Here is a 144,179-nt window from a genome sequence, read left to right on the forward strand (position 1 = left end):
GAGACACCGCCCACATTTGCTCCTCGCCTGCTTTTCCTGTTTGGTCTATTCTTTTTAGTTTGTTCCTTATCTTTCCATCATTCATTCCTCATGGTTGATCCTAAACTTGGCTCTGACTCATGTTCTCTGGCACACTTTCATTCCAACTTTTCCATCCATGAAAGACATTTTTGCTCTTTTGCTGGGGAATCGTACAGAGGGACAGAAAGAAATGTCTTGGCACATGTCTTCAGGTATCCTCACGTTAAACCTGGATGTTTCTGTGACACTGTGTTGAGGGACAGCTCACATTCCTGTAGTGTACAAATCATTTTTCATTATATTTTCAGTATGTTTCCTAAGAAAATGGATATGGAAAGGACAGAATGAGTGTGTAAATAATCTTAAAGCCAAAGAAATTGAGGTTTGAAATTTCTGCATTTGGATGAATGTTTAATGAGTGAAATGTTTTCGGTTTTTCTTGATCAAACCTGCTTTTCCTTGCATTTTATATTGTACAGCCTGAAACTCTGTTACACTTGCTCAGCTGTTAATCAGAGACGGAATGTTAAATCCCTGTAGAGGTCACTGTTGTATGATGCAGTAGCACAATCTTCTTCTGAAAACTTCCAGCACTGACTTTATTAAATTTAAACATATTTAATCGTACTGAACATCGTAATGAATATTCTACTAATGAGTGCATCATCAGCAGCATAATCTTAGTATGGCTAATAATATCAAGCCAGCTTCATTTCATAAAAATTCCTCCAAAACTCTCTAAATCTTAACAAATAGTTGTTTAGATATTTCTGTTTAAGAGCTCGGCCTGGATGATAACTTTAAATCTCCAGGCTTGTGTTTGTAGAAATAATTACCGTGTGCAATTCGAGGAAGGCGAGTTATAAAGGAGCTCAGACATGAGAGATCTTCATTTGCTCTCCACTCCACATTTGTTTATGCCATTTAACTCTGAAATCCATACGCTCTCTTCCGGGAACATATATGAATCAACACTAAATCATATTCATCGCCAGAAACACACGTCCAGATGGCAGCCTCTTAACAAAGCCTGGATTAATGTGAAGCTGCGAAATCACAGCGCCGACTTCTCTTAAGGACTGAGAAGATAACACAGCTAATCACTCATAAAGATGTAGTTGAGTATATTTGCAGAGTGAAAATAAACAGTAAATTAGGGTGTGGTGTTGGCGCACACTCTGGCCCTTGTTTTAAGACACTCTGATAGATAGTCCCATATGTATGCGTATGGGATGGTGAGATACAGATGGCCTGGCCTGCATAAGCCCTTACTTAGGATTCTGTTTAAGCGTTAAAATCAATTCCAAGTAAATAACATGGAAAGGTTTGGGTAAGCACTTTTGCACTGTTAATTTGCCCTTGTTAAATTAGCCTCAGTGTTGCAGTGATGGGACATTAAGGGAAGGAAGAAGACGCTGTACATTGAACAGTACATCTTTCATGCCAGAGGCTAGTTATGACTTTTTCTTTTTTCTTTTCTTTTTTTCTTTTTTTTTGGAGAACTTTTTTGAGGTAACAGGTTTGGAGTGTTACCTGATGATAAAACCAAAATACATTTCAATTATTAATTAGTAGGATATTTTGGTAAAAACCTCAGAGAAAACCTTTTTTATTAAACATTTTATTTTTTCAAAATCTATTTGTAACAATATGTGTTTATATTATATTTAATATTTTTTTTAAGTTTCAGGGATATACTGCTCAATATAACCATATAAATTTTTTTTAGCATGTCATGTCTGCAGTTTTTATTATTATTATTATTATTAGTAGTAGTAGTAGTAGTAGTAGTAGTAGTAGTAGTAGTGGTAGTAGTAGTAGTAATAGTATTGCTATTTTTATTTTCCATTACATTCATATCCATATTTATTTGTTTCTTTGTCTACAAAAGCATTCAAAAGTGTTGCAACATCTTTCAACAGATGTGCTGTGTTTGACAGTAATAACTTCTCTGTAACTATATAGCTTTATTGTTCCCGGTAATAACTTATTATGTAGTATATTGACAGTGCAATTAATTCAGTATTTTTTTTTAATCATAGGCTAAACAGTCACACTATCACTCTGATTAACTGCCTCAGATGTACTTTGACTCTACCATACTGGACTTTCTCTTTCACACTTCCTTGGAAATGACTGAATTAGTTAGTTCTATACAGTATTGTATTTCACTACCTGATCTAACAGCAGCTGTATTTGTTTTTATTACCAAGGACCTTGAATAAATGAAGCACAAGGATTTCAATACAGTATCATGCACCTGATATATATAAAAGTATATAAAAAGCATGGCTAGTATCCTTTAGAAAACATGCTCTGAAGGTAGAGATGATGAAGGTTAGGACAGAAAGTGAGCCCAGCGGAGCACGAGCAGGTCGTTTCTGTCTAAGAGAGATGCTCCATTATGCTCGCAGAATTCCTCATGGAGTTAGAGGCAGGCTGTTTGCTTTGCTCCTGCTAGGGTTTATGTATGCTACCCCAGTTGATTTCCACATCTAAAAGGACAGAGCATCTCATTTCTTGTCACTGTCTCCTAAATTCCTAAAGGTACAATTAGCATTTTGTCTGACAAAATGTTGAAAGGTTCATAGATTGATATTTGGAAAAAATGCAGCAAGATGCCGCTTTCTCAAATGCAAATTTTGACATTTATTAACTTTTATTCCAGATCTGTTTATAGATTGTAAAGTGTCTGCATATATTTAATAAAAAATAAAGCAAAGTTACGGTGTTTAAACAGAATCATTGGCCGGTGTTCAAACGTGTGTATTTTAGTGTTGTAGCAATAAATTTTTCAATGTCCCTGATTTATGTCTTTGTGGCATTTCTATTGTGACTAACATTTTATAGCAGTATAGAGCAGGAAACCATTTATTTATTGCAGATCTGTTTTTCCCCTTAGGAGCGTTTTTCCCCTGTGAAATAATGTCAGCACTTTCCCACCTTCACGGCCCTTTTGTTTCTAAATCTATTAACAATTCTAATTGTACAGCACTGGTTAAGTAAGCATGGCAAATAAGGCAGGAAATGCATTATTTCCCTTTAGTGCAGATTAAAGGTAGGACTGTTTTGTGCTGAAACACACCGCCGTGCTCATGAGTATAGACGTTTGTATGAAATGTTCCCTTCCGCCTGGTGTAACCAGAGTTTTCAGACCAGCTTCCTGAAGTTTAAGACGTGGAGCTTTCAGTGAAGGAAAAAATACATCATTCCATCTTCACATCTGTTAATTAACATGTCCGTGCTCTGGAATCTTCAAAAGGCATACAATCTCTTTAAATTTGATTAAAGTGATACCTATTAGGCAGAGTGTTTTTCTTTGGGTCTTTCAGCTAATTAAATAGCTTTGTATAGCATCGACTGCTTTTTCCTAGACACAACACCCGAGTTCAACTGTGCCGTTCGACATGCACATATCTTAATTGCAGATCATTTTGCAAATGTGGTTCAATTTCCTTTACAAGACAGTTACTGTTAACTGCTATTTTTAAAGCCAATAACAACGTCAAAAGCTTTGTATGATTAAAGCAATTAAAGTTTCTCTTTGTTTTCTGAATACAGTGAGATAGGCAGCAGTGTTTGTATAACATTTATTAAACATTTACTAAATGGAATTGAATCTGTCATCGCTGAGGTTTTCCATGACAATTACCATTTAGGCAAACACTTTCATTCAGGGAACATTTCACAGCATATAGCCCCGATTAGCCCAGCAATTTTAATCAAACCTTAACCTCAAATCTACCAGCAGGGAGAGGAAAGTAACTTAAGCAGTCTTTTACTAATTAGCATACTGCATTTTTTCCTATTAGATAAACTGCCTTTTGAGATCTAAATGTTTTAATCTGTCTAACCGTTGTGTAATCTCACAGTTCCCTAAAATCCTTTAAACACAGAATTCAAATACTCTTTCTACGGTGATGCAATCACGTTCTGCTTTCAGAATCAGAATTTAATGCTAATTACGAATCCAGAATTGTTTACAGGAAGTGGATACATTGCGAAGATAAGGAATAAAATGTTTTGAACTCATTTATGTATATGACTTTTCTTATAGATAGATAGATAGATAGATAGATAGATAGATAGATAGATAGATAGATAGATAGATAGACAGATAGATAGATAGATAGATAGATAGATAGATAGATAGATAGATAGATAGATAGATAGATAGATAGATAGATAACAAACCCATTTTTACATCTTCTTTTTAGAAGCCATCAAACACATATTGCTAAACACATTATATTGCCAAAAGTATGTATACATCTAAGTGTTACACCCATATGTACCCATACCCATGTGGGGAAGGGGTAGCTTAGTGGCTAAGTCTGATCAGAAGGTTGTGAGTTTGAGTCCCATGTCCACCAAGCTGCCACTGCTGGCCCCCTAAGCAAGGCCCTTAACTCTCAGTTGTATAAAATGAGATAAATTGTAAGTTAAGGGTGTCTGCCAAATGCCAGAAACAGGGCACTGATATGGAGTTGGTCACCTCTTTGCTGCAATAATGGATTTTTCTGTTCAAGCCCCACTATATGTTGGAGCCTGGCCGTGGGGATTTGTGCTCATTCAGCTACAAGTGCATTAGCGAGGTCAGGGACTGATGTTGGGTGAGAAGACACAAGAAGAGTTCCAGTTCATCCTAAAGGTGAGGTCAGGGCTCTGTGCTGAACACTTGAGTTCTACCACATGAACCTTGACTTTGTGCATAGAGGCATTATCATGATGGAACAGGTTTGAGCCTCTTAATTCCAGTGAAGGGAAATCCTAATGCTAAACAATACAAAGCCATTCTAGACAACATTTTGTGCACATTCTGTGGCAACACATTGGGGACAGCTCACATATGAGTGTGATGGTCAAGTGTCCACATACAGTACCTTTGGCTATACAGTGTATGTGGAATACTTTAAGTACTTTAAGAATAGTACTGTACAGTGTAGATGTTAAATTCTGATTAAGTTATTGGTGGATGTTTCTGCAAAGAATCACAGGGTGCAGGGATATCGAGTATCGAGCATGGCACCAGGAATCACAATGTTTAAGTACACATTATAGGGTTCGATATATTGTAGACTCCATGAATCAGACAGGGATGGAGCTTTGTGCTGCCTCCGTCTGAAGTCCCCTCATTGATTACCTTGAGCCAAGTGGAAATGGCTCATGCATCTCATGTACATTATAACAAATGTTCTCTTTGCATTACAATTGAACTGTGATTGTTATGTTCAATCAATGCAAAAGGTCAAAGGATCACCACTGCCAGCGATTTAATGGAGAAGTCAATAGGGATTCATTTTAATCACTGCTGTAGTTGCCCAACAAGCACAACAGAAACCATCAAAGCCACAGCAATTATACAGGTTTACCTTGCAATTTAGATATCCCCAAATCTTTTGCCAGTGTTTTAAACAGTGTAAGAAGCTCTGGGAGTAATTGTGTACTGACTCTATTAAAAAAAAATGTCTTCATGTCTTAATGTCTTCATAGCTTAGTAATTAGCAAGTTTGCTTTGGGTTGGGGGATTACCTTTCATCTCCACCTTGCATGTGAGGTTGTCATGTCTTCATGTGTTGCAGAGGTTTCTGCCCCAGTACAAAGGCATTCACTTTCAGCTGATTGGCATCTCTAAATTGTCTGTAGAGTGTGAATGAGTGAATGTGTATGTCTGGTTGTGTGTGTGTTGTGTTTGTGCCCTCAAGTCTCTGGGGATAGACTCCAGGGTCTCTGGAGAATAAGCAGAACAGAAAACTGATGGATAAAGTATGTCACTTCATTTTGAAAGTCACATGAAAACTGCACCATACCTGATTTTGAATACATTTGTGTATATGTTTTCTGTAAATCTTGTACTTACATGTCTGAATTGTATAATCTTTAACATTATTAACTATAGCAATTGTTTGTTTGCTTTTTTTTTATAGTCATATAACTTATAATCCTGTCATGTGTATAGTGCATTAAATAAAGAAAGGAGGCATTAGATGTAATTGTAAATAAATGATTTCTTTGTCATTCTAATACAATCATACTATTTCCCTCAGTACATTTCAGCATAGTTTGTTTTTCATCCTATGTGTAGTTAAGCAAATGAACTATGAACCTGACGCTGTAAATATACCAGCAACAGAACTTTAGTATTGGCTCCATACAAATATTTAGATACATTTAGAAAAAAATTGTCTTTATCAACTCACTGGATTTCATTTCATGATAAGACTTTAAAAAAAGGAACACTTTGCTGGTTTATCAGTTTACCTTGAGTCCTGGGTATGTTATATTTATGATGATATGTTCTGTCGCTGTGTCAGTAAGAGCACACTAGTTTCCAGGCCTTCAGTATGGTTTGACATCTGCCCTTCTTCGTTCTCTGTTCAGCTTGCAGTGTGCTTCTCTGCTAGGATGGGGTCAATGCCATGCAACCTCCAAGAGACAAATATTGAAGATCAATATATGTTTTTTTTTCTCCTGCACATCACACATGGGAGGAGTGTGTTTAGAAAACAATACTGTCCATATACTGTATACTATACAGTTTTGTCTAATATAATATTGAATTATAGTATATTTCCTTACAGAATTGAGAAGCAAGATTAATGAATAAGTGCTAGTGTAGTTTCAAACATTCAAATATATACATTATATTCTAATTGCTCACTGCTAAATGTTAATTGCCAACGTAGAGTCTACAGTACATGTGCATGATGAATCAATCCAGAAATGTGATCTAAACTTGGTTGTGTTTAAACCGAGTACCAACTTTATGCAATTAAAGTTATTTATCTCTCTTTTCGGAGTTCATCAATTATTTTGAAATACAGTTAATGCCCATAAGAGGGATGATGTATGATTGGACTAATTATTTCTTATTCATTATGCTTTCTAAAGCATATCAATTTTGTTAATACCATGTAATTAAAACATGTCAGTGCACTACAAGTTGCAGGCTTTATTAATGACTATGAAAATTATTTTTAATTAAATAGCCAATTACAGAAAAATCCTAACCATGAGAATTGACATTTAAATGAATTTAATTTAAATTGCTTTTCAACATTGTTTTACCAAAGCCTTATAGGATGAATAAATTATTACATCAACCAATATGCAGTGTCATTGATCATACAGGAGTCATATCACAGCTCTACTTTTAAATACTACTCCGCCATAACGCATTAGTTTTATGGTTATTCATCAAGGCTGAGAGCAGTATGAGTTTGCTCTGTGCCTTTTCTTACTTCCTGCTGCATTTGTCTTCACATTGTTAAATACCGTTGCTGGTATGTGGATTGTGCAGGAAGAGCAATCTGCTACAGGCATTTCTTCTTCAATTGCATAGGCTTTCATCTGCATCTGTCAACTATTTGAGAATGTCTACGTATATAACATTTAAAATGATGCTACTTAAGGAATTTTTATGGAACATTATTAAAAAAAGTATGACTGTTTTAAATAGATTTCAGATTTATATTCATATTCTCATAAATAGATCAGATTCCACTGCATTCCATCAAATTTTAAGATAAAAGGAATACATGCATCAGGACTTTTCTCTGTACTGGCACTTAGGGAATGAACTTCCCCTGGCTGTCTTCAAACAAAGACTGAAGAGCTATCTCTTCATCAAGCACTTTAAAAAATACATTATCGCATTAACACATTGTATTCCTGGAATCTGACATGCGTATTTTTACTAGCATAGATATGTCTTATGATAGATAAATTGCTTAGATTAAAGCATCTGCCAAGTCCTGTACATGTAGGCTATATAGTGAAAGCATGGCATTATGTGTCTGTTAAAAGACAAGAAAATGTAGCACTATTTAATGTTTTATCGTTAGTTGAAATAAAATGATTTTGAGCTTGAAACACTTACACGTTTACACTCAATCAACTAACGACAACCAAGATTTCACAGAGAATCTGTAAAATTTATTGGATGGAATAATTCTTGTCAATCTCGTATGCGCGGTTAAAATAATGCCACTATTTGTAATTCACAGTATAGATCTCACTGCAGGAGTCTTTAAGGTTGGAATGCATTAGTGTAATTGTAATGTGTGGCTCTACCACGGCAGGTCCTGCTGTGTGCCTACAGCTCTAATGGAGCCTGGATTCATCAAGTCACCCCAGCGTATTAACCCCTTAAATCTTGTTCACTTAGTCATCTTAAAGCATTTTTTCAGTGAATAGAACAGAAAAGGGGTGAGTAAAAAGTGAATAGTTTAATAGGTTAATAGTTAAAAGTGTTCAAACCAAAAGATCATTGACATCTCTGTGTTTCAGATGCCTTTCCATGTCTTTTGTCACCTGCACTTCTCCGGAGGGGTTTTTATGACTAATTTGTAGTTAACCCATGCTAACATGAAAAACGGTAGGCAAACTATTGTGACATTCATTGTTTATAATGAAATCTTAATATGGTGAATATTTAAGCAAAGGTTAGCAACATAAAGGGCAAATGGATTGCCTGGCTATGAATTTTAAGCAGTTATTGATTTTCACACTACCTCTTTGCCTGAATGGTAATTGTGAAATGGTTCTCTTACTTATCTTAAGGCCCATCTACCTAACATGCCTTTCTAAAAGCTGTGGTGCTGCAGCTATAATGGTAACAGTATAGCACTAGGTGTGGATTCCTAGCTCTTGCTCTAATAAATCACCTTGTCCCTGAACTTGGTCTTGCATTACACTTGAATACAGCATTTCACAAAAGTAGCTTTCTAAAGTATTTCGACGAAGAGGGAAGATCCAAAAACCTGAGCTGTTTGTTTGTTAATGACACCAGCACCAGCTTGCACCCCAGACGTTACATCATCAGTCCTGATGCTGCTTTGGTGTGCTCACAGATGAAATGCAATCCATGCGCATCACCTAGACTTGCGTTTCACCACCTTATCGACAGAAAACAGCAACCCTATCCTGCGCACAGCTTTGCTGAACACTTCCTCCCCTGCTGTGTAGACATAGTTAGGTTACTATAAACTCACAGAGCTGTCTATATTTTATTTGTCAGATTTTTATGTTTAAGGTTTTTGAACAGTTTGAAAAAAGTCATGCAATCATTATTGGTCTTAGTAACGTTCAGTAATAACAAGAGCTGCACTTGATGTACACTTTAATAAATTACATTAACCGTAGATATCTTATCTGATTTTTTACAGCAATATAACTGTGATTTTTTTTATTTCATAACTATATACACTCACTATCCACTTTAATTGAAACTCCTGTACACCTGCTCATCCATACAGTTATCTCTAACCATCCTACAGACTGTCAGCTCAAAGATGTATTCTCCGATCATTCTCAACAACACAGTGATTAAGCCTGCAGACCCTCAACTCACAGGGTGTTTTTGGTTGTTTTTTTTTGCACCATTCTGTGTAAACTCTAGAGAATGTTGTGTGTGAAAATCCCAGGAGATCAGCAGTTTTTGAAATACTCAAACCAGCCCATCTGGTACCAAAATCCATGCCACAGTTAAAGTCACAAAGATCACACTTTTTCTTCATTCTGATGTTTGACGTCAACATCAACCAAAGCTCTGGACCTGTATCTGCATGATTTTTTGCATTGAACTGCTGCCACATGACTGGCTGATTAGATAACGGCATTAATGGGCAGCTGTTCCTAATAAAGTGGAGAGTGAGTATAGCTCCAAATGGCTGACAAACTAAAAGATAAGGAAAAAATCTGAATGTGATACATGTGCATTAATACAATATGTAAAAAAGTGATTGAGAATATCAAAACAGGATGAGAAACCTACATAGAATGGGATATTATAAAAGACTACAAAAAACATATTAAAAAAAAAAAACACAGGCATTGGTCCACTAAATATGGAAAAAATGATTTGGTCAAATGAATCACCCTTCACAGTGCATGTATGGAGACACTAAAAAAACAGTAAAGACCTGAATGCTTGACCCTTACAATATGGGATCTAGTGGCTTTGTTTTTTGGCACAGTTTGGGTTTATGTGTCTCTTCACGAAGGAAGGGTCACATCAAATCAATACCCACTGATCACCTTTACTCTGGGATGAAACTTTTCTATCCTGATTGGAGTGGTCTTTTTAAGTATACCTCCAACTCTACCTCCATCCATACTGCAGGAAAGCTCACTGACTGGGTATGAAAATGATAGAGATCCTATGCTTTGGCCTTCTCAGTGACCAGATACCCACCTGAACACTTAGGAGAAAGATTAAAGTGATGTTTCTCCATCAACCATCATCAAAACACCAATTGAGGTTAATAGTAGTTATAATGAAATACATACTGTAAGCATCTGAGTAAAAAAGGTTTGGAAATGCTTGGGATGAATTGAATAATACAAAAATCCGATTTGTTCTTTATTAGATTTGCAGATGTCCCTTTATCATCACGAGTCACAACGTTGCCAAATAATGTACTGTAACTGCAGAGATATTAGATAATAGCAGATGTTAATACTAAATAAATAAATAAATAAATAAATAAATAAAAAGGAAAAAAGTTTGAATCTCCTTTACTAAACTTATAAATAAACTCTTAAAACTTATCACCACCTTTTGCCTTTATATCTGCTTTCAGCTTCTTTGTGCTTCCCCCGAACATCTTTTGAATCGTCTCAGTTGTAATAGTTGGCCTCCCTTTAGTCTAGCCCCCTCAAACACACGGTCTTTCTGACATGTCTTTTCTAACTCTGCCAGATTGCTTGGCAAATCTTTGCAGATTCTTCCTGACATATCTTTTATAACTCTGCCAGATGTCATACACTGGAGACTGAGAGGATCTTATCAAAATATTTTATGTTAATTCTGCCTTATGTTCAGATTGTTGCAGGACACATGTGTTTATTTTTAGCTTCATTTAATGCTTTTTTTGTAGATAAGATTGTAAAGAAGCAGTACATTTTCCTTTTATTTAAAAACGTTTTTTTATTAGTTGTGGCTATGCAGTTGGGGTGTAATCATGATTCTTAGGATTCTCTTGCTGGCACAGGAGTCAGACTTGTCTCTTAAATTCACTCTCTTAATCAGGACTAAATTATACATTGTCTTTTTGTTTGGACACATACTCCATCTCCAAATCACTTCCTGTCTCCAGCAATATGTTCATACATTCATCATATTGCTAAATGTGTAGCCAAATATTGAAGGCAAACTCTGATGCAGATGTATTTATCTATTTTATATATAAAGGGTCATTTGGATAATTAAGAGTCCTCTGCTTGAAATAAAAGGCTTGGAACCCTGAACGATCTTTTAATATAATGAATGTTATAAGGGACAATACAATACTCAGGGTTTCTATATGGCCTAAAAGTGTACAGCTATAAGGGCAAGTGAGTGGATTGCTCTCTCAGAAAATATTGTCATTTCTTATGCTGGAGACCGAGAGCTATACTTTACTACACAGCTCTGTTTGGCCTCTCCCTCACTTGTGTGTGGTACAATGTGAGAAAATGTTTTGGGATTACATAGTGGAGTCTCCCAGACTAGAGTAAAAGATAGGTGTTATAGTGTATTGTTTTAGCGAAATAGAGAAAGGTCAGGGGTTTCTCTGAGTTCATTTTGGTATGGTGTGTGTGTGTGTGTATGTGTGTGTCTTTGTACATGGCTTTTGTGCTGCTCAAACCAGATTCAGTTCACAAAAGTCTTCTCGAAATGACCAACCTCACACAGAGAAATGACACACGAAACCCCTTCCTACGCTCGGGGGATTGTCCGGATGGCAGGTGTGTGTGCACAGGTGGGAGTACAAATAAGAAGAAAGGGTATGTGACAGGGACTAGAAGCAGATATTTTGTTTCATATTGACAAAACAACTCAGTGATATTTTATATATTATATAAATCTAAGCAGGAACAAAGAGTGTTGCATATACACAAAGGGTGAATGTATTGTTATTGCTTATTCATTTGTGGAAAAACAGCAAAACATTAAGTTTAAGGTTAAAAACAGAGGGTTTTTTATTTTCACATCTAAAAATAGCTCGGTTTGTCCCCATCTGATGCCATATGCTTATTTTATTGATTATTAGCCTATATAGTCGTCAATAGCATATAGAGCACCACTGATTCAGAGAGCGCAGTGAATGTGGATGGCATTTCACTGTATGACACCAAGGATACAGACAAACTCCGAAATAAGAAATAAAGACTAAATCAGGAACTGCGTATGAATAAGTGAAGTCAGATCATTTATTTATGAGCGAGAGAAAAGTTTTTGTCTGTAGTGAGATCTGCTCTTAGCATCGGCTTTCACTTCCACTCAGTACCAAACAATGTGAAAACACCGGTACCTCCAGTAAATAGCGTTAATTGCGGGAAATTATATGTAACGCTTTATCGCGCGCTTTCGGACGCAGACAGTGTGCGCGTGCTTCAAAGGCCGACAGTGTCCACTAGCTCCTCCCTCTTTGGACCTTGTGACAACAACAACTCATCCCAGAGAGCGAGCTGCACTTTTCCGCTCATTTTCTTCCTGTCACTCTCTCTGTCTCGGTCTCTCTCTCTCTTTCTTCCAATCTCCAAATGGTTGTCCCGCCGTGCACAGCCTAATTCATTACAACAGACGCCTTTTTTTTTTCTCTCATCCTTTTTTTTTTTTTTTTTTTTTTTACTTTTCTCGACGGAGCGTAGTGCCGTGGATTTCTCCTTCTGACCAACTCGCGCGTTACTTTTTTTCTTTCTTTGGGGTGTTTTTTTGCCCACTTTTTGAACTTTATCGCGTGCTCGAGCTGACCATGGCCGTGCCGGCTGCTTTGATCCCCCCTTCCTCGCTGGTCCAGCCGTCTCCCATCTCATCCTCCTCTTCCTCCTCGGTGAACACTTCTTCTCCGTCGGCCACTTCGTCTCCGTGTCCATCGGTGGCTCCGGCCGTTGCGAACCCGTTCCGCTCGGAGCTGAGAGCGGCGGCAGGAAGCCCGGCCATGCCGATCGCTGTGACTCCGACACAGCTCTCCTCCAAGCCCGTGTACTCGACCCCGTCGCCCGTGGAGAACACCCCGCAGAATAACGAGTGCAAGATGGTGGAGCTGAGGGGCGCGCAGGTGGCCTCGTTCACAGTGGACGGACGGGAACTCATCTGTCTGCCGCAGGCCTTCGATCTGTTCCTGAAACACCTGGTCGGCGGACTGCACACCGTCTATACCAAGCTGAAGCGGCTCGAGATCACGCCCGTGGTGTGCAACGTGGAGCAGGTGCGCGTGCTGCGCGGCCTCGGCGCCATCCAGCCCGGCGTGAACCGCTGCAAGCTCATCTCCCGCAAGGACTTCGAGACGCTCTACAACGACTGCACCAATGCCAGGTAAGCGCCGAGTGCCGGTCCTCACGAGCACAGTTGCACCGTGAGCTCGGATAAGAGCCGATTCCTCATGCAGCTTCGCGCGCAAAACAGCTCCAACTTCTCCGTTACTCGTTAACTGCTAAAGAAGCGCGGAGCTGCAGAGAACCGACTCCGTGCTCGCGAGCTGATGACGTAGCGAAGCCGTTACCGCCGTGCTCAACTTTTACACCACTGACACCAAGCACTCTCACTGCAAAACATCAGTGTGTTACATTAACTTCTTCATCACTGATGCAACACACACACAACAAATCATCAAAGTCTTAGATGAACTACACACCTGATGCAAAATACTCAGTAAATCATCAGTGTGTTACATTAACATCAAAACTGATGCAAACCAAACACAACAAAACAGCAGTCTGTTAAATTAAATTCCACACAACTGATACAAAATAGACAACAGAACATGGGTGTATTACATTAATTTCTAAATCACTGATGCAAAAACACATCATCAGTGTGTTAGATTTACTTTTGCACCACTTCCACAAACTACACAGCTGAACGGATTAATTTATAAACCACTGGCACAAGAAACACAGCTAAACATCATTGCCCTGGATTAACTTTTATACCACTGACACAAAGTACACAGCTAAACATCAGTGTGTTAGATTAATTTATACAACACTGACACAAAGTACACAGCTAAACAACAGGGTGTTTAAGATTAACTTTTACAGTCATCATCCGAGTGCAGCTGGAGCATTATAAATAAGCACTGTATAAATAACACTTTTTTTGCTGTACACACAGCCCCTAATATTTTATTATAATAAAGTGTAGTTTAAGATATGATAACGTGTTCCCATGATATTGGAATGAAATGTCAGGCTTGTATTCACAATAAACTAACAAAGCAATGATGAAATGACTGTATGAGTGAACAGTAACAGTTATCATGATATCTTAAACCTGAGTAAAGCCTGGATGTGTTTACACACTGCTATATAAACATTTCGCAAGTAATTCTATCTATCTATCTATCTATCTATGTTTTTTTTCCTTGCACATATTAAATAAGCTAAATGATTTTAATTTAATGTATAAATGTACATTAAATTAAATAAATATGTATAAATGTGTAATTAACCATTAATATGTTTCATCATGTAAAAAATCTTTTAATTTTTCCTCTTATTTTCACTAAAACTTTGCTATTTTTTTTTTTTTTTACTAAATATTGTGCACTGTAAGTGATGTCCGAGTATATTTAGTTATTTCCAGTGTTGGCCTTTCTTTCTTTCTTTCTTTCTTTCTTTCTTTCTTTCTTTCTTTCTTTCTTTCTTTCTTTCTTTCTTTCTTTTACTTCAGTCAGAAAAGAAGTGCTTGTGGTCAGTAAGTGCATGCTGTCAATAATGAGGAAGGATTCACTGCCTCCAGCTAATTTTAAGTAGTGGAAACATAGATTGCTGTTAAGTGGGTGCGAGACATGTGACCTTTCTCCTTAAATAACTTTTTGTCTAATTGTAAGTAAAAAATAAATAAATAAAATGATAATAATAATAATAATAATAATAATAATAATAATAATAATAATAAAACAATAAGACAAATTTTATTTAAGGAGAATGGTAACATGTTAGTATAATTAATTCATTAATTTAGTATATTAATATTATGAAATTTTTGATGTATATACACAACAAAATCACAAACTACAAAATTTTTGCTCTTAGTTACAGAATACTGGTCACTTACACACACATCCAGACATACATATGTATTTATTTAATTACACTAAAATGACTTTCCTAAACATGAAGGAAAAAAAGAAACTATGAATTTGAATGTTTTTCATGATACCTTTATTTACTGCCATTGCCTTCATTTTGGGGTGGTTTGCACAGTGAGGTTGATTTTGTGTGTGAGAGCTGGGACTTAGAGCTGTGAGGCCTCACACCTCAGTCCGCTCAGACGCTTCTCTGGTCACACAGTGATATAGTGTGTGATTTGAACTCTTGAGGCTGGCACTGAGAATGGCCAGCGATGGGGTTAAAGGATAATGCAGTGCTACATATTGCTTTAATGACGCTAAAGTGCTCGCCTATTACTGCTGCACGGGAGAGGCCTGTAATGGTCTCTGAAAGCACCTGGTACTGCCGGTGTTATGCTGAAATCAATCATATCCGCCATGGCTGCTTCCCATTTGGAGAATTACATCATTTGTATGGACAAAGATATCCTGTGTAGATGGAACACAAACAGATGGCGCAGGAGGAGCAGCTCTTCGTTACACCGCTGATTGAATCTGTGTGTGTGTGTGTGTGAATGTTTGGCACTTTAAGCGAAAGGTTTGCACTTTAGCTCCTAATTTCAAGTATTTGTGGGTCACTTGAGTTGTGATGATGCAGCAAAGTATTGCAGATGTTTGTGGAGCCATATACATGACACTGGATAAAGAAACCTCATTTGTGACCTAGTGGAATTATTGTATATTATACTCAGAGCTCCAGAAGGTGAAGATATCCATGTATTAATTCCTGCACTATTATGATGATAAAATGCTCTTGTTCACTTTTTTTTTTTTGCTAAATGATAGCTGTTTATCTTCGGCTGCTCTTGTTTAATGCATGTGCTGTACGGCGGCGGCAGATGATCTCCGTTCTCGCTCTGCAGGACGACACACTCCACTCTCTTTCTCTCCTTCTCCCCGCTCTCTCTCTCTCTCTCTCTCTCTCTCTTTCTGCTGCACCTTCACACAGAGCCTCGACCCAGATTAATGCACTCCTTCCGGTGCTGAGCAGATAGAGGGCCCATAATCTCTTGCTTTCATGGGAGCTACGACAGTGCCTCATGAGAAGCGATACTTCAGCCACTTGTTTTCCTTTTCATTTTGTGTGTGGGACAGCGCAGGCTCTGCTCGTTCCCACCGGCATCTGAACTTACAGGCTTATTGAAACATCACAACAGTGCTGCTCTCTCACTGGAGGCAAGCTGTACATGCACAGCAATGCAGCAGTTAATTGACAATCATTGTCTACCTCTGAAGGTTAAACACGCACCTCCAGACGACAGGAGGCCTTTGGGATGTCGGCTATTTTCCTCAGCTCTAGACTTTCACGGATTTTATTTAAACTGTATTTTGTACATTCATTCTTGTAATAGCTTTGTAATTTGAATCAATATAAATGTCAAAAAAATTTTTATTTACATGTTCAGCCATAAGAGCAGGGCATTAAAAAAGAGGCTTGTGTTTTGTTTGTGTTATGATACAAACTGTCCCATTTACAGGAAAGTGGGATTATTTTGTCTAGCGCTCGGGGGTTACGTCTTCACCAGCGGTGGCAGATTTTATCGCTCTTCTCTCTCTCTCTCTCTCTCTCTCTCTCTCTCTCTCTCTCTCGCTCTCTTTCACTCTCTCTCTCGCTCGCTCTCTTTGCAGTGCTCTTCTGATATATTTGTTTTCGGCAGGGCACAGATGTGTTTACAGGTACTCATGGGAAATCTTTGGATCGGATTCAAATCATTCCCAGTCAGAGTGGGTGCTAAGATACCCGTCACCCAGCAACCACATCCAAGAGGGAGCCAGGGTGATAATAACTTTAAAAAAAAAAAACAGAGAGACAGATGTCTGATTAGGATGAAAGAGTTTGAAGGCAGAGGGAGGGGGGTGTGCATGTTAAAAGGCTTGTTAAAATCACAAATTCATTCAAGCACTTTCTTACAAATCAAATATGCATTTCTCTGCTCTGGCCCCGAATTCATGTTATGAAGATGGGTCAGAGAGGAAGAGGATAAACAGCCGGCTTTTTATCTTTTGTTGCTGTGAGTTGGTAGAGCTCTGTTGTTGGATAGGATTAGTGTCTAAATTAATTGTGCATTTGCTGCATATCGCAAGATGTCATTAGAAAACTGGAAAAGATGTTGCATCCTTTTTTTAAACAATGTCAATGTGAATATTAAATGTAATTACTAATTATGACAGGCATGCTGTTTTTTTTTTTAATTATTATTTTTATTCTGAATATTTGTCCCAAAGTCAGTCAAAGTTATCCTTTTAGTTATTGCTCTTGAATAAATATAGGACATGGCTAGCTATTTATAGTTCTTTTCCTGTCTCGAAGAGGCTCTAAAGGCCATAAATTTGTGTTATGAAGTGAAACAGTTTAAGCTGATTATTTGCACATCTCGGCTGGAGCCTCAGAGAGAATTAGTAAGAGAATTGTGTTTCTGAAGGTGCACTTATTTATTAATACATTTATTATTTGTAACGTGTGGCATGTTCTGTTTCATGTCATTAGGTGATGCTGACAGGACTGAGGTGCAGATATTTTTGGTATTTTTTTTAATGGCGCAGAGAATAGTAGTCAGGGAAGGCATAGTTAGGAAATTGGAATAGTGGAGCAGCACCTGTGACAGATTGGCTGTGGAGAAAGCCATGAATTTGGGCCTGTGTGAGTGTGTGTGTGAGTGTGAGAATGAGAGACACTGTAGGGTCTGGCATGTCTTTAGCCCGGCAGCTCGTCCACATTACACCGTATTTAGGGAGCAAGGCGCAGATCAGTGGTGCTTGTACAGCGATGTTAAACACTACTGACAGAAGTTAGAGGGAGCAGATGAGATTTCTTGATTGGACGGAGATTCCAGGCTGTAGCCCCGCTCTGTCTAATGTGGTCACGTAGAGAAATTGATTTTCCCCCTCCGAAATTAATTAATTTTTCATATAGCCCAAAGCTGGAGTTTAAAAAGAGGGTGCACTTGCCGCTTTCCTATTTTCCTGCTCTTTTTTAAGAATTATTGCCTAATCATATTAATACTTTTGCCCCAAGGATGAAAAGATAATTGTACAAATGCATTTGGAAATATGTATCACTGAGTATTTATGATTAAATTATGCAAATAACTCTGCTCCTATCCTTCGTGGACCCAGATTGTCTAATTAGGATTGATATGCCGAGTAGATGTTCTTGAATCTGAATACACGCATGTCCAAAGAGCAGAAAATTGAAAATGACAAGGCTGGAATCCTTAAAAAGTGCTTTTTTTTTCACTGGCTAATTCAGCGTAGCTGTATCAGGAGTTAATTTTCCCTAGCTCATTTTCACATTGGAGATGACAGGAAAAAAAAAAGAATACTTATGGGAATCAATCTCAAAAGGGGTTCTAGAAATTTCTTCCAAGTTGTTTTTTATTTTTAAGTCGCTCGGATAAATTTTGCAGTATGTAAACATTTCAGTTCTAAGACATCTTTCCATTTCTACTACAGTAGCCATGACTGAGCTTGCTATTGTTTTGTATCAAAAGAAATTTCTTGATGCATTTTTGTGAGCTGTGTGTGTGTGTGTTTGAGCTTGAAGGATATGGTAGTGGCTCGTTGCGGTAAACGGCGTCAGCAGCTTTGGTAGTGCCAGCCTGGAGGACAGGTGATTATGTAGCTCTGCAGGCTGTTTTCATTTAGGTCAGAACAAGCTCCACTTTACAGGGCAATGAGAGCACCATGACTCCATTAAAGAAAAACAACAGGCTCTGGAGTGCTCGTGCCATTTTTTTCTGAGGACAAAAGAAATAAGTGCTCAATGAATTCACTTTCAAGCCCTCCTCAAAGCATGAAATATGTGGCTCTAAAGCACCCTTTTGAAACCTTTTGAAAAGAAAAAAAACCTCTTCGATTATGGGATGCACATGCTTTTTAGCTTGTGTTTCGATAAAAATTAAGCAGACAGCATACTTCTTAGACATTTATTCATTGCAGTTGATAAATTTAGTTTTTCTCTTTCTCGAGTACATCTAAAACAACTGAATCATTACCTTTTAATCCAAATGCCAAATAAAAGGGTAACGACACAGAAATCCTGTAAGATTCGTGTCAGCGAGGCTCGGCCCAGTACAAAAGCCTGCTCCAACACCTCCAGGAGCATCTCATAAAGTTGTGATTGTTATCTAATCTTTACCTGGCAAAGCGAATGGCTTGCAGCTAATGACACTTGAGACCAGAATGGAATTCTATCGCCGTTCAAAGCATCTGCTCTCAGACAGGCCTCTGACAAACATGAGACTCCAGGCCCCTCGCTCAGGAGCTGAACTCCTCACAGACCACACAGCAGCGTGGAAAGGCAATTTGCCTAAATTGAATCATAATAATCATAACAAAACACAAATATTGTTTTGTTTATTGCCACTAAGGATCCCATATGTTGCGTGCAGGAGTTGTTAGCTATGCGTTTTGCTTCTTGAATAAGACACTTTCAAGGTGAAACACAAATGGCTGCTTATTAGATAAAAATGCTAAGCATTTGGCTGGAGCATCAATCCTGCTACTGTCTTCTGCTCCACTCTCTCTGTCCCTGTTGAAATGCTACAAACTGCATTAACTCACTTTTCCACACTCCTCCATTACCTGAGAATTAACTACGACTCCTTTTAATTAAGTTTGCCAAACAATTTGTCTTTTTTTTCTGAAATCTTGTACTGAGAAACCTCGCCCTGTCATGTTTTTGCGATGCAGTGCCCACAGAAGGCCGGCATAAATCAGTGTCACCTATAGCTTGACTAACTGTGAAAGGGAGACATGGCTGCAAAATATTTTTGGACTATATACAAAGGCACACAGAAAATCTTTGGCGTGCAATGGTAATAAACTGAAAATCCCATTTCCACGCTATCCACTCCAATCCTCCACCCTGCTCAAGTTTGCCTGCGCAGAGTGCATTAGAAGTAGACGCTGTATTTCCGTATCAAACAAAAGCCATGTTTTTTTTCCTTTAGACCCGATCCAGAGCCTCTCACGTTGCTTGCTCGCTGAGCCCCGCGAGAGAAAGAGCGAGCCATTATAATAACTCCGGTGTTTTTTTCAATGATGCTTGGCTTGAGTTTCTCTCCTCCAGACTCAAATGTCACTGTCTCACTGAGGCTTCCTTTAAAAAAAAAAAAATATCGCCTCTGCCACGGTGAGCCATAGTGCCCGGCTATTATTACTCTCCCCGTAAAGACTGACAGTTTGCTCCGGAGAGACATGACACCGAATTCGTCTGCTGGAAGTGGACCACCGCGCCCCCTTTCTGTCCCATCAGATATGTGTAAACCGATGACACCTGGCTGGGGGATGCGGAAGGCGAGGCAGCGGCGACCACAGCACACACACGTCGCCTGCTTTTATAGCCTTTGTTTGTCAGGAAGACGGTGTAGACTATTACACAGGTCTAGCGGCTCACTGTCTCGTGTTTCACAGCTGTGGTTTGGCTTGAAGATAAGCCAAGGTTTAATCAAACCATCACTTTTCGATCAGTTTTATTTCATAGAGTTGCACCTTCAAGAGATTAGACTCCGTTTGTTCATTTTAAAAGACCCACATACAGTATGTACAGCGAGTCATATTAAAAAAAGAAAACTGTTTAAATGCTTACATCAGGTTTATGACAGTCACCTTTGCTAACCGTCAGCGTCCCAGTTAATGTATTCTACTTATAAATTTGTCCTGTTATGTAAAATCCAGCACAGGCTTTGTGCTCTATACAGACTCCAGAGCATTATGCTGATAAAAGTTTTCCAGCATAATACATCTGTCTATATGTATTATCCCTCTGTTGCTCCAGAGCAGACACTGTGACATCCATAAACTTCACATGTGAATAGGCTTTTCTGAAAAGGAGAATGAATTAAGTCAAGCTGACATCGCATGCCAATAAGCTTTGTTTCATTCCCAGTGCAGTATTCATTTGTGGCACAGAGAGATTTATTGCATGATTGACAATTATGAGAGGATGACCTAGTTTTTTTTTTTTTTCTTTTCTTTTTTTTTTTTTTTTGCAATGGAACAAAAATGGTTTTCATGGAATGGCATCGCCTTCCTTTGTATTCTGCAGACCAGAAGCGAGGAACAAGGAGGCTTTTGCCAAGAGACACGCAGCTTTTTAAAAGCTCAGAAAGAGTCAGTTTGCTGTTTACTTATGTGTTTTTACCTCAGATGATTTAGTATTAGCCTAATTGTGAGACATCCCCATGGATAACAAGTCCCTTTAAAAACCCTCGCATTTAATTTTCTCTCGAAAGTTATTTTCTATGCTATTTGACAAAGTGTCTCCCTAAAGGCAAACACTGAAGTCTGCACTTGTCTTGGAGGTGAGATGGCATATTAACTATTCAGCTAGACTTTCACACCATGAGGATCTATTCATAGCACGGCTAGCTTTGTCTGCTTAACTGACTAGCTTTTCAGCAACACTTTTAATGGCTAATATTTCCTGATTCATGCATGTGTGTGTTTTTTTTTTTAATCTTACCTTTCTATTAACTGGCTTTATTCTGTGTCGTGAAGCTCATTACAGCTGTAAGGAGGGTGCGTTCCCCATGGGACCACTGGTTGAGTGGAACCACAAATGACACAAGCAGGGTTTAGTTGGAAGTTAATATCCTGCAAAATTGTTTCTGCACAGCTCAGTAGAATACGGATGATTAAATGACACGAGCAGATCAGAAACGTTTCCTTCGACTACAAGGTGTTAAGTGTTGGCGCTTTAGACTGCTGCAGCTCTCCCAAGGTTGCTGTTAAAAGAAATAAGATGTATTTAAAAGAGAACACTGTCACAGAGAGAGGCAGGAACTGAATGCCAGGCTTTGTGTATTGTGTCAGACATTGTGTTTTACACAGATAACAGTGCTGTCGACTGACTTCTTTGAAGCACTACCCTGACAAGGAAAAAAAAAAGTGTTATAACTGCTGGGAAATAAATACGATGTTCCGTTTCAGTAGACATGGAGTTTAACCCTTTACATGTAGATCTCAGGTGTCAAGTGATCCATGATACATTGTATGCTGTTCACAAATAAACCTACAGTATGAATTTGATTCACATGTGTAGCAGGAAACATTTTAAAGGAAGTAAATCATCACATCAGTAAAAAGCTGTTAAAAAATAATGTAATACGATCCGTAATATTGTCTTTTTAGCACTTTCTTTCCACCTTCGCAGTTTTTCCTTAGTTATGAATAATTTATCAAAGACCAAAATTAATTAATTAATTAATTTATTATTATTATTATTATTATTATTATTATTATTATTATTATTATTATTATTATTATTATTATTATTATTGTTATGAATAATAATAATAATAATAATAAATGTTTAGGGACTGATGTATATAAAATAAATAAATAAATAAATAAATAAATAAATAAATAAATAAATAAATAAATAAATAAATATATGATACCTAACAATTATAAAAAATAATTAAAATAAAAAAATGCTTTAATTAAATAAAATATTATAATAAAATTATTTTAATGTATAAACTAATAATGTATTATAATATGTATATTTATTATTTTATGTAATAAATATTTATTATTTTATGTAATATTTATTTATATATTTATTTATTTAAGTTGTAACTCGTTAAGTACTGTTGTTGGTCATGTGGTGAGGATCTACTTCCTGTGAACTGTTTTTCTGTTGATTGACACGCCATTCTTTTTTAGTAATTTTTTTTTTGTAATTGTCAGTTTACACACTGCCAAGCATTTCATACCGCCATGGTATTCAGTATCTCCATTTTTGTTGGATATATAAAACAGAGTAACATGTAAAACTGGAGTGGAATAGTTCAGTCTGAAATAAAGACTTTTGAAACAAGAACATTTTCCGTATTTGACATAGTGATTCTAACTAAAGTGTGGACATGAAAGCTTTTTACTTGAAATAAACTGCCACTTGTCTGTAGCCAACACACACACACACACACACAATATCTTTTCTCATTTTCTCTTCACTCAAGTTCTCAGAGATTTACCTTTATAGCGGAGTAAAGAAATCGAGCCGTTTCCTCAAACGGCAATATAACTTCCGCTCTCGCTGTTCAGCCAGAGATTAACTGTTCTGCGTTACCAATTCTGCGATGGAAGATTAAGGGTTGTAAAAAATGGAGCAAAGGGGGTTTGCAGTTATCAAATGTCCTCTCACACTTGACCTTTCAAATGTCAGAAAAGGAATGTGAGACAATAGCCGTTGTACAGATCTGATTACGTGGATCAAACAGGCCTCTATGGTGCTATTAGTCACAGGGATGTTTAATTGTAGGAAATCAGGAATCCGGGCCGAACAATACACTATATTTATATCTTGGGCTCCGTTGTTATCATTCGAGCACTGGGGCATTGTGTTCCTCCTCCGTCCGATGAAAAGAGCTCTTGAACATGGAGGCATTATATCATTTGTTCTTGATTGAGAAACATCTGTGTCACTTGCTATTCCAAAGCACCCGATAGTGCGGTTCTGTTAGCACACATTACTACAAGCCAAGAATTTCACAATTATAATTCCATCCTTCTTTGATGCATATTGTCTTTTTTTGTCCATGGGAGGAGATTTAAGGCAGGATAATTAAAGGTATAGGGTCAGGGTCAAGCCAATAGGAATGTCAGGGTATGACAGGCTCTTTCAGCACGCCCCAGACAGAGATAGTGGCTGAGCCACAGAAAGGCCAGTGTGCTGACAGTGCTGGCGCAGCAGGAAGACATCAGCGGGAGAAACAGATAGCGAGAGCAGCCGGTGGAGCGGCCAGAATCAGGAAAGATTAGGCGCGAGACCCCGGGTCAACCCGTTCCCACCGCTCACTCGGAGTGTTATTAATAAAAGACACGGCTAAGAGCTTATTAAGCTGTTCAAACATACACGCAGGTCACCGCTGCTGTCAGTCAGGTCCAAACTCTTTATTCGCAACTTCATATGCAACTTTATCATGCACATATAAAGCAGCTATACAAAAAGTAGTACTCAAGGCACAGAGGATGAGTGTAATGCAGTAACTCAGGATGTGAGAAATATTACTACTGTGAGAAAACAGGACTTGAATAAATACTCTTATGGATGGAGAAAACCCAGTGTAAACCGCTCTATGTGAACTGAATCAGCTCTGTATAGGTCTCTTGTCAATGTAAATAATGGGAGTTATTTAGCATGCTGTGAGCAGATAACATGGAGGCATGAGGAAGATAAAATGAACGTACATAACTCTCTTCTTGCCGTAAGTGATGAGCGGTGTCCGACCTGTCTGCTATGTGAAAGGAAACATGGCACGATAGCGCCAGATCTTTGATCAAGATGTGCAGGCGCTCACGCCTGTGATTTATACCGCCACATCCCAGTAAAAAGGATGTCAACTTTAGGTCTTAATGAAAGCTCTTGAATATAACAGTATCTGTGCAGAAGTGATGTGGTGACAGCAACCATGCAAATGAGGTTAAATGGCCATCGAGACGAAAGGACTATGCCGTTTCTGCCAGTGGAAAATTCCCTTCTAACTTGTAAGTGTAGTCCATTTCACATCTTATCGTCTGTGGCTTTGTCTGTCCACTGGCTCTTCCAAGTCAGAGCAGACCCCATGAGATAAACTCTGTCAGACTCGGGGGTGATTTATTAAATTTTGAGTTCTGTGAAGGACTTTCATGTCGAGGGGAGAAAGAAAATACATTGCAGGTGGCTGCCAGCTTCAGGCACTATTTGCTGAAGGTAAGAGAGAGAGAGAGAGAGAGAGTGAGGGAGAGAGAGAGAGAGAGAGACCCAAGAGAGCAAGAGACCGACAGAGAGTGAAAGAGTTAGAAAGAGACCGATCGAGCAAGAGAGAGAGACAGAGAGAGAGAGAGACAGAGAGAGAGAGAGAGAGAGAGAATGAACAAATATATGTGGGATTTCCTGCTTTTGTTTTGACTACGGGAGCACAACCTCTAAACCCACCCTTTTCTGCTGTTGCAGTTATATTGAAGAATGGCTGTTTAGATTAGAGGGAGCTTGAAGAACTTCTTGCAGAACAGATTTATATTCATGCAAAACGACTGGCAGGCACCTGAGAGTGTCTCTTATGCTCTATTTGGGAAATGCACTGACCCGAGCAGCGGTTTTGCATCTCTGTCTCTGTACACCGTGTGTCCACAATTAACTGAGTGCACTGCGCATCCATTTCATTTCAATTGTTAAAAGGCAATTTATTAGGGAATATGATTAAACATGGCAGGCATTTCATCTCAAGGTTGTGCTCATATGGCCCCATTAATGGCTGGCGAGTGCAGGCCATAAAAATGATATGTTACTTATTCACCTGCGACTGCTTATATATGTGACCATGGCTTCGACACTTCCTGTGGCTACATTTAGCTGTTTCGCACCTGCTCTCAGAGTCTCTGTGCATGCTCACGTATAGCGAATGGTGCGTATTTCACCTATTAAATTCGGCAGGCTCAAGAGCGTCCGGTGCAGCGGGTCCGGCCTGTGAAATTCACATCTGTTGCGAGCGCAGCAGCTCCACATGCGACTCCAGTGCTCAGTTAACTTGTCAAGGCCCACCTGCACGGCCTATCAGAGCCGCCTCCTGTGATCGGCGCGTCTCACGTCTCGCATCCTCCATTGTTCGGCTCTCGTCAGCGTCTTTTGTCTTCGCCACTGATTTCGCTTTTGATTGGGGGCCGAATCATTTATCTACACAGAGTCATTTTTCACACAATTCCCCCTCAGGAAATTTGGAATGAGCCTCCAATAACCTTGGCAGAGTCGAACAAAACACTAAAGCTGATCTCATGTATTCTGATGCATGAAAAAAAAGCCCTTTCCATATTCCTTATTAAATTGAGTCTTGAATATGACACAGTTCTGCTGTTTACTGTTTAACAAATACTGCAGTCTGATTTTTGCTAAACTGTTGTGTACGGATGTTGTCTTCCTTCTGCATTCCTCTACCAGAAGACTGGGAGTTTGGTGACGGCAACAGTGTTTCCTCTGTTTGCCTGGTTAAAAGCATTGTGGGTTGGGGGGATTGGTGTTGACAACCCTGGGGGTATTGGAGCTGTTTGTATTCTCTTTTCTCTCACTCTTTCCCTCACTTCTTCTTTTTTTTTTCCACCAATGCTCAGCTGCAGCTGTTTGTGTCTCCTCCCGCCAGCTGTCAGTTAGAAAGGCTCTCAGTAGACATCCTCACTCAGCACCTGCTACCCAGCGGAGAAATAGGTATGTGTCAGAAAAGTTGGTGGCAAGCCATGTTGCATCTTACCAGCATCCTAGTGTGATAATTATTACGATTGGAGTACTGCTTTTATCTTATGATGAAAGCTGCTCTGGCAAACGAAGGAGATATGAAGAGATCCAAATCAAAAGAGAGAGATGAGTTAAAGTATGCGTCGTCATGTAGTATTTCAAAAAAAAAAAAAAGTTAGTAAATAGCAGTTGCTTTCTCTGATAACGGGTCCGATTTGACAGGTGTGTGGGTGTGTTGGTTTTGTGTGCTTTCTGCTTCAGCACACAGTCAGAAGAATCTTTTCATCTGTCGGCGAAGATGTTTATTTTCAGACGATCGCTGACTCCGAAAAGGACTTTATTTAACTTTCCACTGTCCTTTCAAGACTCCATTCATCAATCCTGTGACATTATCACGACTCAAATTATGAAAGCTAATTAAAGAAATGGCCTACAGAAATTCTGATAACCCGAATGTTTTTTTTTTTTTTTTTTGACTGGCCTGCCTGTTGAGAGACTTGCCACAGGGTTCCTTTTGTGCAGGAAGTTATGAAAGTATTACACCCAGATCATTTGCACAACGGAGTCTCGGGCCTCACTCTGTGTTTGTATTTGGATCAGTGTATCAAGTTGAAAAATGACCTGCCTGGGGCAAGTTTAGCTCCAGTCTGTCAACTGCACAGATTTAAGCTAATTGTTGCTACGCTTTGCAAATGACGGAAAAAAAAACAAGCCGTGCAGCACATTTTTATTCGAACAAAGTGTCCTGCTTTGAGTTTTGATTGTAAAATTGTAATAATGTTGCCAAACAGGCAAACGTTGCGTCAGGTCTTGTGTCCTCGGCTACCAGAGCGGCAAGTCATCTGGCCTCAAGTTTCTCAAAACCTGTAACCACAGAGCGATCTGACAGCCATCGCAGAGATCGCGTGTCGCTGCTCAGAGCTCAAAGAGTTTCTTCACATGAATCGTTGCACAATGGCCGTTAGAGAGAGGCCTGAAAGTCGATCGGTGAGGCAATGGAACAGGTTTCGCCAACAGAGGTCAAGGAGGGGCTTCATCTCGATAACAGATCGCCATGTAGAAAGAGAAACAATGTGAACGTGTTTGTATAGACTGAAAGGGGAAGGGGGGAAGTGTAGGCGAGTCGACTACTGTTTAGTGCTCGAGAGCCCCACACAACTGTAAGACCTCAAGGCCACCTGGGTGCGACTTTATTAAAGAATAAAATGAGAGGGCACACTTTCTCATCACCCACATGACGTCCCACTGCTGGCTTCCTTCACCGCTCAGCTCTCGTCCAACTCTGGATTGCTTAGCGATGAAAGGATTTTTCATTAATACTCTTATGGGACATGAGAATTGCACTTCTGACAAACAGATCTAAATTTTATTGCTGACAGTTTGCTAGATGCCTCAGTGATTGTTGCAGCGCATTAATTAATGCAGCCTTAAACGTCTTTATTTCAGTGATATTAGGAAGCAGGGATTGTGAGTTTAGTAGGGTTGAGTGTGAACAGGGTTGAGCATGAGATCTCACTAAAGAGTGATGTGTGGTGAACTATTACACACACATCCATATCCATATCTATATCCAAATCCATTTCGGTCTATTATCTGCATGCCATTTTTACTTCGAACACAAGACACAGGAGGATTAAACAGAAAATGTGTAACTCTTTTGCTCAAACCTAAAAGACCACATTATAGTTCTGTTGTTTATCATTTCGGGTAATCTGTTAGATGTTTCAGTCCGTGTAATTATCAGACACAGTGATCACTGATGTCTCTGAATAAATGAACAGTCTGAGCTAGAAAGAAATCAGCCTTAACCCCCATTTCTTCATACCACTGGGTATTTTCCTTAGAATATAACTATTTTATAATAATCTGAAATAATAAGACATTCATCAGCCACAACCTGTGATCACTACAGCCAGCTTCTGTTTTTTTACTCAGAGATCTGTGAGCTCCCTTTCCAGAACTTTCCAATAGTCCTTGAGGGCAGCAAGGAACTTTCAGCCTTAGTCCAGACAGCAGAGTCTCTCTGTATTCAAAAAACGTCTTAAGACCCGCCTCTAACATGAACATTTAACTAACCTTTAACTTCTCCCCACTCCAAAAAATAAAAATAAATCAAATGTGCACTTACAGTACATGAGCTCTTACACATCTATTCTATGCACTCTTGTCTTCTAGCACTTAAATGAAATCTTATATGATAGTATGTCCTCCGCTTGATATATCATTTTACTTGAATAAATGTAAATATAAATGTAAATAATCTAATATGGATGCCAAGAAGAATGAAAGAAGATGCCAAAAAAGAATGAAACCTCATACCGATGTCTTTTAATCTTCCAAAAACTATTAGCCCATGAAAGTACTAGCACACGTATACCATCTGTCTCTGCTCAGATTGCTTCAGTATTCATTTTTTATTGGTTGTTTTAGTATTTTTTTTTTTTTAATATTTACTTTGAACCTTTCTTTGAACATCTTCAATAAAACTAGTCCCAGAATGGATTGGCTTTTTTTTTTTCTTTCTTGCTGCTACTGTTTGTGCTCGGCAGGAAAAATCAGAAGCTTTTATATCTGATATTAGATTCATTTGGCTGTATCCGTGAACGCTTGGTGAGAAAAGTCGAATGGCTTTTTGCTCCCCGTCCAGCTTTCAGACTAGTTGCAGTTGTTTTTGGTATCCAGTGGGCTTCTTGTAAAGCTCTCGTGTATTGATGTTTGGCTGCTGAGGCTCTCTGTAGTGTGAGCTAATCTAATTGCAGCAACAGAGTACCACCTCACTAGTCTTTTATCTCATCCGTCGACTCTAAATTGACTACCTGTTTGCGTTGGCAGGATGTTTCCAGTTTTGGAGCTGTGTAGCTACAAAACGTTCACTGTTTTTTTTTTTTTTTTTTATTAATGGCAGGCACACTAGGTTGATGTCTCCTTCTACTTCACAGTTTCCCTTTCTCTGTTTAAAGAATCTCCTTCAGTCAGGGGAGGACAGGAGCTCATGAAAGTGCAATCTGTTGGCTGATTTTTCCATAATACTATCACTACACACAGTGATGAATCTGAAGCATTATCATTTTTGCAGGGAGCTTTTAAAGCCACCGTTTAATTCCCTCCGCTCGCGCATGCAGCGCTTCCTCGCATCTAATTTGTATGCTTGTCCTTTGGTGTCTGTTTGAGCTAGCTTTAAGTAGCACAAAGCCTTTAATTGTGAGGTTTAACATTTTGCAATTAAAATCTACCCTTATTGCTCAGAGGAACAAATGACGAGGCTTTGATGTATTTTAATCAGCCGAGATGTATTGTAGTTTAAGGAGCGTAGAGATCCCAGATACATTTCTGATTTTAAATTGATGTCCTCTTCCACCTTTTGAAGTTGATAGCATTTTTTAGGCTGAAAGCACTGAGATGCGCTCCCTTGAACCTCCTCCTCGCACATAATAAAGATCTTTATCTGACAGATTCTGAAGTGGACAAATAGGATTATGTGAGACATTTGGATCTTAATAGAACCAAGAGTACCACAATGATTCGCCCGAGCATGTGTGGATACAGGAATAATGTCTGCAAAGATCTCATAATTAATTAGTGCTTTGAATCGTCGTAAAGGATGATGACCAGAATTGGGAAAAATGCGTCTTGTGTGTGAGGGATAAAGTGGATTCAGGTTCCATAAATATAAAAGCAAGTAAAGTCGATATCTTAAAGTTGGAATAAAGATTCATATATAAATCTGTTCTGAAATGCTCTTGTTTTCTTGCTTTCAGCTTAACAAGAAGGGGTTTTAACCCTGTACACTTTCACTGACTGGATAGCTTTTTACTCAACCGTTGCCATTTCCACAGCACTACAGTATAAAACTCCTGATACCTGTTTTGCTCTTCATTACTTACTTTCTCCACTGACTGAGTTCATTCATTCATTCATTGTCTATACCCGCTTATTCCTAGGATTCCTAGGGTCACGGGGGTCTGCTGGAGCCTATCCCAGCGCACATAGGGTGAAAGGCACTGACTGAGTTATTCACATTAAAATACATATTTGACTACGTGAGACATGCTTGGCTATATTCTGCAAAAAATTCAAGCTTTCAGGCTGAAATCTCTTCCTCAGCTCACACTCGGTGGTACTGTGTGACTCAGAAATGTTGGAATACAAGGACAGCTCTGACACACACCTCTCTCTGTGCTTGTGAAGTTGTCAAAACAAGGAAAACATAACAGACTAAACACTGTATGAAGTCACTGTGAGTCTATTCCCTTCCCTTCCATTTTTTTTTTTTTTTTTTTTTACGAACGCTAAAAGCACCAGTATAGAAGTCTTTGCAGCTGAAAAATTGCACATGCCGCTGGAAGGTGTCTCTACAAAGCACATGAATGCTAGCAGGGTAGGGAAGGTAGGATAGGGTAGGGTAGGGTAGGGTAGGGAGTCGCTAATAATGCATCTCCTCAGCTTTTGTTTCCCTTTGACAGATGGACGGTGTGCACTCAAATTGAATTGGGTTTTAATTGCACTGTGGCGTTGCAAATTTATCTGCTTCACCGATTCTCTTCACAGGTTTATGAGATCCTGAAACGGTGCTGCTAGCATTTCCTCTTCTTCTCTCCACAGAAATATAAAGGAGACTCGGGCTGGTTGGAAAAGCCGTGCACATTACCATTTCAGTTTGGCCTAAGGGGACAAAGCCGTTCAATAGGGCAGATTGTCTTTTTTTTCCCCCCGATATACACTTAAATGGTGTAAGATTGGCTGTGTGGGCTCTGGAGCTGCTTGTGTGCTTGGATGCACAATGTTCACATGATGGGGTTGGTTTAGATAGGTGAACGCAATGTAATCAAATTCCTTTCTGCCTCTGAGCTCGCCCACTGCTCTCACACACTTGTGAACACTCTTCACACATGTGCACTTTAATATCTTACCTTATTAAGCGTGTACCTTTCTCTGCAGCTCAACATCAAAGAGCTGAGCTTCCTGGCACAAAGCAGTAAATGTCAGAGAGGATGCAGTTGGTTAATTAGTTTATCTGCACAATGTCTGCATTCTTATTACAGGTAAATAATGGAGAAACATCTAGAACTCATGCAGTTGAAGACACAGAGTTGTGACTGCCCGTGCTTCTACGAATCTTTGGTCCGATTATTATTTTATTTTTATCAATGTGGCTGCTTCATGTGAGAGAGCAATCATACATCTATGTGGAACAGAGCAACCTTACTGAAAGCATCTGTGTGAGGTGTCCTCGGCTCGATTCCACGTCAGGTCCAGCACAGATCCAGTCAGTGAATTGACCAGGAAGTGAATCCTGCATGCATTTTAAGATGAGAATTCTCTAGTGCTGTTAAATCTAACTGAATTAAAGCACCGAGCTGTAGAACTGCTCTGTGTTCGGGATATTTGAACTGACAAACAAAGAAAAAAACTAAATGTGTTTAACTGGTTATTTATATAATTATTTAACCATTTAGATTTCTTGTATCAGCTCTATGTTCTCTATATGCTCAGGTGATTGTTGGGAGGTAAATTCACCTTCTCCACCCCACTACAGCACTCTGACCTCCTGTCAAGTGGACAACCGTATCCATAATCTCTCTGGAGGTACATTTCCATTCAGTGACCTGTGTAGTGACTCTGCTCCACCCTTCATCTCCAATATAAAAGATACACTTGTTCTTTCAGGCAGATCACACTTCTTGTATCTGACTGAGGTAAGCTAGGAGGGTCTGGATGGCCTCTAGGGAAACTCCTCTTCCTTTGCATTTGATGACTGAACGATTTAAGTCTCAAATTTCTAAATGGTTTGCACACATGCATAGAGGAACACTTGATAAATATTAGTCTCCACTAGCAACAACATCTGAGTGGGAAAGTGACTAGGAATTAACTCTGGGGGTGATGGTGTATGCACTAAACTGAATATTACTTTATATTTTTTAAGATTAAATGCACAAATATAGCACAAACTAGAGACTGTATTTAATTCGTAATTAGTCATAGGCAACTGATGTACCTTTTGTATTAGAACTTTTTTTTTTTGAGTTGGGGAACTTGAAAGATGAATAAATGAGTGAGTGAGTGAATGGAAAGAAAAATCAATCAAATATGAGATGAAAGCAGAAACGAAGGACACTTCTTTTAATGAAATAAAGAAGGTTGCTCTTAATACAGAATACTGTATATATGCTTCATAAGTGTATGTTTATTGGCAAGCCTCAGACATGGAGAGGCAAGCAGACAATTCCAAAATGCTGAAATCAAATAAACAAACAAACAAACAAACAAATAAATAAATGTTACAGCCACTTCATGAATAAATGCACAAACTCTGAACTTTTAGTGTAGAGGTAAGCAGGCAATTCCAAAATGCTTAAATAAATAAATAAATAAATAAATAAATAAATAAATAAATAAATACCTAAATAACGGTACAGCCATCTCATGAATAAATATTCAAAATATAAACTTATAGATTGCTATTAATTATATATGACTTGATATTAAATCTCTATAAGTATCCAGAGTTTAGAGAAGTACATTACAGGGCCCTTGGGAAATCTATTTATTTTAAGTAACATACAATAACAGAAAATTAATCTACTTTTTTTTTAACGGAAACCTGTACAGTATGCCGCTGGTGATAAAGTCTTAAGTACTTTGGGATGAGTCTGCTGTAAGTGGAGGCATCTCCCTCCTTGCCCTCTGCCACACTCTCATTTGCCACGTCTTTGTGAGACCATCATATTTTTTATACGCCTCTAATGAAGATTACACCTCTCTATCATCCATTCGCCTTATCGTTAGCTTGAGCTTTGGCTGCGCTCTAATTGATGCACCCCTGCCAATTCACACTCCGGCCCTGGCACTGACCCCCATTAAGAAGCCGTCCTCCTCTTCTTATGGAAATCACCTGGAGCTTTGTGAATCTTCCACCTCCAATCAGCTCCATTTAAGTGGAGAAAACAGCCTCTCATAGGCAGCCAAGATTAGAGCAACTCTTTCCTGGTTTCTTTGTCTCAGTCTGCCTCAGTGACCAGGCTTTCAAAAAGGTCCACATTTTGCTTTACTGAATGCTCCATAAACTCACTCAGTGGAGGACTGATAGAGAACGATTAAAACATGGTTCTACTTTTACACACAGTTTCAACTTGTGTGCAAAGTAGAGCAGGTGAGGAAAGCTTGTGACAGTGATGTATTTGTTCTACTGTTTTTATGAATGTATGAAGTTGCAATCTCAAGAGCGTAGTCCAATATGTTCATGCAATATATAGATATATATATAGATATAAACCCAGGGTGGTGTGACAGTGTGGCAGCTTACCTTACTGCTTTAATTCACTGACCTGAAGACACATTCCCATGGCAGCTTCCATCCAGCTGTCCGCTAATGTCATCCTACCTGCCATGGAGTCCCCTGGAAGCTGGTCACCATTTAATAACAGAGCCTCAACCCAGGGCTGAAGCCAAAGTGCTTCAGAGTTAAGATGCTTGGAATAGTGATGGCCAGTTTGTCTTCTTTTATCTGCCCAATAATGCATTCAGTCCAGTGGGCCTGTTGAGCTCCCTGAACTGCTTTGTTCATATTACAGAGAATTCACTATAGACCTCGAGCAGGTCCGCTATCTTGTCTTCTGAAATGCGTCTTAGTTGACAAAAAAGCTCAAAACTTGCTTATGAAAAATGTTCACTCGAAGTGCTTGAATTTTTCATCCCTCACTTCCAGTATGGACCCCATTTACTCGTTTATGCAGGCTTTTTTCTCGCAGCAAATTGTTTTTGCGGCCAACTGAATGCAGCAGGAAACGCTTATTTCTCATTTCCAATCCCCTGTGTGGAGGAGGCCGCGGCCTCTGTCGTCACTTATCCGCATCCCAGACTGCATGGAGAAAGCAATCTGCCACTCGAGAGGGCCTGTGCCACGCTTTTTATAGTGTCACTACTCTCCTCCATTTCAGACATGACATCACAGCAATCAGGGATCACTTTCAGAGGTACACTAGGCTTCACACACACACACACAGATCATCCATGAATATTAGATGTAACTCCTGCAGTTTGTTCTGAAACATTATTATAATTGCATATTTGCTAGGTCATAGCATTTCGTAATTCTTAGGATTGGACTGAGTAAGAGTTGAGTTGTGCAGTATGCAGTGTGAAGTACACTTTCAGACAGGATTGAAAGGAAAATAACTTGGAGATGGCATTAGACTGCAGTTAAGTCTCTGTCAGTGAACAGTTGACAACTTCAACAAAACAGACTTCATGTTATAACTAGATGAATTTCCTGGTTACACAATTGCACTTACACAGTACACAGTTATAGAAGGAAATTATTCATAATTGCATTATGGTGTCACCCAGATGAGGATGAGTTCCCTTTTGAGTCTGGTTCCTCTCAAGGTTTCTTCCTCATGTCATCTCATTCAATCAAATTAAACATTATTAATTTGATCATTTCAGTTAGGACTATTCAGTAGAGTTACAGTTTACTAGACTTATGCATTATTAGACTTTTAATTTATACTTTATATTTAACTCTAAAGAAAAAATTCTGCTCAATCAGTTTAAGCTTTTACATTTACAGCATTTGACAGACACTCTTATCAAGGTTTACCTGACTTTTTATACAACTGAGCAATTAAGGGTTAAGGGGCCCAGCAGTGGCAGACCTGGGTTTCAAGCTCATGACCTTCTGAGCGATTTGCCAAAACTTCAACCACTAAGCTACGACATCCCCCAAAGCTTCTATCTACTGACTGTTTTGGGGCCCTTAGACAAGCGTTTGTGGCAGTCTAGACACTATTAAAAATCATACCAGACACCCCTGATCAAGAAAAGTCCAAGGCAATCTTTAAAAGCACACCTACACACTGGTAATTTTAATATACTATATGGGGTACCCAGAGATTCAACTTTAGTACAGACATAAAACAGTCTAAATACACCTAACATGTCCCTGCTCTATATTGAGAGTATTGGTATTAATCTTTTAACCCATGTAATATAACATTAAACACGTCATGACTAATAAGGGTAGTTTACACAAATATTTTTTTTGTGCCATATGGTTTAGCATTATTTTGTCATATTTCCACCTTGTGCAGAAACAGCTTGAAAAATATGGTTCGTGGATCAATTAATTGTGTACAGTGCAGAGGAGCAGAAGTGGTCGAGTGCAGGCCTGGTCTCCCATGGGCCCTGGATGCATGCGCTGTGATGTTTCATTAAAAGTGAGTGCAGTCCACCAGCTACCCGTAAACACAGCATAATTAAGGGATTTTTTAGATGTCGTCTTTGAGCTTGCACTATGGTAATGATGCTTTGACCCAAAAAATGGGAGGTGTATCAAAGGTCATGAAATGGCTTCTTCAGCACTAAATTCTCTTCTCCTGACCAATTTAAATGAGGAGAGGCTGCTTAATAGTCATGTTGTGCGGTAAATTGTAAATATATTTACAAATATGGATGTATGGGTCATATTTAATGTTTTCCTAAAGATAAGCATTGGGCTGAAATTGACAGACAGTTTTTCCTGCGTCAGCAACGAGGAAAGTTATTTGCGTTAATAAATGTAGATGCGCACAAATACAGTAGTCAAAATGACTTAATTATCCACCCCACATAACAACATTCACCAAACTTCATTATTTAGCCTGCGTTTGTCTTTTAATATTAACATTGTATTAAGTCTCTTAATGGGTGATGGCTGCAGTCAGGTCACACAATAGTAATTGCTTTTGCTTCTCTAAATAAAAGGTGCCATGTACAATTGTGTCTTATTATGGCTGTTGGATAAACAGTGGCAACAGGCGGCCAGGCTGAAATGAGAATGGCTATTCTGGCGAGGGATAGAGAGAGAGAGAGAGAGAGAGAGAGAGAGAGGGATGTCGAGAGATACCCAGCTCTGGAGGGAGGGATGGAGAGAGTGGAAGAGAGTGTGAGACAGACAGACAGAGAGAAAGTGGGGGATGAGACAGAGAGACGTGGGGGCCGTCGAGGCAGCGGAGGCAGCATGTCAATGAGAAGCCTCAGTGTCACTGGGCTCACCAGTCAGGACAGCCATCTGGAAAATCAAAGGCCAGCACCATCTGCTTTACTTTCCCACTGTTTTCTCATCTCGGCCAGCCCGCTCTCTCCTCCAGCTCTCTCGCCTTCGCCCATGAAACCAAACCGTTGTTTATAGGAGCTGCTAAATTTATGAGCCATCTCAGTTTGTCAGCATGGTCGGTGTGCTGAGTCTGGCGCTGAATCTTTTGACAGTTCCTTTTTCAGCATTGTAAAAAGTCTGCCCTGTGCTGAATTTATTGAGATTATTGACATTTGAGAGCAGGTGGGTTTATGGTTTGATTTGTTTGTAGAGCTTAGGGGAAGATGGCTATGGAGATGTGTTAAACAACATTTCAAGACAAGGTTTGGTTGGTAAAGAATGGATTTAAAGGTGCCCTGATATATATATTTTTTCTCTTGGCTTCTTTTCGCCCCTCTTCGCCTTTCTCTCTGGTTTGAACAGAAATCTCCTGACTCTGTAAAATGGGCAATGATGACATATGTGGATGCAGGCTTGTTCATATCTTTGTGGCGCCTTTAGGGAAATAAATATCTGAGAACATTCAGTGAAATGAAGCTCACTCAATAAATCAACCTGACACAATAAACACTTCTGGCACATACCCCCCCTTACCCCCCTCCACCGCTTCTTCCTCCTCCTCCAGCCTTCTCCCAGACACCACCTACCTCTTGCTGCTTTCGTTCTACCAAATGGTGCCTCCCAGAAGGCTGTTAAATCAAATCGGCACACAAATACAGTGGGAATTTATTTGGAATGGGTTTTTGTTCTGTTTAACGCCTGATTGTTAGATGGACTGGGCCCGTGATAAATCTCGTGTCCGCCGCTGGAGCCGCACTCAGAGCCTGTTGCTCCGTGGCTCCGCGTATAAATCATAAATCCAATTGCATGAGAGAGCTTCGGCAGGCCTGCCGACAGGATAGAGAGTGGCAAATGAACAAAATATATATCTGCAATCACTAGATTTGGCCTATCTTCCTAGGCCACATCTCACATCATGGCCTCTCTGACTAGGCTACACGTTCTGGATTTGTCAAGCGTTCCCATTTCCTGAACTCTACATTCTAGACATAGCTTGTGGTTGTCTGTCCTGTATTTTGAATCGAGGTTGGTAGAGATACCCCACCTGGGTGTGTCCTGCTGCTTTGTTAGCTAACATAAAAAAGGTTTGCAGTGCTATTGACACTTTTCTACTCCGGTGTTATTTCACTCTAGCCTGTCACTTTTGTGTCCTTGCTCCTCTGGGTTTGATTGTGACTTTGAATCAGTCACATGCTAAAATCCTCCCAATCCCGAAGGCTTTATGTATACAGCAATGATATAATCCTTATAGCAGCCAATGATTAGTTTATCAGTGTTTGCTATAGTAACACACATGGAAACAGGGCCTTTAAATGGTTGTATTTTTAAACGGCACGGCCACAGCGCATTTCCCTTTATCTGCTTGAGCAGTGGCTATGATTGCTCAGTGTTATAAATGGTGCGTACTTTGTGAGCAGAGAGAAAGGCATTGTTTACACTTGGCCCCACACAGCGAATCTGTCCAGTGTAAGGTAATCTGCAGTAATAAGCTCCATTTGTTTTGTTTAGCTCTTTAACGGAGGCCGAGAGGAAGGGAGCGGGAGAGAGGGAGAAATCTCATTTCAAATCCTACTAACCTTCTTATCTCTATTTGTTCAGTTGTTTTTAATGCCACATACTGAAAGAATTTCAATGGCTGTTTTGCCATGAAGTCATTTGTTATCCTTCAGCAGGCTTTCGTCTCCCTATTGTGTGACAGCCCCCGAGTGCTTGAATCTTCCAGATGGAGCCAGACACACACACACACACACTTCTACATCTCACATGAATATCTTTAGCATTTGGTAAGGGGAAAATAGCATTATCATATTGGACTCAACTCCAGTTTCCAAATATATACAGAATGTTAAAAGGGTGTGTGAACCACTCATGGCTAATGCTCTCGATAAGTAAAGTGTGACTCTTGGTGTTTTAACTGTTGGGACATTAGCTTGTCACTGAGCTCCAGGGCTTGGCGTCATGGCACTGTGCCAGAGTTGCATCTTTGTTTAATAAGAAGCTACAATCATAAATCTTGAACTGTACAGTGAAACAGAAAAGCATGTAAAAAGTACATGTTTTATAATGTATCGCTTTTAGGTTTTTTTAAGCTTTATAAGTCTGGTAAAAATATATCAGTTGGGGAGGAGTGTTGAATGAAAACATTAACTCGGACACCCAAAACAAGCAGATTTCATTTTAAACTAATTTAAAATTGTACTCCTGATTGACATTTGCTAAGCCATTTTGTTTCTATATAATGCTTTTGTCTTTTTAAACTTACTGTACTTTATGATGCACCTTCGAGCTCTCATGCTACACTATACATATTATCTGATGCTCATGTGGGATCTTTTTTACTTGATGGTTTAATTACTACTTTCTCAGAAAGAGTAATCATATATGTATTTGGAAACACTGACAAAGCAGAGGAAAACAAAGCAATAAAAACTCTCCAGCTAGCTAAACTCTAGCAAAATAGCCAGCCTCTAATGAACCAAAGTTTATAACCAAAATACTGACCAACATCTTGCTGAGTTTTTGTCAAGGCTACAAACACTGTAATGAAGATAAGGCCTATGGTGATAAAGAACTCATTTACCTGGTTGTTTTTTAATACTCTTTATCTATATTAATACGCTTAACTAGCTAGCTAGCTCTCTGTATGTTATGACATTACACTTTCTACCTTTTTATAGCCTCGTCAGTTAGATTTCTAGGTATCTAAAAGCAAGCACACTGAAGCTTTTACCTGCCTATGACTCTAGCTAATGAATTTATGATTTTGGATCTGCACCAAAAACAAGTACATTCACATGCACTGTAGCTTATCAGTAGATAAAAAGGCATGGACTCGTATGAGTTACGACGCAGGGCCTCAGGTGAGAAGAGCTCTTCAATACACAACATTTTCCAGCTTTGCACAAGGGAGCCTCTTGCTTGTATATCTGCTGTATAACTTCTTCCAACAAGGAATGAAATGAAAGGGATTTGGAGATTATTTTGTCTGTCAGCAGGATGATTTTGTTAAAGTGCTCTACATGTTTCCACTTATGGTGTGTCTTCTTTTTTTTTCTCTCTCTCTCTGTCTCCTCTCTGCCTCGGCTGTATTTCTACGTCCGAAAATGATGCAATTCAGGTAAGTTTGTTCAATTTCTGTACACACACACACTCACACACACACACATATTTAGACGTGATGAATAGGTTTTTATGTTAAAAAATTTTCTACTACCGACTTCATTCATACACACAAACAAACGGCAGTTAATATAATTAAAGATCTGACATATACAATGGCTGTCACTCAAAATCCTACTTTGTTTTCCTTTGGCTTTTAAACTACCCACAAAAAAAAAGATTTGACACTTTTATTAATATTTATATTTAACACCACATTTAATATTCCCATTAACTTATAAAGAGTCAAGCTCAACTAAAAATATATGCATAAAATATTAAACTGTCTCAGAGCACTATAGGATACTTGATAAAAACTAATGTAGGGCTTTTGTGGTATGTGAATATAATAACCATAACCAGTTTCACTTCTATGATTGATTCACAGCAGACCTCCGTGCTTCCATTTGAAACTTAATGGAGCTGTACTTTAATTTGACCAGCGCTTGATTGACAGGCGCTTTCGATATCTCAGCGCTAACCCTTGACAATGAACATTAGAGTCGGATTAAAGCCAGGTGCTAACGTGTATTAAAAAATTAAGTCCAGTCAGTGGGCAGGGAAATCTCTCTCTCTCCTTTCTTTCTCTCTATTTTTTCCCCTCTGCCCAGCCATTCTGTAGCCTAGCATTAAAATTCCACTGCTGCTCGTTTCTATGTGATGATAGTGACTTTAACACTTCAGTATGTTCTTCTGAAAAGAAAAAAAAAAACCCCGTCTGGTTCAGGCTGGTGCTTTAATGTGGCTGCTATTCAGTGAAGCATACAAACAGCAGATATATTGTATCTAGCTTTCAGAGTGTAGTGTGGATCTATCAAATTGAATATGTTCAGATTTCAGCGGTTTCAGCTCAGGCTTCCTGATTTGCGCTGAATCGTTTGCTCAGCTTTTAGCCGTGTTTATTGTATTAGTTTGTAAGACTGTAAATAGACATCTCGTAAGGAATATTGTTATGTTAGCCACCAAAAGCTCGGCACGTCCAGTGACGATGTTACTTCTGCGACTCTGTTTCCTCACGTTTATGGATTTTTTCTGTAGAGTTTGGTTTGAAGACAATGAGCTAACAAAAGGTTGTTTTAACAGCTGCACGTCTTTGATTGCACGTCTCTTTGAAGTATCACTTTAAGTTCGCCTTTGAACTTGGAGAGAGATCAGAAATGCGTTGCTTTTTTGCTCCTTTTTTTTCCCCAGAAAGGATTTGATTTGTTGAAATGCTCATAAACTGTTTCCAACCGTTTCAGAGGACCGGTTCGGTGTTGATTTTCAAAGGAGTGCATGAGAGAAAGACGCAAAAGAGGGACGAGGGAGGGGAAGACAAATCTCCTATTTCAGTGTGTGTGATCAAAAAAAAAAAAAAGACACATTTTTATCTTTCCTTTTGAACGACCCCATGTTTTGCTTTAAGACTGACTCCGGTGTCATGTAGCACCAGAGGTCACCATACGCATTATATCATCTTCAATACCATTCTCACTAATCATAACATTGCATCTCGGGGTTAGAGGCTAAAAACGGGGCTATTATAGTTAGAAGATACAAGTTATCTGTAAGATTCATTTAACAGCAAGACAATGAATGATGTAAGTGTACTCTTAATATATTCCGTGCCAGAAAATTAAAGAAAAAAAAAAAGAGATAGGGTTATTTTACACGAAACCGCAGGACAGTTTTAGATTTCTAGGAGTTTTGAAAATGAAGCAGTTTTAAACAGACGGTTATGTGCATAATCACTGGAACACCCTCTTTGCTGTGGGTTTTTATTTTTAGTTATTTATTTATTTTTTTAATAAAAACATCACATTTTTTTGCATGTTATATTTGTTTCAGTTTGAGAATTAGTAGTAAAATAAAATAAAGTTTTGAACCCCAATAAACCCAAAGCGCATACACTTCCCATTTTATTTTATTTTATTTTATTTTATTTTATTTTATTTTATTTTATTTTATTTTATTTTATTTTATCACAGTACATAGTTTCTCAAGAACCAAAAATAAGTATTATTTGTCCACATTTGGTGAAAAAACACATCACTAATAACATATTGATCAGGTGAGTAGTTATGTTTATATGTCAGTCTGTAAAATAAAAAAGTTTTATAAACCCAAAGAGGATACACTCCACTCAACTAGAGGATACACAACTTTGATTTTTTATTTTATTTTACTTTTAACCATCATCTTAATGTGAAACATATTGATGGCATTAATAACATATTTATTACCTTAATAACATATTGATGACATTAATAGCACATTTATTACATTACCTCCTTTTTACCCATCAATATCAAACCCTCCAGTTCCAATGTAGATTTGACTAAACCCATCGTTCAGCGACCTGGGATCAGTGGCTTAATGTGTAAGCATTGTATTCCTATTTGTCTTTTACTCTCACGCACTTACAAACCATGGAACAATGTAGAAACAAAGTTTAGAACATGGCCTATATCTGTCAGAGACACTGAAAGCCTGTGTATAACGCTTGATTTATATTCGGCTTGGGAAAAGATGCAATTTTCTCGTAAATTTTCATTGAGTCAAGGACAAAGAAATGGATGGCCCCAGCTCACCAAATGACCCACATAAGAAAATACACAGAATCCATGATCTACTTAAACAACATGATAAATGCAAATACTATCACACATTGCGCAGCATGATGTTAAATCTCCCATGCTTTAGTTTCCTGTTGTTTTTTATACAATCGCTTTTTCTCTTCTCTTATTTTCACATGCACTCCTTAATCGGAGTGTTAAGGAGGGAAACAGAGAAAATTTAGATATTTTTACATGATGTCCTACATTTTGTCAGCTAAAATGGGGATATTGCCTGAGCAAGAGGAAGGCATGTTCTTCAGTTGTCAAAAGGCAGTAAGTAATGATTAAAATAGCAGTGCGAAACGCTGGGAGATTAAAGTGATGCTAATGATAAGTGAGAGAAGAAAAGGGCAAGCTATATTTTAATACCTGGGAGAATGGTTAATGACTTCTATTGCCTGAGATTAAACTAAACCTGTCTCATCAGCTCTTTCTGCTTGGAGAGGAAAAAAAGGCCCTCTGCACTTTAATTTATGAAACTCTTTTAAGGAAGCACATTGATCTACATAGGTTAAACTTTTAAAATTTGACCAGAGCATTTCACAAAGCTGTCTTTAAGAGCACAGGGTGTGAAGAAAAAAAAATCATTATTTAAAAAGAGAAAGCCTGTTCCTGTTTAGCTACAGGCAGCCTAGATTAAACTGACAAGCATAAAGATTATATACTGTGAATATCTGCAGTAAGAAGCTGTTTTAGCCATGCAGTATGTGAAATATGCGAGTACTGTATGTGCGTGATTACAATTACAAATAAAGCAGGAGTGTACAGCAAGTAAAATATTTATCTCACTTTTTCAGCCCCTCTCGATTGACTAAGACAGATGTTGTAAAATTTTAAGCGTGACATTAAAACACAGGGCCCCGTGACCTACGTAATGAAATGTATGGGTTTTGTTGACACGGCATTACGACGATTCAACAGTGTTCATTAATCTCGGCTTTCGCAGGAACCTTTTGGCATGTCCTTCGCCAAGGTACGGAGCAGTGCCAGAAAGCATAAGGCTCGACACATATTTTTGACGGTAATTAGCATGCATTCCAATCCACTGAGCCTAGCAAAAACAGCCGAATCCTCGCAGCCGCTCGTCTCTCGCAGCACCAGGGTGATAGAAGTCATTGAACATTCTGCTGACAGCAGATTATTTTTGTTTTTATACAGATGTCAGGCTTGAGTTGGCACCGTTTCCCATTCTAGCTACAGGCCTGTATACCCCGTACTCACTAACCACGCAATGGTGGGAACAAGAAAAAAGATTATCATTCTTTTTCCCCCACATGCCCTCTCTTTTGTTCGTATGCCATATGAGAAGTGGGGGAACAGGGCTGATATTTCGAGCCGTGTGCCCAGCTGCCATCTCCCGCAGTGACTACATTACATGAAGCGTCTGTAAACTATAGAACCTCCATACAGTCTTGTGTGAGACAAAAAACAACAAACTTTGTCCCAGAAAACCAGGACATTCCAAAAAGATCTACTTAAAATAATATTCTACTTAATAATAATGATTCATGCAGCCGATGAATACGAGCGTGGAACGTCTCAAACAGCGAAGCGGGTCAATCGGTAACTCTAATGCCTTCCATGACACAGATCAATAGCATCAATGGGGCAAAGCTGCTGTGCAGAATTTGATATACAGGATTCATGGGAATGCTCGCTTCTGTGTCAATGCCTATGCAATCTTTTTTTTATTTTTTTATTTTCTGAGCACATAATACCTGGCCATGCCGGGAGAGAAGCTGACACTGTGCAATCTCATCGATTGTCTCTATGCATGCGACAATGACCTGATAAATCACCAATGCCAATACTTCTTGATGTTTGTTCTTCATCTGATCTGGTGTGACACACGACCCTCGTGTCATTCCGATGATCGGGTGCTGCATTGCTTTGTTTTTTTTGTAACGATATTGAAATCATATATTTAAGCATGTTTTTTTCTTACTATATGACAATTTCTCTCCTTATCTGTGTGCTCACTAATAATGCAGTAAGAAATCACATTAATAATGCACATATTTTTTCATGCACAGTATTTATAGCTATCCCCAGACATCAACATGTCACATTTGTTGTTGGATGTCTACTGATTTCAATTAAAACCTCACTGAGGCAATAAAAATAGCCAATTAAATTGGAGCAGGGACTTCATGGACTGATTGAATTAACCTCAGACTGCAATTAGGGTTAAATGTAAGATGAGATGTGTATTTGTAACAAGTACAAAATGATCATATTTCCTTAAAAATTTCTTTTTTTAACAAATAACAAAGGTTTCAAAAGGTCAAGGGGGCTTCTGAGGGCTCAGGGGTTCAGCAGTGGAAAACTGGCCTTGGGTGGAGATTTAGGCTCACACCCTTTTTAATCAGTTCAACTCCTAAACTTCCCCAACTAACCTCATCTAGTTGTCTAGACATCTAGTTGTCTTTCTGAACAAAAAATTGAATTTGCAATAGGTGTCACAAGATTACACCAGGGTTTAAGGTAAAACAAAGGCAGGGTACGGAATTTTCCCCTTTTGCTTGTGTCCACATTATTTTCTCTATGTTATACCATATACATTACATCACATATATCAATAGATGCACTGCATTAAGAATTTTCTAGAACTTAAGCCCAAAATATCACTTGTACACATATCAAGTGCTTTACGTTTTTACAGTTTAGTAACATGTTCTTGCTAAGAGAACTGAAGCCTTCATGTAAATGAGCTTTCTAGGTATAGCTTGGCTTTTCGCCGTATAGCTAATGGAAGATTTGTCCTCACAAGCTCTCACACAGTTCAGTTAAAAAAGGGGGCTTTGCTACATGCGTTAGCTAAAGTGAGTGCACTCCATGTCATCCTGCTTGCAGTTTGCTCATGAGCCATGTTACCTAGCTGTATAAATCGACACCTCACACCCCTGTAGTGACTGAGAAGGGGCCCTCAGCAAGCTTTCTTTTTATTCGTCCTGCTTCTTCACCTGGAATGAAGCTCATTTGTAGAGTGTAAAAATAATTGTGACGCCAGTGTAGCACCCTCGTGCCATTTTGCACACCTCACTACTAAACGTGGCGTCCCCCGAAGAAGGCGCATGCACCTCTGTAATTCTTTTAATAAAGTGTAAATGGGCAAGGGCCCTTTCTGTCTTTATCAAGCGTTTGAGCAGCTGAGATCACCTAGAGGCTCGGGAAGTTCCTGATTTATCTAACAACCCGTGAAGCTGATTAATTTCACTCTTCATTAAGAATGTGTTGTGGCATCTCTTTTGGACTTCGCGTACCTATCGCCGCTTGTTTCCCATCCGCTTTTTTTGCCTCTCGCTTTTCTTGTTTCTTTTTCTCATCAGCCCTGAACACCCTCCTCCTCGCCTTTTTTTGCGCCCTTGGCAAATGAAAGGTCAAAGACACTGCAGTGATTAATGAGCCCGAAGCACTGGGATGCCCCTGTCATTTCCCCATTGTGTTTTTTTTTAAGTCCAGTTGCTAATTCCTCCAAGACAGCTTACACTTTATTCGACAGTGGAAATAACATGCTGTGTGTGTGTGTGTGTGTGTGTTTGCACCCAATTTGATTGCACCCACTTGCTGTTTGTTTTAGTTGGTAAAAAAAAAGTTTTTCAGAAAGGTTATATTGAACAAGCCAGTACTGCAGTACTTCATGTTAAACTGTTTCCTGTGCATCCTGAATTCTGTTAGCTCTTGTCTGATTCTAGATTTACTCAGTGCCACTGTGTTTTTTTGTGTTTTTATTTCTTAAATTAAACGGATTGTCACTTGCCATCTCTCTCTCTCTCTCTCTCTCTCTCTCTCTGGATGACACTTCACTGGTCCACACTGAGTATTTATTTGAAAATGTAATGAAATATTTACTCCCTATTGCGGGCAGGATTAGTAGTGGTAATTGACTACAGCAGAACCGAGTCGGTGTGTGCGAAAGCAACCAAGCGAGTGTGTGTGTGTGTGTGTGTGTGTGTGAGAGAGAGAGAGAGAGAGAGGGCCCCTCTTGTTTGAATGCAGATCCTTAGTGCACAATGGACCTGTTAGCAAGGCTGCCTTTCGGCCTGTCACTCTCTCTCCACATGTTGCTTTTTCTTTGAGAGATAAGTGGGCCTAATGCTGAACAAATAGTGGAAATCAGAAGCCACTGAGAATCATTCACCACTAGTTTTCCCATGGCACCCAAATAGACGTGCAGCGTCTCTGAGAGAGAGAGAGAGAGAGAAAGAGAGAGGGAGAGAGAGAGAGATTGAGAGAGAGAGAGAGAGAGAGAGGGGGGTGCAAAAAAAAATTCTTCCATGAGCAAAACAATTTTGTCACCAGAAGCAAATCCAATTGAAAACTCCCCTGGACTGCAAAGAGCCCGAGTTGTCAGATCGGGCCATGACAATGAAAAGATCTAAGCAGGCTAAATTGGCATCAGGTGTGGGCTCCTCTGGCCGGTGATAGGCTCCCACATTGTGACGGCTAGACATTTGGCCATTTCCAAATATAATGGGAGAAATGAATGCAAATGAGGGAGTGGAATGAAATGTATTTAAATGCAGATTGAAAAGGCCTCTGTGTTCTGCCTGATAACAAGTTGCTCTAAGAAAAGGGCCACATTGTGCCGGCTCATCTCACCCCCCACCGCTTCTGTCCCCACACCGTTTCTTCTCACTTGTTTCTCATAAGGGGCTATTGTTCACTGGGTAAACTCGCTCTCTAAACTATTTACATTGCTCATTTATTTGAATTTTAGATGTCGCTCTGCTCGCCAGTGCTGCCTTTGGCTCGCCAGTGAAAAAATGCTAATTGCAGGAGGACAGGGGCCAAAGCGAAAAAAGGCCACTGTCACTAATGATAATGTTGCTGTTGTCCATGACCTCATTAGAATCTACGTAGCAAGTCAAAGCGTATGTTTCACAAACAAGTTTCTGGCATTGTACAGGTCAGTCCTTTGCCCATGGCTATCCGTCTTTTCAGACGTTTTTTTTACTTTGCTTTTAAAGATGTCTTGTTTACAGTCTGTGTCTGTGACCTGGATTGGAAAAGCCTGGACTGTATATCTTGTTCCACAAACATGTTGAAATCAGTACAGGAGGTAACATTTTCTACTGTTTGATTCTGTTCAAGACATGAGTGCTGTACTTAAGCATTTCTACTAAGATACTTTAGTGTTTGTTTTACAGTTCTAGATACATATAGGATTCCTAGATAAAGTCCTAACTTTGTGGTTTACTCACAAGAACTTGCCACACTGTAGGACTCCAGCTTTCCACATTGCACCTCATTCTCAGATCTTAATCCTCCACTAATTCTGTAAAATTGTAAAATAAGTCTCATGACATGTTGTCAAACAATAGATTCAGAAAAAAAGAGAGAAGGGAATTCAAAAACAGCTAGTTAGCATAAAAAATACTGCTGATACAATTTACATGCAATTATTTTCTGTTAATTAGATCCACTGACTTCTACATCGTCGGTGTCACATATTCATACATATTTATGTTAAAGGGACATTGTTGTTGTTTTTTTTCATCCACTTTTGAATTTTGACTCAGTCAGTGGCAAAGCAATAAAAAGACAGTTAGTGTGTATGATGCAGTAGTAGTACGGCTGAAGAGGCTTTGGAGAATTTTGCTCAGATGGAAAGGGAGCGTGAGGTCCAGAGCAGATCAGGAGACTGTGCCGTGTCCAGAAGGTCCAAGCCTGTGATTAATGTGAAAGATAATGTGCTGGGGAAATGAGTAAACACTCCCTCGCTGCCTAGCTTTGTGCTTCAGCGGGCCGATGACAAGGGCAGTGCAAGGTGAGAATTTAACAGGGCCGCTGGAAAGAGTGAGAGAGAGAGAGAGAAAGCAGAAGGAGGGAGAGATTCAAAGGAGTGAAGCATGAGAGAGAGAGAGAGAGAGAGAGAGAGAGAGAGAGAGAGAGTGGGCTGCTTTGCTAATAAAGCAAGCTGACAAAAGAGGAAGTTTTTCAGGAGAGGAATAATTAAAAGCGCTCAGGGGACTGCAGTTTTAATTTCACATGTAAAGGGCTAAAGATTTCATTTAAAGGCACACTGAGAAGCAAGAAGGTTAATAAGACGAACAAAGCATGCAATGTGAGAACATACACTATGAGTAAAACCACCGGACTTTCACCTGACATGTTTTTAATTATCTATCTCGCTATGCTCCTTACTGGCTAGCAAAAAGGGGACATTAACTGATTAACAGTGTTGGTGACCAATTACTGATGGTGTAACAGGCATAATTGTCTTGTTCAGCATTTAAAGATTAGTGTATGGTACAAAAGTCCTAAATTTCACACACACACACTGGACTTATATTGTCCTGCTAGTGCAGGATATGAAATAACTCCTTAATTATTTAGCCAATAATAATAATAATAATAATAATAATAATAATAATAATAATAATAATAATAATAATAATAATGACAATACACACATGTATAAATAGTGTTTTATTTTTAGGCATCATCTGTTTACCTAAAGAGGGATAAGCATTTAGTGATACACTTTGCACATATAGGAAATGTACCACAGCGTATTTGGATTATTTTTATGCAAATGAGTGTGTCATTCTAGGCATACTTATCTAGTGTCTAATAAAATATTTATAGGAAACAATGTACACATTAAGGCACAAATAATGATTCTATGATGTTTATGAAGTGCTAAATAGTCATTTAGTATAATCGTACAAATCACAATGACTAAATGTCATCATAAGAAGTGATGTATGTTTTTAAGGAAATAACGAAATAACGTATATGTTTCAATATACATACAGTAATAGCAAATGTCTTTTGTTTTAATCATCCTTATGGATATTTTGACCTATCTGTAATATATCTATGCAAATTATTTCATGTGAATATGGATGTTTAGTATAAAGTTTATTTTTGACAGTAATATTGAATGATGCTCCATTCACACATACAGCGACTCGCAGCGACAAAGTGAGAGTAGGCAACTTCTGGCAACATGACAGACCTTAACCGTTAGTGACTTATTGTGGGTGTGTCTAGCAAAGTGACAAAGGTGAAAAGAAGTTTAACATTATGCAAATATGGAGCAACTTCCTACTTTACAACAACTTGAAATGGAGTGAAGACAGTAGAATGACGTGATCTGTGGTAAGGGGCACATATTGATGTACATGTTGTGGAGCACATATGTTGGATGTAGTTTGATGAATTTTAGACACAAACACCAAATTTCCCTTTAGAATGTTTCAGGCAAGATAATGCCTGAATGCTAGATACAGCACCCACTGATAAATGTTATTACTATGGCGACCAGTAGTACTGTAGGAACGCATACTGGTGACTTCATAGTATAGAGACAAGTGACTTGCAGCTGTACCTGTGTGTATGTCTATGGACATACCAGCTCCAAAAAAGAAATCTTACATTACAGCATTTGGATGATTATACTATAATCTGCAGTCCAACACATTAACCACTAAACTACCACTCAATCTCCAAATTTCTTGACCATTGGTATGTGGACTTCATGCAAACCCCTTTTCCAACAAGGGCAGCTATTTATACTTCTTACACACTGACAATACTTTTGAAAAGCTTCCAAAAGTTTACAACTTCCTGTTAGCAGCAGCACAGTACACAGATGTTTGACCTCTCAAGCTGCTAAGTATACTCACTGACTCTATAATGGATGTAGTCACAACAACTTCTGGTGATTCATCTGTTCTGGGTCTTTGATGTCCTGAAGCAGACCTGATTTTGTTTTGCAGACTGTCCACCCAAAACCCACCTGTCACACTCCTCACAATGCTCCTGACCACGTTCTACTACATGGTTATCTAGCTCTAAATGAAATGCTCTAATGAATTTGTGATATCAGGGATCCTGCGCTCCATTAATCGCATTTAAAGGACCTCACAATGGTTAGCCGGATGGCTCAGGGGCCTCTCGGCTGCTCGGTGGCGAAGGATGATATTGTGTATTATGCACATTTACAGTTCCCTTTTCTCGCCTTGTCGCTGTCAAACTTACCAAATCAATGCAAGTAGATCTGAATCAGTACATTTTAGTTTGTTTGTTAGACTTTGATTTTTTACCTCTTTCACAGGATGTGTGAATGAGATTAAGGGAAATGATATCAGCGTTTTAAGGCCAGCACATGAGCACTGTGCACATGGCCTAAGTACACTTCTTTGCCTATACATATGTTCCTGAGAAAGGATCACACAAACAGAGAGGGAAAAAAAGGCTGGGTAAATGGAAAGTGTGGCTGATTACATATTCTGTTCGATGTACTAAACTGCCACTTTTCATTTCTCCACCCATTTTTTTTACACCGACTTCCCACTTTCAGCAGCCAGTGTCACAGTATCATTGCCTCTGCCTCCCAAAACCAGGAGTAAATTATCACCAATGCTGTTACTTGGAGCTTTATAGCCATTGCTGACAGGTGTCCAGTTTTTTTGCAGAACTAGGCTACTTTTGAATTTTTATTCATTCTCAACAGTATATTTTAATTTATCTAATAATATGCAGCCTTTATGATTCAGAATCTGTTTGAGAACTCTAGGTATTTTAATAACGAGATGTTGTAGCTTAGTGGTTCAGGTGTTGGGATACTGATTGGAAGGTTGTGAGTTTGAATCCTAGTTCTACAGAGGTGCCACTGCTGGGCCCTTGAGCAAGGCCTTTAACCCTCAGTTGCTCAGTTGTTTAAAAAGTGGGATAAAGTTGCTCTGGATAAGAGCGTCTGCCAGATGCCGTACATGTAGTATCAGACTGATTTTACGGCACATATCTGGCAACTCTGCTTATATCACGTATGTCATTTTGGTTTAATATTTCACAGAATACAAATTGTCATTGTCACAAATTGTCTATAGATTAATGCTTTAGAGTGAGAAGGGTTAAAATATGATTATTTTACAATTTAAGTGTATTGATGAATCTTGTGTTTATTGATGTGTTCGGTGTGAGTAATTACATGCATTCATAGGGGAAATGGTGGCTTAGTGGTTGGAATGTTTGCCTCATACCTGTGGGGTTAGGGGTTCACTTCCTGCCTCCACCCTGTATGTGCAGTTTGCACACCCCCCCATACCCCCTGCCCCCCCCCCCATGCTTCAGGGGTTACCTCCCCATTCCAAAGACATGCACTGTTGGCTGATTGGCTTCTCGAAATTGTGTGTGTGTGTGTGAGAAAGATCCCCCCCCCACTCCACGGTGCATTTTGCCCTGAGACCCCAGGGATAGGATAAATGGAACGGAAAATGGATTCATATGAATATATATTCTTATGTAATCTTATAAAAACCATTTTATTTATAAAAGTCATGATCAGCTCATGTAATTATGCGATAATAATAACTTTTATTATAAGGTTTATTTTATAGCAGATTAATAAAGTATGTATCAAATAAAGGGTTACTAGCTGGTAAATCTGAGATAGTGCTCATGTATTTGCTCTATATGGCTGCTCTATACTTCCTCTATATTCATTCTTAAAGCAACAGTAACCATATTAACACAATATTAACAGAAGTCATAAACGTGCTGGATTTTTTTTTCATTAATAATCGCTTGCAGTGGCCTACAACACAGCTTGTGTCTGTTTAACTAACCTTGTCGAAGCGAGTCAATCAAAACGGCAGTGCCTCACACTAATTTCGAGCAGATGCCTATACAGAGTTTGCAGTTGGGATTAGTTTTCTGTGATGTTGGGGAGTGCCGTGGCAGACAAGACGAGACGGGTGTGAAATAACGGCGAGGTCCAGCGTGAGAGCAGAGGGGAGAGATGTACCTCATCTGTAATACACTGTGTAGACTCATATCTGCTCCTTTTTTCTTATATTGCAGCCTGATATTGATCTGCTAAAATTGTGCCATATTGGAGCTGTCTGTTGTGATATTCATCATTCTGTCATGTGCCCTCCCCACTCGTACCGACGAGTTATTAGAGGCATGGGCTTGAAGAGGTTGAAGGCTTTAGTCGTGGGGATGTTGCAAACAATTCATCAAAAAAAGCTGAGAGAGAAGGGGGCCGAAAAAAATCTCAGGTGATGTCTTCTTTAAGATTTATGTCTTCTTGAGCTGTACATTAAGAATTATATCATCAGCCAGTGTGGGGACATGGTTTCAGTCGTGCACAGATGTGCTGAGTCAAGCTATTTGCTCTCATGTTGGGCTTAAATGGACTTTCTGCCCTCCTCATGAAGCTTTTTTTTAATGGAATCTACAGCTTCCAGGAATAAAGCAAGTGATTTACTTGGTGCTGCGGACGGGAGCTGCTGCTCTGATAAAGCTTGTCTGAAGTAATTGTCATTCTGTGGGTTTAAATGATACAGGCCTTGCATCTCCACCATTCTGCTCTGTTTGGCAGTTGATGCCAATCAGCCAGCAGGGATGAAAGTAAACTTGTTTGCGCCACATTCAATTTGTCTTTGCCCCCGCCCCTGACGTTTTCCCCCGACTGACTGGACGCCTTGTTCTTCTAAATGCTTTTCCAGTTTGCCATTGTTTGCACAGTCAGGGATTCCTCATGACGGATCACGGCGACTCGATCGCACTTTGATTCCTCTTTAGTTGGTGCAAACACGATGCTGGGGATGTGCGCCGCTCTACGGGCCTCATTTATCAATACAAACAAATGTATTTGTAAATCATATACAAACAGATTTATTCATCAATCATTCGCAAGAGCATTTACACAAGAAATGTGGTGTCCGCAGAAACGCGGTTCATTTTGAAGAAAATGTTCGCATCCTCTGGAATCTGCTGGGTTTGTGGAAATTTGTGTGAAATGGAGACTCGGTCATTTTAACATCGATTGATTGATTTACTTACAGACCAAGTTTAAATAGCTAATTTATTTCAATCCCGCAACATATTTGTGAAAATCAGTCGTTTCTTGCAAACAGTCAAAAGAAAATCTCTAAAAAAAAAAACAAATGAGGTTAACTATTCAATTAAAACAATAGTAATGGCACCCTATAAATTTAGAACTAGTCTATGGTGGCTGATACTTTTTTTTTCTGCCATAAATGCTTGATTTTGCTGCAGCTTTTTTCTTTCTTTCTTTTTTTTTTTTGGAAAACTACTTGAATTGGTGAAACTTTTTCCAATTTTTTTTTATGATAACTGTACTCATGTTTGCACCTGAATGGAAGAGGGCTTTGGCTGAATGTTTACTGAGATTTCATGTCATATCTCTGCCCAAATCTGCAGAAAATATTTTTCAACAGTATTTTGAACAGTCGTGGAATTTCCTCAATCTTGTGTTCATTTCTGTGAAAGTTGCACAGAAAGTTGCAAAATCCTGGAGAGACTGATCTTTTTTTTTTTTTTTTTCGGTTTCCCTGTGAACCGAAAGTTCTGAGAGCATCAGTACATCAAAATCTAAATCAGTTGTGTCTTGAACCTGAAGGATGATTGGCATTTATCAACATACTCACATGGATTGTGAAGAAAGTCACGTTACTGATATATGTACTGTTGGGAAATTTTAGTTAGATTAGATGGATGAAAATATTTACAAACAAGTTTACTAAAAGCTTGATAAATGAGGCTGAAGGTTAGGATGTTGAACATCATGGAGGATGGGCGATTGGGGATAAGGGGATGGGTGATGGGATGATGGGAGATGGGGGGGGGTTAAAAATCGGCGTGCAGTGTTTGTTGTCTGCGAGCTTGTTACAGTAAACAGCGTTTAAACTGATGCCAACTGAATTGATCAGGACCCTCAACTCGGCGCAGATGATTGGATCTGCATAAACAGTATCCGAGTATGCAAACACACTTGTGTGCGAGCCCGGGCCCTTGGGATGAGGCACCGTTACTTCTGGCTTGGAACTGAGAGAATCAGGGCCGACTCGTAACCTTGTTGTGCACTGAGAAAGCTCTCGCTGCTCTTATGTAAACACTTCTCTTCCTCTCCCATCATCAAGCAGTTGTGGACTCCCTGGAATATTTACATTTCATTAATTATTAAAAAAAAGGAAAAAAGGAGAATAAACAGTGGATAATTTTTGTTTAATGTTTCACAGAATTCTGATTCACAGTCCAATTAATGTTAATCATTATGAATTTCCTGTTTAGTTTCAACATTAAGAATGTTTGTTTCTAAGAGGATGCAGATCTCTGAGTCTGCCCATCTCTCCATTTCTGTGTGTGTGTGTGTGTGTCTTCTCTCTCCCACTGACTTATCTTCATGTTATGATTATATCATAGCCTTTTTAGATGCAACCATTCAGATACCTTGAAAAACAGACCAAACATGGGAAATCCCAAGTCTCTGAACAAGCTTGTCTGTTTCTGTGAAAAACACAAATTGTTCAAAAGACTCAAAGCTATTGAAATACTTTATCACTAATCTGCCTTCATGATATGGAATTAAAGTTCATACTTTTTACTTTTCGATACTACTCAATCAGTGTCTATTGATCGATTAGTACAGTGATTGAAGTGGATGAAATGTACTGCTTCAGTGTTTGATATCATCATATCATCTCATATAATGTGTTGAACAGCCTTCATATGATTGAAATGCTACATAGAATGACACAGATCTTTTTAAGACACAAAGTCTCATACTGTCTTCCAGCATTCCAGCTTAATTTGTCATAATACTTTATGAAAAACAACTACATTAGACTGATCGTTCTTTATGATATCATTAAAAAGAAAAGGGTTTGAGAAAAAGCATTATTTAAAACTGCATGTACTTAAATAACATAAATATTCGTTATAGTTTTCTACAGGCAGCGAGGTACAGTAGCTGATATGAGCACGATTTCAATAGTAGAGAACAAACATTAGTCATTAACATTTATTATTAATGGTCATAGCAACAACCCACTCCTCCACTCTTGGCATCATTCCAGCACATTGTGTGTGCATGTTAAACCTTCCTGCATTGCAGCGATTGCTCTATATGCTGCTTTGTTGTGTGTGGATGTGTGTAAGGGTGTGTGTGTGTGTGTTGCCCGCCACACTGTGTTAATCATATTGATTCCGAAATCTTTTTGCGGGAATTAATACACATCGTTGTCGAGTGCTATTGTTTGTCGGCTCTTTAATTGCAGCCCTCCGTTAATATTAAAAGCACATTAAAGTCTTAACTATTGGCCCTATCTGAAGTTCCTTTCAATGACAGTTTCATAAAACAATAGGAAGGATTAATAAACTACTTCTTGATCTTTGTTATCCTGCTCTTTTACTACGGAGAACCAATTAAGTACGCTTCAGGATGACTTTCATTTACTCCGCTCGCAGTCTGTTCTTCTGCCAGAATTCGGGATTAATGGGGAATTAATCTCCCCAGCAGAACAAGTTTGTTTTTGTCTGCTTTGTATAACATGAACATTCACTGAGGTTATGCCAACCTGTTTGTCTGTCCTCCGCCCCTTTTCTAGAGATTGATACGTATATGTCCTTGATCCCTCCATGCTGAAAATATGAGCCATTAAAAGAGAATAGCCCCCAATGATTTTTTTTTTCCCTCTGCCAGATTTTTCGAGCTTTATTAGCCATGCATATTAATGACTCAATTAATTCTCTTCATCCTCGCAAGCCGTTTGTTTGTTTTGCTTGACCTTTTATCTTAGACGTATTCACGCCTGGCTTGGCTTAAGCACTTACTGATTTTCTCCCACAGTGGCCCAGACATGAGTCGCTTTCTGTTTTTTTTTTTTGTGAGAGTGAAGCCTCCCTCTTTCTCTGAGAGTCCAGCGTGTGGAAATGTGAGAGGAAACCTGCTATTATTACACGCCGTGCCTTTTGCCTGACAGCCCACCAAATAAAATGACGGGCATTTTCTTCCCCCACCCAATTTCCATTTGCCTGGAAAACTCTTCTTTTTAATTTATGAAGATGGGAGTAAACAGGCTTGTAGTACGGAGCAGACCAGGGGTTGGAAAGCTGCCCTACGCTACATCTATCTCCCATTCAAAGTTAGCAGTGAGGACAGGAGATATAATTGAAAACTGCAGCTGGACTGTGTACAATCTTGTAAAGGGATGCCTTGGAAATTAGATTAATCAGGAGACAGACATTGTGGGGAAAGTTTGTTTCGAATGCCTGACAGTCCTGCTCTTTCTCTCATTTCAAATGTTGGCAGGGCAGCAGGCAGCTCCAAGGGAAATGTGCTCCTTTCATACTTGAGTAATTGATGAATTGTATGCAAAATGCAAATGAGAATCCATAAATCTTATGAATGACAGCTTAATTTATGTGAGCCTTAATGAATGCAGGATTAGATTTTAATTAAATATCCTCAAAGGCACCCTGACTAGTAAGTTTTTAAAGCCTTGTTTTAAAGACTTGTTTCATATGCATTGCAGCTCATGGAAGCTTCGGATCAGTCAGAGCCACTTCAGATGAAATTCCCTCACAGTTTTAAAAAGATAAGATCGCTTCTGTTTTGTTAAGCAAAGTGACTGCAATTAATAAATATTGGGATGGAAATCATATCTGCTAATCTCTGACTTTCCTGGAACTGTTCATTTACTTACATTTGATTAAGTTCGTTTATCTATTTTTTTTTTCTTTGATTCCGTATCAGATTTATAACATTTTCTGCAGTATCTTTTTAATTAAGAGAAGCGTCCATTAGGCACGGAAAAGTCAACCAATTAGGCATTCTTCATCAATTCCCAGGATGTGGAGCGTCTGCCGCTGCCTCATTATTAGTGGTAATAGAACTGATACAAAACAATTTTAAGCTTTACAATTATGGAACACAATTACAGAATCCGCACAGGGCCTTTAACGATGCATTAAAATAAGCAGCAGTTTATCACTTTTTTTTTTTTTTTTTTTTTTTTTTAGATCTTACTCATTTTTTTTTCCACGCCTTTGCTCAGTCAAGATCTGTCTTAAGTAGTCTGATAACGAGACTAATTGGCTATTGTGTGTTGATCTGGAGCTGCTGTGACCGCAGTTTGTGATAGACGCAGCCATGTAAATAAGGTGGAGGAAGGAAAACGACTGGGTTGTTAGTTCCTTTGCGGCAGTGGCGGCAATCTGATGGTTCTGCCCAGTGGCTTTTTAATCAGAGCGTGCAGTACACAAAGGGAGCAGGAAGGGCACTTTTATAACCACTCGCTCTTTTCTGTCTGTAAATGTAACACATCAAGTGCTGGAACCCGTGAAGGAAAGCGAGGTGAGCAAAAGTGTGTGTGCAGGGTGTTAGTGCTAACGTTGTTTCTGCCATTTGATTGACTACATTTTATCTAATGTATTGTTCCTCACAAAAGTTCACTGGTTAGCAGCGGATGCAGCTGTTCCCGCTCATAAAAAACATTCAAAAAAAAGCAAAGAGGGCTTTATATGAAGTGCTCGCACTAATCCATCTATCTGGATCTGATAAGGCTGCAGCAGCTACCTGGCTGAGGGGGGCTATGTGACAGGTGTGAGAGAGCGGGCCGATGGAGATAAAGCAACAGCAGCTCAATGCAAATAAAGGCAGAGATAAAACTCTGAGCTGGGATTGATGAATACCGGGGTGGCAGAGGAGCGGGCGAGCACGTAGCCCAGACTGACCTCTTTTGTGAGCTTTTTTCATTTGCTCACAGGTGCGAGAGGAGTGTGATAGCTACAAAGTGTCAAGTAACATGCCAAATTCCAGTGCTTTGCTTTTTTTAACAATTTATATTGAAAACATCCTGGGAGACATGCAGGTGCTGTCACGAGTGTGTGTCTTATTAAAGAGTTTTTCCAAAGTAAAGCATGCTTGACCATGCATGCTATGTCTACACTGTGTACAGTCTGTATTTTTTTTTCTTCTTCTAACCCTTGTTTGACCCAGTGCTAGATAGTGTAATTTGTGCTTTGTAGGAATGTTATATTGCCGTACCATATAATAATTAGCACTTATTGCTTTATGGTCATGATTCCAACATCTGCCACTAGTAAACAAGAACAGTAATTATTATTGTAGCTCATCAACCCGAATAAAGCCTTACAACTACAGCAACTAGTGTAAAGTTAGACAGATGAATCTGCGTACACATGCTGCTGTAGTGAAACAGTTTCTGTGTTCTCAGTAAGTCCTTGTTTTCTGCGCTGGTCACCACCTGAGCAGAGTAATCAATGAGGCATGTGCTGCTATCGCTGGGAATGAAATGAAAAATAAACCAGTGATAATCCCTTAGTTAAAAGGTTATTGGGGGGTGATAAAAGCTATTTTGTTAATTTATTTACTCTCTGCTGGGATAAGATAAAGAAAAGGAACAATTAGGACATTCTGTGTGAGAGATTTGAAAAGGGCAGCGACATGGGGTTAATATTTTATAAGGCCTGATTGGCGGGATTCCGGTAGAGGCTGTATTTACCGAGGCTGAGACTCCCGTGATTCATCTGCTTGTTTTGGTACGCTGTGAGTAAATGGAATAAATATCTTCATCTTTACCTTTTCCACACAGCAAACAAAAGCTAGGCGGGAAAGGTTAATTGCTCCATTTGAGGCAAATCAAAGTGAGGTGTTCTTTCGGTAAACTCCAGCTGAACAAGCGTTGACTAGAGGTTAACGTTTCAGCTGGGGATGTCAGAATATGTCTCTATCAGGCATCTGAACACACCGTTTTTTATATTTTTAGTAATAAAATAATATGTGACACTGCAAACTTTTTTTTTTTCTATGCTGGATATCCAGCTGGCATGCCACTTTTGAGCCTTGATGCAGATGCTGTGGCACACGTTTATCACACAGGACCTGAAATGTGTTTTGCTAAGTGCTAAACAGTATTTCCCCTCATATCACCTTTCCTGTTTAAAACAAATGGAAGGGGAAAAACAGATGAGAGGGTGTATTAAATTATTGCTGGTTATTGCATCGAGGTATTGAAATAGGAGTGTATTGTGTGGCTCTAATCTGATTGCTTTAGCAGTGTGGTGGGTTTGGGAGGATCATGTTCCAATGTGAACTCCTAGGTCAACATGGAGCGAGGCCATTAAAGGAAGCACGGTTCAGGGAAAGTTCACCGCTATTTTCTTTTCACCATGGTTGCAAAACAAAAAAGGAGAATTCCTACGTTTGTAACATATTTTGAACTTTGCAGCCCCAGGGGCCAGAGCTGTGTGTTATGTTTCCTAAATTGGAGCCAGAAATCGACGCTCAGTGATTGGAGAGTAAACACAGACAGAAGAAAGGTGTTTGGTTATTTAGCCTTATTACTATTGTTCTGGGTTCAGGGTTATTAGATGTTAGTGGACAGATGTTAATAATTGAGAGGGAATGAAAGATTATTATTATTTGGAGTCAGCCCTATTGAACCATGGGTGAGGTGGTTGTGGACACACACACACACACACACACACACACTGGTTCACCTAGTGAACCAGTATCGATGTATTCACTGATAGAGATTTCAAAAGTCACTCTGAATAAAGGCGCCTGTCAAATGCTGTAAATATCACTGTAAATACACATACATGTATGATTAATGAAAAAGGGGCAGGATACTGATATTTCACGACATTCTTTAAATGACTTTTTTTTGTGTTTTACATCCAGCACTTTATTTATTAGATCTGCATTGATCCAGTAGTGAGCTTCAGTATCCAGCTTAATATCAGCCTGGACTGTTGGAGATGATTATTTCCCGATTCGCTGATACGCCAAAATCGTCACATCCTCACAAAACTGTACATATATGACACTAGTGAAGCTACCTATTTGTGACCTATAGAACTTTAGGTCTCACATACATCACATATTTCTTCAAGTTTAGCTCTTTTTTTTCCCACCACAAAATGCAGATATCTGCTCTTAAAAAGAGGTCTCGAATTAGTCTTACAGCATATCTCACTCACCTCTTAGACTTTCTGCATAATCCATCTATCTGATTTTTAGAGAGTTGGATTGGTTACTAAAAAGATAGCATTAAAATAAGATCCGTACATCTTTTTAATATCAGATCTGGTTGATAAAATGTTATGAGGCTAACACGGAGTCTGGATGTCTTACAGTAACAGGCTGTACAGTACCTCTGTCAGAGGAGGAGGCGATGAACAATCATTGTGCTATAATGGCCTACTTTTCAGGATTTTCTGTGCCAGGCTATTTAAGAATTCAGTACCAACAGCTTGACAAATTGTCTGCTCCGTCTGTAATAATCCATTTCTCCTCCTGCTCTTTGTAGGCAGTAGTTTATACAGAGGCTGCAGAAATGTGGCAGAGAATAGAAAGCGCTGGTGATATTACTACAGTATCCAGTAAAAATCATTTTCTATGCTTTTTGCCATATAATTAAAAATAAGCTTTTTCATATGGAATCAGCTGCGCATGAAGGAGGTTGGTCATGCAGCACAGACACATCACATTGAATGAGAGTGAGGTATAATGTAATAGGTTTCTCATAAACAATTTTTTAGTCTAATGTTGTGTGAGAAGTAAAGGACACATACGGTATATTCATTCCACTAGGATAGTGGTAGATCTGAATCCCATCCTGGGCACGAGGTACACCAAGAGGTAATTTAGCGTAGGCAGGTGACCTCCTTGATCGAATTTTTGAGTCAGGTGGAAAGAGAAATTTCACATGAACACTCAGAGAAATGCAAAACACAGAACAGACAGACAGCTGAGCTCAAACTGAGGATCCTAAATATCTAAGTGATCATTTGCACCCATTTATAAGCACTGCCTTTAACTTTTTTTTTTTTTGAACACAGGCCACAGTGTTAAATACTGACTCATCTGAATTTGTAGTTTTTATAAATATAAAAAATATATAAGTATATCTGTTTTTACCTAGTCTACTAGATGCAATATATTCATATAAATATTTAAATAAAAAAAGAGTTAGTGTTTTTTTCCCCACACAAATCTTCAAAGTGCTGATATCAATCCCATTTCTGTTCTCTGAGACGCCCCAAGTACTCGCTATCTTCAACCACTAAAATTCTGTGTAATGTTATCCTAACAGAGGTAAAAACTGAAAGCCAACAGTGTCCTCACTAATTTTATATCAGACTTGTGTTGATAAAAGACTTAATTTGTTTATACTGATTGAAAATGCCAGATATTTAATATATTTGATTTCCGTTTCCGTTTGCACAGTATACTGGCTTTTAGAAGACACAGATTGAAGCCCGTTGTCAGCACAGAATACCAGTATACTGATAAAATTGGTTAAAATGGCTCCTTTTTGTTCCCCTAGTTGATATGGCATTTATCTCTAGTTCGGGTTTCCTGCTTTTTCGTTATTGAGCTGGAAATGGAGCCTGAATCATTGCATGCACACGACTGAAACTTTTCATAAATAATTCAGCCCATACGTTGAACTGATGACACCAAAACTGTGCACAGTCGCCCTCAGAAGATCAAAGTGATAGTTCTGTGGGAGCAAGAATTACTTTTTTTTTTTGCTGGTCTGAGGATTCTCACGTGCATATTGCTTCATCAATGTGGAGTGTTTACACACACACACACACACACACACACACAAAGAAGAAGGAAAAGCACTACAAGCAAAACAACACCCAATCCACTCCTTACTTTAATAAACAAAATGCAAGCTCATCTCTTGGCCTGCTTTCTTGTTTACCCCTTAAGACACTGGTGTCATTTAGGTAAATGTAAAACTAAACAGGCACTTGATACCCATCATTGACTTGGATAGAAAAACCTTTGTGTTCCGCACAAGTGTAATAGAAGTTTAGCAATAGTTGTATCCAACGCATTGCACTTTCCTGAATGAAGGAGTTAAACACTGGTCTGGTGCAGTCTATGTTCCTGTTGTCCTTTGTTTTGTGAGGATGGCGATGTGATAATAAACCTTGTACACTGCTCTGAATGGCCTCAGGCTCACTGCTATGGAGAAGTGTTCACTCATGAGGCTACTGCCCTGAGTTTATGGCCTCTCTTGTTTTAGTGAGCGGAATGAAGAATTTCCGTTTCAATTTCATGCCTGTCAGGAATAAAACATGATAAAATGTAATGAAACGCAGCTCATCTGCCCAGTCTTTAAATGTGCAAAACTGATGCGCATGATAGAGTAGAATGGAATGCGAATAAGTGAGCCTTAAAAAGGCCTTGAGTCTCTGCAGACAAACGCCATTTTCTGGGCCTTGCTCTTGGTCATGAAAATGAGGCTGGGTTTAGTCACTGATAAAAGTATTATCAGACCTTGACTCCATGAAGGCCCCATTCAATCACTCTCTGAAATATGCTATTTAATGAAGGTGATGCAAAAAAAAAAGACATCATAGCAAGTACAATGATACAATAGCATCTCTCCAAACAGTTGCTATTGCTTTTTGCTTTCTTTTCACCTCTGTGTGGAGTTACTGTATTATCACTGACCAGAGCCTGGTAGTGTCTTATTAAGCTGATTGGAGTTTTAGTTTTGGATTCATTGACAGTGATAGATATCAGGAAAGAAACGTCAGGAGTTCTTTCGTCGTACAGTGATTGAGAAACCACAAATATCCAGATTTCCGAACTTAGATTGAACCTAGATAGTGACTTATTCACTCGGGTTGTACCTGTTAAAAACTAATCATATGGTTAATGAATAAATGTTATGTATAGCTGTTCAGTGCAGTAGTGAAGTGTAGAGGATTAATATAAAAAGAATTGTTTTAATTTAGACAAACTTCATTTTAATACTTGTTAAACAGATCAGTCTGGAAGAGAAGTTTATACTCACTGTCTGTCTGTCTGTCTGTCTAGTTGATGATCTGTCTGTCAGTCTGCCTGACTGTATAGTCGATGATCTGTCTATCTGACTGACTGACTGACTATTTGTCTATGTATCTGACTGTCTAGTTGAGGATTTTTGCTGTTTTGGACAAGAATGAAAAGAAATATCTGTCCTTTTTGCTTGCAGAAAACCTTCTAAAATGCCACTAAACTTCTGATCAGGCTGCTCTTGGTTTGTCAGAGCAGCGCATACTATATAATAAAAAAATCTATGTGTCTCTTCTCTGAGAAAACTCATGTGCCCCATAAATTAATGTGAGTTTTCTAGGCTTATTTTTATACAAACCCTGAATCTGGACTCTTGTGATTGTATGAATAGTATCATAAATTGAGTTGCTGCTACAGTCATGTGATGTGGTCATCTGGAAGCACATGCTTTGGTTTACTTTCTCACCTTCTAACAAATGTTTAGTGAAAACAGTCTTTTACACTGATTTAAAACAAGCTCAGTGTGCTATAGGTTACAGCAGATCTAGACCATGGATTAAAGGGTTAATGTAGTGGAACTCTGTATTTAGAAAATGTTAATGCTTAATTATAACTGTAGCTGACTATAAATGCATTTAATCCCTGCTTTTATCCTTTTGTTTCCCAAAGTTATGTGCATGACGTGCAGATTGTTCCCGGTAGCAGATTGTAACCAGCAAGCATGCTGTGTTTTCTTTTCTTTTTCTATGTTTTTAATTTTAGTACAGGTTCATGTGTTTTCTTCATTTCAACAAAAGCAGACACTGTTTTGCTTTCTCAATGCATAAATGTGATTATGTTAAAACCTTACACATGGATGCAATAACTATCATAATGAGCGAGACGTACTCGCGAATCAGCTTGGAGGGGCATTTTTTCCCGGCATCAGCTCGAGCTTGTTCTGTCATTAATCATCGCTTGATCCTGGTCACTCATTTGGAGTAATAAAAGTTCCCATCATGAATGTACAACAGGCCTGAATCATTCTGTCACACTACCTTCCAGCTACGTCTCACATTAAATCAAGCAAGCAGAACATTTCCTAAGGCAGCCATTGCCTTTTAATTTCCTGAAGAACCTTAACATATCATTCATTACAAGAACTACACATATTTGGGTTTTAAAAGTCTCATAAATCAATAGTGGCCTGCCTGCAATAATTATAACAAGTTAACCTGTAATTTCCAGGACGAAAGCAGCATTCCCTGATCTTAGCATATGCAAACGAGGCAATTCAAATAGTGTAGGGATATTAATACTGAGGAGTAGGTAACGAGGTACAGCCTATGAATTATGCATCAAAAAGTAGTTGATCTTCAATAAAGGAAATGAATTCCTGCATGTAATCTAATTAGTTCTGGAAGTCTATTATGTTGAGCTGCAGAAAGCAACCGTCCTTGAAAAGAAATTTATTTACAGTGCGTGTTAGCTTTGGAATGGAATTGCATTGTGGAGTGGTCCGAATGTTAACACTAACCTCTCTCTGCTCTCCCCTTCTTCCCCCTCTCCCTTCATCTTCTTCTTCTTCTTCTCCTGCTTCTTCTTCAACTTCTTCCATTTATTTTGCTTTTCCTCCATCCATCCATCCGTTTCTCTCTGTTCTCTCACCCCCCCTCTGTGTTAACCCCTCTTCCACCCATCTTCATTTTTGTTTTAGCTCAAGACCCGGGAGGCCTCCGAAGAGGACCCAGAGTGTTACATCGCCAGAGAATCCTCACATAATGCCTCACTCAGTGCCGGGCCTCATGTCTCCAGGAATCATTCCCCCTACAGGTAACACACTTGGCCCCTGCATCCTCTCAGGGATCACTCTGGTCATCTGTTAAATGACACACAGCTCAAACTGACAGCGAGCACCCAAACTACCAGTCGTACCAGCTGACCGTTCACACGGCTCCGCTCTCTTCCACCTGCCTCGGCTAAGACAGAGGAAATTGGAGTGGAGAGTTTTCGTCTCGAAGATTATTTCACTAGATGCCGCATTCCGCCTTGAGTGGATTTTAATTAGCCCGATTAAATCCACCCTGCTTGTATATGTACATAGGCGGCTATGTGAAAGTAAGCTTATCGCCACGAGAATCAACAGCAGCTGCATGTGCCTTTAGTTCCCCTCGAGCAGGTCTTATTACACTGGAAGCTTTTGTTCTATTTGCAGCTGGTTTTCATTGGGTCAGCTTTGATGTTGTGTGCAAGAAAGTTGCCCAATTTGCATACTGGCTTCTCGGATTTTGGCTGTCTTTAATACTTATTCAAGCTTAATACACATTTGCACTTACAATTTAATATAATAATAACATTGTGATCTTTTTTCCCATATGTCAGAGTAAAAAAAAAAAAAAAGAAAGAAAAGAAAGCCACCCTCTCCCCTCCCATTTGGAGATTTTCTTTGTAAAAGATAACAGATCCAGTGCTGGTGGGTGTTTTTGAAATTCCAAACCCAGCACACAGAATAGGCAACAACCTCCAACAATGGCGTCAGTACATCCTGAAAGCCTTTAGTTTGAGGAGACGGGGTGGACTTTCTCCCCTCCTCCACCCGAGCAGGGTCAGCCTATCAATGAGACATTTGGAAAGCCAGACACCGGAGGGCAACGGAGTCGAACGTTCTGAGACGAGAGGCCTGGGTTCTTATTTACCACAACATTCAAAAACTATCACCATGAAAAAGAAAACTTCCTTGATATTAATCCTTGCTTTCAGTAGGATGACAGGTGCTCCGATCCTGACATTTCACTTGAAAGTTCCAGAGAAAAGCAACACTTTGTTACAAAGTTGTTATATTACTCTACAATAGTTTAATCCTTGAGCAGGACTCATTTCGCTAGAGTACACAAACACAGACTTCTACACTCAAACCTGTCCCGCCGGTGCATGTATTTACTTTGATCACGCACCAAAATTTTAGCTTTTTGTGCCATGTTATGGGATCGTTCTTCTTTCTTTTGCAACACGGCTGCAAACGGTTGTCAAGTGGTAAGAAAAGGTTATTGGATTTGAACAATTCCTACATTGTTATTGGTCATTGGGAAACCGAAAAGAGGCCTCTCCCTTTCTATACTGCAATACACAATGACTCAGTTACAAACCTGAAAAAGCACTAACAATGTGAAGTTGTCAGTGATTCATAAACTGTAGAACATATAAAAGCTAATTTTAATGTTTTTTTTTTTTATTATTATGCTTTACATTAAGGTTCCCTTAACTGATATTAGTTAATATGAATTGGACTATTACTCCACAAATAATCATTATTGCTTTTTGCAATTTAAAAAAAAATAAAAAATAAATAAAAATAAAAAATTTAATATTTAATTAATTAATAAAACATTATAAACATAACAAACATAACAATGTAATAAATAAATAAATAAATAAATAAATAAATAAATAAATAAATATTTTAATTCATTCTTTATTATTTGATTGCATTAACAGGTGTTCTCACCGTAAATGAATAAAATTTCTCAAAATAAGACTAGTATAAACCAGCAAATTAATTACTGTTACTGTAAATGTTCAATATTTACAGCTGAATACCAGGAATGCGTAAATTAACATCCTTTTGAAGCACACTGAATTGTCATTTTTGCTCATTTACTAATGTGAATACATTTTTAGTCATGGATTGAATAAACATTAGTGTAGGTGTATTTAATTACCATGTCACAAACATCACTTCATATGCGTTAACTTGCTTTGCTACTTTGATTTGGATGTTGTATTAACGGTTCAAATGAATGGAAATTCTTCTTCTTCATAATAATAATAATAATAATAATAATAATAATAATAATAAAAACTAGAATAAATAAAATGGAAGTAAATGATATTAGTTAAAGGTTAAACCCTCAGTTGGAACATTAATGTATAGGAAAATGCTCCTTTGTTTATTTTACAAATTTTTTTTTTTTAATGTTGTTATAGTTTATTTTATTATACTAATGAATCACCTGCTCAGCTCGTTTGCAAGACAGCATGTTATTTACAACCTTCCCCAGCAGGAATGTGATTACAGGTGTAATGCTAATGCTAGCAGTCCTACAAGTGATCTATGTTACACAACTGAAATGAATAATTTATCGCCCCAGTTCCATTATGTGAAGATCTATCTAATAAAAATCTTGAGCATGGTGAGGATGTCTACCATTAAACTGTCACTGCATGACATTGTCAAAATATTTAATGACAGCTAATTCCCTAATTCAGCAGCATGTTAGCATTTCTTGCTTGTTTGATATCTCGAATGTGGATACATAACTGAAGATAATCATCTTAGTAATGCCACTTAAATATCAAGTTATAGGAGCAGATATGATGTATGACAAATAAGGAGTGATACAGAGACTAGCAAACATTCATGTGAGAATCTTTAGCTAATGTTTGTGTACACTTACTAGGTTAATTTACACCGATGAGCCATTACATTAAAACTTCCTGCTTAATATTGTGTAGGTTCCCTGTGTGCCACCAAAACAGCTTTGACACGTTGAAACATGGACTCCACAAGACTCCTGAAAGTGTGTTACCCAGCACTAAAATGTTAGCAGCAGATCTTTTAAGACCTGTAAGTTGTGAGGTGAGGCCACTATGGATTGGACTTGTTTGTCCAGCACATCCCACAGATGCTCAATCAGATTGAGATCTGGGGAATTTGAAGGCCATGTCAACACCTTGAACTCTTTTGAACTCTTCGTCATGTTCCTCAAACCATTTTTGAACAGTTTTTGCAGTATGTCAGGGAGCATTATCCTGCTGAAACAGGGCACTGACATTAGGGAATATCGTTGTCATGAAGAGGTGTACTTGATCTGCAACAATGTTTAGGGAGATGTCTTAAAGTTACATCCACATAAATGCCCACATACAATGGTTTCCCAGCAGAAAATATTTGTCTGAAAGTATCACACCCCGTCTACCGTCTTGATTTCTCACTGGTGCCATCTCTTTACTAGGTAAACAACACACACACATCTGACTGTCCACTTGATATAAAAGAAAAAAAGTGGTTTACTAGACTAGACCAGGCTCTTCCATTGCTCCATGGTCCAGTTCTTATGCTCGCGTGCCCATTGTAGGTGCTAGTGGTGGTGTTCAGGGGTCAGCATGGACACTCTGACCAGCCTGTGGCTACACTGCCCCATACACAGCAAGCTGCAATGCACTGTGTGTACTGGCATCTTTCTATCACAGCCAGTATTAACTTTTTCAGCAATTTGTGGGTCCATCATTGAGCCTTGGTAAGTACAATTTGACCGTTGTCTATCAAAATCACTCAGATTCTTACATTTGCCCATTTTACCTGCTTCCAACACAGCAACCCAACAACTGACTGTCCACTGTAATGAGATAATCAATAATATTCACTTTACCTGTGGCTAATCAGTGTATCTAAGCATTAAATTAAACAAGAAGCAGAATACTTCCAAGAACTGAATAAGCATTCTTACTTACTACATAAAAATACTCAAGGGCATGTAATGCTAGTGAAATCTCAGACAAGGATCTTATCTAGTATGTTAGCTCTGGTACAAACAAAGCAACCCAAAATAATAGCACAACGTGTTCCGGGTTTCAATATCATATTATAAAGCTATTTAACAAAACTATGCCATATTCTACAAAATCTTCTACTACCTTCATCGAATCTGTGAATCGGCTTTTCGGAAAAGCAGCACCTAGTGTAAGGAGAAGGACATTGTGAGGCTGTAAAATATTTGCAGACACACTTTACAGATATTTTAGGATTGAATATGTAATAAGATTGTTTATACAGATTTGTACATGACCGAAGAAAGATAGGCTTGTTGCCAGAAGTATATTTGTGTCAGAGCAAAAGCGACCTGTGATTAGAATGGAATCTGGATCCCGGATCCATCGGTTCAATTATCATTGTTTTGGACTCTCAACAATAAAAAATAATCCATACTGTATTCATGGACAAGGTACTGATTACATTTGCTTGCAGTCATCTTTGATGTGTCACAGGGCTTTAGGCTCACACCGTACACAGCCTATCTACTGCTAATTTGCTTATCTGGCAACGTTACAAGTAGTACAGCACGTGCCAATACACCGTTAATTCATTCTTTATGAAGTGTCAGAAACAGTTATAACATGCCATATCTGGGAAGGTTCACTTTCAGCGAATTTCATGGAAGATTTGTAATGAGATGTTGCCAAATGTTTCAACCTGCTTGAACATTAGCTGTGCACTCGCATTTTGGACAAATCTTGAGATGTTCTTCTGCCGAATGTCATCCTCTTCTTATAGGATGGGATGTAACAAGCGAGCGCCCTGCTGTTTTACACCATGCCCCTTTCAGTTTTGATCAGGTGACTCCATTTAACACGCATTAGCAAAAAAATGTCCCAGCTGAATCTAGAAAATGATCAGACAGCATGGAAACCTGCAGCTTGCTCCAGGCTAAGCGCGCTGCCAAAACTTATACATGGAGCTTTCATTCACGGTTATATTAAAGTTATTTGCATGCTGTTTATTTTAAGCTTGGGCTGTGAACAGGAGGGCATGCTTCTCCCTGTTGATTCTCAGAAGGAGGCACGTATTCCCCTTAAAAATGCTAAATTATCTTGTTAGTGTGTAAGCTTGATTATCTCATAACAGTTAGGATGCTGTTCGGATTTGGAGACCTCAATAGTACAGGTGCTGTACTCTCAGGCCCTGTCCAGATGTGTACAGATATTTCTGAAAATGTAGATTTTATTCTTTCTACAAAACAATTCTTTCTATATGAACATCATTTACAAAACCTCAAATGTTCACATGTTTTAGTACAGCATGTTTCAGTACAACATGTTTCAGTACAGCACATTTTAGTACAGCATGTTTCAGTACAGCACGTTTCAGTACAACACGTTTCAGTACAACATGTTTCAGTACAACACATTTTAGTACAGCACATTTCAGCACAACATTTTTCAGTACAACACAATTTAGTACAGTACATTTTGGTTTAACATGTTTCAGTTTGACACGATTCAGTACATGCTTAAGTACAGCACGTTTTAGCACAGTAAATTTCAGTACAGGACCTTTTCTATACAACAAATTTCAGTACGGCACATTTCAGTACAGCACATTTCAGTACAACACGTTTCAGTACGGCATGTTTTAGTACAACACGTTTCAGTACAACATGTTTCAGTACAACATGTTTCAGTATAGCACATTTCAGTACAACACATTTTAGTACAGTACATTTCAGTACAACACATTTTAGTACAGTACATTTCAGTACAACATGTTTCAGTACAACACACAGTACATTTTGGTTCAACACATGTCAGTTTGACACGATTCAGTACATGCTTAAGTACAGCACGTTTTGGCACAGTACATTTCAGTACAGGACCTTTTCTATACAACTAATTTCAGTACGGCACATTTCAGTACAGTACGTGTAAGTAAAGTAAAGTCTTGGCCGCCCATGACCCTGTCGCTGGTACACCACTGTTCCTTCCTTGGACCACTTTGATAGATACTGACCACTGCAGACCGGGAACACCCCACAAGAGCTGCAGTTTTGGAGATGCTCTGATCCAGTCGTCTAGCCATCACAATTTGTCCCTTGTCAAACTCGCTCAAATCCTTACACTTGTCCATTTTTCCTGCTTCTAACACATCAACTTTGAGGACAAAATGTTCACTTGCTGCCGAATATGTCCCACCCACTAACAGCCGCCATGATGAGGAGATAATCAGTGTTATTCACTTCACCTCTCAGTGCTCATAATGTTATGCCTGATCCATGTATGTCACAGAAAAAAAATCAATGGGCAAGCATTGGATGACATTGTGACATAGGCATTTTCTAATTATATATATATATATATATATATATATATATATATATATATATATATATATATATATATATATATATATATATCCCAGATGCATCATGGCAAATCATCCCACAAAATCTTTTTATTCATCTGCATCAATGTAGCTATTAGTCTTAGTGCATCCAAGAACCATGGTCATGTGACTCAGATTATAAGAGGAATCATGGGTAAACAGGAATAAAGATGAAATTGAAGTGTATCCCTATCTTTGTCAGCCGTCTTTCATTATGAACTGGACAGCAGCCCACTGCCAGAGAGTCCACACCAAATGGGGTTAATGAAATGTTGTGTGCCCTCAGACCTCGACATATTCCTCCTTCCAGATGTGAAATTACTCTGTCATAAACACATCAGTCAAATTAAATGCAGCTTTCTGCATCCCCTCCTTGTCACGAGCTTTTACATGCAACTGATAGTGAAATAGGTTGCAATGCAAATGGAGTGTGTTGTTTTCAATTTTCTCCACCCAACACCGAACTCCATGTCGGGATGCCGCCGCGCCCTTTCTGTCTCCACTTTTGATAAATCTAGTGCGATTTGGCTTCGGTCTTTATTACGGGCTGAAAAGGCAGTAGATAAGCCCGGCTGCTACTAAGTCACTCTTTGTGTACTGATGTGAAGTTAATCTGATTTTAATTTAATTACGCTATTAGTAGAAGGGGCACATACTTTCAGTATTTGTTAGAAGAATGTTCTGACATTGCACAGGTATGGGGCAGCTTGCATGTTAATTAATAATGAACATTCTGACAATATGCCGAGGCATGACAGCGTTAAGCCAGTCTGCTGCTGGTTCCTTTGCATATTAATAGATCCTTCATTATTATTTAATATGACAGCTGCTTCAAGGGCCATGATCAGACCTCGTCTCCATTATTTGCTGTTTTGGTGCACACTGTGACAGTACCATGCAATTCTTTATTTGTGAAGCGACTCCCCTCCCGGCCTGCCGGACACCTCGGCTGTTTGTTTACGGCCGAGGAGATTCCTCCGTGGACATGAAAACCAGTCACCAGAGCTGCTATTTAAAGGTGACTTTAAAAAAATCTAAACAGTGCGCGATCCCTGCACTTGATGCCATGCATGCTAATTAGCGCAGATGAGGAAGGAGTGGGGTGTGTGACAGAACTGTTCGGATAAAGAGTGGACACATTGTGTATGGCTGTTAGAGAAGAGCTGCATTGTTGCTGTAGTGTAAGCTCTGCGACTCTGTTTGGGATGGTAATAAGCATCTGTTAATAGAAATCTGCACACTTTAAGTGTACACTGTGACTAATTAAAGCTGAAAATCATTCACTCTTTGATTCAGAGGTCATTTTAAGATTTTATATTAAATAGGGTGAGGCTTGCTGAAGTGAGCTATGATTTCCAATAAGAAGGCTGCTAAACTATCTGAATGGCCAAATTCATCATACAAAACGTCCTAAAGCTGATTTGAGTTTATTTATTCCCCCCACCGTTTCCCCCCGCCCGCTTTTCCGCCGTGCATGTTATTTAGAAAACAGTTGACTCTGTCTGATTATACGTAAATGAAAGCTGACCTTCAGCTGGACTGGAGGCCACATCCATTACGGTGAGGAGTAGCTCTCTCCCTCACCCAGCTCACGTGCAGCCAGGGGGGCATGCATATGGAACAGAAGCGTGTGCTAGCAAACGAGTGTGGCCACTCTGACATCATGTATACTGTACGTCAATATGGTCCTGATGTATTCTAAAATGCAAACAAGCTCAGGAAATGAGATGCACCTTCGTCCCAAGCTGCACACAGTGCCCAGCGCCATCTGCCTATCAGCTGCTGAGGAAGCGGCCTGGTGTACTAATGCCACATGCTCCATCTCTCCAGGCCTGCACGCATGGCCCACAGACGCACAAACACTAATGGTACCATCAAGATGTGTCAGGAAAACGTGACAGCGAGTGAAAGCGGTGATTAATTTACCGTTCGGAAACATCAGAATGGGATGAAATGACCGGTGTGATTGGTATTAGCTGCTGATGCACTTTATTGGGATATGGTTTAACTGCATGTGAAAGGAAATTTGTTCATTTATTCAGAAATGGTCTATGCACCTGGTTGAGTAGATTTTCTCAGATTCAGATTCACATCTCTGAGGTTTATAGAGAAGAAGAAGACAGGCGTTGTCAAGAAGCATCAGACAAAATGTGACAAAGTCACAAGCTACTTAATAAAGGTGTGTGTGTTTTAATTAGCATTTCAGTTGTGGATTTAATAATGTAATAGCAAAGTTTTGCTTTGTTTGATGTGCTGTTCTGTAAAAAAAGAAAACATGCAGACAGTTTGAAGGATAACTTGCTCAAGCACTCATCTGGTATACTTAATGCTTGCTTTCATTTAATTTAGCATTTTATCCAGAAAAATTTGGCCCTGGGGATAGGCAATGATTAAGATGCGTCTCCTCTGATGTCCTTCGTGTAGGGAAAAAAAACCTTTTCTAGCAGGATACAATTTATGTCATATTTCTGTATACAATATTGGGCTCAAATGACATTCCAGTGTTTTTTTTTTTTTTTTAAGTGAGATTTAATCTAATGTATTGTGGTTACATCAAACTGTCTGACAGGGGCACTGGAATGGATTGGACTCCATGGTCAAGACAAGAGAACTGTCTGTAATTTCAGAATAATGCTTAATTTTACTTTGCTTCACTTCTACATAGTCTTCTATTGAGACTTTTTCAGTATAGTGGAACCTTGGCATGCAAATGCCCTCCCTTACGAATTTTCGACTTAAGAATTGAAATTTTGCAAGAAATTTGCATTGGCATACAAAGCATTTTCGGCAAACGAATGAACTGAACAGAACCGAATGCTGGCTAAGTTGCACATGTGTCTGAAAGCCAAGGAAAGCCAACCGAAAGTGAGTTTACAAATGTTACGATTTTTTTTTTAGTCAGCATAAGCTGTTTCGAAAAAGTAAATCCACGATACCAATGTTGCCTTCAGCATGCGTTCAGAAGCTACGTGAATTTTCGCACGTTTTTTGTTGACAGATTGGTGGCGTGGGTGGTCTGTTCTATTTTTAGCCCAAGACTGGTAGCACATCTTCCTGTGAGGGCCCTTGACATGGAATGCTTTCCTTGGGTCAGTTCTTTGTAAGCAGCCATACAGTTTACATACACTTGGTATTGGTAATATTGGTAATATTTTTGGGTGGCTGGAACGGATTATCTGCATTTACGTTATTAATTATTAGTTTTGCAATACAAATTTTCCCTTAAGAACTCAACAAATTAAATTCCTGTGTAGAAGTTTCACTGTATTATATCCTCATCATATGCGCTGAACTCAGCATTGAATACTTTCTTGAAACAAAACAGTGTTTAAGGATTTCCACTTAAGACATTTGCGGACTTCATTGTGCAATCAGAATCATTGCACAGGTTATTAGATGTTAGAGAATTTACTGTATGTATGAGATGAGACAGAGATGACAGCGAGCACTGCAGCTAAAACCTCTGCTTCCATTCATCCCTTCACATCCTTTCATTCATCTCAATTTATGAATTCCAGACTTCTTTCACTGTGCTCTCTTTCAGCCTCTAGAAGTCACTCAGGTGTATCGAAAATGACCGAAAAAAAGACAGCGAGCCAATTTGCTCTTTCTTTACTCTTCTTCTGTGCGGCGGTGTCTCTTTTAACTACATTAAACACAATGGAGCTCACTTATTAGAGGCAGAGTCGAAGAATTAGAATCTCAATGTCCACTTTATCATTCAGGTGCTGTATGAATGAGTCATGAAATCATCTGACACGATCCAAGAAATTTTAATGTAAGATTTTTTTTATGTGCTCTTAGAATACATGGAAATGGAAAACGTTTTGGCAGAACTTGTTGTTTACAATAGCTCACATTCATCAGCTTTTAATGATTTACACACTTCTTACACATTACACAACTCTATACTTACATTGCAAAACAACTTTAAGTATTAGTTGGTGTGTGTGTGTGTGTGTGTGTGTGTGTGAGAGAGAGAGAGAGAGAGAGAGAGAGAGAGAGAAAGACAGAGATAGATAGAGAGAGAGAGAGAGAGAGAGAGAGAGAGAGAGAGAGAGAGAGTAGGGGGGTGTTTGTGTTAATGTGTGTGTGTTTGTGTCAGAGAGAGAGAGAGGGTGTTTGTGTTAGTGTGTGTGTATGTGTGTGTGTGTATGTGTCTGTATTTGTTCTGCATTGGAAGCTTCTCCCTGCTGCTGATTTGTTGTTTCCACTTTGTCATACATCCCCAAACTGTTTATTTACAAACAGAAACCATGGCAACATGTCACTTCTGAAATGTTATCCTGACTCCATCTGTCACCATCAAAGCACCACGGCGTCTGCGTTGTATTTGGGGAGACAGTGAGAGCGCGCACGAGAGAAATAAGAGACGACGCCGACGACAGTCAGACTTCCGACTGAAAACATCCTGTCATTGTGATGATCAGTTGAATAAGAGAAAACTAACCATGCTGATGAGGAACCTAATGTTCTGCTCTACTTACAGCACAGCCAGGATGATCAGCTGACATTTCAGTAGTTGGAGCATACACAGTGTCAGAGAGCTACAAAGCCATGTGTGTGATTGTCTTTCCTTTTACCTGTAAGATCATCTGTCTTCATCATCACTGGAAGATATTTGTGCCTCGCAATTTGTCAAATATTCTCTCTGAAGACGACGGCGTGGCATATTCACATATTCCACTCTGTTTAAATATTAACTACTCACTTACTCCCAAGCCTGTGATGACAAGCAGAATTTCTCTTCACTCTCTCTAACATCCACATGCAAATATTCCAATAATCAGCATGGTTCCTTTTTTTTTTTTTTTTGAATTTCATCAGCACTGGCGAGTTTTTTGTCTTTGTTTTGCAGGTCTCACAGCCGCAGCTGCTGCTGCAGCCGCCGCGACCAACGCTGCCATCGCTGAGGCCATGAAAGTGAAGAAGATCAAGCTGGAGGTGATGAGCAGTTACCACGCCAACAGCACGCAGCACGGCGCTGACTCTGAGAACGGAGACCTCAGCTCCAGCGTGGGTAAGTCACACACTATCACTCATTGCCTAAAGTTCACAGATATGTTCTCCCAGGTTTTGGTTTTAAACTGAAACACTGGGCCACTGCACTGAAACTGTAGCTGCCTGACTGTTAATGATCTTGGGTTATGCAAACGCTCTAAACTAATGCTAGATTTCTTTACGACAAAATGCAGTGGTCCTCCGAGCAAACGTTATTTGTTTACAAACCCGTAATTACCAGGTAGAGCTCTTTAAAAAAAAAAAAAGAGAAAACAACAAATTAAAAGCACTCATGAGCACTCAGCTAATAGCTATTAAGTAAGTCACTAATTCAATTTGTTGGAGAAAATTGCCTTTGAATGTCCCGTTTCAATTAATCATTTTTTTGACTTACATTTAGATCCCTGTGTTTTCTTTTAATGCAACATTACTTAAAGCTATTTCTTTGTGGAAATCACACTGTAGTGTAAAAAGCACAAATCCATTACATATGATACCCTTAATCCCTAAGCTGAATTACTCGTGTGATTTCCACCCTGAATATATCCGCCATGTGTTTAGGATTTCCCAGCTGCATTTGACACCGTGTGTTTGGCCCAAACAGGAAGCGTCCTAAGCAGATTTAACAAAAGAGAATGCATTGGCGTTGAGGTCATCAGTCCATAGCCAACAATGCTGGGGCTTCGAGGTCACTGAAATAGAGATAAATGCGAATCGGAATAGGCAAGGCTGTGGCAATGAAGCTAATAAGAAACTGTTTTTATCTTTTTACAATTTAAATTGTAACCTTGAGCATGCCTGCTCCCAGAAGAATAATAATTCGGGGCCCAGCGATGGCGGAGGGGGAGAGGAGCGGAGGGGGGGCTAGCAGGAGGAGAGAGGCATTAGTGACTGTGAGTAAAATATATGGCAGCGATGCCTCTCCAGCCCATCCACAATCAATTGGATTCTTTTACTTTAATATTTACTCGCAGCGATGAGATGCTAGTCTGCATGGTGATGAACAGTCTGCCTCTGGCGTTTGAAGGTGACCTGTCACCACGTATGGACAAATCTCTCGCTCGCAGAAATGTAGAAAATAAATCATTAAAGGCAGGCAGGCCTCTCATTCCGGGATTTAAATCACCCTCAGATTTATGATTTGAATTAATACTTCGTTTGGTCAAAGAAACGGGGGCCGAGACAAATGATGTTTGGTACTGAAGCCATCCTAATATTGATTCCTGGATGTCTGTGCAATCTCTTGTTTATATCAAGCACTCTACTGTGACAGGGTGGCCAATAGGAGTCACCCACATGATAAGAGGGGAAAATATGGCTGGTTTTATTCAGCCTACCGCCAAGGAGTTTGCGGCTTCTTTCAGCTATTAATTGCCACATAAATTAGGTTTTTAAGTGAAATAGACAGTGTTTTCCATTCTTGTCTCCAAGTGCATTTTCTCACCCTACACGATCATTACTGCAATAAACCAGAAAGGTCATTTCACTAGAGATAGGAAAAAAGGAAAAGAAAAACAGAACTGTAAAAAAATACATAGTGGACTGCTGTCTGGTTTAAGCAGAGTGATGATTTTCTTTTCTTTTCTTTTCTTTTCTTTTCTTTTCTTTTCTTTTCTCTTCTCTTCTCTTCTCTTCTCTTCTCTTCTCTTCTCTTCTCTTCTCCTCTCCTCTTGTCTCCTCTTCTCTTCTCTTCTCTTCTCTTCTCTTCTCTTCTCTTCTCCTCTCCTCTTGTCTCCTCTTCTTTTCTTTTCTTTTCTTTTCTTGTTGTTTTTTAGACCCTGAATACCTAATATGTACTATTTTGGAGCATATTATGCACCTGGAATGTAGGGCTCTTAATCATTGGACGGATATAGCGATGACTACAGTAGTGGGGAACTTTGCTATGTTGTGAACAGTCAAGAGCAGGACATGATTTCATTCTGCATTAAAGCAGTTGTTCACATAACCTTTTCAGGGAAGCTTTTTTAACTTCACCATTCCAACCAATTTTAAAACTCCAATTATTTTATCTGATACCAAAAGCAGTGCAATGTGAAACAGCTACAAGAATAATAATATTAATAACAGTAAGATTGAGAGCAGTGTAATATTTAATTACAGAGTGCATACTGGTAGTATCTCCTCCTTCTATCCCGTTGCCCTCCACTTTAAACGGCTCCTTTCTGATGCAGATTTCCTGCATTGTCTGCATCTTGTCTGAGACACAGACAGGCCGAGGCAGAGTGTGAAGGACGTTCTGTTCTCCTCAGGACTTGCATTGCTTGTGTTGTCTTTGTGTCGATGTAAATTGAACAGGCTAATGCCCCCCCCAGCATTAAATATTCAACACGGTCGCCCTCTTCTTTGCGTCGGTTTTACTAATTGTAACAAAAAAGAGAGACGGCCTTTCTGATTTAGAGCCAAACAGACAAACATCCTGAGCGATCAGATGGAATGCTCAGGCCCCTTTTGATTACTTCCTGGGTTCTTTATACAGAGGGAGTGGTGCTGGTGCCTAGGATGAGGGTGAGGGAGGTAGTGGTGGATTGGGGGGTTGGGGTTTCTCCTCTGCACAATACAGATTGCTCCATAGACTCACAAGAAATGGCACAATTATGGATCACAAACCAAGCAAAACATGTGCGACATGCTGCCCGCGAGACAAATAAACAGTGATCCATTTCTGCTGGTTAAACTGACCTGAACCAGAACCTTCATCCACTGGAGAAATGCCGTCAGCTGAATCCTAACTAACACCTGCCTTCTTCTAAGTCCAAGAAATAGAAAATAAAATCATAACCTGTGTATTTAGAAGCTGTGGGCTAAGGAAAGAAAAAAATGAGGTGAGAAGAAAGCTGCTCCTGTGGCCACTGGGTGCCATTTTGCATCTGATTCCTCGCCACGGCAACGTTAATGGACCTTAAATCCTCCCCATAATTAGATGGGGGAATTGTGTGTATCACCAACCAGATGATGCTGCCATAATGAAATAAGCAGCGCAAACTTAAAGGCTTGTGTGTGTATGTGTGTTTGTGTGCTTGTGTGTTTCTTTAGTTTAGCGAGTTTAGCAAGTTAACGTGTTCAGACCTGGCCCAGCCCTGGTGCTAAGCTGTCAGGGGGGCACGAAGGGACCGGTGACAGGTGTGTGTGTGTGTGTGACAGAGACAGAATTAAAGAAGAAGTGAAGGGTAGATGATGGGTGGGCCTCCCGCCACCACCAGCCGGGTCAGGAGCGCTAATTCCGCCTCGCTCCTCCTGGCAGAGGAGGCCACGACTCCAAAGATGGATCTGTAGCGGGACCGCAGCTGTAAGCATGGAGGAGCTAATTGGTCCTTATCTTGCTGTCCCATTCATCTTCATTTTTTACCAATTACCCAGCATTATCTGTGTTCTCAGTTGGATATGGGAGTTAATCCTTTTTGGTTTAGCCGCTAGTGCGTCTTGCAAATTTCTGTTAGTCGAGGGGGTGAAGAAGTCATCTGAAAAAAAAAAAAAAGAAAAACGAACTTAGGGAAATGTCTCATTATGGCATCCTGTAAGGAATCAATAGGAAATGACATCACATGAAAGAGAGACAGAGAGTGAGGAAAAAATCAGAGAAGAGGAGAAGCAATTATTGCTGTTATCATTCAAGCTCTTGTTTGCAAATGTAGCAGTACCATTGATTAAGTTGTTCCCGTTGCTCTGGCCATCATTGACTTGTTAAAACCATTTTTTTCTTGTCAATGGTTTCAGATCTGCGGTCTCACCAATAGCAGTGCTTAAAAGCTTACATTAATTATTCATCTTCCTGCCAAATTGAGGTATTGCTCCACAGAGCCAAATTTTACAATTTGTGTCTTTGTGTGCACAACAAAGTATATCGGAACAGGTTTTAAAACTGGAGCGCCAGAAATACAGCCTAACACGCAGATTAAAAACAGGTAAGGCCCACATGTGTTGTCATGTATCATCTTGTCAATGCATCACCATGTCAACCACGTTCTTCACTATTTGGGATGATGTGTCAAAGGAAGTGAATGCCAGCGAGGTATGAGAACTCTCACATTTTTTTGGCAGAAGTTAAAACAAAAAGAATAAAAAAGCACACCTTAAATGGTCCTGTGCAGTCAGCCTGCATGTACATTCAGCCCTCATTCCGCATATAAAGCATGTGCGTTCGATGGAGAGCCTCTTAAAATAGCTTCCCGTAGAGGCTGGATTGAGTGAGCCATGCCTCCTGCTCTTTGATAGGGATCTGTTTGGTCACACACAGCACCAGCTGTCATCTCAGCCTCCACTGCTGTGATTTAATTAGTCTGTTTATGTCCTTTCTAATAATAAATCCTACACCGTGGAAGGACAAATCCAACCAGGATCTCTCTTTGTAATTTATTTTTCTTTCAGCTGGTGGCCTTGCACTGCTAAATGTGGCACATCACATTGCAAACACTCTCTTAGTTTCTCTCTCTCTCTCTCTCTCTCTCTCTCTCTCTCTCTCTCTCTCTCTCTTTTGACAAGGGCTATTGAGAAAATGTCCACTCTGCAGCCAGTGGGTGAAAACATGTCCGCCGCTTCTCAGCCACCTCTCAGCCATATCAACACAGACCGAGGAAATGATTCATTCAGTCTTTATGTCACAGGGCCACTTTACCGCAGTCATTAAGTGACTTTGAAAAGGAGATTTTCACCAAAACATAACCCTCTGCACCTACCTGTGTTTACATTCCACAGCTTTGTTTTGTCTGGGTGGAAGCATAAGTAAGAGCTGCGCATCTGGGTTTAGAGACACACGGCCAGGTTCAGCAAGAGACAAGGCTTCTCCGGGGCATTCGTCTTCTTTCTGCCTCTATTAGTGTCTTGTGCTCTTGGGAGACAGGTGACAGATAAGTGGATAGTGCCAGACATTTTAATAGACATTTCAGATGATAACGGCATAATCAAATAAAAAATAATTAATTAAATATTTATTTATTTATTTATTTATTTTAGATTTTTAATGTATGTATTTATTTATTTTGTTTTTTGCATTATTTTACAGAGTTTTGTGTGACGACATGCACAATTTTGTGTGTCCATCGCCGAACCAGATCACAAAATAGGAACTGATTAAAGATTATTTTCTGTAATGACCCATATCAAGCTCTGTCATTTCTGAGACAAGTCACAGCCCTTGCTTTATTATTAGTACTGTAGCTGAGGGGTGCATGGTACATAAAGCACTATAATGCAAATATTTGTATCGCTGTCTCATCGGGTTACTTCACAACAGCAGAGGCAAGCCGTAAAAAAAGCAAGTGACCAGTTTCCTTGTCAACCCTTATCAGCATTAGAGCTCATTCTTCATTAATTGGATGAATTAATTTCAAGCCGCTGGATTCAGCGGTGTTTGCCTGTCCCTCTTTACTAATCTCTGTCAGGTTGAATTTATAAGTGGAATTGAGTGACCTTTGGAGGTAAAGATTGGAGTGAAGAGATCAGCGCAATTTGAAAAGACAGTGTCACTTGGTGTAAATGTGATACATGTAATAAATGACATTCAACCTTTCATAGATGATAAGGTTTTGCAGTCTGTAATGTGGAATATGTATGTGCTTTGGTTGCTTAAAAATATTCTTCCGATAGGTCAGCGCTCAATTAGGAAGCCAAACCCAGAACAGGCACAGAGCACAGAGCATTAGCGGCATTAGCACTGCGCCATGATTGCGATGACGGGAACGATGCAGTGTGATAAACTGCAGTGTGTATATCCAAACAATTATTGCAATTTTTGCATTCCTGGAATTAAGGCATGAGAAATGAACATGCAGGGAATGTTCATCGAGCTCATCTGTCATGCATAGAACACCATTAACCCCAGTTAGACGAGTGAATCTCTCCGTATGGCAAAACACATCACACGTGTCCTTCTCTTCTACATCTGTATACACTAATGGTTTATAATCCCACTGACACCCAGAAAAAAATGGCTTCACTTTTGAGTCTGGATACTCGCAAGAATTTTTTCTCATGTCGTCTTTGTGACAATGTCTATTTTTAGACACGCTTTAGAGATAGAGAATTTTTTAATTGAATTGACATGTTCCTGATCGGGGGAGGGGCACAGTGGCTTAGTGGTTAGCACATTTGATTCCCACCTCCAGCGTTGGGGGTTTGATACCCACCTTTCCGCCTTCTCCCTGTATATGCTTTGTGGGTGTCTTCTGGGTTCGAGAAGATTCATGTGTTTAAGGGTGACTGGCATCTCTAAATTGTCCATAGTGTGTGATTGTGCCCAGTGATTGGTTGGCACCTGGTCCAGGGTACCTTTATGTTGTTCAATGAGTCCTCTGGGATAGACTCCAGGTTCCCTGTGACCCTGTGTGAGATAAACACTACAGAAAGATAGAGGATAGAGGAATGGATGGATGGATGGATGTTCAGACCACCAATCACAGTAAGGCTCTGGCATCTGATTCCTCCCCTTGTTACTGTCATTAGGTATGGTTACTTCCATTAGTCATAGTTCAGATGTTCAGTACAGACACAGCATTGCCTTTCTTCCAGGATTACTTTCTGTAAAGAAAATTTCTAAAGGACATATTAAAATCAATAAGAGCAAAATGAATTCAAACAAATCATTCAACATGATTTATAGTCTAGCAATTTATGCAAAATCTCTTAAGCTGTGCTGTTTCTATATAAATATCTGTCTAAATAAAAGATGTCAAATAGGGCTGTTTAGGTATGACATATATCAGATACTGTCTGGAGGAATTTCACATCCCATCACATCAGTGTACCTTTGGGTCAGAATTTCACTCTGACCGGAAGGCATACTGATGGGATGCGAATTTTATAATTAAAACAGATGATGCAATGGTTAGCCTCGTCGCCTCGAAAGCCCCTCCCCCGACCCGGCTCTCTCTAGCCGCCAAACCCTCCCCATACATCCCAACGCTTAGTGATTGATAACGGCGTTCAGTATATTTAATTTCAGAGTCCGAGTCAAATGACAACTGCCTGCCATTGACTGAAAGCAATCTTTTTAAAAGGGATCCTTTGCTAAGTATCAGATGGAGAGACTTCTTCGCTCTGCTTGGGTGTCACGGTCCCTTGAGAGGGAGGTTATTGATTGTTCTTGAATATATTGTGCTTTCAGTGGAAACAGCTGCTAGTAATGTCTCCCCCCGCCGCACTGCCTGCGGTTTATTGAGAATGATATGGGACAAATTTAAACTGAAACCAATTCAAGTCCAGATTGGGTGTGCTTGCACTAATGTATCCTGAAGGCTCGTGTCTGGATATCTTTGATGTGGATAATTATGTTAAGCAGATCATGTTACAGCTCCGTAGCCTTGTCCAGCACTGTAGCCCTGAGACATGACTAGTCTTCAACCAGAAATTTCTAGAAGAAAAGAATCGAGTGCTCTAAGTACACATTAGTGGTGGAAAAGCTGCCGAGTGTGTATGGTGAGCATCATGTTGTCTATTAATGGCCAGTCTGTGTAACAGGTAGTGTTACTGGAATAAAAACACTCTACCATATGCCAAAGACTGCTGCTGGGTCTTTATCCTTCTGCAGGAAAAAAAAAATAACGCACAACAATGCTGTCTGTCTCCTCTGTAATTCCTACCACATGTTTACTTTGATGGTTCTTGGGGGTGGCGGTGTAATTATGCTACCTCATCAAACCAGAGATGTTTTGTTGCCATTATTTTTTACACTCCCTATCCTCACAAGTGCGTAATAGATGTTTTCTTTCTATTACCCTCTGTTTCTTATTAAGTCTCCTTACGTTAGATCGGTAATAGTAAATTTTGCATGGTGAAGCAGTTTCTCTGTATCTCTGTCAACATCTGAAATTTTCCCTTGGCTTTAGAAAATATGGCCACAAACACATAAAATCATGTATCATCTGCTAGTGGTTGTAAATTGCAACATGTGTTTGCAAGGATATTTTACAGGTATTTTTTTTTTCTCTTAGACTGGGTTTTTTTTGCTTTTTTTTTTTTTTTTTTGCTTTTTATTTTTTCCAAGAGTCTCTTGCTGACAGTGGGAGGCTGTGGGTGGCTACATCAAAGTGAAGTACCTTCTCCTCCGCAGCTCCTAATGAGTTACAAGGTTTAGCAGCCTTGTCTGGCTATGCCATCTGTGAATAAGAAAACAATCGATGGCTGTGCCAACATGCCAGGCTCCTCTCGTTCTCTGAAGGGCTCGCTGCTTTTATTTCCAATAGCACCTCATGTGCATCTTTGTTCTGCTTGATTTAATAGCCAAAAAGGATCACAGCAAGAATATTTACATTACACGCTATATTTTAATGGCTGTTTCAAGTTTCCTTTGCATAAAAAAACATCTACACCATTTCCACCTTGTCCAAATCCCTTAAAATGATCCCTCATCACACAATGTCTAGCGATGGCTAATAAAGATGTTGCATTTTATATGGAGATCATTAATTCAGCCTTATCTACATTAGCGAGCGGTAGAAATGTCAGCTCCGGGTTCTGCCTAACATCCAAAAAATGGTCTATTAGTTTGTGGAAACTATGAAAAAAAAATTGCGTTTAAATATGTCAGTTCAAACGGCTGAAGGTTTTGTTCATTCCAATCTACAGAAAGTGTTTGCTCATACACAGGCATGTGTGACATATCGTTCCATCACAGTGCGCTCACAAACAAAGACAGATAGGGCTGGAAACAAGTCATTTAATTAGTGCTGGAAGGCCCATCCCTGACTGCAGCAACCAATTATACATTCCACAGGCATCCACAGGTCCTATTTCATGGAAGGAAAGCAAATCTTCTCTGGCCCGGGCTCATACAGTACATCTTTCCCCTTCCATTTAAGCGAAGGTAAATAGCAGAGACAGACAGCTTCATTAGACAGCATCTGAGGAGCAGGCAGGGGAGGATTGTCGCTTAAATAGTGGGCTTTTACTGCAGGGCTAACTGGCGACCTCGGATCAATTACAGCTGACATTATTGTTTGTTGTGAGCTCTTTCAGGACGGAGGAGGAGAAGCAGGGTGGACCTGAGCTCAGCCGAAAATGTAATTTTCTTCCTTCTTTGCCTTCATTCCACAAACAATAAATCACTCAGTTGAAGAGATAATAAAGTGCCAAGTAGGAACTGGTTTAATTTTTGTCAAGGGAAATCTTCCAGCCTCGCCAGAATAATGCAGAAGAAAGAGCTCATGGCTACAGTGGCAGCACGACTCCGTTCCTTCTATTGTGCTTGTACGTGCTGCTCTTTGATGGCTGCTATAATGATATATCCGGTACATGTTATACAGTAAAAAGTATATATTGTAGTTATACAGTTAAAAGTCTTGGGAATGGAATGTTCTAGGTACATTTAACCTATTTTGTTTATATTCTGTTAAATGGATTAGTGTCAATAGATAAGAAAAGATATTCCAATTATCACTTTAATTTCTAAAAAGTCAACATCATTTAGAAAAGCTTGTATTTGCTTAAAATAATATGAAGTAGTAGACTTTTTTTTTTCTTTTAAAGAAAATAAAATATCCTGGGTTTTACCTACAGAGACAGAAGAAATGTTTAACCTCTCCATAATGCCTGGAGTAAATTCCCCCCAAAAACTTTGGACAATTTTAAATTGAAAGTCTGTTCATCAAATCAGCTGATTTAATATTTCAAATGAATCATTTTACTGTTTTCTGTTTAATATAATGTATTATTATTTTTTGAATATTACAATACAATGCTTTTGCAGTACTGTATGAAATACTAGGAACTTCTCCAAGTTCTCGAGAGTTTACTTTCATATAAAGTGAATTGAGATAATGGTGAAGTATTTAAACCTGTGGTCAGAGCTAGTTGAAGGAATCTGTAAGATCTGTAAACTCTTCATTTTTCATGACTCTCTTTATTGTTTCTTTGACAGGGGACAATATTCAGCATTAATTAAGAATCAATCTTTGAAAATGAAGCACAGCAGTAATATGGGATGTTTTAATATAAATTTTATCAAATATTAGTGACTACCAACTGTTTATCAGATTATTAAATATTATCTAAAATAAAAAATATAAAATAGCACTTTTTGCAGTTTTGTAACCTAAGAAAACATCTTTAATTTCTGACAGCTTTAGAATATCATTTTAATGGAAAATGCATTAAATAAGTAATTAATCTGGTCAGATATTGGGTTATTATTAACAGCAAACAACAACAATTCTACTCATAATAATAATAATAATAATAATAATAATAATAATAATGTGTGATTATTAATATTTAATATTTTATTAATGTCCAGGTTGTTTCAGGGGGTTTGTAAACGAGAGACAGGTGTGTGTGATTAGTAATTGTGAGCGTGGAAATGGGGTCATGTGACTTGTAGCTTGGGCTGGCTGAGAATTCTGGGATATGGAGTTCATGACTGTCTGCTGTGTGTTAGCTGTGTTTAAAAGAGGAGAAGACAGAGACATGACAATATGAAGAAGAAGAAGATGAAGAAGAAGAAGAAGAAAAAGAAGAAGAAGAATATTGGCTTGCTAGGTACACACACCTGCTGGATTTCAGTGTGTGTATTTGTGTTAAGGTTCAGTGTACTGATTTGTCTTCTCTGTCCTGTCTTTAACTTGCTAGCTAATAATAGTTGACACACGGATTATATGTACACTCTGTTGTCAATCAACAGATAAAAAACCCCAAACACGTTAATCTGAGAGTTAATAAAATCTGATAGTCTGCAACTTTTCTCTCTGATAGTACTGCACTCTTTCCTTCTTTTCTTTTCCCTCCTCTGACACTTCTTAAAGATGTGACTATTAATAGTCACATGACCTTCTATCATGCCTAAGGTCAGGATGTCATGCTGCATGATGCATCCATGATGATGTATGACATGTATGTATAAAAAATGTAAATGGAACAGCTCTAATAACAGCTCTAATAACAGCTCTTTCCATAGCACCTGGAATGTTCACACTATTTTTCTCACTTTACTCACTCATGGTTCTTGTTTAATATTTTGCAAAATGGCTTTAATTAGCTGGAAGTTAAAGGATAACTGCTCTCCATGTCTATTTAAAGAAGTATTATTTAACATCCATCAGTATCCATTGCCACTTCAATAAACTCGTATAAGTGATTCTTTGCTTGTTTTTCAGCTTGAAGGCCTTGATGTAACTGTTCAGAGTTTGTTAGTAGGAGTCCTCCCTGTGCATCAAATAGGACATGGATGAAACATCACTTAAGAAGATGAAAGGAGGTAGAAGGAGAGAGATTAAGCGCTTGAGAACGCTCTGCTACTGTATAACCGAGCGACAGTCTCTCAAAGACTACATTCAGTGTAACTTGGTTGTTATTCATTGCAGGGTCATTTAAATGACAAAGCCGTAGTTTTACACACACACACACATACACGCACATTTTATATATGATGATTTGCTGAAATCCAGATCTTCCTCTGAGAATCCCACTGCTCCATCTGGCTCTCAGCAAGCACTGAAAGCTTGATATTTGCATGAACAGCTCGCTCGGTTTGTTTGGATGTGGCGGCGTAAGTATCCTGCGATCTCACCGCACCGCGTTTTAATTGAGTCCGGTCTTGGGAATGGTAATTGATTCACACTCAGCACTTGAGAAGAGGCGCCTTTACATGGTCCTGCTTGGCTTCTTCGTCTTTAATCCCCTTTTTCTTTCTAATGTTAGGGAATTTGTTTTGCTAGTGAATCCACTGGCCAGCTTTCTTATGGAAATCAATGGTTCTTTTCCAAGGAAAGCAATGACACACAAGAGAAGAGGAGTGGGCTTTTTTTTTTGTTGTTATTCCTTCTCAATCGCTCCAGCTGAAGGCTTCCTGGTGTAGATCCACGCTCTCACCCTTTGGACACTGATATTTTGTACAAAAGCAAAGTAGACTTGTTTGGTGTATTGTCCTCTTGTGTTTTTGTCCCTTTTACCTTGAGCCAAGTAAAGGAGGGAGGTGTGTGTGTGTGTGTGAGAGAGAGAGAGAGAGAGAGGAACAGGAGCACAGTCAATTCCACCGGAGACGATGAAGTTTTCTTTTCAAGCACTTGAGTGGAGCCTTTGAATGCTGAAGACCAAAAAATTTCCACGTTACTTTTGATCTGCCAGTTCAAAGACAGGAGAGACAGTGAGTAGGTCTTCAGTTCAGGGACACACACCAGGCTGTGACCTTATTTGTGTGCACATCCTTTGAAACAGGGGGGACCCTTTCACTTCCAACTATTTAATCCCATACATGAATGTTGCACATCGGCTTCCGGTTATATGGAACTGAACACAACTTCAAATGTCATCCTGTCTTTTTACTGGAAATCAAGGAATGTCTAGCATTTAGTTAATATAAGGCTTCCAGTAACAATGTGTGTGTGTGTGTGTGTGTGTTTTCTGGCTTCTTAATGCCTATATTTTTAATTAGCACTGTTTTAGCTAGTTATTTCAGTAATGACTTTCAGGTCTGGCTGCTTTTGCAGAGTCACAGCACTTGAAATGCATTTACTATTAATAGTGCAACATTAATTTTCATAATTTCACATCTTTCTGTGCAGCCCTTAATTATGATACATTGAAGGCTTTCTCATTTCTGTTATCATTAACCTCACTATTATAGCGTACCATCACAACGGATGAAGCCGTATGTTTTATTAACACTGACTGTAAAATATTTATGCCGATTGCTAATGAAGATAACGGCTTAGTAAACATACTACAGGGAAAGATTACACTGTTGAATTTTTGCGAAGTGGTTATTATTCCAGTGAACATTTGGTTTGTCAGCATCATCCACATGGCAGACCGGCGAATAAGACGATGACTCTGTTTCATGCTGAGCGCTCATTCTCTCTTCATTTAACCACTATTTACTCAGCTTTAATGCCAAAATAATGAGTCCTTTAAAATGCGTGTTTAATTGCCCCCGTCTTTGCCCTCTCTCAGGTTTGGAGCTGCCATTCATGATGATGCCCCACCCCCTGATCCCTGTCAGCCTGCCTCCTGCGTCAGTCACCATGGCAATGAGTCAGATGAACCACCTCAGCACCATCGCCAATATGGCCGCCGCAGCACAGGGACAGAGTGCCCCTTCCAGAATGGTGACATCAGTGATTAAGGTAACACACGGTGCCGCTGGCTCTTTGCCTCGCGCACATTTTCTCATCAGATGTAGGGGAGGATGGGGCTCCGCTGCATGATCGCATGATCCCATAATAGCCTCGGATAGAGGAGAAGGGAGGGGACAGACAGAGGGATGGGGGAGAGGGAAAAATGGAGGATCGCAGAATTAAAAGCCTGCGCTCTGTGCCGTTAGAGTAGCACCTTGACAGTCGCTGTAGCAGCAAGCGATGGCACGAGATGCTGTTTTCAGAGCTGTCGGATGCCGGCTGGGTGTAGCGTAATAGCTGTGGATATGTGTGTGTGTGCGCGTGTGTTTGTGTGTGTGGCAGGAGCGGGTGCCTGACAGTCCCTCCCCTGCTCCCTCTCTGGAAGATGGCAGGAGGCCGGGAAGCCGGCCCTCGTCCCAGCGCAGCAGCAGCGTCTCCAGCTCACCCGCACACACCGAGAGCTCCTCCGACAGAATGCGTACGTCTGCTCCGTCTCTCACTCTCTTTCCTCCCTCCCTCCCTCTTCTCCTTTGCTGTCCTCTTATACTCTTTTCTCTGCACACAGCCGCATATTAAGAGTCTGCACTTGAGCTAAAAATGCCCATTGTCATGAGAGACGTGCGAGTCCCTCTTCTCATTCCTCTAGTTTTCTGCAAATGAAAGTGAGACCTATATATTTCCTCCATCTTGTGTCCTCGTATACGTGAGGCTCAACCACGTGTTTATACTCATCGTCAATAATGAACCACATCAGTAAGATGGTTGAATAGCAAATGTATCCACTATGAAACACTCACTCATTTCTCATATCATGCATTTCAGACCTTCATGTTTTTGATAAATTAAATGCCCTAACGCAATCCTGTCCTCACTAACACACATACTCAAGCTAAACATTACATCCTAATTGGAATACCATATCAGTAGCACAGTATTATGTCTCCATCAAATATAGATTAAAGATAAGAATAGTTTTAGGACACAGCATCCATATTTAAATAATCTTTATTTAGATGTATCAAGCTGAGAAGTCATTTGCATGTGCTGTCACACAAGCGTCAAGTTTATTGTATTTTTTTTTCTCCTAATCTATAGTAGAACTCCCACTCTCTCTTGGTGTTGAGTGTCATCTTGTCCTTCAACAACACATATTCAAATTATTCATTCTACTTTTTTTTTTTAAGAGCACCTCATTTTCACACATTCAGAAACCAATCACCACTGCATTTAAAAACAGTGTTGACGGATCCACACGCTAGACAGAGCATCGACAAATTGGGGTTTGAATGACTGGCCCATTGATTTGGAGAAAAAGTTTACCTCAAATCAAATAAATGAAAGCCAAGGACATATTCACCTCCAACATAAAGCGTGCAAGTGCAAATCAGTCATCTTCGTAAGAGGTGTTTTTATTGTCTTTGTATCTTGATTGAGAAAATTTGAAAATATGACTGTAAGATGGTTTTTTTGGGTGTTTTTCTCTGAAGCTATTCATCAGAACGGGCTTGCCATGAACCAGGCTCTGTTGGGCCTTTCTCCCAGCATCCTACCCGGCCCCAAGGAGGGTGACCTGGCCACTCACGACATTGGCCACGAGGCTAAGAGACTGCACTCTGAGAAAGGTCAGCTTTCTTCTTTATAAAAACTGTCATGTCTCTTAATTATCAGTCTCTGAGCCACATTATATACATTACTATTGATTGAAACGCACTTGACAAACAAATCTAGCAGGCAGTTATACAGCTGTGCCTCTTCTCTTCAGTTTATTGCATTAGTAGTTATTTTGCCATCTAGTGGTTTTACTCTTATGTTATATTTATTTATAATAATAATTATTTATACTACACATGGAATAAAACATGAGCAGTCACCCTATTATGGGAAAATAATCAATGAGTGAAGAACATGGGGCTGCCCCACCTAGATTTTTTTTTTCCAATAACAGCCTGGTTTTATATCAGATCAATTTGCCAATGACTACAGGTTTTTTTTTTTATTATTAAAGAATGAAGTCATATATATATATATATATATATATATATATTTTTATCTCTTTCTACATTTACTGTTGTGAAACAAGTTCCTGCTATCACTTATTTTATAGCAGCCATAAACAGTCATGCTTTCTCCGGCCACCCTTTCACTAATAAGACATTAATAAGACAAAAAAAAGCAGCTTGTGATGTTACCAAGAAACAATAAAGCCACCTATCCTGTCTGTCTGAACATTTTTACAGCTTTATCTGGAATTGTTTCAAAGCACTGGACACTCCTTATACTGGAGGCACCTTCCAAAATAAAAATAACTAAATAATAAATAAGAAAAAAAAGAGTAAAAACAAAGAAACAAAAATTAATTAAATAGATAGCTTCTGCCATACAGTCTCTGTGGTGGTCCTTAAAATATGAAACATAACATATTCGATTGAGTGCATTGATATAAATCTTACAGCTGAAGCTACTCTCCAAGCTGTACTGTTATAGGAAACGTATCAACACCATGTAATCAATCGAGTCTTCAACAGCACTTTGGTGTAGTTTTGTGGTTTCTCAAAGCCACAGATTGTTAATGCAAGTAAAATTATGAATTAGAGGGTTTTATACAGACAGGAAAGTCTTCATAATGTGGATGTGTCACATTAAAATCTGGGATTCTAAGCATTTATAAAGCCATTTATGTAAAAACAATATATATTATATATACATAATTGTTGTAGTGATGACAGTAGAAACCTTTCTTATTTGAAACAACAAACTGCTTAAAAATAAAGTCATCCTGTTTAGACTTCGCCGGTGAACTTAATTGAGAAATGCTGTGCAAATATTTCTTTAGCAGCTCATCTAATGTAATACACAATTTAGTGTGAATCCTAGACCTCTCTGCGTTAATTGCAATCACAAATCATCATCAGCATCCATTTTGGAGTAAGACAATATGTGTAATCGTATTGCTTTTAGATTACTGTTTATTATTAGGCTGTTAAGTATGATGGTTTGGGGGGAAAAGGAAAAAAGCATACACAGACACAAACACACACACACACACACACACACACAGGCATTTGGATTAAATACAAATCGACTTGAATAATAGATTTGAGTATTCTCTGATGGCAGAGGCCTGGGGTGGGGAATTGTTGGCTGGGGGTGATAATGATATTAAAGCCACTATGGAAATCACTGGGACGCACGTTCCCTGATGGATCGGTCCGGTGAGGAGGGACTGTGCCGGACCTGCCTGTAGACGGTGCAAGTCTGTGAAGCAGAGTAATTAGCATGATTATATGAATTTACAGGTCAGGACGTAGGTGTGATGATGGGTGGGGAAATGCACAGACGTGTTTCAGTCCTAAACTCTCACTCTGTGTCCCACTATACTCGACGGATGTTCTCGCTTGTATATGATAATATTATCTTGATACCTGTCATTCCTCAGAATGCATTGCTTGTATTATTCCCCAGCAGAGACATATCGGCGCTGTTAAAAGCTTTGCAGCAAACACCCAGACCCCCCCCCCTTCTCTCTGTAGAGCAATTCTCTCAACCTTTTTAGATGGCAATTGAGCCAGATTGGTCTTGATTCTCTCTGACTGGGAGAAAATCCACATTGTCTATTTGTGTTACCATTGCATTACCATTTAGATGCCCACCATCCCTAATATGTCACACAGCTTGATTAGAATTCAAGGCTCTCTAACGTTCACGCCAAAGGTCTCAGGCTGTGGAAAACATTTTTATAAAATAATCCATTAATGCAGAGGAGTGCAACTAAATTAGTTACCAATTTGCTGAGCATGAATTAATGAACAGAGCTTCTCCCGGCTCCCAGAGTTGTAATTTTCATAATAACCTCAGACCTTTATTTGGCAGGTTGTTTAGTTTTTTCGTTTGAAGGTTTTCATTAGTCTAATGAGGACTGTGCAAGGGCGAGCAGTCAGCACAATTTACATGAGGAAGCTATCATAATAAATGAGGCAATTTGAATAACACGCACAGGTTTATGCCGCAAGATAAGAGAGATTGTACAGGCAGATCTGGAGGTAATCAATACGTTAAGACCAACTAATAACCGAAGTGAAAAGAATAAAATTAATGATAGATATATTGAACTGTAATGATATGATACATGATGCATTAGATTAATAAAATGAATGTGGCTCATTGTTAAATGGAGGGTCAATGGCCAGCTTGACTTTGTTTATGACGGACCCTTTTTAATTAGGGTTGTTCATCGGATCAGTTTGTTTAGACAAATGAGATTACATTCCAACGGTTTAATGGTATTTCTCCACTTCTTCAATCTTTATGGTCTTGGCAGGGCATTAAATTAATTTCATGCATTATACTTCCAAGTACTGTGCAAAGGGATACTGTAGAAAAGCTGTAGAGAAACAGACGACACAGAAAACACATGTTTCAAGTCTTTTTTATTTATCTGTTTCTTTAAAGAAAAGCTAACAGTGATTAAAATGGAATTAAAATGGTAGAATACAGCACAGTGTTAGCATATGGCTTAGCCAGCAGAAGTCCTTTGCACCAAAGCAGAAGTAAAACACGAGCTGTTGAGCTGAATTGCTTTACAAAGAGAATCTGTCAGAATTGCTTTTGATAAACCTTGTCCCATGAAACAGCAGGTAGTTGACAAACAAGGAAAACTGAAAGGTACTAAAGCTTTGGCAGTAAAACTCATTTTGGACATCAAACATTTAACATCGTTCCTCTCCTTGGGGGAAAATGCTCATGATTGCATGCACATATGGGATGGGGGTGGGTGCGTTGTGGGGTACAGTACCAACTAAAGGAGGAATTTAAGCCATAATTAATGCTCGGGGTCATAATATTAGAATGAATAAGCAACAGAAATACTGGTAAAAATTACAGGATATATTTTAGTCCATTTTTTTCTTCCAGTATCAGTACAATGTACAACCCAACTGAGTTCACACATGTGGAAGAGGTGCAGGTGGGTGTACTGTACATGATTGCACCCTACGTCACAATCATTGAGAGTTACGTTCTGTGAGCCATGTTGTACCGACAGTGCAGCGCAATGAAACTAGCCATTAAGATAATAGACACATCTCGCCTCAGTCTGCTGTGAACTCCGTTCTTTTCTGCCTGATCTGGTTTCTTCGTGGAAAACGTGGAATTAGGAACATATTCATTGCGTGGATGGTGCTCTTGTGTGTGTTTATGCTAATTAACGTTTAACTAAATGAATGTTTAGTTCTTTAGGCTTTCTTTGTTACGAGCACAAAGTTAAACTATTTGTGTTTAATGATTTTTTTTTGTCAGTTTAACCTAATAATATCTAATATGATATATAATATTATACATATATTGCTGTATAGATGCATATAAAGCATATGAAGGAGGTGTTATGACAAGCCACTATAAACAAAGACAGGAAATGTTGTAACAGATACTGTTAAGTAACATTTAGTTCATGCTTGCAGATACTCTAGACTCATTACTTGTGATATCTAAATACATATCTTTTACATATTATCGGTTAGAAATCGGTTTTGAATTAGTTTGATGGTAGACCTACAACCTCTGCAATTTTGTGATCACTTTTCAATTTTGTTATTCTATTTATTTCCATTATAATTGCTATTATTACCTGCCACAGGTCATGGCTAAATGTAGGTTTTTTTGCACCTGTAACGTGAGGCAAGATGTTGAATTTTGGTTATTTAACCACATGATTTGAAGGCAATGTGTAGTAATGTTCGAATTTTACATTATGTACCCGTTAACACTTGTTTGATGTGTAGCAGCATTTGTAAGATGTTAAATTTTGGTTGCTTAAATGCCATGATTTAAATCAAACAAAATGCAGTGGCACCTTTGAATAGGAATTTAATTCGTTCTGGAGGCGAGAAATTTGTATTGCTGAACAAATTTTCCCATAAGAAATAATGTAAATGCAGGTAATCCGTTCTAGCCACCCAAAAAATATTATCAAAATTACCAATGTGAAGTATATGTAAACTGTATGGCTGCTTACAAAGAACTGACCCAAGTCAAGCATTCTATGTGTTCTACGATGTATTCTATCGTGCCACCAAGCTTCTGTCCACAAAAAAACACCCAAAAAATCACCTAGCTTTTGAACGCATGCCGATGGCAGTGTTGGTATCGTGGATTGACTGAAATAAAAAAAACATAAAATTAATAAACTTGCTTTGGTTGGTTTTTCTTGGCTTTCCACTGATGCAAACAAGTTTTGAACAGCTCCCGGACATACGCGCAACTTAGCCGGTGTTTGTTTTGCTCGGTATGCTGATGTGAATTTATTGCAAAACTTCGATTCTTAATGTCGAATATTTGTAAGGGGCCGTCCCTTCATATTCATATGCCGAGGATCCACTGTATCAAAATTAAATGATTTAAAACATTTCAAGTTTGTGTATGTTAACATTGTGACATAGCAGATGTTGGGTTTTGGTCGTCATAATTTAAGACCAAACGTGGATATTCTATACCAATATGAGGGCATAAAATTTTTGGAAGACACAAAATTTTGGTTACTTAATACCATGACTTTAAACCAAGAAAATATCAACGCTTGATTATGTTAGAATTTCAAATTTCATCACTAGGATGTTTTGGAGATGTTTGAAATATTGAAAGTTTAGCAAATGTTTGGAAGATGTTTTGGTCATCATACCTCACAACTAAATGTGAGAATTCTACATGAAGTTGGAATTAGAGGTCTGCAAGATGTTGCAACTTGAAACCAGCAAAACGTCAACATCAGCTGTCACCAATATCCTCCACCAAATTGACGGTTGGCGTTAGACGTTGTCCTGACATTGCTTTTGAAATCACAACCTATATTCAACCAAATATCAGTGTCTTAATCTGTTGTTGGTCCACTGGGATATCTTTGAACTGTGTGGTTTTGCTTGCATATAGTTAATTACAGGGACATGGCAGTAGGTCACAGGGACTAATGGGATATAATGATGTTGTCTGTGATCCTGATTGGTGGAAAGAAGAGCTTGTAGATTTGTCCAGTTCTCCACTGGGATCGTCCATTTTCCTGAAATCATCGCCATCCACCGGAGAGTGGAGAATTAATGCCCCAACATGTCTTCATTATTCAGTGCAATGACATTTCTCTTCACATTGATCATTAGACACTTCAAGTGAAGTTTTAGCGGAAAGAAAAACTATATAAAAGGAAGACTGAGAAGCAGTAAAGTAAGTTTATTAATAACTCATCCTATTTTCAGTCAGGGTATTCTTAATAATAGCAGAGCTATTATGTGTGTTGAATCGTAATTATTTCTCAGACCAGGTCCCATATTTGTCATGCAACTCAGAACAACTGCAGCTCATTGTGGTGAAGTAAGAACTGCTTTACTGTAACCCAACCCCTTTATTGACAGCTCATTGTGCCTTCGGGTTCGAAGGAACTGATGCGTACAATCAGCCGCGGTATTCGGCTCTAAATGTGCAGTGAATAATCACATTTGATTTGTACGAGCTGACAGGCGCTGGGATGCGGTCAGATGAATGAGTATTACTTAGATAATTTGCCAGCTGGTCAGTGAATGGAGAAGCATGTGTTAGCCATTAAATGATTTCATGAAAGAAAAAAAAAGGAAAAGAAAAGAATGACCTTTTCCTCAAGTACATCAAAAGATATGGAATAAAAGTTTTTATTTTTCTTGACCTGCTTTAAAAGCTGAAATCAAAGAAGAGATGCGAGGCATGATAAAGAGGAGAAGGGTGTAATTAGAAAGCATCGCGTTTGTGCTTTCCTTTAAGCCAGACGTCCTGTTCGGTGTGTATAATGCAGGCAATTATTTCAGGTTGTGTTTGGATGGTATCTTGCTTAAAAAAAATTTTTTTTCTTGGTTTTTTTTTGGCATGTATTAAATTAGACATGTACAAGCAATAAGGAAAATCTAATAGAAGCAGATATAATGTGGTGTAGGATAACAATGGGAACTCGTAGCTGATTGTTTCTTCTGATATGCGGCGCATGTCTCCTTGGATTTCAGCTTCATTTCCTTTATAATGGAACATTTTGAAAATAATTGTGCTGATTTCACTTAGCATAGGATAATTATCATATATAGCGTCTAGTCTGTAATACCTTTTGTTCTTTACTGGTACTTTTCAGTATAGACACACTAGACCTGATGTGTAATAATCAGTCTACATGTAAACTGAATTAAAAAGTCTATGTAAAATTCAACATAATTGTTAAACAGGTGTGATGTTTGGACACATCACTTATATTCTGGGTTAATGTTCATTGACAGTTGCAAGAATCTATATCTAAAGTCTCTGTATCACCATAGCTCAGCTTTGACAAAATAAGAGCCATAAGTAAGACGTGTAAGCAATCTGTCAATCTAGGAACGCATACTCAAGTATTGAAGGAATGTTCTGTTTTAAAAACTTAGGTCACCTTCAGCAAAACTACAGTTCAGGAGTCTGTATCAGCACCCACTATTCTCCTCATCAGCAATGCCTGCATTCAAAGCATGTTTTCTTTTGCCTTTTTAGTGTCCTTGCCAATCTGGCTTCAAAAAAGCAGCGGATGGAGGTTTGTGCTGACTCTGCTGACTTTCCGTAAGACAAAAGGCTGGATCATTAGCCATAAGGAGCCGAAATGTGACTTGGCAAGCAGTCAGGGTTTATGATCAAACAACTTGTCAGTGTGTCCTGTCCAAATGAAAGGGTGCAAAAAAATAATTCAATAGAGGATCAATCAAATTTGCGAGCGATGTAACAAATAGTGCTGATGATGCAGGATGAGAAATTCCCCCCAGGAGCCTGCAGTTCATTTGGATATTTGCTCTCCTTCTCACACGTTCCGGTGCGTGACACCACTGACTGCTAAATTACATTTCATAAAAAGGGTGGCTGTTTTAGGCATGTTGAAAAGAACGAGGTTCTTTTTAATCTTTGAAATGCCTTAAAAGTGACAGAATGCTTTCTCCTGCCAAGATGTAAGGCTTAGACAGGGAGATAAATATGCTGTGGTCAGCTAAGTGTATCTAGTGAGCGGAGAGGCAAATTTAATAATGTATTATCATTCAGTGGAGAAGGTGAAATCTCCTTGTCCATCACAACATGCCGCGCTGCTTCATGTTACCCTTCATTTCAATAGAGAACAAATGTGTTGCAGAGACACGAGCACTCACAAGGGGGGATGTTGATTTTTTTTTCTTCCTTCTAGTCCTTTGGGGGATTTTTTAAAAATTTCTGTATTACTAAAAAGTCCCACCTTTGCATTATTTTTTTGTTTTTTTGTGTGAAAGCATCCTCCTTGTGAATTCTAGCTGCATATCAGCGCATCTGGTCTTAAGCCAATGCACACCGCTGTGAACAAATTTACCTGTTTGCCCTTGGACAGATGAAATGTATGAAACAATTAGCAAAACCCATTTCTTTGCATGGCTAATTTGCCGTACAGACTAAAAAACACAGCACAGCAACTGTCGCAAGAAGGTGAGCTTGACCCTGACGTTGTTCCTGCTTTTTTTTTTTTTTTTTTTTAATTTCCTAAGGAAGTCAGAACTACCTAGTTGGATTGTCCAGCTTCATGTTTCTATTTTGTAAACAACCATTACAAGATGTCACCCAGACAACATTTTACTGAGATAAACAACTGTAAATATTCGCTGCACATACGGAGAGCCGTGTTTCTTCTTTGTACTGCTATCTGGAGCCCTATTAAAGTGTAGCCCTGCCAGGCACTCAGTCTAATAGAGCTCTCTTATCATGGTGCTGAGTTGGAGTTGACTTGCGGACATGGTGAGTCAAGCCTTTAAATTCCGACTCTACTGTAATTATAGTCTGATACTTAAGGCTTTTATATCCTTTCACTGTGAAGTAAATCAGTCCTAATAAAACAGAATGTGGGGTGTAGGCAAACTGCTGGAAGACTAATTCTCTGCTCTCTTCTGGCTTTACTTGTGTGTTTTAAAGCCTGCCTAAGTATTCCAGTCACCTTGACTTTGCAGCAGCTGAAACCCCGGAGAAGCTGTTGCTTATCCACCCAACCCCAGCCTGTCAATTAGGTGTTTAAAAATTAATCTCTTTAACTGGAAACACCATGCCAGCTTTCTTCCATCTGTAAATGGAGTGTTATTAATTCAAGCAGCACAAAGCCAGCGCTATGAATAATATTATCAAAACAGATTTCCACACGTTTAACACGTCGCCCGCTTTTAAAACCCCTAAGTATTTTTTAGAACTGTGAACCAGGCGCAAATGGATTTGCATCCATTTTCGCACACTCATGCTAGAAAAAGCAACAGCAAGTCAGACTCGGGCTTCCTAAGCCCTGCTTTTACCAAAGTTTACATTTCCATTTACTTTTTTTTTTTGACTTTCATTTTTCCTTTTACAAGCCACTCAGTATGTTGAGCCAGGATTAGCACCAGACTCTGCTATAGAGCGAATACAAGAGCGTCCTCGTTCCCCGTAGGAATGCAGCGCAATACAATGATATTAATACGTGGGCTCGTTTTCAACCGACACGCTCCTCTGCCGTCCTGCTGCAGTCTCCGTGCTATTTTTCAATGGAAGAACACTTGTTCTGTATTACAGTGTCAGTTTTTCTAAAGCATGATTTAGTGTGTAACTTACAGGAGCCAGTGACATATATAACTATTGTTCAAAACAAAACTGTAAAACCTTTAGTACAATAAGTTCATCTCTTGATAACAGTACTGGAAAGTTTCAGAGTCTATGGTACAGAATGTCGCCTTGTCTCTAGATAAATTTCTCTTAGTCTATTAGCCAACTAAACTAATAATCTTTTGAAAAATGTGTCCCAACCCCACCAGCTTGAATATGTGAAAAAAGGATAAATCCATTTGCAGCTGGTTCACAGTAATGAAAATACTTTGGGGTTTTTAAAGCGGGAGCACTATGCATTAAAAATGACAAGGCTGTGCTATTACTAATTTAGCCATGAGCACAAACACAAGAAGAAATGAGTTAAAATCTCTTTTTAAATTACAGGGTCAGTGATAGCTTGATTTAGTTGATTGAAAGCCTCCCTTGAGCTACCGAGCATGATACATAACCTGTAATCGCTTAACTCGAAGATTGGTTTCGGACTTTGTGTAAAAATCGACAAGGATGAATTAACGTAAATGACTGACAGCAGTAGGCCGGAGGAGTTGCACCAGGTGAAAGAGAAACGTATAACATATTAAGCCAAGACCACAGAGATGGAAGGTAGAAATGATTAATTGTATGATATGTTTTATAGTTTTGTAGTTATTAAAACACTACATGCTGATTAGTAGCTCTGTGGAGTTGCATGTTCTCCTTCCTGGTCGTCTGGTTTCCTTCCATCTTCCATAAACATGCCTACTCTAGGTGAACTGGAAATGCTAAACTGCCCCCGTTGTGTTTTACAAAGAAGTGACCTCAGCCTGCAGCCAATCTCTCTCTCTCTCTCTCTCTCTCTCTCTCTCTCTTTCTTTTACTCTCTTTTTCTACTTCCTCTTAGTCCATAATTCATCCCATTTACAGACTTAATCACTGCAGTTCCCAAATTTGTAAATAAGAACAGCTATTCAAAAGTAACAGACAAACAATAAAACCCTTGAATGCATTTGCTTTTCAAACATTAGACCCAATTAATTTGCAAGCATTTGAGAGCACTAGTTATCCAGCCTGCTTTACCTTTTTAATTAGGTTACACAACCCTCTCGCTAACATCAATTGGGTGTCTGTTTACAAAAAAAAGAAAAAAATCACTGTGTACGAGCGAGTGGGCCTTTCGTGGAAGACTTCAGTGCTTCAAGGTGCACTCTCATAGAAACAAAAAACAAAAGCAGCACACAGGGGGTTGGTTTATGCCTGCATTACAGGCGGTCAAGCCTTTAATCCTCAGTGGTCTGGTAACGACATATCGTCTGCATTTATTACATGGAGGAGCACGGTCGAAAGGAGGAAGAAAAAAAGCGCTGACTTTGAACAAATGAACAAGCTGACCTTTATGCAATAAATATGACAGGGGCAGTATAAAAGGACGAGACGTCTTCTTCAGCTTCGATGTGCATCAGAGACTCTTGATATGAACGTTTTTTTTTTCCAGGTGTCTCTGTCCCGTCTTTCAGATCTCATCTACTGTATTGTGCTTTGGGGCAAAACAGTATATTTATTATTTTTTTTATTATTTTTTTTTTTACCTAAATGACTTTGAACTCATAATAATAACATTTCCATTTTTTTCCATATGAAACTTTCACCTTAGGATCAGCATCCTATCCTTTTTTTTTCTTTTTTGTCCCTGCTACTTAAGGATTTATGAATATTTCCTGCCTGTCCACCTGTGTCACTATCTTCAGTGTGGCCTTGAGAATACATTTCAATTTATTAAGGCAAAGCAAAGTACTCATTATTTCAAAGAGAGGGGAGCAGAGTGACACGCAGAATTGGTTATTAATGGCACGGCTCGGCCACGGGGCAGCTGAAATTTAATGATACCCTACATGAAAATATGAGGGTGTCACTTTCTCAAAAGTCATGCGAAATGTCAGCGTTTTAAGGTCCCGCCGCTAATTTTATGGCCGTGCACAGTAATGTCTGCGAGCGCATTTTGGAAACACGTTCCAGTGGCTGTGCTGATTATCCCCTTCACCTTCTCGCCGCTCCCAAATGGGTTTGTGCAGCAAACGATTTAATCTGTAAGTATAGAGAACATTAACAAAAAAAAAAGAGAGAGAGAGAGACAGAGAAAGTCAGAGAGAGAGGGAAACACTGGTTGTGCATTTTCTCAGACACAAAGTCCTCTAAGCGAAATGTTACCTGTTAATCCGGGCCTGACAGACTGTTGACGTTGACTCTCAGCAGGAATTTGGTAATGGCTAATTTTCATCTTGGAATTAAAGAGCGGAAAAGAGCGAGACAGAAAGGGTAAAGAGCCAGGTATCTGCCTCTTGAGCCTCCTGGTTTAATATCCTGCCATGCCACAATGCTCATCCTGCTCATGTGCATAACATATGCACCTTAAAGTGGTGAGAGAATTTGCTCAGTATAAAAACACCCTCGTTTTTACGTGTGCACCCGCAGAGGAGATCCTTTACTGTCGCTTCCTTTAAAGGTCTGTCTTGTTTTTCTGCCATTTAAGCATGAATTTGCTTTAACATAACTGTAAAAAAAACAGCAGAGTGCCACCGCTATAAATGACGATAGAATGGTTAAGCTGTAACATAGGTGAATAAAACAGCACTTTGCTATAAAAGCAGTGCATGCAGCAGAGGCGCGAGGGGAGAGACGGGTGTGGAGATTAGTTCTTGTGTAGTGCAGGGTTGTCTCTATTTATGAGACTGAAAGGTCATAACCACTCCCCCGGAAAGCGGCAACTTCTTCAGCCCCATTGGCAGGTCAAATAAAATGTAATTGTCTGCTGAAAGCAGCAGCCGCCTTTGCCGAGAGCGAACTGACATCCTCCAGATTTTAGCATTCTGTTCTCCTGCTGGGAGGAACATGGGTTTGCAAGGACACAGGCTTCACCTGTCAATATATCAAAGTGACTGGCCAGGCCAACCAAATGCTACCACGCACTCTCTCTCTCTCTCTCTCTCTCTCTCTCTATTGTTCTTTTAGTATCTATCTCTTTCTCTCCATACCTTTGTTGTTCTTTCTTCCAGCTCACTTACTTTTCTCTCTCCCTCCCTCCCTAACTCCCTCCCTCTTTTCCCTTTTCCTTCTTCACTCTTTAGCTCCTTTCCTCTGTGCCTCTCTCTCTCTCTCTCTCTCTCTCTCCTCCGGCTCAGTGCCGAAGTTGTGCTGTTTGAAAGGCCCATTGGGACCTCAATTCAAACAGTGCAACTCCAAACATATGGCAGATTTTCAGCTCCCAAGGTCAATTAAAAACTATTTATTGCGAGAATGTTGCTAAATTTCCCCAGGTTTTCTCGCAATTTATCACAGAATGCCTTGTCTATCATATTAAAAATCAGTTGAGTGGCTTCTGCTCTCCTTGTTGTGACTTTCCATCAGAGATATCAAAGGGTGTCAAGAGGGGTCTGAGATGTATCCTATCTTCTCTTATCATATGCATCGCTCTCTCTCTCCTACTTGCTTTCCTTTGCCACGGCCGCGTCCAAGTGCTGTTCGCAATACAAATCTAATAACATGTAAATTGGAGATAAGCCTAGATCCCTGCGAGTGATATTTTTACATTCATAGTTTGTCAAGTCAATTCCTAAGCCCCTGTTTTAGCAGCACAACACATAACGACTGAGAAAATTAACTGGAAAGGTGATTTATCACTGCAAGCATACTGTCAAGGACTCCTGCGGCTGCCATGGGAGGGAGGGAGCGTATGTGCGTACGTCTGGATGCGAACGCTTCGAGAGAGTGTCATTTTAAATTATGGCGTTTTATTCAGAATGCATCGTATTTACAGCGGCCCATTTTTATTTGTGGCTCCTATTATCCTGCAAAACAGTTGTGCATGAAATGTTATTTGTGACACGGCTGACCCGAAAGGATCTCATAAGGGTTTTTTTTTTTTTTTTTCACTGGGTAGAGCTGAGCTCGGACCTGTCACAGCTGCTGCTGGCAGCCCCGGTGGAGAAATATCACCTGGAAAACGCAGCGCTCTCCTCCGCTCTCTCCAACCCGCTGGCGTCTGCCACTGTAATTAAGTCCAAGTCAATGATTCTGGACCAACAGTGAGAAATAAACAGCCAAACCCAGGCCAAAACTGAAGTACACCAAACAAGGAGGGAATTAAGAGAACACAATACAAGTGGAGAACGGCTGATGTGAACGTCGGACGGTGGGAGGGAAGTGAAGGAGGAGAACATTTGCTTAGTATATTAGTGGTAATTTGCAGCTTGAGTTATTTGGTTGCATCTGGGTTTATGTTATTTTGAGAGCTGAATTGGTAATTTGAGAGGAAATGCGGCGTTCGCTTTGTAATGCGCGACAGATTGTTTCCCCGTAACAAAGCGCTCCGAAGCACCCTGTGATCCAGCATTGTGCATGCGGCGAACCCCTTGCTGTGTCCCAAGCAGAAGTTGGTTAAAGCAATGATGTATGATTAATGCCAACATGAAATATGGGACAACAGTGGCTGCAAACCAACTGCAGTGCCTCCGCCATCCAAATCTCGCCGTATTGTTTTGCTCCTTGGCATTTGCAGTATCAATGCATCGGAATACACCAGGGCTGTAAATATACCCTCGAACCATTCCATGATCTAATAATCACATCGCTTTTATTTCCCCCAATACACTCACTCCTTTATCTGCACACGAAAGCCAAGCCACTGAGTGGCAGTAATAACCTCTCCAAAAGTGGACTTTTGCTTGTTTTTTTTTATTTATGAAATTAGATTAGCAGCAAATGTTTATCCATTAGGCAGCCATCCATTGTCGGTAATGAACCGGAGGGGAAGTGCTGCTGAAATTTAGGGAAAGGCTGCTGGGAGCTCCTCGGTGCAGGCACAGCACTCCTTTTAGCCTCCCCCTCTTCCAAGAATTGTAAATTATCGAGCCTTGATACTGGCGGCTGAGATTTGACTGTTGGTTCGCTTGATGTTTCCAGGGCATTTGCAGATGCTTGAAATAATCTCTAATGTTTTTGCTCAATCTGCTCTGGAGATGGATGAAATAAATACTTTAAACTAATTAATGTAAGACCAGCTGTTACCAAGCCTTGGCTGGCATTAGTGAATATTGATGGGAGCAGTGGGTCTCCTCCAGTCTTGCCATGTTTGCGCATGATTTAGAGGGCCATACAAACACGTATTAATTCTGTATGAGAGGCCCGCTGTGGATTTGAGTGCCAGATCCCATACAAAGATATTTTATTTTTCTTTTACGTTTTCTGCTGGTGTTGTTCGTAATTAATAAATAAATGCGATTAACAAAACTGATTGATGACAACATGACACTACGATCAGACGCATTTTTTTCTCTGTCTGCAGCTGCTGAGGCTTATGTAGAGAAACTGAGTGGCTGCTCACCGTGACAATGTGGAGATAGTGTCATCACTGGACTGTGTGGAGGGAAATGATTCTGTGGTTATGGTAGTGTGGGGTTTTGTGTGTGTGTGAGGTGTGTGTGAGAGAGAGAGACAGAGAGAGAGAGAGAGAGAGAGAGAGAAAGAGATAGATGTAGAGTTATGATGGCATGCACAGCAGATGGCAGAGGTCTGCCCTCACGAACGTGATGAATGGCGGATGATGTCATCAGGGCTCTGACATGCTGCAATTGCTCCTCAGAGGAAGCAAAGCCTCGCTCTGAGCTCTGGATCTGATCTTCGCTTTACATTTCAGACACAAAGGACATCTGCTCAGTGTCCACCCTCAGATTTATGCTCTTTAAGACGCCGCCTCCACCCACAGCGCAGCCTAAAGAGGGCTGATGGATCTTTTCTGCTAGAAGAAAAATGTCTTCGCTATATCTCATGAAGTGGCTGTCTCTCAGTGGGATTAGCTTTTTATATATATATATATATATATATATATATATATATATATATATATATATATATATATATATATATATATATATATATATATATATATATACAGCTTAGAGCTATAAAGTCATTTCCAGAACATTCCTTGTTAAAAAGGTGCCATCATTGTATATGTTTAGAAAAGAATATTGTACAATACAATCAACTTTACTGTAAAGTACATGTGTTCATTTCTTTATTCTAGTCCATGTACATCGCCAAACCCATTTTAGGCAATTTGTTGGAATATGTAACAGACCTAAAATAGTTTAGAGAAGACCATTACATTAACTAAATCTCTAAAGAGTTTGTCATGATCCAGTAATTGATTCTATTTCTGAAATTGCATGTGATTTGTACTTTGTACTTGCTTTAATAGGTCTAGCTCATGCTCAGCCCCTGTAGATTCACTTTTTTCTTTTTTAAGTGCTAATCTGTGTTTGGGTCTGTCAGGCACTTTTCCATTGGGAATTAGTGGCCACCTTTTTACTCAGCACTTCTCAGCCCTTACTGTTCATGTCACCCATTGGGAGACCTAAAGAATGACTACTGCAATGTTTTTCTCCTCTGTTAAAACCTATTTTGAGTTACCCTTGATTTTACTCTGATAACTTCTGCCTCTGTCCTATTGATTTTTATCTTCAGCTTCTTTTTTTCCAAAGATGAAAATCCATTCCTCCAATCCAAATTCACAGTGCTGTATGTGCCAGAGGAACTGCTCTGGTGTTGAAAGGCAGTAAATGAAGGTTCACCTCCTTGTGCCATATGGTCTTTGTTGGAGAGCCAGGGCTTTTAGTAATCAAGGCCTGCCATATGCATCTGATTGAGTGTGGCCTCTTCATATCAGAGAGTTAGAGTGCCATATGGACCGGGCAGCCCAGATCTCCTATCATATTTATGCCCTCGACGATACAGCAAATGACCACCAGCGTAACAGTACTAGAGTAGAACCACTCATGGTGCACAGGAATCTCATTACGTTCATGTGAATGGAAGCTCTTGAGCATCGCTAACAGCCACACATTCAGTAGCATCAATAACAGCATTGCTTCACATGACAGTTCCAGAATGGATTATCAATCATTTCCAGCTGATCGGGCTTGCTTGTATAGATGTTAATGTGATTTTTGCACAAACAAAATCTAAGTCTAAACACCAATTGTTGTGGGGATAGAAGAGTGATTTATTCCATGCTACAGTCTTGCGACTGAAGTCTAATGTGTTTGTTGAATCCAGTTTGCTGAGTCTGAATTTCTTTGCCACCAGAAGAAGCCCCCATGTGTACTCCAACAGCGAGGGACAGCTATGAACGGTTGTCGTTGGGTCAGGCTTTACCACCAGGGTTCCCGTCTCCTTTCCTGTTTCCTGATGGACTGTCATCGATAGAGACCCTACTGACCAACATTCAGGTAAGCCTCCACTGATCTTCAACAAACAGTCCTGTGAGACTAATTAGAGGTTCTGCATTAGAGATCCGTTTGCTTTAAATCTTAATGGTCTAACCTGGAAGAATATCAGTCGTAAATCTGTCACTTCGGGTGTTACAACAGTGCAAACAGGAAGAGTTCACTTGTAATGATGTCAGTCAAAATGACCACAGCTATCAAAATGTAATTTATTATGAAAGGATTAGTGCTGATGTAGAAAAACAATCCACACCAAGCCAGGGTGAACCGACCTGACCCAAAATGTCCCCGAAGTGAATCTTTTCCTATAATACTGTGTCCCATGGTGTGTTATTCCTGTTATACCACAGCAAATTGCCAACGATTACAACCACTTAAGTTTAATATAATGGAAAGTCATGACAAGTAACTTCCTGTTATCACTTATTATAGCAGCTATAAATAGCCGCTTATTCACCAGCTTCTGTTTTTTTTTCTCTCTATTGAAGTTAATAAGACTAAGAAATACAACAGCTTGTCATGCTACTGAAAAAAACAGAAACTCTCTTCACTAAATCTAGATAATAGTCCGTATGTGCAGTGATTGTTTTTTTTTCTGTCCCATATCTTACCAGTGTCCATTAGTCAGACACACTAATAGGCAGGCAGAGGTGTGTGTGTGTGTGTGTGTGTGTGTGTCTGTGTGTGTGTGTGTCTGTGTGTGTGTGTGTGGCTCTGGGACCATTACACAAAATGGACGTTATAATCTCAAAGTGATTGTGCCGTTGACCTAATCAAGAATATCATTACTGAACACTGCTATACAGATATAGTATTGATTCTACAGTTTTATCTACTGCTCTGTTTTATCATAGTTTCCTTAAACAAGGAGTGTTCATGCTAGCCTGTAGAATTTTGTTCAACATAGTTGTTTCCATGCAAACCAGAATGAGTCAGAAAGATGAATGCCATTGATTAGCATGGCCTGTGAGACTAATGATGTGAGTACAGTATAGGGAGAGCCTCCATGTTCACTGTTCTTGTGAGAGTGACATCAGAGCCATGCTGCTCCTTCTGGCCTCACTGATAATTAGCCTGGATGCATAGACTCCTCGCAGCCACACAAGTTTAGTTAGTCATCTTTAATCATGATTCTGGGGTAACGATTTGATTGAGCACTCACATATTCAAATCAACAAAAGCAGTCCAGGCAGAAAATTGAGATAAAGGAACTTAGTCTAAATTGGGGTCATAACAAGGAACAATTAGTATGATATAGCCCATTGCATCTGCCTTAATTGCATGTGTGTGGGAAATAATTGTTTGGAAATGGTCACAGCAGCATCAAAACTGCAAACACACGAGCTGTATAAATGTCGCTGTGGAAGTCAGAGTATTCCTGAGATTTATGACAGTTTTATCTGAAACTTTTTAGCTACATCCTGTGCCCAATGCAGTCTCAGCTTTCTCTTCTTGGCTGACAGAAATTAAACCTGATTTGATCTGCTGATGTAGGTCATCCTCCTCAAAATTGGTGTGCATTCCGAGATGCTTTTCTGCTCACCATAATTGTACAGAGTGGTTATCTGAGTTACTGAGTTATTCTTTCTGACCATTTCTTGTTGACCTTTTACATCAATATGGTGTTTCCATCTACAGAACTGCCACTGGATGTTTATCTTTATTGCACTGTTCTTAGTAAACTCTAGAGACTGTCATGTATGAAAATTCTAAGATCAGCAGTTATAGAAATACTTCATCTGCCACCAACAATCATGCCAAAGTTAAAGTCAGTGAGATGACATTTTTTCCCAAATCCAATGGTTGATGTGAACATCACCTGAAGCTGCTGCTCTGTACCTGCATGAATTTATGTATTGCACTGCTGCCGCGTGATCAGCTGATTAGATAATTGCTTGAATGTGTAGGTGTACAGGTGTTCCTAATAAAGTGCTCAGTGAGTGTATATCATCTGTTACAAGTGATAATACATTAACATGTATGTTTCCAATCATAGCATTGTCTACAGTGCAGCCAGTGGGTGTGAATTGTAACATATGTCCTTGGTGCTGTGATAGGGTCTGCTGAAGGTGGCTATTGATAATGCTCGTGCTCAGGAGAAGCAAGTGCAACTGGAGAAAACTGAGCTGAAGATGGAGCTGTTTAGAGAGAGAGAACTTCGTGAAACTTTGGAGAAGCAGTTGGCCATGGAACAGAAGAACAGAGGTACATATTTTCACATCCACACTACCAAACAAATGCATGCATAAGAGGGCTGGATGTGTATCTTTATCAGTTTAGTGCTCCAAATATTCATCTGTATCTGTATTCAGATTTCAGTGGGCATGGCCAAACCTATTAAATATATCAGAAATATCAACTCTATATAAAATCTCAGTTGGGCAGTTATTATTCTTGCTTGAACCTGCTTGCAGTATTTCTGAATTAATTGAATTGGTTAAGCACATTAAGCACACTTAATATTTATATAATTACATAAACCACCCCACCCCTGACCAGACGTTTACTAAGGATGAGCGAATTGAACTTTGTTTGTCTTTGGCCTACAAGCATTATATCCGACCACCTGCATGAAAATAAAAACCTTGAGCAGCTTTTTTTGTCATGTCATGTCACGTCATGAATTCCAGTGCTAATGCCCATCTCTAGTCTTAACTAGTTTTAACCAGTTTAGAACACATTATTCATTTACTCCTAATAATATATTAATATTCTGTTACATCCCTAATGCATATTATGTATAACACACCCTGAAATATTCGGTCTCATAATCACTTGGCTCTTGGCATTAGAGTTAGTTCCACTGTGCTTTACCATGACCAGTATTCATTACCATTTAATAAGAAACAAATATCAGGAGAGTATCAGACGTGAGACTTGACAATTCCATAACACCCTGCAAATCATGTTCATGTTACTGTCTTCCTGTGTATCTGAGCACACAGGGCTCCTGCATGCTTGTGAGCACATTTCATATTAATGTAATTATAAATAAATACGCGGAAAGTGGTTTGTGTGGTAAATGTTTCTAAATGTAGCACATCATTTCTCAAGGGAGAACGACGGCATTGTTCATGGTTCAGCTAATAAATTACAGCCATCCTTGATAAAAAAAAAAAAAAAAAAAGAAGAATGCTCTTTACATTCTACATTGCCTCGAGATATATCCTCGGCTTTACTCTCTATCTCTGTAGTAACACATCCAATTATAAGTATATACTATGATCTTCATGTTCTTTTGTACACAAAAATGCCACTGAGTGCAGCTTAATCCTCATGTTTGGTGCGTTCACTTACCATAATGAATCACATTGAATTTAATAAGGCAGTTTCTCATAAGCATCCTAGTAATTGTGCTGAAGCCCAGCAGCCGTCTGCTATTTTATAATGTCAGAGACTGCTATTCCTTCTTTCGAGAAAGTTTCGCTCTCATTGGCATTCTAACCCAGGTTAATCCAGGTTATCGCTGCCTCAATTATGTCGCTAATGACACAGTCCATTTTCACTCAACGAGAACATGGCGGCCCGCTCCCTCGACGTTACTGTTAACAATACAGCCACGAATATGTTCAGAATCCTGAGCATTGGACTACTTGCTCTACAACTGTGGCTGCTGAGTGCCTTTAAACCACACTATATATGTTTATGTCTATGTGTCTTTAGCAATCATTCAGAAGCGCCTGAAGAAGGAGAAGAAGGCTAAGAGGAAACTGCAGGAGGCGCTGGAATATGAGTGTAAGAGGCGGGAACAGGCAGAGCAGTCTCTCAAACAGAGCTCGCCTACAGAGAGTCTCCGTTCCCTGAATGGTGAGGACTGACACCACGTTTTAGCCGTCTGATCAGCTGCTGCTTTATTCTGGCATTCATTGCTAATGACCGATTGGGTTCAAGCTCAAAAGAAAAATGCATATAAGTACAAGGCTCTGTAATGAAGTGTAATAAGTGTGACCGGTTTAATGACAACTCACTTTGGCCTATTATCCTTGTTTTGTGACATTTTGTGAATTAAAGCTATTAAGTGTAAATGTGTTCCTTTTCATAAAAATGAGATCTGTTCATAGAAATGTAGGTATGAATAGGACTACATTGTGTAATGAGAGGTTTAACAACTAAAGGCTTTGCTTGAAATTATATAAAGTTATTCAAAAAGGTTAAATGTACTGAAGGGAAAAAAAGCTCAAACCCTAATGTTTCTACAGTAATTGTTATGGCTCATTCATGCAAATTTGCAGTTTTGCAATTTGAAATCCTAAGGTTCCCACATATAACCATCATCCTGAAAGAAATATTTGAAGCACAATATTTTATGTAACTTCATCAACCTGACTGAATGATAGAAGGACTTCAAAACAAACGCTTTCTCGGCCGTATAATCGCTTGACACATTTGTCCCAAATCTGGTTTGTTCTGACGTGATTGAGTGCTTGCTGTCAGAATCCCATGTGAGGATTGATTTTGACTTGTACTTGAGACGTGCTCTTGAAAGCATTATGGCTGTGTCCTCGACTCCAATATAGCTCAGTAAAGAGGCCACGATTTATGCACCATAAAAGACTCCTGATGTATCACAAAAGCATCACGTTTGAGGTCTTAGCTGAAGAACGAGGCACAGGTTTGGTTTAACATGTGCAAAAAACCTGGCGTGCTGGTTTGTATTCACAACATCCCTCACCTAGTCAGTGGTTTAAACTCATATTGTGCCATATGCAACGCTGCCTATATGCCCTCCATCCATCATGAGAAACGCTGTTCAAAAAACTTTCCTAATTAAGTGCAGATGTCATGGATGTTTAATCGTCATTATCCTTTCATTTTGCCAGACTCGTTGACCCAGGAGATAGAGACTGACCGCAGCAGTGGCAGAACAGATGCTGAAAGGACAATACAAGGTACATGTTTTTGAGGAGACTATAAATCTCTCTCTATGAGTCTTAGTTTCAGCCTGCTGTTCAAGCATGCAGCCTACCATCTGGGCCACAGCTCTCACAGTTCAAGAGGAAGGTCAAGATCACTGGGATTCATCAAGAGAACACTTTGTGTAAAAAAAAAAGGAAAATCAGTTTCCCTTTTCAGACAAATGTGTATGATAATTGTATAAAGTATGCAGTAAAATCAAGCATCGAGAAAAAACAATGCCAGATTCATCGAGCTGTTCAACAATCACCAGTGACACATTGACCTCAATTTTTGTGGAAGCTTGAATATTTACTTACCAACATAAGCACCTGGGAATTTAGTGAATGCTAAAATAAATGTGACTTAAAAGAGTAAAGAGGGGGATTAGTTTAAGTTCATAACAGCTGAGAAATGAAAATCATCTATCTATCTATCTATCTATCTATCTATCTATCTATCTATAGATAGATAGATAGATAGATAGATAGATAGATAGATAGATAGATAGATAGATAGATAGATAGAATTAGATATGTAGACAGCTATGACTTTCAATTCATATATTTTTTGTTAAATAAAGCTCCACAGTTTTCATCATGAGAAATACGTAAAATATTTACCAATTTATTATGGATAATTAATCCAGGTGGGTGTATGTCATGCTGGATGAGACATAAATTCACACCTAGGGGTAATTCAAAATAACCAGTCCACCTAGTGGTATGCTTTTAGCAGGTCTGAATCATTTTTTCACTTGAATATATTTACAGATTTTTGTCATATTTTTGTCCAGTTTATCAATTAAACAAAATTAAAAATTCCTGCCAGACGAACAGAAGTATTAATAAAGCCGTCAGTTTTTGTCATACTCACTTATGTACGTTTCTAAATTTGTTAGCATGTTTATAGCACAGTTGATTTACCTTTAGTGACTCCCAAAGAACACCATAAAAGGCAAAGTGAGAGAATTGAAAAGGAAAAATGACAACTAAATACCGATAGAGCCCCCGCTAGTATGTGCTAAATCTTCCAGTAACTCAGCCACTGCAGAGCATCAGCGCATCAGTTACCATAGCCACAAATTTAGACTGACTCTAGAGACTGACTCTTCCTCCTTTTATAGGCTTTTTATTCCATTTCCTAATTAAATGGCTGATGTTATTTACCTTATATATGGATTTTTCTTTCAAGTCATGAATATAAAATGACTGAGTTTATCAAAATGTGACTTAACGTTGTGTAAATGGTTGAAATAACATAATCTATATTTAAAATTGCTTTGATTCATGTCAGTTGTACTATATGGACCTATTTGGACCAACTCAAGCTCTCCTAGGACGCGTACTCATTTCCAAATGAACTGAATTTACCTTATTGCCACGTTTCTTGTGTAAATGCTCCTGCAAACAGAATACAAATGCATTATTTTTTCATATCTAGCCCGATAAATGAGGCCCGAAAATAAAAGTGTATATGAATATGAATTAGCTTGAATTATAAATATGAGTACATTTGTAGCCTAGAACTTAAACAGCCAGTAAAAAGAGCTGAAAATAACAATCACTGCAATAATACTGGCAGGAAGTGTGTGAAGGTCCTTGAGGTGAAAGGGAGTAACAGATAAATTCAGCTAAGCAGAAAAAACATTAGCAACTGAATACTTTTGTCTCTGCTCCACACCCTGCTTTAGTATTTTTGCCCAGTTTCATTTTAGACCTGAGAAACGTGTAAGGTGTAACTCAATACTCTGGCAGAACCTCTGCTCCGTGTGTCAGATGTCCATATTGCTTCTGATTTTCACTGCAGTAATAAGCTATATCTTTAATCTTTAATCTTGTAGCGGAAGGTACGCCAGTAGCAATCTCTGGAACCTGGAGGGTTGGGCTCCTTCTGTTCCAAAGGTAGCTAGATAAGTCTTGTGAACACTGTATTATTTATTTATTAATTTATTTATTTTATGATCAGCAGCGTACAGCTCATCAGACATATCTAAGTTCGAAACTGAACTCGTTCTTCCATGAACACGTGTAAGAGTCAGGCGTAAATTCATTTAGCAGAACAGTGTGTCAGAGAAAATGGAGATTGATGCTGCAGTGTAACTAATGACTAGCAGATGACATTTCTTCTAAAGAGGCATGGCAGACTGCATTATAGGCACACTTTTTTACGAGAAGGATCAAAGTTATGCTCTGGGTGAATACAGCTTTCCTTTAAAATTGCATATTTTTTTAATGGAGAATCATAAACATCAGTTATAAACCTTTTTTACTAAAATGTAAGGAAAGCACACAATCATTGTTTCCCCAGAACTGTCAACAAGCATGGTTTATTTGTGATTTTTCGACTCTTGGTCTCTATACAGTGATACAGAAGATACCTGAAAATGTTCTTGAATAAAGCAGCAGTCAGCTCAAACCAAACCTGAACTGACCGTGAATGAAATTTCCTCAGAGGAAATCGATCAGACTGAACATGAAAGAAATTTTACCCACTGCACTGAAGAGCAAAGGATGCAGGATGTGTATAAAAACACAGCCTTGCTTTTGAAAGCAGTTACTAGCACTTTGTGGCAACTACAACTTTATCTTAGTGAAGGTTGACCTGCAAATTCTCAATTCTGCTTTTGTTTTCCAATAGCAAACAAGAAGGAAGAAAAACAGTGATAAGTGTTAATTAGCACTCACACCAGACTTTTGCTTGCTATTTTTCTCTCTTACTTGGCACACCTCTATGAAAAAAAAAAAAAGTTAACCACATTTATTTACTTATTTTTTCAACATCACAATATCACACCTGCCAGAACAAATAGTGTTGATGCATGCAACTTGATATCACATGATCTGTTATACTACAAATAAATAAATAAATAAATAAATAAATAAACAAACAAACAAACAAACAAACAAATAAATAAATAAATAAATACGAATTTAGATCTGGATCTGATCAGGAGAAAATGATCGATTTTTTTCACTGTATCCAAATCTGTAGAAAATGTATGCTAAATTTTCATAATCAGTAATAGATCAGTCTGTAAGAAAAGTGTACATTGCTATCAGGTTTTGCTGTAAAACACTTTTTTCCTTTCTGTCTGCTTGCTAAGATTTTCTTGTTAGCATTGTTGGCACCTCTGCCTTTGCAGAGTGACAGTTTTTTTTTTTTGTTGCCAGGCCACAACTGCAGTAGGTGTTGGAGAAAAAAATAGTCTGATAATTGAAATTAGTTATATGCTAATGAAGTAAATTAGCATACATCTCATTTCAATTACTAAACGGCAAGAGGATGTCAAACAAACCACTAATACTAAGACTGTCTTTTTGTGATGTTTTGTGTTGTACACAGTGCACAGTGTATATGGATGTGTATTTTACCTTTTTAAGTAGTACATGCCAAAGCATTTAAACTCAAATAAGTGCACCCAGCAGCGGCATGAGAACACCACCCTTATCACTGTGCCTGGTCTCAATTTCCCTTTGAAAATAGTCCGTGGAAATTGCTATGAAATGTGGGAAATGGCATTTTAATACCCAGTCACGAGTAAAAGCCCCATAACCCAGTTTGATTAGCCTACTTAAAAGATATTTTTGTGAAGGAAGGATTCAATGAAAGGAGTCTTTTAACCCCACTAAATCAAAGCTCACTGCACTGATAAGTGGGGCCTGAATACATTTCTTCTAAAACCTAAAGTTATGCACATTATCATATTACAGTTTTTATGTTCAGGATTCATCATATCTATGCATTAATTGTTATATTCAGAAGGTGTCACGTTAAAGACACGTAATAAAATCTAAGGGTAGTGTGTTTAACAGAATAACATTTGCTTAATAGTTTTCTTTGGCCTCCTGCAATGTATAGAAATAGACACACACTTTTGGCAAGAAGTTAAAGTTTCCTTTGCCTGAAGAGTCAACTTTCATAAACGTGTGCTGAATGTGTGTTTAACCAGAGCTGCATGTGTGTGGAGTGTGTGTCGTTTCTGCCACATAGTCTGCTATGCATAATTATGCTGCATAATTTAAAAAAATAAAATAAATAAATAAAAAAAAAGGTAGATAGATAGATAAATATAGCTGAATGGCCAAGTTTAAGAGAGAGAAAAAATCTAACCCATATATTACAAAAAAATGCAAAAATGTGTCCCATAATTTCACCTCTTCTCTGTTCGGAAAAAAAAAAAAAACTAATAATGAGGGCATAATTTCAGAGAACTAATTATTTCTATTTGTCTTTTGTCACACTCTGTAATTCTGCTACATTAACGCGGCCTGTGTTTATTAATTGCTTTTCCAGCGTTTTGAATCCATTCCAAGAATAAGCTTGCCTGTTTTCCTTGGCCTTGTGCTTCTGGGAGAGCATCTTGCCACTAATTCCTAGCGATAACGCACATAATATCTACTCAGTATCTCTCCCGATTCTCGCTTCCTGCCTCTTGATGTGTGCTGCAAGTTTACACGACCCTGTGAGGAGAGATAAAGTTCTTTGTTGCAAGATTAAACATCAAAACAGTTAAAGTGAAATTAAAATTAAATGAATGAGTGTCACTGAAGCAAAAAAGGCCATAATTAATGGTTCCCTTAATTGTCTTCATAAAATATTTGCATGGGCATAATTTGCATAATTTACATGTATTAATTAATCTTTCAAAGGCATTTTATGCTGAGAGAAGCCAAAAATTTCCTTTGTTTTATTTAGCATCTGATGAAATATTTATCCTCTTTAATGAACTTTTTCGTCTTGATTTGAATATAAAAATGCCAAAGTTTTAGCAGATTTTAATGAGGAGTTTCTTTTATAAAACAACATTTTAGCCATATGATTTTGTCCACTCAATCAGACAGCCCTTTTTTTTTTTTAATGTGTGGTATGCATGGTAGTTTACCTTCACACTACTGAACCTAGTATTAATACATCAATTGATAAATTTGCAGTTAGTTTCCTAGGAAAATAATTTGCTCCCAGGCAGATATATTTCTTCAAAATAGCATTTCTTCTTGGATTTATTTTTCATTCATGTTTCCTAACATTATAGTATTTGGCATAATACCATTCTGGGTTTGCTTCAGCTTTATTAGTTAAAGAAATAAACCACATTTTTACATTAAAGCATGACATGAAGAAAAGACATCCTGTTAAAAACATTGCTGCGTGTAAGAGATAAACACAAATTTTCCATTTTCAAGCTTTTTTAAGCATCATGCCCATTCCTTTCTTTTCAGCAAGCATTTCATTTGTTTTCTGTATTTATTTAAGCTCTGTATTTCCTTTTATGCCTGCAGCAGATATATTTCTACATTCTACTCCCAGCCAAATTTTGGATATTCATTTGGATATATTTAATAAATGAACAGTCTAAAGTCCAGAGTGAATAAATGCTAAACAGTTCCCATTTATCCACAGTTCCTACTCCCACACCATCAGGGCTGTAGCGCGCAGCACAATTCACACAGTAATGACTTTTACAGTGTTGGTTGAATGGTGAGGGTCAGAGTGCACTACGTTAGAGACTCAGGTCTTCTTGCTGTAATTAGCCCTACTGTTTGTCTGTCTGTGTATCGTGGCTTTGTTGTTGCTCACACAGTACACCACATAGCCTGGCCACAATTAATCAAAGTTCACAGGGTTTCCGAGCTTATATTAATCAACCTTTCTTGTAGCGGACACCAGATTATTAGCAAGAAGCAGAAAAGTCAAAATGTTGAGATGATTTATGAGCACATGGTTTACAGTCCGAAAACAGACGATTTTATTTGTGCAGCTCCCCGGCCCACGTTCTGTATTAGAACTTAACACGTTTTGTATAAAATAGGTCACCCTTGAGGATATTTGAATGCTGTGCGAAATGCCTATTCTTGTCCCATCACGGCAAATGTTTTGTTCGCTCTCGTGCTTTCTGTCACCGCTTTATGTATTTTGGGCCCTTTTTTCTTTTTCGAAACTGAATTATTTAGCTTACACTGCCAAAAAAGAGGGAACGTTGCTCAAAGACAGAAACGGAGCGTCTCACGAACACGGGAAATGTTCGAGTAATAAACGTCAAACAAGCTCCTGAGCCATGCCTAACAGATGCTTTTACCAACAGAGGCAGTGAGCGGCCGCTGTTCACTCAGGCATGCGCCCGCTGCGAATGTTCCCTGCAAATGGACAATGCTCATTAGATTGCAGGTGCCGAGAGATAGCGGCTAAGAAGAATGGCTGCCTTTTTCAATAAACAACTCCTCCACCCAGGAAGTGTCATTTATAAACCATTTTACATCATGAGTGCAATATAACGTTCGCCCAAGCGTGTTCGGAGAAATGTCTTAAACATATATGACAGTGTAAGTCTTACAGCAGTGTAGGAATAGACATTTTAGTGTATTTACAGACACAATTTTACAACACACCACACAGTCATACTGTAGCTCTTCAAGATTTTATGAATAAATAATAAATAGATAGAATTATATTAGGAAAAATACATAAAATAATGAAATAATGCCTCAATATGGGCATTTGTAATGTAATTTTTATTTGTTTTAAAGGAATATAAACTTCTGAATAAACATTCTTAAAAATGAGGCTCAAGTATGAATTAAATGTAAAAGAAAAATAAATCTTAAATATAAATACAAAAATTTATATAAATATCAGGATAACATTTATCATTTTAAATCCTGAATTAATATTTTTCTGTAAATCTGCTCCATTGTTATAAGAGCAATATACAAATAAAATTGAACGAATTCAATATGACAACAAGTTGTGAATAAGGATTTTTTTTTTTTTTAGCTTTAGGACACAATAAAGCAGATTCTGGTCAAGCCATTTTTTTACACTTAAGGTAGTGTCATGTATAGAGGCTCCACCCACAGGTCACAGAGTGTCCAATATCTCTTGTACAATATCCTACAGGAGCTCTGAGGTGTGTGTTTGCAAAATCTTTAGAGAAACAGTATAAGGAGACATTGTGCTAGATATGATAGATAGATATTATGATAGTGGGGAGTCATCGTCTGTCAGCTCCACAGATTTGGTGCTACAGTATAATGAAGTTATAGTAGAGATGGGTGATGGAATGATATGATTGATATCATAGTAAATTATGCAGAGTTACAATGCGGAGTATAATGAGTTTTGTCAGTAGTTTTACAACACTCGAGTGCATATACTGCACTAAAATTACACACATCTGCACTTTATTCATAATAGTAATACTGTTCTGAAACCGATCTGTCTTCATATTTTAAATATTTCCTTTTCTTGTATAGTTAAACTCTTCTAGTTTATTTATATCTAGTATTTCACTACATGTCATAATGTCAGATAAAATCTTTTGAATTTGATTGTTTCATTAAAAAAAAGCCAGTGTGGTTCAGCAGAGAGGTGAAGTGAGAGTAATGAAATGACAGAATTTTGATAAACATTGTACATAGCTTGGGCAGGAGTGTCCAATCTTATCCTCAAAGGGCCGGTGTGTGTGCAGGTTTTCATTCCAACCAAGCAGAAGCCACACCAGAGTCTACTGAAAGCTAAGATCAGTCTATCAAACAGGTGGAATCAGGTCCTGCTTGATTGGATTGAAAGCCTGCACTCACACCGACTCTTTGTGGATAAGATTGGACACCGCTGTTAATCTTAAGTTTCACTATTATCCATTTTCCATTTTGCCAATTGTAATTTTTTTTCTTATTTATTATTTTCTGTTAACAGTTTATAATTCTAATTTCTTATTTGAATAGTTTGTACACTATTTCTTTGCTAGTGAGTTGCATATATCTCAATTTAAATCACACTTTAAATAAATAAAACTTAAAATCATTTACATTTACATTTCTGGAATTTGGTAGATGCCCTTATCAAGAGCGACTTATATATTATCTCATTTTATACAACTGAGCAATTAAGGGTTAAGGGCCTTGCTCACGGGCCTTAGTGGACCTGGGATTCAAACAAACAACCAGTCAGTAGTCCAACACCTTAAAAAGCATGATTATAATAGCCATTATTTGTCACATATACATTACAGCACAGTGAAATTCTTTCTTTGCATATCCCATCCTTGGAAGTTGGGGTCAGAGTGTAGGGTCAGCCATGATACAGCACCCCTGGAGCAGAAAGGGATAAGGGCCTTGCTCAAGTGCCCAACTTGGCAGTGCTGGGGCTTGAATCTCTGATCTTCCAGTCAATGACCCAGAGCCTTAACCACTTGAGCCACGACCACCCCATTACATATAGTGTAGAGGAATACAGTAATTTAGAATTTAGTATGTTTGCTTGATCCAATCCCCCGCCCTCCATCCCCCACCCTGTGTGTGTGTGTGTGTGTGTGTGTCTGTGTGTGTGTGTGTGGAGTTTGCATGATTTTCCCAGTGCTTTGGGGGTTTCCTTTAGGTACTCCTCTATTTCCTCCATTAGTCCAAAGACATGCTCTAAGTTGTCTGTAGTGTGTGAATGGGTGTGTTAGTGTGTGTGTGTGTGTATGTGTGTGTGTTTGTGTGCCATGTAATAGGTTGGCACTCTGTCCAGGGTATCCCCCACCTGGTGTCTTCCACCTTGTCTCCTGAGTCCCTTGGTTTAGGCTCCAGGTTCCCTGCAATACTGCAGAGGACAAGCAGTTCAGAAAATGGATGGATGGACATACAGTATTGTGTATTGTTTAAAAGGCTTTCTGCACAATGGCTTTTTACTGTTTTTTTGAGTATGTGTCTTACTGAATAATTTACCGACTCTATTCCCTTTTCTTTCCTGTATTTATCTACAGATGGAAGACTATTTTTGAAAACTACCGTGATGTACTGATGCGACAAAGCGGAGGACTTAGGAAATCTTTCACATGAAGATTTGAACGACGTCATATGAATTGTGCCCTCTCCAAGGGGCTTTTTAGTTACAAAAACAGGTCAATCTGATGACAGAGGCTCCATGGAAGTGACTGAGTTTGTCCCGCAGCCTAAAGGAGGGTCGTGGCAGAATGTAGAATTAGGATTCTTCTTCTCCAGTATCAACAATATATCATGACAGAATAACGATGGGGTTAAACATGTCAGCTGTTCTGAAGGCAACAATTTGAGCACAGTAAACTGTACCGTGAGGTACACATGGTGATTATATTTACAAAAAAAAATAATAATCCACAGCACTGAAGATTTTTATACTGTATTTAAAACCAGCGAGAAAGCTTTGAAAAAGAAATTCAGATCCAGGGGTTTTTGTTTTGTAATGAAAAATGTTCAAAACTTAATGTCATATGTTAAAATTCCTAGCTTGGAGAAAAAAAAGCCTCTGAAAATGTGAATTTGAATATATGTTGATCGGTAGTAATGACTAATCTTTGCTTTAAATGTTTTCTAAATTAGAAAAAAAAATACAATCAAGTTTCATTTTTATCATTGTTGTACATACAAGAACAAGAACTAGGTTAACCTGCTCACTTTGTTATGTGTATATAAAGTAAAAAAAAAAAAAAAAGAAGGTATTGTGTATGCAGTAGATCTATTAGGAAAAACAATACCAACATTTATATTGAATTTATAGATTTGTTTCTGAGCCATTGTTCTTTCTGATAGCTGCCATTACGCTGAGGAAGCATGCAGGCATGTAAATGTTTGTCCTGAATTCCTGTTACTCAATAAATACTTAACTGTGCTGAACAACTACACATATTTATGGCTGGTTTTCTTACACATTTATACAGCTGATCAAAACTGGATGTTTAAAATGTCTACTTCATCCAAACTAATGTCCAAATGGTGAGGGTTTAGTGCAGGTCAACTAAGGACAAAATTTCCAATACTTTTAAAAGAGAAGGCGATGCATTTCGGTCTTTCTCTAAAAAAAAAAAAAAGTAATACTGGATGTGACTGCAAAGCAGTTTGTACCTCCAGCGTTGGGAGTTTAATTCCCATATCCATCCTGTGTGCATGGAGTTTGTATGTCCACCAACTGCTTTAAGGGGGTTTCCTCCCCCAGTCTGAAGACATGTGTCGTAGGCTGATTGGCATCATGTGTGTGTGACTGTGCCATGTGATAGACTGGCAACCCATCCAGATTATCCCCTACCTTGTGCCCCGTGTCCCCTAGGATAGATTCCAGGTTCCCTGTGAACCTGTGCTTATCCAGTGTAGGATAATGGCTACAGAAAATGGATGAACGGAAATGGATATGTGATTGGTCATGACAGCAAAAGATAAAGTCTCTCCATCATTAAAGAGCTAAAAGACATTTTACAACAGACTACATGCTTTATAGGAAGCTTTTTAAAGTCACCACCATGAACCGTTTCCGTGTATAACAAAATTTTTTATTGTAGGGAATACGCTGAGCTTTACTCATGCTGTTTTCTCTGAATGTAATTTATAAATAATTCAAATCTGTTTTTTTTTTATTATTTCATACATTATTTATTATCTTGCTATTTAGTAATACCAGTGCCTCAGTGAGAAACGTTCTTATTTAAAATATGATTAGTAGCATTTTTTTGATCACACGTGAGGATAACTTATATATCAGAAACATTAAAAATGATCCACAACCAGTAAACAATTCAAAAATATACATTTAAGGGTATGTGGTGGAACTCAAAAGTGGCAGTGTTGAGATTTTAACCTATCAGTCACCAGAGGCAGAATCCATGACTGATGGTACTATATGAAGGGAAGATATTTGAGGAATGACACATTGTACATTTAATCTACTCATTTGAGAAATGGTAGCTCAGTGGTTAAGATGTACTAGCAAGCCTCCACAGCTGGGTCCTTGACCCTCGACTGCGCAGTCGTATAAATGAGGTAAAAGTTGCTCAGGATTACAGTGTCTGCCAAGTCCCATAAATGTAAATACATTCTGTGTTTGTTTAGTGTATCGCTATTGGGAGATCAGTCCAAATAAATAGTCTTTAGTTTTAGAAGTCTTGTAGGTCTCACATGAAAACAGTTTTACATCAGTTTACCTCAAAACAAAGGATGTTTTCTCCCTTACCGCATCTGTCCTTTATTCCTCTGAGACTGCCTGAGCAACTCCTCCATTCTGTCTGATGAAACCATGTATCCTCATGACTAGGTTCCATCATCTTTCCTGCTTGTATTTCAAGTGTATGTGATGCTGACGTTGATAATAAATGCATTTCAAAGTCAGCTGCCAATTATAATCAGCAAGGGATTTCAAGACATATGAGACATGCTGAAGGAAAAAAGGGTTTGGTTGATATGCTTAATTGATTTCATTAACAGGTGAAGTATAAATCATTCTCCGTCTCTAGTTAGACACGTATTAGTGAAAAATCTGAAATCTTTTCTTTAACTTTTCTCTGCACTTTCTGTCATTTATACTTATAAAGCAGAAGCTTTAATGAGGTCAGAGCCACATGCAGAACCTAAAATGTGGTTCCTACTGTTTCACACCATAATGTAGAATCAGACATTAGTTATATTATTCGTAAGTGAACATTAGGGAAAAAAATATGAATATATTATTCAAAACGAGCAGATTATATCTTCTAAACAGATACAGAAGGTGCACTGGTCATTGGTTTGTTTGTTAAAAAAAAGGTTCAAGGGGTCAATTTTGTGCGAGCAAAGTGAGTGGAGTTTAAAAAAGTCACATACATGTCTTTAGACGAGACCTGCTGCAATCTGAATTGTAAGAGAACATTTTTGAGAGACTGTTGTTTTGGAGCAAAGTGCTAGATTTCAGGGTTAAAAAAACTCTGTCATGTCTTCTACTTTTATTGGTACTGTATTTGTATCTGTTTAGAACACATTTCCTGCTTAACTTCTTTTTAACAGCAGTGTTTAAGTCCAAATCTACATCTAGCTAGTGGCACAGATAGATAGATAGATAGATAGATAGATAGATAGATAGATAGATAGATAGATAGATAGATAGATAGATAGATAGATAGATAGATAGACGATGTTCGCAAAAGTTTTGGGACACCACTCCAAATCAAAGCAAGGTCCATAAAGACATGGATGAGTGAGTTTAACGTGGGAGAACTTCACAGAGTCCTGACCTCAACCTGACAGAACAACTTTGGGATGAATTAGAGTGGAGCCAGTCCTTCTCGTCCAACATCAATGCCTGCTTCTAGTGGAATAGTCAAAGATTCCCAGAAACACACTCCTAAACCTTGTGGAAAGCCTTCCCAGAAGAGTTGAAGCTGTTATAGCTGCAAAGGGTGGGCCAACTCCATATTACATTTTTGTGCATGTAAAGGCAGACATCCCAGTTTTGGCCTGGCTCACAGTCTCCACTCTAATTCATCCCAAAGGTGTTCTATCAGGTTGAGGTCAGGACGCAAGCCAGTCAAGTTCCTCCACACCAAACTCGCTCTTCCATGTCTTTATGGACCTTGCTTTGTGCACTGGTGTGCAGTCATGTTGGAAGAGGAAGAGGTCATCCCCAAACTGTTCACACAAGTTGGGAGCATAAAATTGTCCAAAATGTCTTGGTATGCTGAAGCATTAAGAGTTCCTTTCACTGGAAAACACCTGAATTCAATGATTTGGAGGGGTGTTCCAAAAACTTCTGGCAACATATGATAGATAGATAGATAGATAGATAGATAGATAGATAGATAGATAGATAGATAGATAGATAGATAGATAGATAGATAGATAGATTTTTTCAAATGACATTCGCAGTAATGATATTTGTTAAATAAAATGTAACCATTTAATTAGGAAACCTTTTGTCTTTTAATGTCTGCAGTCTGTATTAAAACAGGATAAGGTTTCCCGTGGGTTTATATTGCAGTAAACAAAACTTGAGAAGATCGTGGTTGTTTTCATCTCTGCCTCTAAAAATACAACATGGTAGTTCATGGCAGCAAAAATAAAAGCAGTGTGATAATGTAGTGACAGAAAAACAAATCATATTTGCTGTACAGATTGTACAGTGTCATTATGAATAGATCTTTCTGTGCTTCTGCTGTAACATCAGGAATTAAAGCCTTAAATTTATTGTAATCCAATGTAACTGAATAATTATTTGTGTATGCTAATGGAAGGGTGTAAATTTTAGCATGCAATGAAAAAGAAAGTTGTGTATAATATTACATAAGCAGCCTGCGCATATTTTAATCTGAAGGGCAATCAAAATTGTTCATGGTTGAGTTGTAAAACACGTGTTATTGAACAATGACAATATCTAGTAGAATAAAACCATTCAAGCTTGGCATTGTGTGCATGCAGTAATACACCAGACAGTACTGAGAAATGATACCTTTCATTCTCTCTGCCTCAATAGGCACAATATTCCAAAGAAATAACTTCCTTTGAAAGACAGCATTGTTATACCAGCGTCTGTTTTTCTTTTTTTTTTTTTTTAATTTTTCTGGCATGAATTTTCAGCTAATTCTAAATGACGGCTTTTGATTTATATCGAGGCTCAGACTTGAAGCTCATTAAAACATCGCAAGAAGTCACAAGAGGAAGAAGAAGCTACGTTTTATTTGTCACATTCACATTACAGGACAGTGAAATTGTTAGGATGTTAGGGTCAGTGTGCATGGTTAGCCATGAAGCATTTTTATTGTTGTTGTTGTTTGTTTGTTTGCTTGAAATTTTACAAAAAGGGAATAAGAATCAACAATGTGTGCACAAACCTCTCTTGTAAGCACTTTTGATGGAAATGTGTTGACACTGCACTACCTTTTCCTGCCATTTGCATAATTTTAAAAAGCATGGTTGTAACAGAGATGAATAATTGACTGATCGTTGCATAATTAAATACAGCATTGTATAAATTCAAGGTCTTGGATGTTTCAGGCTTTTTTTTATCTTGTTAAAAATAAGGTTAAAGTTTCAATCAACCTTGAAAAAACTACATATATAGTGGCAATCAATGGATGACTGTAACTTCATATTGTCATGTCTGGCCCATCTCATGAGCATAAAAGGTTTCTCGCTCAGGCATGTGAAACTTGAACTGTGAGGATTTTAGGCAATAATGAAGCCACAAATGCTCTGTCCATCACATCGTCATAGTTTCCGCCTTCTTCCTCACTGCAGTGTCAACTGTCTGTAGAATCGAGGCAGACTCAGTATTCATAACTCTTCCACTGTTTTACAGACTGTGTTTCGACACTTTTTTTCCCCCTCTTAGACAGAAACCACAGCACACTGCTTCATGTTCTGTTCTGCTCCAGCTGTGCAAATGGGTTTGACCCTGAAGCTAAAATTTTAATGCCAATGCTCATGCTGTAATAAATTCATTTCTGTTCTGAATTATGATTATGAGGCACAAACAGAAAAATATCCAGTCTATATTAGTCACAGCGTGTAGTGCAAGTTCAGGGAAGTGTGTGCTTGGCTGCTCTTGGACCTTATAAAGACAATCATTTCACACAAGTGTTATATTTCCAGTCTTGAATTGATTCTGCTCTGTCTCCCTTTGTTTTCAAGTCGGTACAGATGACTCTACAGATAAGACCTCTGATGTTCAGTGAGATCTTCAGGCCACATCTCGTGCAGAAGAAAATATATGTGAATATAAATTGAATAGAAGGGAACTCCTAGTCTCTTTCAGATTAGTGCTAGCTTTCAGTATGTTAGGTCTTCCAGATGATCATAAAGGAATCTAAATCATAGATGATAAGTTCATTCTTTCCCAAAATAGTTCATTACTTTTTCCATTTGTAAAAGAATGACATTTGAATCTTTTCATTGATATACTTGATGTTACACAACATCCATGAGACATTATAACAACTATAAAAAGATCTTTCTTTTATGTTTCACTGTCTTAAAAACACAAAAACTTTAAAGGTTTGCAGCTATAGCTTTATCCCTGACTGTTGCAAAGCACTGACAGTGGAGACTCCTTTAAAAACTTCAAAGAATGTCTTTACAGAAAATTTTGCAACAGCAAACATTGCTGCATTTAACTACACATCTCAAAGCACAAGCACCTTGTCACATTCACAATTACTATACTTCTAATCATCTATACTCACTCTCTCTCTCTCTCTCTCTCTCTCTCTCACTCACACACATACACACACTCGCTGCAAAATAAACCTTCAGTTTGTTTGTGTACCTGACTTTAAGCTTGCTATTTCTGTGAACGCTATTCTGGTTTTGACCTTGCTAGTTTCCTGCTTTTTGTGTTTTGACTTTTCCTGTATGGAGAAGGAAATTACCCACTGGTCATCTCATTGTCACTACCCTTGCATCCAGGCTCCCCTGCTCATAATGGCCCCATCTTCAGTGGAAAGCCCAGAGGACCATACCCCCCTTACTATTCCATATGAATATCATGGCCTGAAGGAAGATTTCAGTAAGGTGGAAGTCAGTGAGTTAGCGTCACTCTGTTTCTCCGATTGTGCTACTGAGCTGCTACCTGGGTCTACACCTCTGTACAACAGGATTTACTCTCGGGGGTTAAACCAAATCACACTTCAATACTGGTACCCTCTGTCTCTGCAGCTCTCGAGCAATTCCAGGGGGTTAGCACCTCCTCTGACCAGAATGAATACTGTGAGATGTTATGTGGTCTATTTTGCATGCCTTTCAGTGTCTTACAACAACATCCTGAGGGACATGCTGGAGAAATACGTCATTGCTTACATCGTTAACATCCTGATCTGCCCCCCCTCTTATGAAACTCGTGTTCTGCTTCCGCCAGGTTGTCCTGCCAGTACCTCATGCATCACCATTGTACCCCAAGAGTGAAAAATGCAAGATCCATCAAAATACAATCTCATTCCTAGGCTACATCATCAGCCCAGATGGCATCACCATGGACCAGGCCACAGGCTGTCCAACACCCAAAAGATGATACATGACCTGCAGTGATTCCTTACTTAGTCAACTTTTACTGGTGGCTCATTTAGAGCTTCAGCTCCATTGTGCATGCTGTGGCATTATTCCTCAAGAAGGGGGCTAAATGTTTGGCCTGGATCCCTGCAGCTTAGAAGGCCCTCAACTAGCTAAAATCCATATTACCACAGCACCCAGCATTAAACACAAAAATATTTTGAGGCCCTATGTTGTCAATGTGGATGCTTCTGAGACGGGGGCTGGAGACGTCCTGTCCCAGCAGTTCAGGGAGACACCTAACCTACATCTTGTGGATTTCTTCTTAAAGAAGTTATACCTATTCAAGCATAATTATGACATTGGGACCAGGGTGCTGCTGACCGTGAAACTGCGAACTAACTGTTTGTACCAGCCAAGATGCAACCAAACATTTAACATGGGCATAGACTTGAGCTCCTCTTCAGCCACATGCTCTGGTACTTCTACATTCCAGAGGATGCTATCAGGGATGGGAGCCCTCAGTTCACCTCTCAAGTGTTGACCAGCTTTTTGGAAAACTGTGGTAAATCTGCATGACAACATTCAAGGAGGCCCAGAAAATGCAGGCCTACAAACATGGCTGCCCAGACTACGCCTCCCATAGCACACACACCTTGTCACAGTCGTCACAATTCTAATCATACACACCTGTTACTAATCACCACCAACACTATACACTGGACTCACAGACACCCAGAGACACTCACTGCAAAGTAAATGCTCAGTGCTTGTTTGCACATCTTACTTTACCAAGCTTTTTGTTGATGTTGATTACCAAATATTTTGCTGATGTTGCCCAGTTCATTTTGTTCTGTTTGATGAATGTTTTTTCCCATCCATCTCAGCCTTACACACCTGACACAGAAAAAAAACACTTTTTATTCTGAGGGTCTGCATACTTGCCTCTGTATAATAACATATTCGAACTAGTACATTTAAATAAGGCTGTATTGTCTTGCAGACAGACTTAACATGCTTCAGTAAAAAATGTAACTCATTCAGTCCAATCAGAATGAAGAATTTACCAGCATAGTGTATTTTTTATAACGCCATACTTCATAGAAACAGTGATTCAGTGTCTCTGAAACAACAGGAAGTGCTCAGTTTAATATTCTCTACATGGACTGCACTTTTTCTTAAACTCCTCTTTTTCATCTGATCATCCCCCATATGAGCCGGCGTTAATGTTATTAGATGGCGCTTTGTGAATTACACTTAATGGTTCAGCCTTGTTTGACATTCACCATACTATTAAACTGAATAACATGCAAAACTATCAAAGACTTTCCAAATGTCTGACTTTCTGTTCCTCATCTGAACATCTTAGTGTCGGCGAGGAAGGAAATCGGTATGGCTTGATTGAACACAAGATAGACTTAATGTCATCTAATCAGAAAGACCATTATGTATTAGTGAGAGCACCAAACAGAATTATCTGACAAGGGGCAGGCCACATTATCTAAATTAACATTTTGCAAGCATGAACATGCCAGGCCGCAGTGGAAAATGAAAGGCTACAGGAGTGCGGCCTGCATTTAGACATTCGGGCAGTAATTATTAATTTATGCTTGTCTGTGGTCTTAATGAAAATGAAAGCCAGGAGAAGAGAACAGGGAGGGATAATGTGCCGTGAAATTGAGTTTCATTTGTTCAGGGGCCACCTTTTAACTTTTCCTTTCTTCCCAGGAAATGAAACCAACCAGAGTTCTTGTGTGTTTTTCCTCCCACCCCTCCACCCCCACCCCTTGTCATCTGGCCCAGCCTCAGACAATCTTGACCTTTGCAGTATCTGTAAATATCCTGTCTCCCGCCATAATCTACTTTATAGAGCCAGAGTTCAATGATTACTATTGCTTCTTCAATAACCACTGAACATGTGAGCCCTTTGTGTTATATTTAATGATGACACAGAGAACCGAGCCAGTTAAAGATTGGAGAATGTTGAGAACTGCACTAAAGAAGGGTTCAACAAGGGTGCAATCACACCTTGTACAAATATAATAGGTTGTTTAGCTTTTTAAAACTGGATACACTATGATTCCCAGATTGTCTTAAATAAATATCTATAAGAATAAGTTGCCACTGAGTCATTTCCTAGAATGCAACCTCTTCACAGAGAAAAAGTGAAAATGGAGCATTGGATTTGTCTTCATTTCATGGCTCTGTCAGAAGGAAAGCTTGGAAAGATACTCTGCAAGGAAAACACACATACACACACACACACCCTCACCGGCATACACACCCGTACATGTGTGTACACACACATACACGCAAGCTATTAACCTTCCACCAGCTCATCAACTTTATTTTGCAATCTTCCTTCAGAACCATTAGAATACCCTGAAGAAATGACTTTCCAATTAAAGGGGATCCAGCAGAAGAACGCCTTTTTATCTCCAACTCCTGGTGTTCTTTATTCCAATCATTGAAATTGGAATTGATTTTTCAATTTAGCCACTGACTGCTATGGACACACCAAATAGGGAGCCCAAATAGAGTTGCATTTTGAAATATTTGTCATGGCGTTGCATCCCTCATAAATTCACAGTTGCCGTGCTCACCTTAATGTGTTTTCTATGATGCCAAAACAAACGATAGATTTTAGCTCAGTGTGGTGAAAGAAATTTGAATTGTTTTTTACTCTCTTTGAAGGGTACACTGGGCCTTATTTAGCTTCAACTAGTATGAAATTATGAAGTTATGAAGTATATCACTTAAAATAATTAACCACACACACATACACACACGCGCACGCACACACACACACACACACACACACACGCGAGCACACACACAAACACACACAAACACACACAATACACACACACACACACACACACATACATCCTATGTGCTTTCAGAAAGTATTTCTTAATTCTGTGAAATCCTATAGAGTTAAGAATTAAATTTTGTCAGTTTTGTCAACTAATATCAAATCAAACCCCCTATTAACTATTTTACTGCTAAGACAAAGACTGTGTGTGATTTTTACAGGCCTCAGTTTCTATGCGGTCCTGCCTCTAACAAGCCCAGCCCTCAGCACGGTAAAGACCAAAGTCCCCATGCTTTGGTCTGAAGGAAACAGTTGTCTTCTTCAATTACTATCGGAATCAAATGTACTTGTTTTTCTCCAGCTGGGCCTGAGAAGTCCTCAGCAGCTCAGGCAACTGCTTTATAATGAGCATTTATTGTTTCCCCAGCCACGGATACCACTTTTATAGGGTCAGGTTCAAGGCGAAATGATTTTCTCTGCGCTGTTCTACAGGAGCGTTTAAAGGAGAAAGGAGTGGGTCTCGACTGATGGTTCATTCTCAGCTTCATGACAGCTGTGCTAGCTTGTTTGCTGCTCTCTGGTTTTCCTGAGCTGTTTAATATAGTTGTGCTACAGGAATACAAGATTAATGGACACAAAGGATGGGTGGCACTTGTGAGAAGATGCAGGACAGAGCAGGCCGGCAGCCATCTGTTTGTCTTGCCATTAACAGCTCTCTTAATGGTGAACATGCAGACCAGACCACAGTGCCTTGGTACCATCAGTGGAAACAAACTGTGTGTTCTTCTGACAACATACAAGAGCACACTTTGAGGATCATCACCTCTGTCCATCTGGACTGATCACTGGGAATGTAAAAAGCTCGGATTTGAGTGAATATGGTATGAAGGGGTGTGGTTAAATGTGCTGCTGTGATTGAAGTAAAGACTTTGCGCAGTGCAGCACAGCGCTGTTTTCATAATGACACAAATGGATTTCACATACAGATTTTATATTGATTTTTAGTGCTGCAATAGAATTTTAATTTGAATGCCAACAGTCAAAAATACCCAGTCATTGTGGAGGCTAAATACACAGAGATCACTCTAATACAGATTGAAAAGCATTAAAGAGAAAATGAGCTTGAGGTAAAATAAGAAATGTAGACAGAATGACACATTCACAACCATGTCACAGCAAAAGAGCAGATTTTTCCTTATCAGCATGGTTTCCCAGGAAAACACTATAAAAAAAATAAGATTCAGGCTACATTTTGCAGACCATATGCTTGCTATTAATACATCATATGAGCTATGTGTTGCAGTTTAATTCCACAACACACTATAACAAATACTAACTTTGTGTTTTTCTTAATTGAACTGAAATCTCATGGGTCGCTGCATAGACTACTAATTGTCTGATTACATTATGGGTGGATACTTATGCAGTTTACACTTCACTTAAGCACAGGTAAAATTGAATAAGTGTGTCTCACAGCTGTTTTGGATTTAAACGCTAGTTCAAATAGAAATTCACATCCTGTAGAGCTACAGCTTTCATCATTAATTTGCCTTAATAGCCATAACTGACTTGTGTTAGTATTTTGGTGACATGGCCTATCTCTTATAGTGAAATGGGATAATAATTACTGTAAATAGTCAACATGCAAAGCACTGTTATAAGAAATGGGGAGAACTATTAACTTTGTGCTTGACTTCAGCAAAATATCGTCTTATCCCCGGATCTGTACTAAGAGTGCTGAAAAAATGCCACTGCCTCTGCAAATTTTGAATGTCACAACCTGTTTTGTGCCGCTCCACCCATTTCAATGCGGAGCATTCATTAATTTATGAACACAAAAAATAGTAACTGGCAAACGCTAAAAAAACTGGCTTGCACCCAACCGAAATAGCAATATGCATTAACCGTCAAATTACTCTTTTGTGTGCTCTAAAATAGAACCCTCACTCCCTTACTGCTTGTTTCTTTTTCTCGGTCTCCCTCTGTTTCTCTCCCCAGATGTATTTTTACCTCTCAGTCAAGTGGGGCTGGTAAAAGTCCAGAACAGTTGCAGCATGTTTAGAGGGATGAAGCCACGAGTAAAAAGTGATTAAGATATCCTCTTGAGGCAAAACAGATCATTCACACAGACAAGATGCCATGTAATCAAATTAAGATGAAAATGTAGAAAAAACCCTTCAGGTTCTTTATGCATTTGAAATGAAACAGAGATGTCCTCAGAACTTCATCAAATATTGGCCTCTACTCAAATGCTGCACGGTATCTATCCCACTACTGCGCTGCCTGTGCCTGACAGGCTGTAATCAGTGTGAAGGTTTAATAGGCCTCAAAACTTTAGGGTTATTATTCAGAAATAACTGCCTCAGTCCTTGCTTTTGTGCTTATTCTCATTCTGCCAAACCGTCTAATGTTAAACAACAACCTTGTTTTTCTCTAGCGGTGTCGACATCTGTAAAGCAAAATGAAGTTTCCTCTCTGAGTATCAATCTTGTAATTGAGCTCTCGGAGCTAGCTACGTGACATGCACGCACAACCATGCTCTCTGCTCTCAGATCCCTAGACAGCATTCCCCTGTGCTGTCATGCTGAAGAGCTGTTCTTCGCGTTCTCCTCCTCCAGCCACGGCTCTTGTAGCACACTCCTGCTCTTTAGGCTTCGACCTGGGACCCTAGTGGGGCAGCTATATGCTTTGCCTTTCAATGATTCTGAATAACAGGGAATCTCCGTATAACAAACCATGACACTGACATGCAATCAAGTTGTAGATTGGCTTTTAATTGTTTTTCTCTGTGGTGACTTCAATAGAAGTAACTCAAAAGCAAGGGAGGAGAGTGTGAGACTTCAGAGAGGTATAAATCAGCCTTGAGAGAGTGAGAGATATCCATTTCATCTTAACACAGATGTCTTGTTGAGGCAGGAGTAGGGCGATATTTTGGAAATGTTAGCTTTTGTGTCTTATCTCAGCTGTAATCCAAACCCTTGTCCTGCCGTGGTGATCCAGCGGATCATGTGGATAGTTAAGTGAGGTTAAATTAAATATTAACCTGATCTGATCATAGCCCCCTGTCTACACACTGCTGCACAATTAAAACCAGAGCACCTAACACACTTTCCCTGCTGGATGCAGTCAGGAACACACTACTTCAAGAACCAAGAATAAATCTTGGCCTAATCTATTGAGAACCTGACAAAAGGAGCCCAAAGTTTCAAGGCACTTAGCTGAGTAGTGTAGAAAAGGGTCTTACATTATTTATACCCTTTAATGGTGCCGCAATCCTCAGCGTGTGAATCAGCAACAACATAATGCGCTAAAACAGCCATAGCTGTAATCAAAGCCATACATTCTCATCCTCGTCCTCCTCTGCTAACTGGTGTGGGTCAATGGGAGTCATCTTTGCATTGAGCACATTCTTGATGAGAGATTATACCTTTTAATAGAGATTAAGCATTTCAAGGTAGAGCCTGTGTTTTGCTGCCTAGATAAGATTTCTGAGCGCAAGCTACTGTGAGTAAACACTGGGACCATAGGGACTGCACAGAGCATTAACACTGTAGCTTTAATACTGTAAATAAGCACTAATGAAGGGTGTAAAGCACTGTTTTTTTCCAGTTGCACTCATGGAAAGTATTTGATGAAAAAAGACACAGTGGAAAGAATGTTTTCCCAGCAGAAACAATAACCAGGCATGGCCACACTATCAAGAAGTAGGTAGATGGTTAGACTTAGTATTTTGATACAAGAAGCCAAGGACAGTGTAGTAAACAGTAAAAAGTGACTAGCACAAGGAGGACCACCCCAGAGATACACAACACTGTTCATTGGCCTCAGACTGCTTTGCTTACAAGCCTTGCAATTTACAAGAAGCGAAGTGATGACTCTTTAGGGAACTGAGCCCGAAATACAACCAGGAGCTCAATGACATCTTAAATGTTTACCATTGAAAAGACAATTGTTAATCAGTCACAAAGCTCCCGCGTTGATCTGAAAAGGAATTTGCTGTTAAGTCTCTAAAAGAAGGAGTTCACAATCAGCAACTGTGATTAGAGCGAATCTGTTTGATTGTATGCACATCTATACTGTGCGATAATGCTTTAACAAAGTGTATTTGACATTTACTGCTCCATCAGATTTTTATATATACTCACTCACCAGTTTATTAGGTATAGCAATCTACTAACTAATAAAGTGCCGGCCGAGTGTACGCTTCTCACTTTAATGCTCATGAACAGTAGAATTCCATTATAAATCCCACAGCGCTGTGAAGACATATAGCATCTGTGAAGCAAAGAAATAACACCGTTTCCATTCCATTTAACTCACTGCAGAAGCAGAGGAGCAATATCCTAGAGAACAAATACGACGTGGCCCTCTCTGATCATCACTTGATAGTGCGGTGACAAGCAAACTCTATTAAGCTGTCTTCAAATATGCAAAATGATATGATTTTACAATGATTACATATTCACTTCCCAGCTGGCTGGCTCCATGCAACTCCATTTGTCATTGACTATTGTGTCCAATTATATGATTAGCTTTGAACACTCCGGCACTTGGAGAGCTCTTGTGTGTTCCAGTGCACTGACTGATTCACAAACAAAGTCATTACAACACGTATTCACACATATCAAATAACAAACAGATGGCCATTGTGCGCGCCGCCTGATTTATTTGCAGCATGAGCTGCTGAAAAAATGCTAGTTTTTTGTCGGGCTTTGTTTAGTGCTGACTGGTTTTATATCCAGAGAGGAGCATCTGGCTGCCGAGGCGGTTAAATCAGCTCAAATGAAAGACAATCTTGTTTTCATTAATTTTTCTATGACAAAAGCACTTGTTATGAAGATTCAAAATTATCCACAAAGCTTTGTGTTAATTCATCATGCATGCTGGGCTGCGGTGTCTGCATCAGGGAGTGTTTACCTCCTTTGAAGTACGTATGTCAACTAAACTGTCTGTGGTGCATGCTGGGAAGTTTGCAAAACTATTCAGACTGTTCAGCTATGACTGAAATCCCTCACTCAGCTGTTCAATATTTACCAAATAGACTCAAAATCAATAAGAGTAAAATTGCATGAACTTAATATTGGTTTTTAGCATTTACAGCACATACTCTACATGTCCAACTGTACGTTTTACAGAACTCTGTATCATTTTATTCAGATATCTTATTCAGATATATTCCCGTTAGCTCTTGACTTTTTGGACGTCCTGTACATCGAGCACTGAGGAAGACACTGGACTGAATTCAGACAGTATTTACTAATGAGATACACATAAAGACCCATGATTTGATTGTTACAAAAGACCTAATAACCTGAAAACACAAAATACAGAAGTGCTAAGCGTGTACAAATTTGTTTATAAACGCTGCTTAGTTGAGGTGAGAGAGTTCAAGAACTCACCTCTTACCTTTAACTAAACAGTATTTATAAACTCATTAAGGTAATGAGGGATTCACCTAAACAACCAGTGTACAGTATAGTTCAAATTAAGGTACAGCTTATTTTAAAATCTAAGAATTTTCTAAGAAAGTATAAATAATGTTAAAGCACTGTAAGATGTTTTATCCACTGCTCTTCATGAACATCAAGAAATAAATAAATGACTTCAAAATAAATCAAAAGTAATATCAAAATTAAAGAGTGAAGCAAAAAAATTTCTAAAAGTTCATGTAAATATTATAGATTTTTTTAAACTCATTTTAATTTTGTTTGTTTATTTATTTATTTATTTATTTTTTTTTATTATTTATTTGTACCAACAGATCATTTTAACAACAAAATAACAACAACAAAAAAACTTAACTACATTTTTACTAAAGCAACAATACACCATTATTTGTATTTTTACATCTGTCTCTTTTGATTATTGTAGTAACTGCGTAAAAAAAAAAAAAAAAAAACCTTGGAGTGGCCACTGACCACTATAATAGCACATCCCATCCTGTTTTACTGCAGCAGTTTGCAAGACAGACACATTGTTTGTTTTTTGTCCATTTGTAGTTACATTCAGTGATCTGCAAAGCTAGTTCATGTTATCATTTATGCTATAGCAGATATAGTTAACAGTTATTCCCTCACCAGTCTCTCTTATTAACTCTCTCTAAAAGCATGATTCTGAGAAACCGTAAAATCCTCTGTCCTAAAGTCTTTCCTACTGCAGAAAACTTACAGAAACAGCTTTTAAAATACTAACACTGGAGTCTCCTCGCATGAATATTAAATAAATGTTACACATCTCTAAAGTCAAAGCTTCACCATGTCCATGATTATTCCTTGTTCATAACAAATGTATCATTTAATAGCTTAAAATAATTTGCAATAATGTGCATAGTCCTTAGCACAACTTACAGTTAATTAAAGATATTAGAACGAGTGCTTGAATATAAACCTCACAGTGCTATTGACAGAAAATGTTAGAGCAAATAATTCACCACCTTCTGACCATGTGACAACTCCTTTGTTTTGTATAGTTGAACATTGTTTAACATGTCCATCAGTGTGTAAAATGTAAGAATGGCACGAGAAGCAGCCTCGGTGGACTAGTTGTGCTTTATTCCATGTGAGGGCTGAGTGGCGGACACGCTCCATAAACCACTTCCAGGCTTGCTTATCCTGTTTTTTTTTGCTCCAGCACCCTTTTTCACACGTGTGAAAATGCTTTAGAATATCAAACCTCGTGTGAATATACTGAGATGAAGGCTGTGTTCCAGTAGTATTGAATGTGACAGATATATTTAATGTGGATGTTTAAAAGGAATTTAACAGAGCTCGAATTGCAATTCCCAGATGGTGATGTTAGCTGGTCTTTGCACTACTGAATGCACACAGATGTTTTTTTCAACATCAGAGAGCAGTGAGTAAAGCAGACATCCTCTGACTAAGTCTATTTATTTGGTATATTGGGACTAATGCTTTAATGGTCTGTTTTTAGAATGTCTTTAAACTCATATGACCAATAATAATAATAATAATAAAATTGAAAAAAAAAAAACCTCTCAAAGTGAATTGGAAGCATGGAAATATTCATTACATTGAAAGAATGTTTCAGCTGCTGTCTTATTAACCTGATGATAAAAATGATCATTTTGTCAGCATCTCTCTCATCTGTATAGTCTTTAATGTTCCTCGTTGGATGCTTATAGTTGTCCTTATAGAAGCTACAGTATTCCCTCATCTCTACTTAGTTCATGGGAGTTTTCCACACCTTCCGAATATATATTTCATCTTTGCTGACAGAGATTAATGCATTGCTTAATTAACAATAGCACTGGTGATAGCTCTCTGCTAAAGTATGAGACACCTTTATCTGTTTCTGGAGTGGATTAAAAATCACACATGACTATACAGATAACAGATATAGGATTTAAATAGAGTCCGTTTTTGTTTTTGTAAATTGTGGGCTAAATAAATACAAACTGTCACACACATGGCATGATGTCTGTGGATACAATATACTGATTTTTTTTTTTTTTTGTTAAATAATAATTAAAAAAATAATATACACAGAAACGCAAAAATAACTAACTAACTAACTAACTAACTAACTAACTAACTAACTAACTAACTAACTAACTAAATAAATAAATAAATAAATAAATAAAAAAAATAAAAGACCTTAGTGCTCTGTAATCCTTTAAATCCTTGGAAAATACCATCTTCCTCAAAACATATCCCAAGTATGGCTTTATCCATTATCTGATGGATTGGTTCGGGAATTTTAGAGCAAGGAAATGATACAGACTCCAGCCTTCTCCAGACTCCAGCAAGTTGTGCTCTTGTAGCTCTGTACAGCCCTTGTTCACACAATCTGCCATCATTTGCTGCCACCTGCTGGCATTAATGAAATACAGCAACGCTTACTTTAGTAAAGACCTGCTCTGTGCAATAGCGCCCCTTTCTGGCAAGCCAAGCAATGTGCTAACAATCTAACAAATCGAAATACAGATGATGAAATACAGAGGATATTCATTAAATACAACATTCAAGAAATACAACAGGATATTCATTATTATTGTTATTATTTTACAGCGATCTTGGAAATGTTCTAGGATTTGCAACAAAAATGTCAGGCTTCTAAATATGGGAAACACACACACATACACACACACACACACTTCTTACAGCACTACACAAGCTATAAAGTGTGTTTAATTTCAGATTAACACTGTTTCAGTTTGATATTCCTTCTTTTTGAAAATCAGATAAAAACAATATAAAATTCATATAAAAATATAATATAAAAATATAATATAAAATATACATTTATTTGTCATAAGAGTGTGACATTACAGATCATGAAAGGTGGCAATTAAGCTTTAATCAAATGTTTAAAGAGGAATATCAGTATTCATCAGCATCCATCCATCCATCCATCCATTTTCTGTAGCGTTTATCCTACACACGGTCATGCGGAGCCTGGAGTCTATCCCAGGGGACTTGGGGCACATAAGGCACAATCTCATACACACTCACACACTTCAGACGCCAATCAGCCAAACACATGTCTTTGGGCTGGGGAGGAAACCGGAGTACCCGGAGGAAGAACATGCAAACTCCACACACCCACAACAATCAATCCCCACACTAAGCCACTATACTCAACTTTTACATAAGCTACATTTTTTGCTTTGTTTTGTTTCTGATAGGGATCACTAGAGCTCTGGTAAGCAGTACGTAAGGCTATAGGTAAATTAATGTTATCTGTAAGGTTATAATAATAACAACACAGAATCATGATGCACAGTGAGATTAAATAAAATATAAGTTATTACCTTATAACAGCACTACTGGAAAACTATATTTGGAAAAATATATTTTCTAAGCATTTTATGTAATATTTGTCTGTGAGGCATCTTACGGAAGCTATAAGCGTTCTCGGTACATGGTGAGATGTAGACAAACCATAAATGCATTAATTAATCTGTGGGTTTGCCCAGTCCAGACTATCAAAGTGACAACTAATAAAGTTCGACAATTTTGTACATTAATACAGATTAGAGAAAATAAGCAAATACTTGACTCCATAGGAAGGGTGACCTTATATAACTACACTCTTTATCATATCCTAACGTCTATTTGCACCCATGATAACCTTCAAAACTCCACCCTTGATAAACAGAAATAACAGGAAAATTCTTGGCTAATGTTTTGACTGAGTTGTGTTTTCTCTTCACATGTACAGATGGTATCTGACTCTGACCAGTATCTTTATTTTCCCATAATGAAGTGTTTAAATTTGAGGTGACTGCATACTGTGTTATCATTGGAGCTACAGTACTGGATTTACTCATTGTTTCCACATCCTGTATTATTCCTGATTCTGGAAGATTGTCTTGCATCCAGTCAGGTTAAACAATATGCCTCAAAAAATAGTTCCAGCAATCAGATCATGTCCTTCATGGTTCATTTTTGGAGTGCAGCAGGTAGGATTTGGAAAACAGCAGTGCAACAGCATCAGGATGGTTTTTAATATCAAGAAATATAAGAAACAATTGGGGTGATTTATGAACATCAATGGATTATATTCCAGTTTATATTCCACATTTGTTGATGAAAATATGTGCTGATGGTTGTTACAATATCAACAGTTTACTGAACCTACATGTCCACTGGGCAACTGTAAATAAAAAACCAATAGCCTGGGTATGTAATCAGCTTGACCCAGGCACCTGGACTAGTAATTTGTATTAGTAATTTTATAAACAAAACAATCTGAATCACTTTGTTCACTTCTCAACAAGAAATTATAATATATAATGTATTATAATATATAATATAACCCTAAAGACAGCAAATAATCCAGAAAGAAAACTAGCACAAATTGACACATTCTGCATTATATAGATTGTGTATTTTATACACCATGCATTTTCGTAGTATAAAGTTTTGCTTGATTCTTTCAAGCAGTGGTCTAGTAGGTGACAATTCATAGTTCTGGTGGTTCACCTTTGCTTTACTTTCCTGAACTGAAAGCAACATTTGCAGACCCCAACATGCCCAAAATAGAAAGAGCCATTGGTTAGAAAAGTGCTAAACTAATGAAAGTGAAAGTCTCCAAACTTTACAATGTTCCTCTTTTTTAAGATGAGTTTGCAATTGTCTTACATTTCAAAATACTTTTCTTTTTTTGTGTTCCAACCATGTCAGATTCATCAGATCATGGCACTGGTAAGGTTACTGAGAGAGCGTACGCTTCCTGTGTGTCGACTCTTTCTCCTCACACTTCTCAAATAGTTTCTGTAGAGGATCACACTTATCACTCGGTCTTGAAACTGCTTAGAAACTATGTAGTACAGTATAATGTCCAGCACTGTACTCATGTTCATCAGGAAGGTTGTAAACGCGCCCCAGGTGCTGTAATCCTGACCACTGTTCTCAAAAAGCAGGAGCACAAAGCAGACATGGAAGGGAACAAAGCACACCAGCACTTGCATGATCAGTGTGATGATGATACGGATGGATTTCTGCTTCACGTTGGGCTTGAGTTTGGATGTGCGCCCGTGCATCAGGTTTTCCACAATGATGATATAACAGCCCACCATAATAAGCATTGGCACTAAGAAGAAGAAAGCCAGACGAGCGAAGTGGACAGAGTTGTCACGGCGCAGGTAGACGATGTCATGCATCTTCAAGCAGGTGGTGTGGTTGGAGAATTGGTCCGGATCGTCTTCCAGGAAAAGAAGTGACGCAGCACCACCCAGGGTCATGACCCAGATACCCACGCATGACAGCAAAGCCTTGTTTACGTTCTTGAGCTCTTTGCTATGCCGTGGCTGAACTATGGCTACATAACGGTCAGCACTAATGAGGGCAAAGAGCCAGAGAGCCAAACATGGATAGAGTATGGTTAGTGCTGCATTGATCCTGCAGAACATATCACCAAACGGCCAATAGTCCATGCTGTAGTAGGCCATTCGGAAAGGAAGCAGGGCAATGAAGATGAGGTCCACAACAGCCACATTGATCATGTAGATGGTCACAGAACTCCTTCTTTTTGTAGTTAGAGCAAAAACCCAGAGCGCTGTGAGATTGACCACCAAGCCTACGGCGAATATGATGCTATAGAACACCAGACTGACTGTTTTGAATACTGGTGGGAGATCACCCTCAGAGGTGATGGCCCATGATGTGTTTGTTTCCATGGTGAATAACCTGTTATGAAAACAAACAGCACAGAGAACATTAATGTAATAAAACAGACACAGTGGTCTATATTTATATGTGAGGGTATATGGTATTTCCATGTGGGTGAACTTGTTCAGTGGGAGGTCAGGCAATGACACATGCACATGACACTATATATGTTAAAAAAAAAATGTCCTCATTACGTGTTATTTTTGTTTGATTTTTGTTTTTAGAATAAGAGTCTTAGAATTTGAAAAATGTAAAATACAGAAAAGAAAACTTTACCATTTTAACACCTTATGTTAATTCTATACTTTTCAGTCACTATATACATTTAGAAAAATTAATGATATTTAAATTTCTAATTGTTTCTATATAAGGTTACATGTTTTGTTGGGTTTTAACCCATCAACAGGTTGAGATAACACTCAAGGATGTCACTCATGGATTTGATCTTAGATGGACTGTCACATTTTACACAAACTTGTGGAGTCCATGCCAGCTTCAGTGTTCGCTGTGTAATAAAATATTAGTAGTAAAGTACAAAATCATTTTCTCTACAGGGCTCAGAGTTTTAGACTCCACTATACTTCCAGTCCAGTCCAAAAAAAAGACTAATTTTAAGCTAGCAAGACATTTCTAGACACTGAACAACTAAACAAAACAGGTCAATTCTTGAGCATGTTTCTTGTTTTATCTACATCCAGTAACGCTATCAGATCAGGTCGGGAGACTGAAAGCATGTTCCTTTTATTTGGTTTATTCCTAGTTTTCCTGATTCTCTTTTACCTGTGCTTTGTTATCTGTTTGTATAATGTTGGCACTGTCTAGACTCACATTTCCTCAGATGGAGAAAGCATTACTCATGTGGAGAGGTAGAAATATTTACTACCTTTTCAGTATCAAAGTGTAATCAAAATAAGAAAGCCTTCAGTGAAATTAAGCTTGGAAATAGGTTTGAGAAAGTAGAGAGGATTTTACTTTAAAAAGATGAAGTGAAACTTGCCTGACAGGATGGTCTAAGGTCCTTTACAGTAACACTAACATTAACACTGCTCTTTGCTTTCTTTTTGTTTGTTTTTTCTCCTTTTTAATGTTTTCTTGTCTATTAAAATATCAGCCACATACTCATGAATGAATGCGGAATCAGTCTAGCCAACCACATATAGCTGAAATTCCCACATATATAGAACCACATATAGCTGAAAGAGTAGACAGTAAATATATAAATATAACATGGATACATCTTTCCACAGTAATTTAAAATGGCTGAAAATCTCAGCTTGGTATATAATTACAAATAATAACAGTATGCTCTTGTAGATAATCAAAAGTGTACATACCGCAGAGATCTACATCATCATGTGCTCGTAGAGGAACTGCATCTGGCTCATACAAACACTTATGATGTGGTGTCAAGCCATTGCACATCAAGCTCTGCTCAAATAGCTCACAGGAAGTCGTGTAGCTAATGACTTCATTTAAATGAGCTCTTTTCTGGCTTTTGGTTAGTTGCTTCCTGTATGGTGTTTAGTGCAGAAGCAAGTGCACACCCTCTCGCCGTGGTTTGCGCTTGTTTCTCATAATGAGTATCAGTGTGTGAATGTCGTGTGTGTTAGTGTTTGTTGTCTGGCTAGTTTTATGCAGCAGATATGCTGTGAGCCTCATGTCTATGTTCTAGTCCCTGTGTATCTTGTCATTTGCAGTGTTAAACTCTTTTTTTCCTGAATCCAATTATATATTTGCTTTCATAACATCAGACTGAAGATTCAGCAAGTGGATCTGTCTGTAATTATGTGATTTCTATTTGTAATATATAAGGAAGTGACTTAACAGCATTTATACAATACTTTTTGCAAGCATTATTCCTTATACGTACAGGATGTGTCTCAAAAACAAATTTAAAGTTGACTCTCTGAAACAACTGACAAGTTGATGAGCATTTGTTCCTTGGAATGATGGAACAGCTTTAGTAAAATAAATCCTTATTTTAAAGGGTATAGTTTTTATAGATTTGAGTGATGCTTCTTGGACACAGACTAAAACATTTATTTATACGCATTCATGGGCAAATCAGCATAACTATAATGATAATCTATAACATAAACTAGAATCATATGAACATAATTTGCCTATCTGAATGATTTTGGAGGTAGAAGGAAACCAGAACTCTAACACTCTAAAAGCCAAGCTCAACCTCAAAACCAAGATCCTGGAGCTCTGACGCAACAAAACTGCCAACTGCACCACCATGATGCCCACTGCACCACCATGAGGCAAGATTCAAATAGACATTTTATCTTTGGTTGTTGTCCTTCAGCTGCCTGTCACAGTAGATCATCCAATCCAAATGTTTAAGGTTGGCAAAGGTTTTTGCAGAATGCCCTTACTAACAAAACTCACCCATTTAATTTGGGCTTGGGACCAGCACTGATAGTTAACCCATCAGCGTCAGGCTTGGTTTCCGGCCTGGGAATTCCATCCTGCTGCTGGACCGCTGGGAACTTGGTTTTCTACTTGGTACCTGAGCTTACAAAACGTAAGCTGTCAGGTGAAGCTCTGTGTTGGTGCTTGAGTTGTTTTCCTGTATTGCTGTCACCATCAAAGTCTTGAAACCTTACTTTGACATTGCTTTAAGAAAGAAGTTTTGTCCGGTTTTGGCAGGTTGTTTTCTAATAATCTATACTCTTACCAACTACAAGCTCAATCCATCTCAAATCTCAATTCGGTACCATTTAATGAACTTAAGCAGTTATTTTTTGTAGATTTTAATACTACATGAATGATTTACCAGTACAGCAACACAACTGAACTGCAACTAATAGCATTATAAGCGCAATATTAGTTAAAATTCATGTCTAGGCAATAACACAAAACAGAATTCTTGAATGCCTTTTTCTTTTGTTATTTGACTTACACTGACTTTTACACATTTTATACATGGAATACTGCCATCTTTTTTTT

General features: G+C 38.8%; 2 protein-coding genes across 5 annotated transcripts; one reads left to right on the top strand and one right to left on the bottom strand.

Moving 5' to 3' along the window:
* Positions 1-12,486: 12,486 nt before the first annotated feature.
* On the top strand, positions 12,487-121,178 carry dachd (dachshund d). 4 transcript variants are annotated; one of them, XM_058393322.1, is made up of 11 exons: positions 12,488-13,324; positions 64,512-64,627; positions 75,589-75,750; positions 88,611-88,783; positions 89,117-89,252; positions 90,262-90,396; positions 106,508-106,647; positions 108,702-108,849; positions 110,308-110,451; positions 111,465-111,533; positions 120,284-121,178. In XM_058393322.1, exons 1-11 carry the CDS (start codon positions 12,762-12,764, stop codon positions 120,319-120,321), a joined length of 1,824 nt encoding a protein of 607 aa, XP_058249305.1. In that variant the 5' UTR covers positions 12,488-12,761; the 3' UTR covers positions 120,322-121,178. The 4 variants fall into 4 exon arrangements, with proteins under 4 accessions (XP_058249306.1, XP_058249307.1, XP_058249305.1 ...); XM_058393321.1 differs by having other exon boundaries at positions 12,489-13,324; positions 106,505-106,647; XM_058393323.1 differs by lacking the exon at positions 90,262-90,396 and having other exon boundaries at positions 12,487-13,324; positions 106,505-106,647.
* A 17,153-nt stretch (positions 121,179-138,331) lies between these two features.
* Positions 138,332-142,707, bottom strand: gpr18 (G protein-coupled receptor 18). The gene is made up of 2 exons (XM_058391140.1): positions 142,559-142,707; positions 138,332-141,242 (listed from the first exon to the last, which is right to left on the bottom strand). The coding sequence occupies exon 2, from the start codon at positions 141,230-141,232 to the stop codon at positions 140,243-140,245; it is 990 nt and encodes a 329-aa protein (XP_058247123.1). The 5' UTR covers positions 141,233-141,242; positions 142,559-142,707; the 3' UTR covers positions 138,332-140,242.
* Positions 142,708-144,179: the final 1,472 nt, after the last annotated feature.

This window comes from Hemibagrus wyckioides, linkage group LG06 (genome assembly GCF_019097595.1).
Source record: "Hemibagrus wyckioides isolate EC202008001 linkage group LG06, SWU_Hwy_1.0, whole genome shotgun sequence".
Classification (NCBI taxonomy): Eukaryota; Metazoa; Chordata; class Actinopteri; order Siluriformes; family Bagridae; genus Hemibagrus; species Hemibagrus wyckioides.

Bases quoted from the DNA above. Each gene is read 5' to 3' on its own strand.
- gpr18 (XM_058391140.1), bottom strand. From the start codon at position 141,232: ATGGAAACAAACACATCATGGGCCATCACCTCTGAGGGTGATCTCCCA.
- dachd (XM_058393321.1), top strand. From the start codon at position 12,762: ATGGCCGTGCCGGCTGCTTTGATCCCCCCTTCCTCGCTGGTCCAGCCG. The intron at 13,325-64,511 runs GTAAGCGCCGAG...TTTTTGTTTTAG, and splicing joins AACGACTGCACCAATGCCAG to CTCAAGACCCGGGAGGCCTC. The intron at 89,253-90,261 runs GTACGTCTGCTC...TTTTCTCTGAAG, and splicing joins GAGCTCCTCCGACAGAATGC to CTATTCATCAGAACGGGCTT.